At 40.9% G+C, this 125,314-nt stretch overlaps 4 protein-coding genes across 7 annotated transcripts; 3 read left to right on the top strand and 1 right to left on the bottom strand.

Annotated features, from left to right (window-relative positions):
• Positions 1–12,154: 12,154 nt before the first annotated feature.
• Positions 12,155–27,827, bottom strand: mrasa (muscle RAS oncogene homolog a). Its single transcript, XM_053877175.1, has 6 exons — positions 27,674–27,827; positions 18,039–18,293; positions 17,416–17,569; positions 16,794–16,893; positions 16,336–16,415; positions 12,155–14,665 (listed from the first exon to the last, which is right to left on the bottom strand). Exons 2-6 carry the CDS (start codon positions 18,229–18,231, stop codon positions 14,566–14,568), a joined length of 627 nt encoding a protein of 208 aa, XP_053733150.1. The 5' UTR covers positions 18,232–18,293; positions 27,674–27,827; the 3' UTR covers positions 12,155–14,565.
• A 6,047-nt stretch (positions 27,828–33,874) lies between these two features.
• tmem177 (transmembrane protein 177) lies at positions 33,875–36,925 on the top strand. Its single transcript, XM_053877464.1, has 3 exons — positions 33,875–33,962; positions 34,351–34,599; positions 34,967–36,925. The coding sequence occupies exons 2-3, from the start codon at positions 34,399–34,401 to the stop codon at positions 35,699–35,701; spliced, it is 936 nt and encodes a 311-aa protein (XP_053733439.1). The 5' UTR covers positions 33,875–33,962; positions 34,351–34,398; the 3' UTR covers positions 35,702–36,925.
• Positions 36,926–37,284: 359 nt separating this feature from the next.
• ptpn4a (protein tyrosine phosphatase non-receptor type 4a) lies at positions 37,285–88,561 on the top strand. The gene is made up of 27 exons (XM_053876636.1): positions 37,285–37,759; positions 57,610–57,764; positions 64,769–64,876; positions 65,210–65,252; positions 66,429–66,507; positions 67,188–67,232; positions 67,462–67,514; positions 70,117–70,237; positions 70,465–70,552; positions 71,186–71,274; positions 73,572–73,635; positions 74,941–75,113; positions 75,974–76,042; positions 76,120–76,254; positions 76,663–76,824; positions 78,795–78,954; positions 79,255–79,338; positions 79,468–79,524; positions 79,767–79,923; positions 81,365–81,531; positions 81,669–81,759; positions 81,925–81,986; positions 82,684–82,830; positions 82,992–83,120; positions 84,648–84,796; positions 84,881–85,016; positions 85,082–88,561. The coding sequence occupies exons 2-27, from the start codon at positions 57,627–57,629 to the stop codon at positions 85,457–85,459; spliced, it is 3,084 nt and encodes a 1,027-aa protein (XP_053732611.1). The 5' UTR covers positions 37,285–37,759; positions 57,610–57,626; the 3' UTR covers positions 85,460–88,561.
• Positions 88,562–89,844: 1,283 nt separating this feature from the next.
• On the top strand, positions 89,845–118,505 carry epb41l5 (erythrocyte membrane protein band 4.1 like 5). 4 transcript variants are annotated; one of them, XM_053877127.1, is made up of 26 exons: positions 89,845–90,039; positions 90,922–91,130; positions 97,082–97,186; positions 98,532–98,574; positions 99,340–99,418; positions 99,788–99,832; positions 100,171–100,223; positions 101,583–101,703; positions 102,092–102,179; positions 102,720–102,808; positions 102,893–102,962; positions 104,969–105,138; positions 105,997–106,103; positions 106,287–106,305; positions 106,983–107,028; positions 107,151–107,269; positions 111,592–111,731; positions 112,084–112,166; positions 112,299–112,433; positions 112,853–112,920; positions 113,606–113,680; positions 114,260–114,341; positions 114,425–114,508; positions 114,892–114,954; positions 115,025–115,149; positions 117,347–118,505. In XM_053877127.1, the coding sequence occupies exons 2-26, from the start codon at positions 90,951–90,953 to the stop codon at positions 117,414–117,416; spliced, it is 2,259 nt and encodes a 752-aa protein (XP_053733102.1). In that variant the 5' UTR covers positions 89,845–90,039; positions 90,922–90,950; the 3' UTR covers positions 117,417–118,505. The 4 variants fall into 4 exon arrangements, with proteins under 4 accessions (XP_053733102.1, XP_053733101.1, XP_053733099.1 ...); XM_053877126.1 differs by having other exon boundaries at positions 102,893–102,968; positions 112,087–112,166; XM_053877124.1 differs by having other exon boundaries at positions 102,893–102,968.
• The last annotated feature ends 6,809 nt before the right edge of the window (positions 118,506–125,314 follow it).

Here is a 125,314-nt window from a genome sequence, read left to right as displayed (position 1 = left end):
TCCATCACAACGTAGCAGTGACAAAACAAAACAGTCATTTCCCCCGGTAGAAAATGACGCTGCTTGTGATGCAGCAGAGATTGAAGTGCTCCCAACGGGCTGTTGTCGAAAACAGGAGCTTTCAGCAGCTAATAGCACCAGGACCCCTGACAGTCATTCCCTGGACATGTCGTCGATGAAGTCTGTCAAGTTAGACGGCAGCAATCCGGTATTTAACAAGTGAAGTTTACACAGCGGGTTTTATCTGTTCACCTTTCATTGAAAAGGGTATGAAACACTTTGCCTTTGGCAATGTTTATTTGTATTTTTTCAAATGTATTTTACAGTTGCAATGTTTTCTGTACAGTGTTGTTCTGTATTATTTACTAGAGTGATGTATGTATTTTTTTTAATGGTGACTTTTGTGTGTGATTCATTTGTGTGGAAAAAATCAGTAAAAACCGTTATCTGTTGGGAGAGAAAGAATCCACATCAGAGCACACCCATTGAGACGTGTTGCACTGAGGAGTCAACATGCTGGACCGTGGTGTAAGAGAGTTAAAAAGGCGCTTTCGTGTTTGTCTGCGTTAAGAAAAAAAACTACAGACGCAAACCAAACTATTCAACAACAGACAGGTGACAATTTAGAGAACACACATTCTTGCTGAGAATCAGTTTGGGTTTAGGCTAAACAGAGCAACAACAAAGATGTAGTGTCTGTGCAGAACTGGGGGAAACATTCTTTAAGTAGGAGACAGTTGCGTGTGAAAGTGGGTAATAGCGTTTCATTGTTTGTCGGACATTGCGCGCAGTGTCCTCTAGAGGTCAGTGTTGGATCTAACACAGACCTCTAGACTCCGTTCTGCCAGACATTATTATTAGTACACTGTATTAGATGTCATTTGTCGCCCAGTGGCCAAATTCAAAAATTACAAAAAGTCCTCACTATGGAAATGAATAAACTAAAGACATGGTTTCACGATGACAGGTTATTTTTAAATCAGGGGGGGCGAGTGGATCACATAGATGAAAGAGTTGTACTTGTTCCTTATTGCTTAATAATTAATTCCCTGTATGTTGCAAGCGTATTCAGAGAAAAACAGCAGTCGGATGCAGCAGCTGATTTCTTTCTTTAGGTGACTATTTTGCTCATGTAAACAGGATCATAGCAAACATTAAAGTAAAAGGTGTCAATATGGCACAAGCAACATCTGCCTGCGCTCAAAATATATATACCTCATAATATGCACCAAACGTAACATAACCATTTAGCATTATCGTCCGACTTAATCTTTGTTCTTGTCCTTCCCGGTGAAGGTGTTAAAATGTTTCTTTGTGTTGTCCTTCGGTAGATGGGACAGCACACTGAAGAAACGTCAGATTCATTTCTGCTGTTCAGACGTTGCAGTGTTAACGTCGAGCCAAGGTCAGTTCTGCATCAGGTTTGTTTACAAACCTGGTTTAGAATCTGTGTGTTGCTGCAACTTACAGGTCCGAGCGATGCACTTCAGTGGGCTGACAAGATAATGAATCGAAGCATTTAGTGCAGATGTCAATTACACGCAACTGCTTCAATCTGAGTCAGAAGCTCTTTCAGGTGTTCGATGGTCCACTTTGCAGCCATTTGTTCACTACTTGACAGAGCAGCTGAGGGCCAATGCTGGGGTTTCTTACATGAATGAAATGGGAAAAATCATGGCTGTGATTGAGTAGCTGATTTTGCTGCTGCTAGATTGTACACTACAGTTACTGGCAGTGGATGGAGTGAAGGGTCAGTGAAGGCACCACCAATGACCTGAAGTGGAGAAGCAGCTTCACCACATAGGCGGTGAAAAAAAGCAATTCACTCCTCCTCATGTCATTTTGAGATGGTGTTTCAGGCTGGGATAATATAGCTCAACTCAAGTTGGAGGGACTGGGAGACAGTTGGATGAGGAGGCAGGGGATTGGGAATGGAAATTAACGTAGAAAAATAACTTTTAGAAAACGTCTCGAATGGGGAGGTACCAACATTAGATACCCACCCTGTTAAAAAAAGATCTGCTTATTGTGTTTTCCCAACCCAAGATTGCTGAGTAATAAGCAATGTTATTGCTTGGACCAGGAAACACTGTTGCCTTTTGTCATAGTTTTCTGCCCCACTTAGTATAAAATGTTTATAAGGAATGTAAGCATTTCTTTGTTTACTTAAATGTGGGTGCTGATGTGCGCCATAGGGTCCCTCTGACCTCCATCACGATCAGTCATTCCCAATTACAGGAGGCAGAGGGAGAAGGTGTCTCAGGGACACCATCATAGCAACTGGGTGCATTGCCTATAGCTACTGCAGTACCCATTCAGAGCCAGTTACAGATATTTATTCTCAACAGATCAAGAGTAGACTCATTATGGAGACACATAACTGGCAGTTCTATAGTTGCAGGACTACTTCAACAATTAAAAAAACAAACATAGGAGAAGTCGAGTGTGACAAACCCTTTGCACAAAATGGTTCTGTGAGCATGTCAGTTTCGGCTTTGTTCAATGTTGCTAGCCAGTAACCCAATTTAAAATGAATCAATATAAGTAGTCTAGAATTTGAATCATAAACATTGAATCATCCTGCAGTGACATGATAACAACCTCCCTTCGCTGAAAAAGAAAAATAAATGAATGTCAAATTCCACACTTTGTATAGGGGGTCACACCGATAGCAATTGTCCTGCCCTGTCTTGTTCCAAGTTACATTTGTGAGTCAAATAGTCAGTGTGACTTGCTTTTCTTTGTTGTTGTACAGTCAATACCTTAATTATTCATATTCATATACGCCCATTTATATGGGTGGAGGGCCAGTAACAATCAGCTCTCAGGCACGCGTCTTGCTCTCAGGCAAGACAACAAATCACACATTCATAGAAATGGAGAAAATTCAATCAACATTCTCTTCATAGAATTGCTATTTCCGCCCCTCCATGAATCTGTTTCCTGCCTGAGTCACTGACGATGGTGCAGTCGTTAAGAGGGCAGGAATGTATCATCAACAAGCAAGCCATGTTTCCTTGCAGCACTTGAACATTTTCTGTGAGCACTGGATGGTTCTGGCCACAGATTACTCTCTAGAGGAGTTTTATCCTCTGTTGTTAAACTGAAACTGCTGCTCATTGAGCACATACTTAAAAGCTAAGAACAATTTTTAAATGCAGTGCACTCTACTGGATCCATTTTGTAATGCAGGGCGCCAAGAAAATTCCACTCCCTGACTGCATTTGAGTCGCTTTTCAGACAGAAAGACAGATGACGTCATGTTTACCATCCTATGGCACTATGGACGTGCTTCCATGAATCTGTCTATTAGGTAATGATTTGACGAAAATGTTTGAATAAAACATCAATCTTGAGTGTCAATGATTCCTGATATAATAATTAATATTTATTTTAAATTATATTATTTAAAAAAGTAACAGTAACAGCATAACATAATCACCATAGTCACTGCTTTGTTTGAATGCCTCTCGATCCATTTACATGATGCTTTTATCCAAAACAGCGCACGCTGCAGCAAGAACTTTGGCTCCACCAGAAGACCAGGGATTGCAGAACTACTTCAGATTTAAGCTTGGCAACCTGAGGTGAGTCAAGAAGATCAGAAATTCACAGGGAGAAGAAATGAGTGGACATCTAGTGGGACACCATTAAGTGTAGCAAAGTTGGCTCGGCTGGGTGCATTGCCTGGCGTGGTGGCCCATGAGATGATGGAGGGATGGATTTTCAATGCACAGAAGGACTTGTTCATGAGCTCCTTTTATGTTTTTGAGCTCCTTCTGTTCCAAAGGTTTAGTGGAGAAAGGAACAAAGAAAAATCGACTTAGGTTCTTCTGAATTTTCCAACAGCAGTTGTGATATTCGGGTGATGAAATGAAGACAACTGTTTGCGGGGTGATTCTTCTTTATTCGCTGAAAGACTAGGACAACTCACTCACCATGTTGGCCAACAAAAAACTTTTCCTAGTTATCCCAGTTATTATCCCAGTATCACCCACAGGGGCATCCACAATCTATAACAGCAGTCATCTCTCACAGCCCGTCATCCTCCGCTACAAAGCACTGCCATAGAGAGCAAATGTTGTGCGTACACGTGAGCTTTATTCATTTCATTTATTATGTCGTGATTCAAATTGTATGAACGTGCAGGAGCGCAGTGAATGTCAGTGAGGGTTCAAAGCAATTTTATAGGGTTAGCCCGGGAGCCAAACAAATGCTCATGAATGTAAATGAAGATTATGGAAATAGTTTTCTAGCATAAACACATGCATGCGTCTGCACTGCATATCCAATATATAGCGTTCTTTGCTGTCGACTGTGTTTGACATTTTCCACTTCCTCTATTTACATCATTTATTTGTAACCATACTCCCGATTGTTTGGTGACTGACAAGTGACCAGAGAGAATGGAATTTCATTCTGATCCTTGCTTCACCAAGTTTTATTTCTATTTGATCTTTGATAACACAAATGTTGGGAGATTTTGTGGCAATTATGAGTTTGACATGTTATGTGAAGAAATGGCTCGGGGTTCCACAGTGTCTAACCAACATCAGCCTTTATGGCAAAGGAGTTGTGGAACTGCCTGTCACAAGCCTTACAGAAGAATACAAGTGTGCCAAAGTGAGACTCCAGATGACCTTAAAGGACTCCAAAGATCCAGCTGTCAGCACTACTGCACCACTGTTGGCAACCGGAAGAAAATGGACAACAACCAATGCTCTGCAGAACGCTGTTTCAGCCTTGAGACACAATGACATCTTGGGCCATGTCCAGCCAATAAGAGGAGGGTTTGGTCTGGCAGAAAATAGTCCAACCTGGCACAAGGCTTCCATGGCAGAAAGGAGGAAAATGGTGGTCGAGGAAGTACGCCGTCAGGAGGAGGTTGCTAGAAGCGCAAAGGTTGTCTCTCTTGCAAAGCAGGGGCAATGGATGAACTGGGAAGGTATTGAGAGAAGAAAGCTCAGCTGGAAGGAGCTCTGGGAGATGGAGGGAAACAACTTGAGTTTCATCATTAGGGTTACCTATGATGTACTACCATCGCAAAAAAATCTCCGTCAGTGGTACGGTGAGGACCCACCCTGTGCCCTTAGCCCATCCCATGCGACTCTCAAACACATCCTGACTGGTTGCAAGACCAGAGGCACAATCAGGTCCTGAGGTGTCTGGCAGCAGTAATAGAGGACAAGAGAAATAAAGTCAACTCCTTGCCCCAGACAGCAACCAACCCTACCATGGCAGTTTCATTTGTCCGAGAGGGTCAGTTAAAGCCTAACCATCCTCCCGCCACACTCACATCTGGACGAGATTGGAAATTGTTAGTTGACATTGGGCAGCAACTAATATTATAATGCATACTAACTTCAACGTTCAAGGGGTTTTCAACCTGAGCAGGAGACACTCTGCTAGTGATTCTCCACTTGGCTTGAAGTGACTTCACTCAGTTCAACCCAGTGCTTCACCGTAGCTCTGTGCCACTACTGTCCACAATGTATGATCCAGGTGCAAAGTTTTCCTGTATCACAAGTGCTGGCGACCGTCTTGTACACAAACTTCATCTCCAGGGAACAACAGCAGCCTGTCATTTCTCCAGAAGCTTCTGCGCACCTCACAATGCTTGGAATGTCATGTCAACTGACTTGAGCTTTCAGTACTTCAATAAACGTGCAACTTTCTTGAGCCAGTCAACTTTGAAGAATAGTCCACAAGTACTGTATAATATTTCCCTTCATATTCAAACACATCTGACGCAACTTGTTCAAATGGGTTTGATGGGGTTTCTGTTGGTTTAAGAGGCAACCTTGGGAGCCTGTTTTGGAAGTGTGCATTTATTGCAGTTTCTAACCACCTCTTCTATTTCTGCACTCGTGCCTGGTCAGTAGAGCGCTTTGCATTGTTTGTGGCACTACAATGTACAGCGCTTTGTACACTACTCACTCACAAACTGTAAGGTGACTTCTTGAGTTCTAGTAAGGCTGAGGAGCAACGGCAACATCTCTGGTTGCATCTGGCCAACCTATTCTGATTGTGTTCTGGAGGGTGCTGAGCTTGTGAAAGTGTACCTGCTGGTCTTCTGTATTTGACAACTAAGTCATACCTCTGCAGCCGCAAACACATCCTCTGAATACGCATGGGATTTGTGACTAGTGTTTTCTTGAAAATGTCTTCAACAAGTTTGTGGTCATTGTAGACTATGACCTGCCTGCCAAAGACGTAATGATCAAACTTTGTGCATGCATGCACAATAGAAAGCATTTCCTTTGTGCATGCATGTTTCAGCATCTGTTAGTGACCTGGAGGAGGATGCAACTGGCTGGTCATTCTGCAGCAACACAGCTCCTAATCCACTGCTACGTGCATCACAAAATATTTCAACTGGTTCTGCTGGATCGTAGTACATGAGGACGGGTGGACGCACAGATCCTTCAGTTTGTCAAATGATTTTTGTTGTGCAGGCTACCATGAAAATTCCATGCTGCTTTTGAGAAGCTGCCATAGGGATGCATCTTCCTCACTGAGGATTGGAATGAACTTCTCGGGCGCATGTCACTACAGATGGCAGCCTGATTCATCTAGACCTTCCCACCTTCCCAGCGATGACTCTTCATCCAATTCAATCTGGAGATATCCAGATTTGGCATCCAGGACTGGAAAAAAAAACACTTGCCTTCGGCCTGGTTGGCACTATCTCATGGACTGTGTGCATCGGGTAGCACGAGTAACAGCAACCATGGAGCTTATCCATTCTATCGGTTGCTCAACTTTGGTGATGTAGCCATTCTTTTCCATCTCTTCATGTTTTTCTATTATCTTTTCTTTGAGTGCAGCAGGTTGCCTGTCTAGTCATATGGTTTTTGCAGTGAACTACTAAATCCACTGCAGCAATAGGTTCCACTTCATGGTTGGAATATATGTGCAGCCTTATTTTGGAGCATTATAGCTCTCCTTGGTTATAAAGTCACTAGCAACTGCTCAACTTCAGTGTGTTACACTTTGCGCCTGTGTCTATCCTCATTCTTTGGAAGCATATGAACACACACCGTCTTATCCTCAGCATTAACATTGTGAGCAGGTTGTAAGCCGTATAATTTTAGAATATTTTCCTCAGTGTTCTTTTTCAGTTGCTTTCACACTTGCTCGCGCTGTTGCACTTTGGGCTGTTCACTTGCAACACACTGCCATCCAGTGGTTTGGTGCATGTTGAGGCTTTTCCCTTTCCTCAATTTCCTTTGTTCCACTTAGTGGTTCCACAGTTTGTTTTCATGTTCTGATGTGCTGACTTTGGTCCAGTTGCATAATGAATCCTTTGATTTGGAATTAATCTTTTTTGTTTAGCAGACACTGTTGATACTTGAGATACTTGTGTTTCATTTTCTGTGACTATTGGCCTTTGTTTCTGTGACATTTCAAATTGTCGTGGAATTTCTAAAGCATTGGCTAATGTCAGCAGCTCTCCTTTGTCCAGCAGCCTCTGTTGTACACCTTTCTCATGACAATTATTGCATTAAGAATAGTTTCAGGGCTTTTACGAGGTGATCAAAACTCTCACTGGCGCCTTGTTTCCTCTGCTTGAAGCGATGATGAGCAGCCCTCTTGTTCTTATGTGGTTTGATACAGTTTCCAAAGGAATCTGACAGGATCTTCTTTCTCACCTTCAGCCCAGTTTAAGGTCTTGTACACTTCTCTGCCTTGTTCGCCAATCCACGTACCAAGCCAGCCTGCTTTCTGCGTGGCTCTGATAGCGCTCCATAAAATATTGTACAAAGGTGGAGTGACTTCAGAATCTGTGGAACTCTTTGAACAAATCCGCAGCATCCCACTCAGTCCTCAGGTGCTCAAGGTTAAGAGTTGCCATATCTCCAGTTCACTGTCTGTGCTCGACAGGATTCTGTCATCATGTAATGTTCAGTTCAATAAGAGAGTAGAACCATTAGATTTCTTTCTTTGCTTTCTTCCTCGCATGCACAATAATATGGCTCAGACAAAACACAAGCTGCTACATCAAGCTGGCACAGATTTATGAGAACATATATGACAGATCCGTTTGGAAGAAGTGGATCCCCATTACCTGAGGCTGGTTGTTGAGGTAGACTCCCGGATTCAGAAGCACTGTGTTGCAGACAGTCCCAGCAATATAAGGGGCACCTAATCTCTTCATGTTGCTCAGGTTCCCACTGAAATAATGCCAAGCCTCATCCTGAGAGAAGAGCAGCGTATTGTCCCCTCAAAGTCATGACAGCACTGGATCTCAGTTGTAGCTACAGCGATTCTTACTGTAGATGTATTACGTTATGCCAGTATTTGATCTTGGCATAGCATGACCAAGAAAGGAGCAGCTCACTTTCCTTGGCTCACCGTCACATACTTTTAATAATAAAATTCACCCATGCAGTGGAAGGTGGCGTTACATCAGATTCCAGATCATGGAATCACATGGTCCCTTGCAGCATTAAACACCTTCCAATTACTGCGTTTTCCACGACTTTGTGATGTGGCCTGATGCTTTTGATTCTTCAGCGGCCTTTCCGTCTTTGGAGACACATTTACGTTGGGTCACGCTCCACGTCTTAACACATCTTGCGCACGAAAGATGCCTGCCTAAAGGCTTTCAAATATCTGTGTGAAAATTGTGAGTAGCGCACGCAGCATCAAAAAGATACAAAAGACCCTCCAGGTGAGGCGCCGTGGGAAACTGTCTTCAACAGGCTAGTTATGGCTCTGTGAAAGGTCTGTACTATAGCCAATACAGAATTCCATTCCTCTTCTGACAATCTTTTGACCTCAGTATCTGTTTCGGTCTCAAATGTACGTTGACCTGCCGAACTGTGCACTGTTGTGATGAAAGCTTCTGAGAAGACTCTTCCCCATTTCATTGAGCAATTCCTGAAATGTCCGTCTCTGTACCTACTTAGTGTCAGTCGATTGCTATGTTCATTCTTATTTTCTAAAGAAAAACCCCTCAACCTTTCACCACAAAATCGTTTGCCTCTCCTTGTGTGTGTATGCGTATGATGGCAGTACTGTATCCTAGCAACTCACTAACATGGGCAGGTCTGATGCATCCATCAGGTGGCAGAACCACATGTGGACTGGTGAGTGTCGTCAAGATGTTTTTTTTGTGTTAGTTTGTTGGTTGTTTTTTTTGCCAGACAAAGCCAGCCTGGATTGTCCCAACTGGGTTGTCACTTATTGGTTGAAATATTGGATAATCTGTTCTTTTGTTTTGAGATGAATTGCTCACACAGTGCAATGGCCATCATAAAGTATTTCAAATCCACTTCATCAATCATATTATTGCCTTTTTCTTCTCGGCCCTCAAGCTCTCTTTATTTTTGGATTTGAACTCCTGGCATGGGCCTATTTCAAAGGCGTTTTTCAGAGCAGCTTGTATGAGTTTCTGAAGGAAGCGAACCCAAAGTCGCAGTGTGTTTCAGACTCTCATTTTAGATGAACCTTGCACCACGTTTGTATTTGTGTCAAAACGGCAGGGCGACAGTAGAGGGGGGAACCTTCCTGAGCTAAAGGGATGAGTTTGTTAGTCTTTTGATGTTACATTTCAGTCCAAATGATCATACAAGATCCCTCTCTGGACAGATGGAACTCTCTCCCTGCATGGCAGTAGACTGTTGTCGCTGTCCTGTCAGCTGAACATCCTGTTAATACAACTGCAAGAATAGCATTTTTCTTTCAGATGATGAGAGCAAATAGTTGATCAGAAATGTCATCATTCCACTACCACGCTCTCATCTGCCTTTTGTTTTCTCCACTGACATCAAACAGCACGAGTGAAGGGAAAGCTGTAGCTCCTCAGCATTGTTTATTTATCACCCGACTGTTGTCTAATGCGGACGGCTGATGGTGTGTTTTTGCCATCAGTGGAAAGAGTAGCAACTTGTATACATCAACATTGTGTAAAAATAAGAGCTTGAAACTTAAAAACATGAAATATTATTGCATATTCATTGGTACAACTGGTATTGTCCCAGTAATGTTAGACACTTTTAAAAGGCCAATTTTTATACTAAATTGCATCATACATTCGTTCTTTTTTTTTTTCAGTTTTAAAATTCATTCTTCCCACTTGTTTAAAGCCACTTTGTCTTTGTCATGTGTGATATCATTTCACTTTATCCACTTTATCAGATGATCAGATGTATGATCATAATCATTTCAAGCAGCACTGACCCAGTGAGCCAAAGTCCATCTGGTTCTGGGGAAACCTACAAAGATAGGTGGCTGAAATGTGAGGAGACACTTTCAGTTTTACACAGAACACACATTTCAAGTTAGCACATCAGTCACTTATCTAGCTCACGTCAACAGACAGCATTACAGTCAGGTATGAGGTGCTTAAAACATGAACGGTGTTACTGAATGCTAGTGGATAAAAACATTTTTTCATCTCAGTAGAGCTTTCAAGGCCTCACATTGTCGAATAGTAGATCTGGTTACTAAAAACTCTGCTGTGTTTGAACCATTTCAACAATTTGCTCAAGATATTAAACATTACCTAATACCGATCAACAGAAGCAGCCTCTTTTGATTCTGTTCACTGGCATTCAAATATCATGAGCTAATACAAGATGTGCTTCTATCAAAGCCCTATTCATAGTCCACATTTCAGATGATTTTAGTGTCGTTGGGATCTGAATTTGAACCCAGAAATCTCTCTTTGGTCGGAGCTGCTTCTCTGACTGAGCTGATTGCTAACAATGACATGCCAAATGCTTAGATAGGTATTGAATTATATCAATATAAATGTTGAACAATAGTGTTTGGTTCAAATTATTTTAATTTAAAGTCAGTTTATTAAAATATCAGTTATTAAAAATCAAATTGAAACTGCTACTGATAAAAGATAAGGTTAAAATGTTGATGGATTATTTTACGAAAATGTTATTAATGAGTAAATATCACCTCTCAGAAAAAGATTATCAAGCAACGTTATTAGGGCTGTTAGGGGTGCAAGGTTGCGCTTGTGGGCGTCAACGCGGTCAATGGGGGCCTCTAGTGGCCAAATTTGAGAGGTGCGTAGTTATGCATTCAAATGCTAAATTTAAATTACTCATGAAATTATAATCACGTTATAACAGGTTGATATTTAGTCCTGTGCAACGAGACACAGCTGCTTCTTTTGCAGGTTCATCAGATGAGAGCCACTTGACATTTATGAGATAACTGTTAAGAGAATGCAAATAACAAAAAATGTACAGAATTATTTCATTTCCACATCTTTTTATTTATTTGTCTAGAAGTGAGGTTAAATGTGGAGGCCCAGACTGGTGGCCAGAGAGACACTCTCGTTCACCCATCATCACAGAAGGGCATGGCCCCACTGTTATGATACTCAGATTCTAAAAATGTATCAGTGTGAATTCTTTCTCTGTGGACATCCGTGTTGCATCTGAGACCATGTTTGATGGAAGTTTGGTGTGTTCAGAAGCAAGTCTCAAATGTGAGGATTGTGAATCAATCTGAGGATTGGAACAACAGCGAGAAACTACAGTCTCACACACCTCTCTTGGAATCCTCAACTGAAGATGTGAGCACTGGTAACATACATGCAGCTGTAAATCAGGACCATCTTTTACAGTGACACCATGAAATGGCTTTAAGTGTAACAGTTTTAAGAGCAAAAATAAATTGTCCATTCATTAGACCAGTCATTCATAAAAGAATGACTGTTACACTGAATATTTTCCACGTCACATGCCGGGTGGAATTAATTGTTTTTTTTTTTCCTTTTTCAAAAAGTGTGTGTGTGTTATAAACATGAGCTGGCTCAGAACTTGTTTCTCATGGAGTTAACAACATTCGTCTTGAGGAACAAAGAAAGAATAAATCTCTGCCTCTGTTGTGCAGCAACAGTGTCACAGCTGACTGTAGTGATTTCATTACTGTCATGGATTTCACTCTCTTCACAGCCCCTGTTTGGAAACACATAGATTTCTCTGTTGGGGGGCTAAAGTGCGATGGCTCCTGCTTCCTCTTGTTGCAGGTAACAGAATCAATGAGTCAGAATCAAATCGACTCTTGCTGAGGGATGAAAAGATTGATCAGTAGATCCAACCATGCAAACTTATGAGTCGTGAAAGATGTCATCCTAACATGAGTGCAGAAAGACGCGACAGACACAATAATTTTGTTTCTTTATTGAAATAGAATCAACCCCTGAGGCTAGACAACAAGGCCACGTTTCTTGCCTTATCTAGCACCTCGGTCTGACAAAGCCAGAGAAAACACAATCCAAAAGACAAAATAACAACAGGGCTCACACTTTGTGTTTTCCCCACATAAAAAAAAAAACCCAAAAAAACAAAATCACCTTTCATTAAGTCTGCAATGCGTTAACATACAGTTTAAATAAATCAAAAGTGCTCAATTTGGCTCACATGTCATCCAGGGTTGTTTTTTTTTTTATTTCTTTAAATGATTGCGTCACCAGTACTTCGGTATTATATGATTTGTCTGCTTTAAGGTGAGAGGACATATAGGAGACCATGAATACAAAAACCATTCAACATAAATATGGATCTGTGGGTTCAGATTATTCTCTTAAACAATTCTGCTGGCGGGAATGAGATTGCTCTTTATGGAGAACAATTTTAGTTTGCTTCATGACTCGTGTGTCTCCATGGACGAGAGCCATACCACCTTCAGCCACACAACCCAAAAATAATTTTGATTCCAGTTGAAACTTGCACCTATGCATCACTTTTGATATTAATCTTTTATTTATTCATTTTAAAAATGTGGTTAACCATCAGTAAAGAATCTACAGGAACTAACAAATATGACTGTTCACTCCGAGGCAAAACAGAGTGGCTTTTAGTATTTTAACTTTTGGCGTCACGTATTTTATAAAGACAGCAAATGTCACAGCCCTACACTGTGATAACATTTAACAATAAAGTTTGGTAAAACAAAAGGTATTTTTCTCCTTCGTGCTTTGGTCCACTGTTCACGCCAGACTCAATGAGACAAAAAATAAGGAATAACACATCAGATAATAGGAAATAAGATATTGTCATCATTCATGTGACAGACAGTTATAAATTATTCGTTTAAAAAACACTTCAACAATCATATTGAATACAAAATGGTATCAAACATATGTACGATGCAAACGCATTAGTTTTGTTCAATAACAAGCACTTCAAAGTCGTCAGGAAAGTCCCTTTAACACTCGAACGATACTGATCCCATCTCATCTGACTTTGTCTCCTTCACGGAGGAGAATGTATGTTCCACAATAAATATGTTTTTTTCCATACACATTCAACTTGTAGATTATTATCGGGGCCTTGAAATGAATACATGGCAATACAATAATGGCATAGTATGAGACCGGACAGAGCACGTCACCTTTTTGCTTAACACAAGTCAACAATACGGCCGCGGGAAATCCACAACATGTATTAAAAGTGCAAAAAAATGTTTTCTTTCTGTTTTCATTCAGACAGTAATGTGTCCCCCCGGATTTTAGTGTGTTAACAGTACAAGCCATTTCAAAGGTTATTACGTTGTACATTCTGCTCCCACTCGGCTGCTGAGCCCACCAGGCTTTCATTCCTCTCACCCACTGATTCCCATTCTCTAGCCCTGATTCCATTCTCATCCTGAAATTAATGTGTTTGCAAAACAGCCTTCTACAAACATATACAGGGTGTTTGTCTCCCTCTTTAACACATTAATTACAAATGCAAATGAATAGCACAGCATCAGTGTCCCAAATGAATGTTTCCAAGAAATGCTGTACATTTTCCAAGCATTTTTTCCTTATCATTGCAGAGGTGGAATGTGATTAAAACCCGTCCAAGCATATCCCATCAACTGTCTTATATTAATGGTGAAGACACTGTATGGACCCCCTGTGTGTATTGTCATTTTCTCTCCTTAGCCCATATGAAATACGTAATAAGACACAAATGATATCATAGGATCCCATGACTTCTTCATCCAAAAGCTGGCTGGTTGAAATAATGTTCCTTCTGCAGTCCACTTTGCCACTTTCCATCAGGTTCAAGCCAGTTCACGATCCACTAAAGTGCATCCTCAACCACAACATTTACCACAACTTGCCAAACTATAAATCAACCTTCTGTCTGCCCTTGCAGAGACAACTTGAAGTACAGCCCTTTACGCCTTTGCTCCAATACCACAATTAATACTAGTGTACAAAGAGAGGAAAAACATCGATCGCACTGCAGTTGAGATTCTGTGACAGCGTCTCTATCCAACAGCCACTGCTTCCTTCTCTTTCATAAGACAGGAGTGACATTACCATGGCCATCAACTTTCCCCGAGTCTACCGTCTTGTGCCACATTTGATTCCATACAGTACTTTGACTGATGAGGGAGACATCCTTTGGTGGGGGGTTCTGGATTAGCGCTCAATAAAGGCATCACGATGGCTGGGAGGACATCTTCTTCGTCTCCAAGGTCTAAACCGCCTCCCTTTGTGCTCCAGTAGATACAGACTGCTGGGGAGTTCCCTGACATCCAATGTGTATGTACGTGTGTGCATGTGTGTCCATTGAAAATGAAGCCAGAACAATAGGGAGGTCACAATATGGCACAGTGGAACCTGTGAGAACCCGTGGACCGTTCTGCTCTCCACTTCATCTTCTTTTTCTTCTTCTGGTTCCGTTCTGGGACTTGTTGTCTGGAAGGAGATGAAAACATTTACTCCTCTTATCAGAAAACGTTCATCAACTTCCTAACTTCCTCATCTTCTGCGCTCCTTTCACCTACATGACCACAGAAGTCTGCTGCCATCAATGCTCTCTCCATATACTGGCAAAAACTATTTCCGCGAAGAGAATCCTGCAAGTCACGCTAAATTTGATAAAGACACGGCTCACTCACTGCATTGGCCCATGAATACATGAACATGACGAGACCGTGACGACGTGCCATGCTCTCCAGCTCCGACACAGATGCTTGTGGAGTTTCCAGTTGTGGAGAATGTGGTGGACTTTGGTTCACGATGGTAGTTTCAAACTTATTCTTAATACAGGTAACATTCAGCCTCATCTTCCGTGTACCCGATTTGGCTTCACTGATCGCTCACACACACTCTCACAGGCAGCGCTAATGCTACAACCTGGCATCAGTTAGGGACCATCAACAAATTCTGATTCAGTCAAAAGGTTAGTAAAATCTTCAATCATGCCAATGAAAGACAACCATTTTAGGACAGAGAATTGTGAAAAGGTTTTTCATCACACTAGGACTGACCGTTTGTATAATGATTTCGAGGATAGAATATGACACAATTATTCACATTATTTCTAATATTTCTTCAATAGCATCTAGGAAATGTGTCCACATTGGTCCATAGTGAAAGTCAACTGTGAAGAGACATGAGATACAGCAGACAGACGGCTCAATTTAACCCCTAAATAAAGCTGGCAGAGCAGTCAGGCACAAGCGGGTTCTACCAGAGACATGACACATTGAATTTCTCATCTATACACTTATGATACACTTATTATTAAAAATAAAGAAATGATGTTGTTAGAGACTAAGTCTGCTAATAATTCATCATAAAACAGTTTCAAGAGAGCATGTAGTGTGTACAACACATGGAATAGAATGAAAAGATGATTAAACTCACTGTCTGAGTACCTGAGGATTGCAGCGTGGTGAACTAGGGCAAACATGTTTTAGTTCAGCTCGTCGGTAGATCGACATCAAGCAGAATGCTACGATGGTACTGAATCCCTTTTTTTAATGCTTCGCTACTCACTGGATCGAATATTGGTTGTTTTGCCACTATGATATGAGCCAAACGGGTACATTTCAGAAGAAATGGCTTCACGTGGTTTGATATCTAGTGCCTTCAAATGTGTAGTTTCAACAGTACAGAGTCAGCATACGTCATAAATGTCATGACTGCCTATTCTACACATTTGTTTTCAATATACTTGGAACATGATGTTGCTGCACCATGATACAGAGATGTTTGCCCTGCCATTAATGAGTCACTGTTGTGCTGTTTATGAAATGCTCAACACACCACATTTGGGATTCATTCTGAGTGTATTACTTGCAATTAATCAAGATTTTAAGAGTTTAATTGTTAGCCAGCAGTACTTTAAATATGTTATAAAAAATTAATTGGTCTATATAGAAAGACATTTGCTGCCTTTCAAAATCTGTTCTACAACCTGGCCACAAGAGGACACTGCTTGTTCCTATAATCTCAAGATGTTGCGGTGCCACATCCAAATATCTCCAATAACTCCAGCAGGTTAGAACTAGCTAATAACTCCCAACGCAGATTCCTACCATGTCACATGAAATGGGACCCGTCCAGTTATTGGTACTTACCTAATAACTCGCACTAACTCATGAAAAGCTTTGTCCACATTCATTGGAGGATCCTTGGCACTGGTTTCGATATAAGTTATCTGAAATACAAGAGCAAGTAGGTCATGTTTATACCAAATGTCATTGTATTTCTATAGGTTATATGACAAATAGACAGTAAAATGTGAGTGCGTGTGTGGGCACGTTTTGCCATACTTGTGAATACCAAGTGTTGAAAAGCCACCTTCTTGTGAGGACATTTTGCTTTGTGAAGACATTTTTGGCCTGTCCTCTTAGAGGGTCAAGAAAAGTAGTTTATTATCATAAAGTTTAAGTTTGTTTCAGAGTCCTGGTTAAGGTTAGCCATTTGTTTTGGGTGTTAAGTAAAGGGCAAGAGGCTGGAGAAAGCACATTATGGCAATGAGAGGTTCTCACAAAAATATCAAAACAAATGTGTGTTTGTGTGGGGTCCTGCTCACGTTGTGTTTAGCAGCCATCTCTTGACCTTGATCAGTGGTGACTTTCCTTAAATGTACCAGGTCCACTTTGTTGGCCACCAGCACCATGGGGAAGGCTTCTCTGTGACACAACACATTTCAACATCAAACACGTTAAGTATTGCATTGTTCACTCACACACTGATCTTTGCGTAGTAGGTTGTTTTTGTCAGTGCTGCCTATAGTTTTGCCATTGTTAAGAACCTAAGTGCCCTGCCTAATTTTAAGGCCAACAATCAATGATATACTCTGTATTACAGTTCTAATTAAAAACTTTACAATGGATGAAATGAGAAAACACTTCTGAGTTGAGTGTGAACAGTTTCAATTTCAGCACCAAGTTTTGCCAAATATAACTACCTCACGAGAACCTCACGATTCTAAATCAACTCAGTTTCCATGTCACATTCCGTTTACATGACGACTTATCGGTCACAGGTCAGGCTCAAAATATTTCACTGTCTAACAGAAATTCTTTCAATTCATGAGGAAATGTTGTTTTCTTGGGTGGTGGACTTAATGTTGGTGAAGAGAAATAGGTAATCAAGTTGGAAAAATCCAACTGCCACATTCTGCTGAAGGAAGAGTGTTTGGTGCGAGGTACCTGTCTTTGACCCGCAGTATGAGTTGATGGAATCGGTCCACGTGTTCAAAGCTAGCCTTGTCTGTCACAGAGAAGACGATGAGGAAGCCGTCTCCTGTCCTCATGTACTGCTCCCTCATGGCACTAAATTCTTCCTGACCAGCAGTGTCCAACACTGGGGTCAGACAGGAAATCAGAAGTCATTGCAATTGCATTTCACTACAATTGCATTTCATATTTTGGCATTGTTTACCATCTATGTTGTGTTGTTGCTCTATATGAGACAGTAGGTCTGCCATGTTTCACATACAACATAAAAAGCAGCCAAATATTCCAAAGAAGCTGAGAAATGCATCTGATTGTGCTGTCAAGTTTATGCATATTTTTAACAATTAAACACAAAATTATTTAATTAATATAAAGCTGAAATAATACTGCTCAGAGGACACCAGTATTTTTGCAATTTTCAAAGTTGGCTTCATCAAAATGCTGCTGCCCATAAATTCTACACTTAAAAGGCTACGTTGTGTTCTTGTCATAATTCAAATATGCTTAAAATGATCAACTTCATTGCAGACATCATTTCAGAGGACTTCCCAGCTGTGGTCAGTGAGGAGAAGGTGCAGTATGCAGCTTCTGCTTACCATCAAGAATGGCCCACTGTCCATCAATCTCTGTGTGCTTCAGATAAGAGTCTTCTATCGTGGGATCGTAGTCTGGCACAAATATCTTCTGGAAAAACTGGATGGTGAGCGCGCTCTTCCCAACACCACCATCCCCCACCACCACCAGCTTGTATGTTGGCAGGTTGTCACTTGGCACAGCACTGGTTGCCATGGTGACAGCAGCAGCAGAGTTACAGGTGGAGAGTTGGCTAGTCGGTGTCAAACCAGGCACACCTGTCAGTGAAAGGATATGGGAGAGAAAAAAAGGAGACGATTAAGAGAGAAGAGCTTTTTTACATGTAGCAGCTGCTGTTTCATCACCATGTACACTGCAGCTTGTGGCTCAGAGCAGAAAGAGTAGGCATCGTATAAAAATACCAAAGTAGGTCACAAGATGGCGTTGATCCCAAACATGAGCTCAAATCTATGAACGATACAAATTCTCTTGTTATGTGAAACCATGATAAAAAAGATGAGATGCAAATTTGAGAAACAATTCTTTTCCAACCACATCAGCACCAAGAGGACTAGAAATGGTTCCTGCACAGAGACACCTGCAAACTGTTCACATAGCCTGAAGACTTTTGGCCAAGGTAAAGGAGTGTTTTACTCCAATATTATGGTCTCAGATTTGGCCCATGGTCACCAGTGCACCAAAACACACTTCCTAGAACTGCTTCTGACATATCAGCAGCAAGTAGAACTATGAAACTGAGTATATTATTTGTCTCATCACGGATGCACATCCAACGTTTTCTTCAGCACTGAACTCATTTGCAGGAATCAATCATGCAAAATGGCATTGCAATATCGGTAACAATTTCAGTAAAAAGTATACTAACATCAGGCATAAATCCTCTCAATGTACATAAAATCTGAACGTATTTGAATTGTTAAATGAACAAATTATCTAGAGTGTAAATGAAATTATGACTGACATATTTTTCTATATTGACAATGTTTTACACATAATTGTATGGCCTAGTTAGACATTACAATGTTTTAGCTAATACACAATGAGACTGTAACACAGGTGAAGGATTTCAAGTATGTTGGGGTCTTTTAATGACTGACAACTGAACAATAGATTGAGATTGAGGGACGGATCAATGCAGTGTCTTTGTTCATGAGAATGCTGCATCATTCTGTCCTACTGGAGGAGCTGAAGCGAATGCCAAAGCTTGCAATTTCCCAGTCCATGTACACACTCCTACTCTCAAGTGTGGGCCGTATTCTAGAGACCAAGACCAGAGCAACAGACAGTCAAGTTTTGTCTTCTCAGCAGGGTGGTAAACGGTCCCTCTAAAAATGGAAAATAAATTATTATTAATAATAATAATAACAAGAATGATAATAACAAGAAAAAGAAGAAGAAGACTGGACCATGTGGACAAAATTTCCTATCTCCACATCCTTTCCAGATATCCCAATATCGATAAGTAACACTGTTGGACTATGGGTTTAGTGAAAACCACATTGTTTTTTTATTTTGTCATCCACTGGCTGGCTTCAGCTGTCAAACTAAGGCAGGCAGGAAAAGACCTCTTAGTTGGTTGCTCTTAGCTGTGCATTGAAGTGTAAAGACAAAACTGACTGCCATAGCTTTAAATGCAGGATGAGAGGAGGAATTTCAGATTGTCTGAATCAACATTCAACATGTTCAATGTTCATATGTTGATAATGATACGATAACAATATACCTTTCAGCCCTAATCACTGTGATGTGAAATCAATAGGAGTACTATGAGATGGTTATTATAAGCCACGAGACTCAAGGGAGGTTAACAAATGTATTTGTATTACTTTTAAGAAAACAAAAATGTCAGAATATGTGACGTTTTATTGCACTGACAATTTGCATAATTCACATTGCGGAATGGAAAATGTGTGAAAATAAAATAAAAGCCTTTTAATTGTCTTGAACTGTATACATTTCTTAAATATATTTTTAACAGAATAATTAAATAGAAATACTTCTGAACATACTTGAATGTATAGAATCTTCACATACAAGTAAACTGACACAGTTCAAGTCACATTACACAGTTGGAGACAGTGAACATCAAAGAACTTTAAGAAAATTTTACAATATTGAGGCTAAAATGAGCAACAAATATGTTTCTTACACAGACTACAATGCTGATTCTGTCTCAATTTCTTCACTTGACCAGTGTGTAGTCACAAAAACTGGTCTCTCTTGTTTCACACTCTCCTGTGCATGCACACAGGGTGAGAGGCTGGGCAATTATGTCAATGAGTAGTCCTAACAAGGATAGACGAACAGGCATGCGTTCGTGAATATGAAAGTATGGTTATGAAAACTCCAGCTTTCAACGCATTTGATGCTATTATTTCCAAAATTCGATTCACGCAATCTTACGGAAACAAAAAGGGGTCACAAAAGTGAGATGTAGACAGTAATATTTAAATAACAATTACTGAGCTGGGATAGGCTTCCGCGAAATGTTAAAAATGTGTGTTCATTCATCTGCTTGCATCTCTATATTGAAATGATCTGTCTGTCAGTAGCTACAACAGAATGCACAACAACACGTCTTGTAACTGGACATTGAAGCCAACGTTAAAATTGCAGCTGCATGATAATGAAAATGTACAAATTCTGTAAAACAAGATATTGTGTTTGTGCTCATGAGTAAAGTCATACATATTAACAAGTATGCTGGCAACCAGGAAACAGCTGTCAGCTGGCTACGGTCCATCCTATCCTGCTCCACACAATAGAGGGAAAGAAGACGTTTCCTTCCTTTTCAGATCCAGTCAGTCAGAACTGGTCAGCACATGAAAACATATCTCATTATATTAGAGTTGGGCAGCATGGCAAAGTAGAGAAAAAAATTAGAAGTGAATACATGAAAAATGTGAGTTTGTCTCTAGTACATTGTAATAGGCCTTGTCTTGCAGTTTCAACACACTTTCCCCGATTTTCCCCTATCAGTGGTTGTGAGTCACTGTGTGTAAGCCTGTATCTTTGTCATTTATGTTGTGTGGTGTGTTACTGTCAGTCATTTGCATGTTACTGTCAGTTAGTTGTTTCTGATCTCAGTGGTCTCTTCTCCAAAGTAATCGAGCAGCTTCTGTGTGAGGCACATTTTCTTGAAAACCCTCATGAATGTTTCCATTGCCTTTGTCAGTGGGTTCCACATTTTCAATCCCACTACTGCAGTGTACATTTGTCTCATTGTGGTTCTAGCATACGTGTGGTTCTAGCATTCCTCCTCATCAGTCTTTGTAGATGTTCATTGTAGCACTCGATTTCTGGTTCTAAACATGACTAGCAGTATTTGTCTCTCAACCAGCTTAGATGCCATATTTTTCGGACTATAAGTCACAGTTCTTTTTGACAGTTTAGCAAGTCCTGCGACTTGCAGTATACTCAGGTGCAATTTATACTATGTTCAAATATACAGTATATTTGCTTCTGACAGTATATTCTTTAGTCTTATTTCTTCTCCTTTCTTGATGTCAAACTATCTATATATCTATAATATCTAGAATTCCCTTTGCAAATGCACCATCACGGTTAGGAAAGGATCACGGTCTGGATTCTCGGATTGAATCATTTTTACGATTACCAAGAAAAATGCAAGACAAATATAGCCCTGTCCAAAATCACTTTTGTCCAATACAGAAAGTCATTCAAATTACAGAAAAAAAACAACTTCCTAGGTAAGACAGATTCTTTTAACACGTTCATGACCTTTCACTCAACCTCTGCTTCTGTTGGTGCCGGTGAGATTTGTGCCTGTGTGACTCTCACAGAGGGGGCATACCCCTCAGCTTACACTCTGCTGAGATGAGATGTAGTGAGCTGTCACAGTTGCATAGTTTTCTGTTGCCTTGCAAGCTTGTAGTGAATGCTTCGGGAGATACCCGGCATAATGCATCCACAGATAGACTTGTGTCACTGAAACGGGCGAGCAACGGGACTTCATAATGTCCTTCAAGCACAGTATCAGCATAAATTCAAACCCCTAAAATGCTGAGACTCATGCCAACTGTATGAGAGTTGGCAGCCCTGCTCATCAACAACTTTAGCAATAGCTTCAGGCCGGGTGGATACTGCTGCAAAGGGCTGCTTAGATGCCGCAGTGAAGACGGTTGTAGAGTAGATGCTGTCATGGCTACTGTCACCACAGTGATGCTGCTGCAAATGGTTGGCATAGGTCAATGCATTTCCACAGTCCTACAGCCTTAACTAGTCCATGCATAACTTTTTTTTGTCCATCAGCAATCTACAACCATGCGCAGCTCGAACCACAGTGGGTGGTCCGTACAGAGCTAGAACTAGAGATCTGCTGCACTACTAAATTGTTCATTGTTTGACTGTGATCCTTCCACGTAAACAAATGCACATGTGGGCACACTACAGCAAGCACACACCATCAGCAACCACTACTTTCCAGGAGGAAGCCAACAGGAAGTGAATTATTCCAAATGACACATTAACCAGTGGATAAGATTCTCACACACACACACACACACACACACACACACACACACACACACACACACACACACACACACACACACACACACACACACACACACACACACACACACACACACACACACACACACACACACACACACACACACACACACACACACACACACACACACACACACACACACACACACACACACACACACACACACACACACACACACACACACACACACACACACACACACACACACACACACACACACACACACACACACACACACACACACACACACACACACACACACAAATATCAAAAGGAACACAGTGGCGCACACACCCCAACAGGTTCTGGCGAGCACAACCACTTGCACTGATCATTGACAGACATCAGATGCCAGGAAGCTTAATCTGACTCATGTTCTCAGAGACTACACTTGTAAGATGAAATAGCATTTATGTTTTATTGTCACCGGTACCAAACCTTCAATAATCTTAGGATACATTTCAATTTAGGGTAAATTTCTTCACCAGTATCTGAAAACACATCACAATATGTGTACATGCTCAACAAAACAAAAACCATTTAAACGTTGCCAGGAACAAAACCAGATCAACATATGTCAGCTGTGAAACAACAACAGCGATTTCTTTCAAGAAAGCCAACATTAAAACAATAATTGAGTTTGCAATTCTAATATTGTAACAACCCTAATTTATTTTCATCTTCAATAGTTCCGATTCATAATTTGAAAACAAATTGATTCATACAAGAATTATGTTTATATGTATTCTGTAGATGCATATACATTTGCATGACCTGAGCAGTTCCAGAGTTAGTAAGTTCCAGAACAATTGCTAGGGATGATGAACAGGCTTTTAGCTAGGATTTTGAAACAGTGCATCCATAGCCACGCCCACATGCCCCGCCCCCAACCCATAACTCCACCCCCAGCCCATTCCCTCCACGACACACCAGGACAAATGTTGGTCACTAACATAACTTGCTGTGTAAAAAAAAAAAAAAAAAAGATGCTGCAAACATATAGTTGTACAAAAGTAACTTAGAACTTTATAAAACCAAACATATTGCATCAAATATCATAAATGTTGCCACAATAACAAATTCATAATGCAGAAAATGCCTGGGGGTCTGGAGGTATATTTCTTGAACAGCGGCAAAGTCAAAATCAGCAAATCCACTTCTTCTTCTTCTTTCGTGGTGATGGAGCCTCTTCCTTGCTCTCATGATCTGATGAAGGGATGGGACTCTCTCCTTCAGATAACTGACACTGATTAATTAAAAATAATAATTATTTCCCATACTAGATGCTATCTCGACAAAAGTTTCGTTCTTCGTATAGTGATGCAAGACAAGCACAGAGTTGTATCTGCTGTGAATCTGTGTTGGTTTTCGGAACTCTCACACATTTAAACATTCAAACAAGAAAACAATTCTGACCTGTTTTACCTTCAGGAAGAAACGGAGTTGTCTGTCCTGTCTTTTCCATTTTTCACACAAATATTTGGTTTGGAAAATGTTTTATAGCCTTTACATGAAAAAAAGACAGCAATAACTGTAAATATTTTTCTATAAAAAACATTCAACTCCCCAGCGCAGTTCTCGCTATGTGAGAACTGCCCTCGCCATGTGGCTCGTCCGATTAAAATACTTTCAGTTCGTTTGGTGAACAATTGTTTAAAGTTTTGAACTTACCTGGCTTTTCCTCTTATAATCAGCGTCGAACAGCCGACTGATAGCGTCGCTCTTCCATGCCGCATCGACCAATGAAAATGCGAGTGTAGCAAATCGTGAGATGTGAATAACTGCGAAATTTGGCCCGTAAAGAAATACAGGGTCCGCGGTGGCCAAGGTTCCGGTGTCGGTCCAGGATTGCGACGCGGCAAATTTATCATATTCAGCGAAAATACTGCGCGGAAACTTCCTTTTCATGGAAATATGATGAAACTATGATTGGAGCATTACGCAGGCACTGATTAATAGGGCGTCAGTCTGAAAGAGAAATGGGCATCTAATTTTTCACATTTTGCAGTTCAGGGCATCCACGGGACGCCCAGACGCCCCTCTAGCTAAAAGCCTGATGATGAAATGTGGTGTTGACCACGTCTCTCACAAGCTCCGAGCAGGTCTGCAGAACAGAGGACTCAGCTGCAGGAGCTACTGGTAGAACATGAGCATGTTACACTTGTCCAAAGCAGATGGACCATAAACACTGCTAATGACACTTAGAGACAATTAAGTTTTTTTCACATTTATTATGTTTTAAACATTTATCGATGCTTAAAATGGGATTATTGCAACTGTTAAGAAGAAATCAATATCACACACTGCTTGTGTACTTAAATAAAAGTGCCTCTTTATAACGTCAGTTAAACATGCGGCCTTTTAAATTCAGAGGAAAGTGCCTATATAGGCAACTGTTCTTAGAGGTAAAGCTCTAGAACAGCTGGCTCAGGGCAAAACCTACAGGCTCCACTGTCTGTGAAGCACGGCGGCGGCGGGCGGCTGACAGTTCCGTGTCTGTGGTGCCTCCCAAGACGAGCCGTGGCACTTGCTGTGTTGCAGAGGTGCTTGATCTTAGTTTTGCAATGCTTGCACAATTTATGTGTCTTGTCCATCTTGGTGTTTCTGGGCACTTGGGAGCCCAAAATGACGCTAAAACGCTACACTTCAGCGAAGATGGAGCTGGTCAAGGTGGCTACTCAGCCATCTTTGTTGGATCTGTAAATCGATTTTTTGGCACACCCCGAGTCTGAAATAACAATAATACTAATAATACTACTAGTACTACTACTCAAAACACCACATCTACTCTTAGATATTTATCAGCATTAGAGCCTCTTGTGTCACATCAGACGTATTTTAGGTTCCAACAGACTCAGAATATCATCTTTCAGTAAGTATAGGTCAAAGGCAGGTTTTCAAGTATGAATAGGGAATTGCTTGATCACACAAATACATATGACAGAGACTCATATTGTGTACGCAAAAAAAGAAAATAACTGATTCTTTTTTGCATGCAAGCAATATCCTCGCAAAGCGCATTTCAGCTAGAGCTTGATTTAGAACCATCGACAGAATGCACAAATAATCAATGGCTGCTGCCAAAATCATTTCATCAGTAATTTAAAATGTATTGAATGGAATAGAAACAACAGAGTACGGAATCATGGTGACCTCATTATCAAGAGCTTCTTTCATATATTTCCCACATTTAATCAGTTTTAAACTGCCAATGTTGAGTGAATGGTGAGATGGATTTACAGCTCGGGCCATTTCACGGAAAGAAGCATTCAAAATTATGACCAGAGGCAACCACAACAACAACATGGATGCTTTCAAGAGCAACTAATGTCCAAATCCAGCTCATGCATATGTTTCAAATGTTTAAATCCTCCTATCTATGATGCAGTGAGTTCCTCATTATGATGATGCCTCATAGTGAAGTTATTGCTTAATGAAGTTCTCCCCTGTCTGACATATCAGCGCACAACAGGTTACGACAGTTAAGCTCAATGTGACACAATACTTCATGTTTCGCTTGACTCTGCCTCCAGCACAACGCTGAGCCCGCCCACCTCCTTATTGATCCGAGCCGTGGAGGAGACTGCCTGCTTCGCATCAGATTAGATTAGACTAGATTAGATTAATAAAATCAGAGATGTGATGTCAAATTCAAGTCAGTTAGTTCTGTGTTTCACATTGTTATGATCTTAGTTAACATGTGTCGTGTGTGCACACATGAACAAGAGACATTCCATAGAAGTAATCTCGGACACTCTGATGTGTCCATAATCACAGGCAGACGCTGAAGTGAGTGAGGGAGAGTGCGAGAGAGAACCGAGACAAGTTTCAGTCATTTAACCAGTACTAAACTGAAAAGAGGTCTTTGGTCTCTTTTTGGTCTGTCTTCAGGTCCATCATAGCACCATATCTCTAAATAACAGTACGGTGCACTCGTTTGGACTGATCAGGAGGTGAAGCTTTTAACTTTCTGTGGCGTTTGAGAGTGCTTCTGTTTGATGCAAGCTGTCAGCAGAGGTGGGCTGAAGGTTCGCTCCTGACCAATCCCAACAGAGAGCGTATGGCTGAGGAGAATGATATTCCAGCTCTCGGAAACAAAGTGTCTTTGATGATTTGTAATGTAAATATTTCAATTAATAGAGGGGTTTGTGCAGATAGAAACATACTGATGTGGTCCAATAGGGGTCCAATATCATTTTAAATGACACTCAAACCACGATCTTTAAAGTGATTGAAATGAATATCCTCCTCAAAATGAAGAAACGTGTGCACAAATGCTTTTTTGTTTACCCACGTCCAGATATGAGACTAATGGTGATCCACTGGTCACCCCCAAAAATGATTCACTAGTCACAGTCAATGTAATTTTATGGAACAACACGCCAAAGTCAACTCATTATTTCACAAATGAATTATTGTGCAACCTCACTGCTGCCATCGTTATGTGGACGGTTTGACAGTTTTGATGGAGGGATGTAAATGGCAGCTAAATTATCTACCCCCCTTTATCTCTGAGCGTGCGTGTGTGTGCGTGCGTGCGTGCGCGTACTGCTTCTGAATGATCTCATCCTATGATTTGATACATGAAGAATCTCTGTTCTCTCTGAAGCAGAAATGAAATGCGGATTCTGACAGCTGGATACACCGTAACATCTGTTACGCTGTAAATTGTCAGTTGTAAATAGAAATGCATATACAAATGCACTAAGGAACAGAATGTTTTAGCGGATGGGGACAGCGGGTAGGATGAGTATTCCGACCCCGAGTGAGTATTTTAGTCACTCACAGGCGAGGCCTGTCTTGTGCGTGTCTGTCTGAACGTGGAAATGAAAGCTGCCGCTCCTTTAAAACGGGATTCCGCTTGCTTCATCTTTTCTTGAAGTTCGCTGATAAATGGAATTTCCGCACGATTTAGTCCTCCATGATGCCATAACTACCTAGCTGACCAATGTCGACGGTGAATTACGCTGCTGTGACTAGCAACTATTAACCTGGGAGGTAATTAGCCGAGAACTACAAATGGCATTGACGTTAACGTTAGATGTAGCCGTGGTTGTCTGAGAGTACAAACGTCAGCATTCAGACAGAAGAAAAGCGACTCACCAAATTGAGGTCCTCTGTGGTGCAGACAAAGAAACCCCCTTACTCCGACACTTTCGTCTTCATTTGTATGTTTACGGACCGCAGACCGCCGCCCTCCTCATGCCTCGGTCGGGAGTGAGCTCCCACATCTGCGAGACAATACGCGGAGCTAATCTTTGTATTGCAACAGCTGATGCTAAAAATAGAACCGCCCTGCAGGGGGGGCGATTCGTTACAAGTGGGATTATAAAGGCCAAACAACAACGACCTCATTCATTTAATATGTAGGTTCAACCTTAATGCTTCTCGCTTCCGCTGTGTCTTTTAAGTGTGTAAATATCCACGAAGGACCCATGGATTTTGAAAGACTATAGTTGAGTATCCCCCTCTTTTCGACAATGGACTCTTCCCCCAGAGAGCAGCGCTGAACGCAGCTAGTTCTGTCATTTCGGTCTCAAATTATAGAGAAGTGGAACTGTGTATTTTACCCCAGTTTAGAAACTGCCAGTGTTGTGGAGAGAGTACTAGAGCAAGGCGGATTCTAAAATTACTTTCCTGGGAAAACAGAAACAAACAAATATTTCTGCAATTATTTAGATTTGTAAAGCAATGAACAGTCGTAGTTCACAATAATTCAAGAGATTCCCTGCTCGAACAGTATCCCTGCATTCCACAGCCTCGCAGTTATTCAAGAATTGAAATTCAACCCCTTATTAAGAGGTAACCCCAACCCAGAAAATGGCCATCATAGTTACAAAAAAAAACACCCTTTTCTAACTAACGTTGTATTTTCAGCCCTCTGACACCTTATTGTGTTAGATTAGATGCAATAACATAACCTCTACAACACTCCATGGGGTCTTATATCAACCACTTTTCAACCTGATTTGGTCATTCTTGCCATACGACGCAAACAAACCACAAAAAAATTCATTTCATTCAGAACCTTGCGAGTACATTTCAATCCAGAAACCTGTCACTATGATGGCACTGATGGTCTGATGCTGGACCGTTTCATTTAAACTAGTTGATCAGTCAGTGCTATGACCTCGTACCTAGTCCAATATAACGGTGTGAAAACATCTGCTACCAGACTTAATGGAGCTGTCTGCCTACTCCCTGCATGTAACCGTGGTCCCAGATCTTGGGGCACTAGAAAGGCAACATCCGGGTCCTGAAAAGCCAGGGGTCGGAGTGTAAACCACTGGGCCAACATGTGGTCCTTCCTCTAAAATAAAGTTATTCTTATTTTCAGTGATAAGTTGTGGATTCCGAAATCTTCCCCTCACAAAATAAGTGACTGTTAAAAAAATCCTCCTTAATAAAGCAACATAGCCAAACACAGTCATTTTAATCTCAACTCCTGTGATTGATAAATCCATGGACTCTGCCTCCTTTACCAGAGGCTGTGTCAGCAGGATTGAGGAAAAAAAAGTCATAGCCATCGTCCAACAATGATCAGACTTTTAAAAGGCATATACAATTAGAAACTGGTACAAAGTAAATATACCATCTGTGAAAGACTGAGTAAATATTGTACGAGAAATGTACATCATGGAAAGGATGGTCTATATACTCCGTCTGAAAGAAGAGGTGTTCTTAGACACATGGAGAAAATTGAGTCATTTTAGGCTTAAAGAGACGCAAGAGAAACTTGGTAGTATTTAAGACTGGAGGACATTAAACATCACCCTTTTGTCTTTTCTCTTTTTATTATTATTTTAGTGTTCTGTTTTTTTAATGCATGGAAGTATACAGTTCCTGTTTTGGAAAAAAATGCAGAGAGATAGCAAGGATTGTTAAGTTATACTTTGTACAATTAAAACATAATTTAAGTTTTAAAAACATATATACAATTACCTTAGTCCGCCAATAGGAGGCTATCAACTCTTTATGACTGAGCAACCAAGATTAGTATACAACCATATTCAGCATGCATGTAAGAGTTTGCACGACTAAAACTGGACCAGGTGATCTTTGCCTGCGTTTGTTTCTGAGGTGCCTCAGACGTGGCAACTCCTCAGGGTGAGCTGAACATGAATTCACATCCAACAGAAACCAGCTGCTGACAATAAACAGCCACTAAGTGGAAGAAAAAACAATGTGTTGCAGCCAGATATATATAATTTTGATGACAACAGCACTGAGCATTACTGATTTCCTGAGTTCCAGAGTGTACTGTAGGTGGATGGGCATTCTGCGTGAGAAACATCTCATTAGTGATCACAGGTAGGATTCCCGGAGTTCAAGCATGAGGTAAGCTTTTGAAAATATAGAATATATATATATTGTATCCAAAGAGAAATTTTAGTTTTGTTGCCACAAATATTAGAGCGTACTGTCAGCACTACGCAGAGCAGCAGACCAATGGCACCAGGAAACAAAATGAGGTCAAATGATGACAAACTGAAACAGAAGCAGACTAAGTCCAAGACGAAGATAAGTACGGTTAAAAGAGTGAGTGGGTGAAATCCACACAAAGACAACAATGCAATCCACAAACCAATAATCCAAAATCCAAGATGAAGCCAAAGGCATAGTCAAGAGAGGCAGCAGGAGAGAGAGGGAAAGGTTGCTAAGTCACAAGTCCACAGGGTCAAGGCAGATGGTTGTGGTCAGTATACTAAGGCAGGGGTCATCAGTTTTGTTTCTGGGAGAGTAAATTAGGGGTTTCAGCACACCTAGTTTCTAGCCTTTTGAGAGTCACATGAAAGATGAAACGTCACCTTAAAAAATGTAGTAATCTTATAGCCTTTATAGCCAAGTTGCACACCGCCTTGATTACGTCTCCTGAAGATCTGAACAGGTCAGCCAATCCAAGTACAATATTTGAGGCAAAATTTATTTTCTAATATGATTAAACCCAGGACTCGTGAAATGTATACCAAGCACTCCTAGTGGGATCTACCAGGGTTAGCATGTTATGCAGACTCTGACATAACTGATCATTATTGCTGGTCTGGGGTTGTAGACACTGGACTAGCACCATCAGTGTGATCGAGAGTTGTAGGGGGTGTTGAACTATGGTGAAATTACACCAACGGTGGTTATTTAATCCTGCTGCGATTTCTTCAGCAATCACTGCAACAATTTTGCCCCTAAATGTTTGCTGATATAAAGTGTTCATGCTCCTTGTTATAGCACAAAGGTCTGTGTACTTACAGAGTAAATCATGAAATGTATACACACAAATATTTAGAATATTAAACAAGTTGAGATATAAATGTCCGTGCATTACTTGAAACCAAGGCAAAAGGTTCAATTAATGATGATAATTTTGTCAAATGTGTTTCTGACTGTTTCTGACTTTTCCTGTACAAGGTTTAATACTTATTTAGTTTTACATGTTTTGATTAGATACAACCATGTTGTCCATGTAGTTCAAGTTTGGATCATTAAATTGTAGTACAATATTTCCGCAGACAATGCTAAGCCAAACTTTAAAACTGGACAAACTTAATACTTAAGGTTTAGGTTTAGTAACATTTAGTAAAAACAATTGCAATTTTTACTTTTAATTTCATTTTGACTTGCCTATAATATATACTCAGTTTTTCTTCTTTGTGTAATAAAAGTCATGTTAAAAACGAAAAACTGCATTGATTCCTCGGTGACCTGAAACCACAGTGAAGAACTAGCAGGTCAGCATGTGCACGGAGGATGTAGAGGTTGGCTTTGTTTGACATGATGATCTATTGATTTTGGCTTTGGACGGCTTGTGAGAAGCAATCAAGAGGTGGTGAATTGATTGAATGGGTGACTGATTTATTCTATCATGGAGAGGACACGCTACTGGACCGGACAGCTGCTTGATGTAATCTTAATTTGGGAATTGATTATTTTGTGTTAACCAACTTCATCACCACACGGTCGAGGGTTCCCTTGCTGTACAATCACAGGTCGGCCAGATTAATATACTTTAAATGCTGTTTTAAATGAACAGTTATCAATTTTTCATCGGTTGCCCTTTTAAAGACCCAGCAGTCTGGGGTGCCAATTCACCTGTAAAAATGTCAAACTGATACTCAGTCATGGATCAGTGAGCATCTGTGTCACATGAGCATGTCAATATTCACTGAGAGTGAACAGAATGCGCGCATGTAGGCACATGTTGAACACAGGGCACATCGACCAACAACAAATACTTGTGACCTCTAATCTATCGTACGCTGCCCTTTACAACTCAAGCATGAGTTAACACATTCACGTACGCAAGATTAAGAAACTTATTTCACTAGGAACAAGTTAGCAATTTGGTAATTCAAATATTACTTACGTTTGGAGGAATAAAATATAAAATGAAAACCCGCTTGCTTTAAACTAGCACATCATCAATGTGTTCCTTTCCATATAAATGAAAGTGGCCTTTTCACATGACGTGCAAACCCAAACCACATTCCTTCTACGGGCAAAATGAATTACATTAGCATAAATGTCTCCAAACTGCAGTTAACAAATCTACTTATATTCAGATCGATTTGACAATAGACTGCAGGTAAGACCGAGAACTATTATTCATGCACGTGCTGACGGGGATAATGACATCCAATACACATCTGAATGAATGTCCAGCTTATGTTGGTTTCCAATATAGATATGTTTTATCTTCTTCCTTCTTCCTTTGAAACTGCTTTTGTTTGTATGTTTGTAAAATCATTCAAATTTAATGTATTTTAGGTCCTCACTAAGCTGTTGTTTAATTTTGTTTAATGTTGAATTTAGTCACTCATTTTATGTGACATGCAAAAATGTAATTTGAAAGCTGAAAAAAAAAGGGTGTAGATTTGTTGAAGGATTTGAAAAATAAGCCTCCGTTTTAGCCTCTGAAGCAGCAGATTGTTTCTGCATTTGAAAAAAAATTTTTATTTCAATTTCTTTAGTCTTGTTGGTGTTTTTATGTTTGTTTTAATTTAACTGTGGTTTTGCTCAGCCAGGGCCGTGTAAAGCAGTAATGTTTTTTTGTTTGTCTAGAAACATTATGCAGTGTTGTTTGGGATGGAATGTAAAACAAAATAATACTGAGGATCTGTAGTTTTTACATTTGGATAAAAAAAGAAGAAGAAAAATGTTGCAGACTGTGAGTCAAAACAGGCTTGTGATACAGTTCAAGCTACTCAAATTGAAAGGCTTTGTGGTCTAACGCTGTTGTTGTTCTTATCCTTGTGGGAGTTAAAACCAGTGCGTATAACCAGGTCCAGGCATGACCTGTAGTGTATATTGGTTTCCTATTATGTTACAATGTACAATGATATAATAAATCACTGGTTTGGATAGTGGCTCCAGGAGTGCTGTATGTGCTAGTGTCAAAAAGAATGAAAATAAAGAAAGAAAGAAATGGGAGGAGTAGACCCTGCTTTCTTGATTTAAGGAAGACGATTTAACGGAAGACCACCTCTCTCTGACACTTCTGGGAAGAAGCAGGCCAGTCATTCTGAGGTCACCTCTGGGCTGAGGAGCTTTGGAGATAGGAGGTGGCAATTCAGACAAGGCCCAGTTCTTCAATCTAGGCAAGTGAATTGCTGTTCATTGCAGTTATGTTCCGAAGGATTTATTATTATTATTATTATTATTATTATTATTGTCTACAATATCTGTCTTTTGAATGGCAATTTCATTGGAAATTCCTCAGTCAGTGGCTATGCCTCAAAGATCCCGTGAAACGTGAGAGGACATGGTACCATAGTTGGTACCATACATGGTAGTTTCCTGTGTAGCTTAGCTTAGTCACAGGGACGAGGTGCTGAAAGTAATAATTCATTCAATAGAAATTAAAGATTGATAACCAGAAATATCCAAGTATTAAAAACTGACAATGCCGTGTTGTCCCACTAATGTGATGCTCCATCAGACTTCACCTGACCTGTATTAGTCGACTCAGGGGGATCTGTTTTATACAACTACTTCCAATTTCTACAATCAGCAGGGGTTAAATGAGAATTGTGGAATGAAAAAAACCTCATCATTGCTTGATTCCCTCTCAATAGCAAGGTTGTAATCTTCATCATTGTCAATGATGTCATCCTCTTCTCCCCCTGATAACAACAACAACAATCATCATCATCATCTGCAAAATAGCTATTTATAGCATATTTGCATTGCATATTTTCGGAAAGCAAGCATAAGGTCATTCAGAAAAGAAATGCAATACGTGGTAATTTGTCATTCAGCTGAACCAGAGCGCGAGACCTTACTGTCGTAACACTGTCGTTAAGCACGACTTGGCGGCAGTTTAATCGCTTTACGGCACAAACCCCAAGCCTACTGTCGCTGTCATGTAATAATTTTGTCCTTCATGTAATGCGGAGTATATGTGAGTATTAAGTCTGCGTGTTAAATCGCGTAGTCTTGTCCCATTAGCGTTCAAGTCATGGCGTGGGAAAATTGCAGTAACATTCGCCAACGGTTTAATGAGGTGTAATGCAATGTTGCTCGAGTGCAACGTTGAGCCTAAATTGTGAAGTGGAAGGCGTTAAGAATGTGGCCACATCGTACCTAACGTTTCAGTTGGTCGTCTACGATTGGCATGTGCTATTCGGTAGTTGGGGGTTATTTAAATCTGAATCATTCAAACAATTTAATCAATGTGGTAATATTTATACTGGCCACTCTTGTTATGATATTGACATGAAACAACTGTCGACTGTAACGCGTTATCATGTACATGAGTTGTGACTCCTCCTATCTAATTTTCTTTTCAGAGACTTTGCCTCCCGTATTCTGCATCCATCAGACCAGTCAAAGCCAAAATGGCATATCGGATCCTCAAGTACTCAGTGCTTCTTCAGAAGTACCGGACGCCAATTCTCATTGCAAGTTGTGGTGGGGTTTTTGCAGCCAAAATGTTCTACCATGTCTTCCCGGACTCATCATACCGTCAACTCTATCAGGCCTGGCACAAAGGAGAGCCTGTCACACTATCTGACAAGTTACAAGCTGTTTTCCAGCAGGTAAAGATTTCATTACATCAAACAATATTTCCCTTTGTGTTTATTCATTCTTTTCTTTGCTTCTATTTCTTTAAAACTTTCAGGCAATAGTTTATAGTTAATGAACTGGTGGATGGGCAACATTTTGCTTTACATATACGAATACAAATTAAAGGGAAGTTCAATTGTAAAAAGGAACATGCTACAGTGTGGAGAGTTTTACTTTGAGGTAGTTGCTTTGTGTCTGTAAATACATAGCTCAAGTTGTAGATGAAAAAAAGTGAGCCATGTAATCTCCTACTCTTCCAGTTTGTTGGGACAACTATTGAATGGTTGATAACATAGCTTTGTGGTGTAACTTTGTTTTTGTTTCTGTTATTATTTTTAGGTTCTGAAGGACTTTGGCACCAGCTCATCCGGTAACTTCTCAGCATTTGCCTCTTTTGGCTTCCACCCAGTTGGTGCTGGTGTCCCATGGCTCCCTGCAGGCGCCCAGATTGGCATACCAGCAAATTTTAACAGCACGGTCGATGACTCTAGTGGAATCACAAACCGCCACATATTCATAAATGGCAAGACAGTAGAGTGGGACAGTGATTTGGGCACTGCCCTAAAGGAATCTTTGATGTTCTCCTCCGAGGCTCAAAAGTTTGCTATTGCCAGGGAAGTTGCCCGCTTGCAGTCTGGAGGGCCAGTTCTAAATGCAGCAGTGGCGCCCGCTTGTCTAAGTGGCGTTTGGGTCTACAGTGTGGTGCTGAAGCATGTGTTTTCCCTCCACTCCGGTCCCCTTCTTTACCGAGGGGTCGTAAATGTTGTGGCATTGGGGCTTGGAGCCGTGTCCTACCTGCTTACGTCAGATGCGGTCAGTCAGTGGATTGATTCGGTCTCGGACAGAAGGGCAGCCAGCTTATCACGTGACTATGCTAAGGGTGGAGTGGAGTTTTATGATAAGATCCTGTCCAGAAATAGGACTCTGCGCTCACTAATGGGCCAAAAAGGAGAGACTATGTATGCGCCCAGTGGAAACCTGTTCCCGGCTCACCTGCTCCAAATGAAGCACACTCCGTACACATCCAGGAGAGATGGAATCATCAACATGCTGAATAAAGAGAAGGTCTCATAGGGTGTTTTGACAACTTGGTCAAATGTGTACTCTGGCACTCTGTTATTTAAATAAAGTTCAACCATCTATGTAAGATAATCAATTTCTCACCTCCCTCAAATAGTGGCAAGGTTCTTCCTTAGTGACGCATGCAAATGTTAGTCTTTTCATTCATTTCATTGTCATTTTACATGACATCAGATGAAACATTTCAGAGCAGTGCTTTCAATATCACACCGAATTGTACAAGGTGGTGTGTGTGTGTGTGTGTGTGAGGTGTCTGAGATGGACCAGACCAGGGTGCCTTTTTCCCCATGTTGCAATACAAATGTGTAAATGAATGAAGAACAAAAATTACATTTTGTTCTCAAAAGTGAATGAAATGACAAAATTGCAGTCAATGACTCAGCAACTCAAATTAATTGCCGTCTGCGCTGAAAGATTGTTTTGACTAATTCTTAAATTGCCAACAATGAGTGCTTGCTGTTGAGGCTGAATGTTATTTAACACTTTAATCTCTTAAGTAGAAAGCCATCAATGTTAAAAAAAAAAAAAGGAATGTGGGTATTTAACAACGTGCTAGTCATCCTCTGGCTGTATCCTGGAGTTTATTGAAGTTCATCAGCCACTCCGATGTATCCACCGCTTTCTTTGATACATTGGTCCTCTGTCCTGTTCTCACACTCCACTCCTTTGTTTTGTTTCCCCGAACCAACAACAATCGATTGTTTGTTTCATTTTGCTACTTACATGGACTTCCGCTAGAGGGCACTACAACCCACATTACAATGCCACCATTCGTCACGCTCTATTTTACGGTTTTCAGCCGAGCTCTGTCGTTTTAGCTTCATTTTATTACTGTAACGTATTATTTTCAATCAATGACTTTGCAGTAAGACGCAAATCATTCAACCACAACAGTCTGTGAGCAAAGGGTTACTTTAATTTATTTAATTCCGACTTCCTTGTAAATATTCGTATCGTGTGTTAGAATTCTTTATAATTTATTCCATTCTATATTTATGGATTAGTGAATCCTCTTTGAACTGCGTTATCACAGAAGTACTGTCCAAATCTATGCTTCCATGTAAAAATCTTTTTTCATCACCTAATTTTACTAAGTGTATGTGTCAAGAATTGAACATTTCCGGTGAACATTTCCTTGCATCAGGTCAGTTGTCCGGTATACCAAAATAATCCATCTAAATAGCCATTTGAGACTTGCGTTTGAAAACACAATATATTTGTATTCTTCCTGTAGTACATCCATTTCTGGTGAACATTCTAAATTCCTATAACGTGTCATGCAAAGCATTTCATTTGTAAGAGGAGAATAAACTAAACATTAATTCATTTTGGTGTTGAATGGGTGTGTATGAGGACAGCGCAATGATAACCATCGTATCACCTCATCGTGTTTAGGACAAACTGAAATGTGGAGGATTTTAAAAATGGATCAGTTCAAGTTATTTGACCAACCCTGAGTAAACACGACGGAGGCGCTCGAGAAACAAACCCCGCGCCTCTCTACTGTAGCCCCGCCCCTGTGCGCCCGGTTTGCGCCATTACGTCGCCGAGCTGTCCGCTGCTGTGTTGCAGCTGCAGTAAGAGCTGGGAGGGCTGACAACAACGAGCTGGCGCATGTTGGAAAAGTCGGACACGCAACATTTTCTCCTTTGATGTGTGAAATTGCCCATATATCACCATTTTATTGATGATGTTCTCTCCGTTCTGCGCGAGAGGTGGATTCTATGGCATTGTTCTCGTCTTGAAATGACTGAACGCCACCGTGTCTAGCCGATGGTGACTGCGGGGGCTCCTGTCTTGTGGATTATCCGTTGTCGTCGCCGAAGCAATCGCAGGGTCGTGCCCGGAGGAGGCCCCTCTTTGCTGGATGGATGTGTGTGAAGAAGCGGCGGATGAACAAACACAGTGGCCGTAATAACGATGAGGTTTCATCGGCTGCGGATGAACTGATCTCGGATGTTTGGGCTACATCGCCCCTACATATATCATTTCTTTCACGCTGCAGAAAAGAAATTCCTTAAAAACTGGACGCCCCTGGAACAGTTTATGACGGTAAGAAAAGCGCTCGTTCACAGGCCACCAGCTGACGTTAGCAAGCTAGCTGCTGCTGTCACTTCTACCCAAGTTGTTCCCGTGCAGCTAAAATGGCAACTGTAGCGAAAGAGCTTCACAAAACGCAGCGGTCACGGTTCTTATCTGTTATTACGCGGCCGTGTTGCTTCAAAGCAATTGTTGTACGTCACCTTTCATGTAGTGTTGGGTTCAATATGCTCGCGTTGCTGTTTGCTAAAGCTATGCCATTCAGAACCTGCCAGATTCCATTCTAAAACGGTAGTTAACCGTTATTCTAAATGTCTGCACGCGTTTTATTGCATTGGACTTGCCGTGCGATTGTTGTAAATAACATATATGGCTTATTTAAACAGGCCCTCCATAGCCCATTCATTGTGGTGTACAATAAGTCCTTTAATGACAGTCCAGTTGGCGTTAAATGGAAGCAGCACTATGGCTGCTACACGGAGCCGAACACGACGTGTCTCTGGAGAATAATAATCTATCAACATTGTTACTGTTTTGCTCTTGGTCCTGCTCTTTATGTGTATCAATATCATCTACTTTTCATTGACGCTAAATTCATCGAGTGATTGCGTTTATCGTTATCACGTACTTCATTCTGTAAATTTCATAATCGACTCCATAACAGCTGGGTTTTAATAAAAGCGTATGCGTCACAATAGGGAAAAGGACAGTGTTCGTCTGTTCTCCATGAAGGTGCTAACTGTGTCATGTTCAGCTTGACTGTGATGAAGCGTCCTCTTTTTTTCGATGACGTAATCCTTCTCCATCCGTGCCACATCTTTCGGGTCGCAGTTGGTTTCTGTGCTGCCTCTCGCTTGCCAGTCTGCTGTTGATGCTGATATCATATGCACCTTTCATCTCCACTTCTTCAGTCTGCAGCTTACCATAAAAACACTTGTGAACTGACTGTGGTCGAGCTCAAAAGTGTGAATGGGATGTTTACTGGTTGGCTGCGGATATATATATATATATATATATATATATATATATATATATATATATATATATATATATATATATATATAGTTTTCTTCAGGAAAGTGCAGTCAGTGTTCATTGCAGCCTTTCTCGAAAGGAGCCTCTTTTATAGAATCTCTCCAATAAAAGCCCCTGACCCAATGTTTTGTAATCTGTGAACATGCCTGAATCTCTTGGATGCTGAAGCTGAACTGCTTAACATGGGATTTAGGACTGCCATGATGCATATTTTATTTAGGGCATCCTTCTAGGTTAGTGATTGCCTGAGATTATTACCCGCTCGTCTGCAAAGCACTTGTAGTCATCAGGACAACTTCATCAAAAGATATGACCAGAGGCCCATATCTTTCAACACATTTCTGATGTGGAACTACAGTGCTCACGTCAGCTGCAAACATCCCTTTCCCACTGGTGAGGATACACTCAGCAGTTTGAAATATTTATTTATTCATCATCTGTCTCTTAATCCGTCTGAGCCATGATGCTGGTGTCCTAATACAAATTCCATCTTAGATTGGTCCGGGGGTGAGGGATATGTCACCTGTTCATAACAGAGATAACACTTCCACCCGTGGCCAACTTTTGTTGCTATAATGTATGTGTTGGACTGCAAATTCCAGAGTGCCCAAAGAAAAATCCAGATATACAGCATCTTATGTATTCATGCAACTGCTATGAGATATATGACGCGCAGCTAACATTGAGCACATTTTGTCTCTGTTCTACATGTAACTTAATGCAAGATTTCATTACCATAACAGTGAATAATACTTACAATATACTGCTTTTAGCACGTGTTTGAGCATTCAAAAAGTTACATTTAGAACAGGTACAGTTAAAGATAGCATAAACTCATCTTTATTGAGATTAGTTGATTTAAAAAAATAAAATCTTGACAGCCCTAACATTTATTCTACAAATCTATTAGACTCGTCGTTTGTTGGTGTTTTTGTTAACTTTCACAGCGGATAGCAGTATCTTTTTGTAGCATTAGCCACTATGCTATCTGGTTCCGACAGGACCTCGCGTCAGGTCCTGTGACTCTGTCTCAGTGAATGGAGATTGTTCTTACATCGTTATATTTACTTCCGATTATTTAGTTTGTGGGTAAAGCATGTATCACTATATTTTTTTCATTTGTTGAATGTGGATCATATGTTCTTATGTTCTTTTTTGTATTGTTTTACATTCCATAATGTATTGTTTCAATAATTTAAAAAAGTATGTTGCTTTGTTGTTTGTTTAATGTCAATCTTTTTTGATAATTGTAGTTTTTGTAGTTTTCATTTCCGCTTCAAAAACGAGCATTTTGAAAATCAAACTTAAAAATGTGAGCATGAAGGCCATCTAATCTAATAATGGAGATTGAAAGGGAAGTAAAAAAATAAGTCGTTTTACCCAGCCTTATTCAGGAATTAATAGCGCTTGAGCAATGCCAGTGAGTAGCACAGCTGCTAATGTATTGAGCGTGGCTGAACACAATGGCAATATTAAAATGACAAAATAGGGCTGTTTAATGTTAAATTGTCTGTAAAGGTGAAGGCACAAACTTATTGTTGTGATTTAGTTGTCTTTTTGAGTACACACCCATCTGTGTTTATCACGGACACCTGGGTGAGTGGCTCGGAAGTTAAACATTCCTCCTGGATCAAACATTTTTTGTTTACTGTAGTAATATTTGAGCAACGCACCTTTCACAGTCATAGATGACCTGCCAAATATTCTGTATATTTCATGAAGGCAAGATGGAACACATCCCATCTTATTTTTGTAAGCTGTATGATACAGGGTTTTTTTTTTTTTGAGAGGGAATGTCCTAGATTGAACCTCTCTGCCTTCCTCAGCGCACTGTCAAAAAAGTGGTTAACTTTATGACTGCGATGGACGCAGCTGGTGAAGAAGAAGTATCCCGCGGCAATAATCCTGCCTGTCAAGAAATGCCATACCTGAATTGTGCACAACACGTGTGAGAGTTGGAAATGAATAAAGGTCAAATAGCGGGGGATTGGATGGATTAGTGTTGGAAATGGCTATATAGGGCAACGTAAGAGGACACAGGTGTTGCAGGGAGTTTGGGGGGAGAGGCTATTTGCACCTGCTTTTACAAGACAGGGGTCTCTCATGAGGACAGACTCTCCAAAAGCTACTTGCTTAAATTTAGCTTGATGTCAGAGAAACCCCAATGCTTATGGATGGGTTTCCAGCCACCATGTACACAGGATGTTGAGTTTGTTTTCCACAATGTTGCATTGTTTCTTTCTGGCTGTATTTAAAATAACTTGAAATAGTTATGGACTGATTTAATTGAATTTTTCAGGGAATATGTGAAATGGGACAAGGAACCAATGATTCAATTTTGGTAGGGATCAGGATCATTATTTATGATATATACCTCCTGCTTGGTATACGGGTTAGCATCAGGTGCTCTCACCGCTGTGGTTTTATTCCCCGTCAGTGAATCAAGTTTCGTTCACTAATAGATTCTTGATTGTCAGAGAATTGCACTCTCTGAGTGCTTTTCTAGTTCTCCTTGTGCCAGTATCAATACATCTCTTCTCTAAATATGCTCAATTGGCTGACACACTAAACTCGGAGTGTGCACTCCCTGCATCATAAACAACCTCTCAAGTTGCATTGTAATTGCAGAGGTCAAGACAATCATTTAACAGGTGTGGTTGAGTTCAACCGCGGTCATGTGATATGCACCAAGATTCAACAGATGGTACAGCAACAGAGCGGACGGCCACTCCATTGAAAAGATGTTTACACTCTTCACGTTATAATTAGTCACATGGTTGTTTGGCTGGTGTAAGGAACCACCTGTTTCCTTCCCTTCTTTTTTTGGTTACAACTTTTTTTTTCACTTAGGCCTTCATTTGACGTGATGTTTCCTTGTTATATGCAATGTCATTATTGTGCTTCAGCTGTTGACCTCTATATATAGCTGTTTTCAGCATGCGCTGCAATACAAAAAGCTTTATGTGAAATAAATGAGGAAAGATTTACCTACTGGCATTTATTTGAAATTAAAATAGTGACGGGGCTGACAGTTGATGGTGTTTGATGATCATAATTCATGCAAGACTTTAAATGACTTAAAGTATTATTTTCAGACACTGCAGATGGTTTTTCATTTTCACTCTCTGTGTCTGAGTATAACTTAAAATATTGGATTAAAATTATGCATTTATATGTTTTAATGACTCTAAAGAAACTCAGTGCAATAAATAAATAAAAAAATCTGTATCACATTAATTATGTGATTTTTATTTCATAATGAAATAATGATATGAATTAAGGTGATACTAAGAATGATGCCCAGATATTGCGATATTTGTCCCACAATAACGATAATATCACGATATATGATATCTGAAATATCAATGGTATATCACGACACGTGATGAAACAAACAAAATACCAGTGAAAAGGAAAATGTTACATAATGACACATTTATCCGATGTACAATGTACCAAGAAAATTGAGCTCAAAGAAACATACATTTACATAGAGCCTCACCGCCTTTAGTCTTGTAAATAAGCAATGTACAGTTGTACAAGTTATAGTGCATGAACATTAATAGCATGACAAAAGTAAGTAGCAATGGTTGAGTGATAATACCGCTATCAGCTCTGGTGCGTCACACAATTCAAAGAACGTATATATAACAACTACGATAGCCATCACGTTTTCAGAAGCCAAGATGCCATCTGCGTTATTTTACTCACATAGCAATAGGGCTTGAAACAGTGACGTCACAGTGAAAAAAAACGGATTGCACTGTAGGCCAAATGGAAAGGGTGTTTACAGTAGTCTTTTTCAACCTTTTTAAAGCCACGGCACACTTGGTTCGTTCCAGTGCCACACTTCCAATGGTACCTCGGCCAAAGCGCAATTGTGCTTAGTCGAAAGTCCTGTAGAAAGTCCCTTTTAATTTGTGAAATATTGTATCTACTGACACTTGGCGATTTGGTCGTGTTATTTGAATAAATTGCAGAATATGTTTCAAATGTTTAAAAACGTTTTTAACGGTTTCAATTTTATCACAGTGCATGATTCTATTGATGTATGAGGAATTTCCAGGTTTTTCGCTGTCTTTTTTGCTGTTATGTGAGTGGGAAGAAAAGCACCACTCTGTGCGCTGCAAGTGATGGATGAGTAGCGTCAGCATACATCTAAAGTATATAGAAAGAATGTGACCGAATCCATGTAATCTCCTTCCGTTGGTAGATCGTCAACAGGTTCTACTTGTTCATTATTTAATGTCATCATTTCGCCAACCTCTATCTCCGGACAAATGAGGTGAAACTGGATCATTTCTCACAGCACACCTGACAGTCTCTCATGGCACACCAGTTTAAAAAAACCCCCGCTGGTTTACAACTGTGTCGTCAGCCCTCTGAGCTGTTCGTTTGTTGAGGTCTGTCTGTTAAACTTTGACCATGATGGAACTGTGACACTCATTTGCTTTGGAAAAACAATAGTTAGCGATTGTTCCCGTTTCATTAATGGAGAAAGAGCCAAGGACTCCAGTCCTGGAAGTAACAGTGATGCGAGGTATAGCATAGAATCACCATCACTCGATTGTGTTTTTGCGGCGGTTTTGACTGGACAGTTTGAATAAACAAGCTTTGAAACAAAGCACAAAGCTCAAACTTGGTGCAACGGTAGCCATTTGCAGAAAACGCAGAAAGCGCATATCCATCACAGGGCAATGTATTTCAAGATGGAGTATGACTATGAGGTTTAGTCTAACATGCATGCAAACACAAGATTTTCGAGTGAACAAGCAATGTAGGATACGTTTGTGAGCTGCAAATACAGGTTTTAAATGTAATCCACAATATGTGTCGTAATAAATTTTTTGCCATCAGTGTATTGATTATTTATTGCGACATTGAGCACCACAATGTATAGCAATATCAATTCCGCCCGCACCCTTCATGGTAACTGTATGTATGTAATCTGTTATCATATAATGTCATGACAATGTCACAACATTTCCCAATCTTAAATAAACCAGCTCTTGGAGACAGCTGTGCTCTACTTAAGTAAAACCTTCAGATACACATTTGAAAGCAAGTTTCTATTTTTGCCTAAAAGAACAGTGTATTTGCTTGTATTTTATGAATTATTAATAATTTCCAGACAACTGTCCTCATCCTCATACAGTTGTTGTCATGCAATGCTGTCTCCGTATCAAGCGTTGACAACGCAAATATGAGGTAAAACTTAAAAATACGACAAAGAACAAGACAATATATAAAGAACTGGTCACTTTCTGTCTTTAACAGCGGTGCCCAGCGACAGGCACCATGACAGTCTCTCTCTCTCTCTCGCTCCGAACCCTATTCGGGGACGCAGCAGAGGATGACACTGCCAATACCGGAGCTGATGTCAGTCGAATATCCAACTAATTTAACCACTGTCTTTTGCTGAAGTGGCAGTGCTGCAGGACACCCTGCATGTGTTGATCCAAGTTCGACAACTGCATCAGAAAATGTATTTACTGCACGAGCTATGAAAACCAACACTGATCCAGAGACTCAGTATCTACTATTGTCATCATTGAACTTTTAAAACTATGATTGTGAACCACAGTCCTCCAGATGATCCACGCCTGTCACACGCCGGTGTTGGCTGTTAAACACTGCAGAGCTGGAGGGCATGCCTCACAGTCATCGTCTCATCATATTCGTTTCTGCTTAGTCCAATGCTAAAAGTGCGACAAATGCTTCCATTAATCGTGAAATGTAAAATTCTCATTGTGCGGATTGTTTTCAGTGTCATCCTATGCATTTCTTATCCTGCCTGATGACTAATATTAGCCAGGAGAGACGACGCATGACAGGGTGAGAACACAGTGGTGTGTCCAGGATTCATGCCAAATATGGAACAAGTCAAGTTCAGTAAGTGTTTGATTAGGGGCACTTCATTTACATTTCAGGTCCTGGAGACATCCATATTTTAAGGGACTAGATGCCATAGTTAGATAACTGCAAACTGTCATCATCCTTTGATATGCAAGCAGTCTCTGCAGCACTGCATGTTTCGTTTCTAAGCAGCGGGTTGACTGGCGTTGCAGCAGTGCTGCACATGGGCCACTAAATGTTAATGATCATTGATATCTGAATAAACAGACATGTTGCATATTTTTTGCTTGTCATTCTCTGGATATGTCACTCGAGATACATTTCGTTCCAGTTGCCTCTATGAGTCATAATGGTGAACTGACATTCTTGAAGTCATTTTTAGTATCTGTCTCTTTGCCAAATATATCATTTAATCAGGCTTTTCCAATTATATAAGCACATTCCCTTTGTTTTCCCACATGCCGTGTGATAAATATAGCCGGATTACAGCTCTTTCTCAGTGATCCGTCTTAACACAGCGCTGAACATGCACAGTAATTTAGTGATTGAAAAAAATTAAAGGGACTTTAGAGGGGTGAAGGTTATCACTGTGTCCCACTACCTCTTCACTCAATGGAGTCATAAGAATTCTTCTTTTGGGAATTCTCTAGCAAACAATGTTAAAGCTCATTGATATTGGTGTTTTGCTTTCAAATTTTGTAAAGGTTAGCTCCTTCTATTCTATCCTAAACCTACTGTTTCTGATCCTTCAATTGTTAACTAAGTACGAAGACTTGTACACATGGATGAAGTGCATGTGGGCTTAATGCGACTTGAATTATAGCAGTGAAGCCAAGGATTTAATGTTGTACATGATTATGGTATTGACTACTGGGTTTTAGTTTTCTGTTTAGGATTGAATTGAAGGACTTCCTCAGAGAACTCTGAGAACTTGATGTAAAATATATTTGTTATGTTCTGTAATTGTAGTTCATAAACAAGCCTCATATACACCTGAACCTTCACTCTGCCGCGCCAGCTATTCATTAGTTTTTTTCCGCAATTCCACAACTTCTTTATATCTAGCTGGTGTGAAATGCCAGCAGGTTCATGTTCTAAAACTGCTCGAATTGCAAAAGTCATTTTGGCCTTGACCTATTGAAACTGTGCTTTTGGTGATTTGTCCTCTTTGCTTGTAAGGGCATGAGAAGGATGACTAAATAAACTTTGTATAACCTTGTCATTGGGGAATAAGCTGTTTTTGCTAAAAGGAATGTTCTTTTTTCTTGCAGTTTTGCTGTTGACACTACTGATCATAAAGTAAGAGTTCATGAAGTTCTGATAATTTTACACAGTTTTCCTTTTGGGAGTTGCTGCAGAACTCTTTTTCTGACTTTTACTCTGAAATAGGTCTCATCCTATATGACTGAGGCAGTCTCCCTAAATGTGGCCAATAGATTAACATTTGATTGTGCTCAAAGGATTGAATGGTGTATTGTGACCACTGGTGATAATTATTTGTATTTGACACTGTTATCTTTTTTCTACATACTAAATTTATATACATGAGTGTCTTTCTGTAAGAAATGTTATCATCCTTCCTTTCCTATGCAGCCAAGTCATGCAGCAACATGAAGAAACAAACGTTAGTGCTTTACTTTTTCAGATAGTTTTATTTTGCAGGACTAGAAATTGTTAATTCAGTCCAAGTGATTGATTTAAAAGTGGGCACATGACTGAATAATCATATTGAGAATGGTATTTTTGTGCTCAGCTTTTGCTCAGGGCCACATGGTGGTCTTGAATGGGAAAACGTCAGGGTTTCCGCCACATGTGAATGAGCATTGCGCATCGCCACGGCTTAAATGAGAACCGTTCCGCTTTAAGAAAAATGGTCTCTTTTTAAAGATGAAATCTCAAGGCATCATTAGGTGGACTTGAACATTATGGTTTTTGGTGTGTTTTTCACTGAAAAAATCCTGCAAGAAACCTCATAATGACTGAAGTCTGTTGCTCATGGAACGCAAGTCGAGCACCCGGCTGGACGTATGAAGTGATGGACCGCATGAGGACAGCTGCTGACTGGAGAGAAGTCTACTTCTCTTGATTAAAGTAGAAAATAGTGTTTTAATTGTCACCAACTCAGTAAATAACTTTCCCCTCTGTTTCTCTATAACTTCTTGTTTGGCTACGTTCTGTTCCTTGTGAAACCCCAAATATTATGGGATGATTTGCTGAAAAGTAAGCGTTGACAATAATTACTTAAGATTACAAAGTGTTAATGTCATATGTGACATATTTGGAAACATTGAGCTGACATGTGCTCTGTATGAATGTTGCATTGTTCTGCATTGTGCAGTTTACACACAAGATGTTCTTGCACCTTGTACTGCACTTCATTGTGTTTCTATTTAGGGTGAATTATACTACTTACTAAATGCGCAACTCCCACAGTCACCATCTTGACCCTAATGTGCATTGTTCTTTGTTTTGTTTTTTTGTTACTGTCATGTGTATATTGCTTTCCAGAAGTGTATGATCCACCAAATCACACCAGTTGAATTGAATATGACAAAGCACATCGTCCCAACCCTAATACTTCCACTCCCTGCATTTGTACCACACATTTTGATTTAGGCCTTCATTCACTGCAGTCACACACCCAAATTATTACTAAAAAAATGTGGGCCCAAAAATCTTTCTCCCCACCACCACTGACACCTTTATTAATGTCCAAAAGACATTTTGTTTTTTAATATGGATACTCTAGTGTAGTTTCTTGTCTTGAGGACTGACTTTTCTCATTTGTCATCAAACACAGAAAGTGAGCCCAGCCCCTCATTTACACTCCTCAGGTATGCTAGTGGCTCTTGAGTTATGCCTCACTGCGAGTTTTGGCACGTTCTCTCTCTCAATATACCTCCTCAAAGATGCACGCTTGTACTCAAATACACCTCACACACCCGTCGCTAAAGGTGTATTGCTGGGTTCTAATTCTGACTTTGCAATATGAGCTCTAAGGGTGTGAATGTGAGTCAACCTCAGATTTGTATGTCTTCTTTAGAAAACAGCTGTTAAATGAATTCCAAAGGTCAGTGGACAGAGTTACTTAAGAGCTGTGGGTGTTCGGCAGCAGGGGTTTGCCCTGTGTTACATCTCCTCATGCAAGTGTGGTACAGGTACGTTCCGGTCTCTGCTAAAGCCACAATGGTTTGCTGAACAATGTGTACTTGTGTACAGTAATTCCGTCCGAAGTTCAACAAAAATAAAGTGGCTTTTAGAAGTCTAAATCAATTGACCTTTTTTTTTTTTTTTTTTTAACCACAAAGAATGTTTACACTTTAGCCCACTAGAATGAAAAGCACATGCACACACCCCTGGAGCCATTGAATAATGTGTTGTACGAATAAGTGCAAAAATGGATCTGTAAAACATCTGTGAAACCATTTTAAATCCATTGCTTATTTGTAATTTGGAGGCAATACCTTTTTGTCCTATTGTACTCACAGGCCATCAATTACAATGGTAAAGTGACCTGAATAGGCTCCTGAAAGTTTGAGTTTTTCTTTCTTTAAAAAGTTGCAGTTAAACCTGACACGTTACAGATAAAGCATAATTTATGGCCATTTAAGTATCAATTCTAAGAGCATTTCTTCACCCCTTTAAAGAGGACACATTAGCGTTCTCTAGCTAGCTAGCTAACTGTCTTGGAATCTGTCATGTAGAAAGAGATGAAAACACAGAGATGATGCCTGAATGGGAATATGTTAGAAACCTGCTTGATCGGATTCAATAAACAGATATTGTAGTTTGTCTTGTTCTTTGTCGTATTTTTATCTGCATTTACTGTTGAAGGAAGCGAACACTCATGTCGTCAGTGATGCTCTCGAAAGGTCTGTATTTATTGAAACTCATTAGTTGTGTAGGTTTTTCATTTCCTTTGTCAGTGAGTATCACATTTTCACTCTCACTATTGCAGTGTACATTTGTCTCACTATGTTTCCAGCATGTAGTTGATAGAAGTTCCCTTATCTTGAGGGGCAGAGTCATGTCGAACTATGGCCGCTTCATCTGACAAATATTGCGGATTCCACGGACAAGAATGTTACATGTTTTGAATGTCTGACAGACCATCTGCATACATTTTTTTCTTGTTTCATCTCTTTTAGCTATTATAAAGCTATAGGTTAGTTTTGCAAACGATGGTTTAAAGCGTGGAACTTACCTGGATTCCACCTGTCATCTGACCTTTCTACAGTGTAGACTGCACCTGCGGATTATAAACTGATGAACATTGGATGTTGTGATTGGTGTTTTGTATGATAGATAGATAGATAGAACAGGACCGTCTATTGCATCTGGTCTTCTTTCTGCCACATCACTGATATGTTTTCACAAGAGAGCCAATGGTCTTGTGCATACTGCTATTGCAGCTGTACTGTAGAATGTGGTCAAATGTAGCCTGCAGTTATGTGTGCCCACAAAGACAGAAAGTAAAGTCGTCAGCCAGATCCTGACAGAACCTGTGTGTGAATCTGCGTGCGTGTGCACGTGAGTTTGTGTGTGTGAGAGAGAGAGAGAGAGAGAGCGAGAGAGAGAGAGAGAGAGAGAGAGAGAGAGAGCGAGCGAGAGAGAGACTGCTGTTTTCTGAGACAAGCAGTGAGGCTGCAGCAGTTGCTGGGATAATAACAGAAGCTGTTACATTCTTTTGGTTTCTCTGATTTCAGCATGAGGCAGGGGGCCGGGCTGGCTGACTCACTGCCTTTCTGACTTCTCTTGGTCCCTGGGCCTACATAAGTTGCTAGCTAGAGCAAGGTACATGACAACAGTTGAGACACTTTCGATAAGGAGGCTGTTGCATTCCAGGAATCTCCATGTTTCAGAATTGCTTGCTTAGGCGTTAGCAGACCAACCCAGCCGAGCAAACTGGTTAATAAAATCAACTTTTTTTTTTTTCCTCAGGTTGCTTGAATTTGGAAACTATTATCAAGTTATTTTGCGACACATCAAGTATTATTTTTAAGCATTATATTTTATTATATTATAGATGTAGATGGAATGTTTTGCTGATGCACTTTGTGCAAAAGTTTCTGCCTAAAGTGTAGAACTTTCATTCTACATGATGTGTTAGTGTCACATTGTTAGTCACACAATTTTCTATCCTTTTGCAAAATAAGGCACAAGACACAAATATTTACTTGAAAATTGAAGCTACTAGCAATACAATAGTGCCAAACTCAAGTTCAGAAAGAATGCAACCTTCTGCACTTCTGAATTACAGCACCTGCCACTATCCAGTTTGTACAGTACACTTCCCTTATTTTCCCCATCAGCATTGGGACTGTGTTGAGGCCAAGAAGGACCAAAGATTGTACACTACATGGAAAATTGATTTGACTTCCTAGCTGGAACTTCTTGTGTTTCGTATCGTATCGTGGCAATAGTATTGCCAAACATCACAACAGAGATAACGTCATGTATCGAACTCTTATGATTTGGAGACACAGTAACAGAAAAGTTGAATTTGAATCCATACCAGAAAAATATGTCATTAACTCCTCATGACCAAGAGAAGTAGCTACTGTATTAGCAGTTATACTACTCTTTAATACTTGTGCTTTTTAAGGTGCTTGTTACTGGCAATATAAATCAAACATTGCTTTATATATTATGTCTAACATCTTTGGACCGTGGGAGGAAACTGAAGCACCCAGAGAAAACCCACATGCACACGGGGAGAACATGTAAACTCCATGCAGGAAGGACACCAGTTTGACTCGGGAATTGAACCCCCAACCTTCTTGCTACAAGGCGAACGTGCAACAATGTATTGCTATATATATTATTTATGTACATATTTATTATATATATAGTGCAATATATATCTTTTTTTGCCCACCCCTAGTTTTGATGTTTCCAGTTTGTTTTATTCTTATTTTGATTGTAGATTTAGTAAATCTAAGCCATTGTATTTCGTTCTTCCACCAAAATGTTCCCCTTCAAGTCAAGTTGGCCGCCAAGACGTTGCATCAGATCAATGCCAGCTCACCAGTTAAGTCATCAGGCTCTTTATTTCCATCAGTGTACCATAAAAAATGCTCTTGTACTGACAGTTGCTGTTTGTACTGAGTCAAACCTCAATGTGTAATCTTTATGCCTTAAAATTTGTATCAGCCCAATTCTTTAAATGACTTAAAATGAAGCAATCTGGGGTTTAGATTGACATTCTGTCTCGGCTTTTAAGGACATGAGAGCTAATGAAAATAGCTTTCTTGGTATTCTTCAGAACTGTCTTCTCTGCTGTGCATCACATAGGCTGCAAGGTGATTATCAGGTGGGCCCACGCTTTCCTGTTTCAGTCCTGTTTACCAACCACAATGTGTTCCACCCACATCCATCTATTCATCTTCACCTCTTTATACAACCAGCGGTTCATAGCTGTCCCATAACACGGCTCCCACACGCCTGCTTTGTGTTATATCAGCCCTCTAATGCGCTCGAACAAGTGGTTTGATCGTTTCTTGATGCTGTCTCTTTTTTTCCGTTGAGTAGACGTGTCCATTTACATCTCCAGTTGCTGTGCTTCTTTAAATGTAGATACTTGATGAGCGCTACTTAAACGGATAATTATCTCAAAAATAGCATGGGTTCATGCAGGGATTCAGGTAGCCGAAATAATGCACGACTGTTTGGGGTTAAAATGCATTTCACTTACTTTTGAAATCATGTTTTTCCCCCTTTTGTCTTCATCTGGTTTTGGTCTGGTTTAGCTTTCATTTCATTTCAATCCTGAGATGCACAATAGTCTCAGCATTAGTGATTTTAGGACATGATTGAAAAAGGTCTGATAGAAGAACATGATGATTTCTGTCCATTTTTCAAAAAAAAAAGTTTTATAATAATATTTTTCAGTTTTCAAAAACATCATCCATTCAAACATTTGCAAATTATATTGCAAAAGACTGTCCAAAAGTCTCAAGAAGCATCATTGTGCCATAATATACATAACTACTGGCTTCCAAATCCAGTTAAACTTGTCCATTCTACTTGTTCAAGCATTGCAGATATTTTCCATGTAAACAGTGTTTGAACGTTACATTAGCTATATATCAGAGGAACGTGGCACTTCTTTGTTCCGTTATGTAGAATCGTCATTTTTTTCCCAAGAACCATGCCATATGAGATTGCCATTCTTAAATAATTGTTTAAGTCTTGTTGTGAGCAACCTAAAATGGCTGTTGTATGATTTGGTAGTGGTAGAGTTTTACCTAAAACTTTATTTTTTATTTTTATCTTTTTTAATGCTCTTAGCCCTTATTTCAGGACCAAATACTGCTTTTATTGTAATATAAACACACACACACACATCACATATTCATTATATATATTTAATAGATATATATATATATATATAGATAGATAGATATATTGAGGCATGATTGTGTTTTTTTTCTGAATACTGAATCATTAACATCAGCCTATTACATCACCATTTGAAACACTTTCAAAAGTAATTTATTTAAGCTGTCTGCATACTTTTTGTGAGCTCAGTTGAGATGTTGGTTAATTTTATTTGATATGTACTGACTGCATCAGTGTGATCTGACTACTGAACCAAAAAAAAAAAAACACACTAAAATCCACTTTTAATCGCCTTCATCTCCTTCTGTGCAAAAAGCAATGATCGTTGTTGCAATTTTATTTTATTTTGGGGGACAAATGAGGGTTGACATTGATGGAGGATGATAAGATGAGCTCTGATTGATTTGGAGTCTAATGGTTATAACAGCAATGAATTCCTAGAATGGGATTACAGGGTCATCCTCAGGCGAGCGTGGATTTGAGTCACTCTGGCGGTCATCGTGATTGTCTTGCGTGTGGTGACTGTCGGACAAAAAGCACATCTGCGATCTAGCAGTAGGTAGGAAAGATGGAAAAATGTAGGGGGGTTGAGTGGTGCAGAACACCTGGTCTTAATGCTGTTGGGACATATTATGCTGGGTGAGGTGGATCTGGTGTAAAATGTGCTATGTGCGCCGAACATGACCCCCAGTAACATTTTAAGGTGCCGGCGTCAGCATGAAAACATTCAGTGGAATGTGCTGCTTTCATCAAACCTGCATCTTCATGTTTTCTGTGCGCACACTACAGTTTATATTTCTACTGTAAAGACGTGTGATCATTGGCAGCTCCAAAGCCAATAAGTCCTTCTCCTTAAATAAATGTCCCAAACTTGCGTGTTTCTAGCTGAGCTCCTTTTAAATGTTTTCAGAGTTGGACTTCAGGTGGTGGATGATGAAATCACTTGGTGTGCACAACTCAAGACAGACTTCTGATCCACTTTCTTTTCATTGTGACTGGAAAAAAATGGTAGTTTCTAATAATTCTTGCTACTTTTCAATTCAATTCAACATTTGAATAGTACTGCTGCCTGCAATTCATCGAGTTAAGGCCGTGATGGTCAATCACAATAATTACTTTGCCACACCCAAAGAAAGTGGCCGGGCTAGAAGGCAAGCTCTCCAGTGTCTGATCAAGGTAATTTGGGAGAGGAGTATGAAGTTCTAATACATAACATGTGTTATGATTTTTAAAGCAAAAAACAAGTGGAATTGGAGGTCTTAATGTTAAAATAAATAAATTAATTTAAAAACAATTGAAATACTGGTAGAGAAAAATGGTTTATTCTGTATGCCGTGGACTTGTCAGTGGGGGAAATTTTGAATCACATAGTTGTCAAAGATGACATGCTTATAAATGTTTTCCATAGCAGGGCTTGGAATAAGCGTTGCATGTGCTGTCTTGTGCGCATCATTTTTTGGTGGGCATGCAATTTTGCAGAGGTGATTCAAACTTGTATTTTGCAACTTGTTAAAATTGATGTGAAAAACGCTGATTGCAGTTTTAATTTGCTTTATTAGTAAGCTACTGTAACTGAACAACTCTCACTCACTCACTCACTCACTCACTCACTCACACACACACACACACACACACACACACACACACACACACACACACACACACACACACACACACACACACACACACACACACACACACACACACACACACACAAACATAAAGCTCTGCTCATCTACCTTTATGAGCTGCTCTGTGTCAACGTAGTGAGCCGTGACCCTGGAAACGAGTCACAGACCATCACAATATAAATGTGTTGTTTATTCCTTATTTATTTTTCAGTTCTTGCTGGTTTTATCTATGTTTTATCATATGCCTGTTTTGTTAATGAGTGGAATCGATCTCCCTCATATTGTGTGTTTCTATGATTATTGACTATTTAGTCATTGATATCTACCCCTTCAAGTTTCACAGTTCACCTGACATGCAGGCTTGTACCAAAATCAAGATCGGCGGATTGGCCTTTGTCTTGTTGTTAGCAAGAGCCATGTTGTCATTGTCACTCTATGAAGGAAACGAGGGAGTGGCGGAGATACCTATGAAAAGTCTTGAATGCAAACGTTGAAAAAAATTGATTAAAAGAAAAAAACAATTAAATTGTCCACCACAAACTCAAATTAATCGAGAAAATCGATTTATGGCCTCGGCCTACTACCTGGTGTGTATACATAAATGTTGTAAACCTTGATGTTGGCAAGTAGCAGATTATACTGTACATTCATTACAATTCATTGGCCTTGTGGAGGTATCCTACCAAACAGACTGAGCTAAAAGCCAAAACATTATTGTGGTGTGGTACTTCCACATTACGTCAAGTACAGAAGTTGAGTAGGAAAAGTTCATGTTCATGGCCACATCATCTGCATTTCACATGTCAGTCTTGTATAATTAAACTGGTCTGGTCTGGTGTTGAAGCGTTTTTCCAATTTGGCATTGAAACATGGTTGACCACCTGTGTGTCTTTGACCTAGATAACTTCCTTGACCAACTGAGCCTTGCTGACGTTTTTTTTTACAGTACCGTTTTTGAACAAAATCAGGGTATAAGACTGAAAGGTTATGGGCAAGTGGATTTTTTGACCTGTATCCGATTCCATAGGACAAGAGTTTCTTTTCCTTCTTAGTCTGGAGATTAATCTTTAGATGCAACATTTATCTGCATTTGAATTGGACGTGTATGTTTGCACTTTCATGTGCAAGGCAGTGGATGAATGGTCTTTATGTGAGCTGCGCATGTTTTTGTATAAAACCGGGTGAAACAGGAACCGGCAGACTTTACGGTCTAGACACACATACACACATGCACAATTCCTGCTGGTTTGTAAGCGCTGCTGACTACAGGAAGCAATAATGGTAGCATGCTTCCGGTGGCTTCTCTCAGGGGACTTAGGCTGTCGTGTTCATTGCAAAAAAGAAAAAAAAAAGCTGTGCGGCACACTAAATTCTCAGAACTATGCATGGCATAGTTCAATCACAGATGGTCTTGTTAATGCTATACCAAAATTGTACTGCATTGAGAAGGCAGAAATGAAAAAATATTATACAAGGAATATACTATAAGACAAAAATAATTTGTAATAAATATGTATCTGTGACATTGTTGCAAAAATTGCATTTTAGAAGGCCAACAATTTTAGAGACTGTACCTCCACACATTTTATTTTAAAAACCTGAAAAAACTTGAGAGCAACACTGTCACTATTGACTTAATTGAAGAGCATTATTAATGTTCTGTACACCATTATGTTATAATACAAGTCCTGCCCTGTTAACTTTTTTAACTGCATTCATGTGCATTGGTGCAAAGACTTTATCACACCATCTTTTTGGGGTCACCTCATTGCTATCATGCTTTCCCCAGCCTCTCGCCCTAAACCAAAACAATTGGCTAACCCTAACCAAACTTACACCCAATTAAGTTGGGTGTAAGGTTTGTGAGGACCTTTCATTGATATAACCCTTTCCCCAGCCTCTCACCCTTAAACTTAACCATCCAAAACAAATGGCTAACCTTAACCAGGACTCTGAACCAAACTTAAACTTAATTATAATGACCCAGTTATTTTGAAGTCTTCATCCTCAAATTGAGGGACCAGCAAAAGGTCCCCACGCAGACATATGGTCCCCATGAGGATAGTGTTTTGTCAGGAATTGGTCCCCACAAGGCAGTCTAAACAAGACCACAGACACACACACCAATTTCAGGTGTGCCACATTATACAGTGATAACCCAAACATCCATGATGAAAGAGATTGAAATAGAGTGCGCTAATGGATGGAAAATTTTAATTTAAGAAAGTATACAACCACCAAAAAAATTGGGGTTTGGGCCACATCAGTTTTGTGTAGGTTGGAGATTGACTGTAACTTTGTCCAAATGTGTCCAGAAATGTGAAAAGTGACGGTTGGTACACCCCTAGTCACTACAAACATTCAACACTGGCTGTGGCCGACCAAAGTTCAAATTGTGTAGATATTTAACCTCCATCTTTTTCATTGTGAATGGAAGTTCAGCAACCTGCTCTTTGGTCATCGAAATGGCCGTTGGGAGGGTTAGACTTGAGGGCCTCCATTTGGGAAGGGTCAGTCTGTCAAACCTCATTACTCATGTGTCTTTTAAATCATCCTGGTTCTAAGCCACTAAAAATGTGTAGTCTACCCCCTCGCTGAACTCTCTTGCTCTCACTGGCCTATGCACACTGCTTTCCAGAATGAAAGTGCTGGGCATGGCATCATCACACCTTATTGGTTGGTTTGGGAGGAACCTTATTGTCAGGAGACAATGTCACAGAAGGAAGATTAGCCTACCTGCTACTATTTTTTTAAATTTTTTTTAAGATTCATTTCCGTTTTTCAGTTCAGCTCATTCATTATGTATTTAGATGTTTTCTTGTCCGTTTGCTTTCAATGTAAAATTGAACCTCAAATCTCATTCATCCATAATGTTAATGCAATTCTCAATTGCTAAAAAATAAAATATGGCGTCGTGAGTGATTGTGTTTATTTGAGCGACATCCCTGAATGTCATAAACTGCAGACATTTAAACATTCTTTTTACTTCATATAGCGAGGTGTTTTTGATATAATAGCACAAGTATATGAACATAATAATTGCCACTCTCAGCACCTTTTTGTAAGTGGGAGTTCTTTTTTGAAGTGTGATAAGTGCTTTATTTTCTACCATTTAGCATGACTCCACCAAGCAGAGAAACCTACCCTGACTCCCCCTCTAGTTTAAACCAACAGGAATTCCAGCCAGCGACGCACACTTTTTCCCTCTAAAACAACAGGACTGGGCTTGATGCTATGCGTGTTGTCTGGAGTCAATGTGTGAGCATAGTGTGTACAATGTGTGCGTTCTATCTGGGGCTTTTTGCTGATGTCTCGTGACAACTCAGACACGCAGACAGAACCTTTCGTACTTCTGAGATGAACACGCTTACACACATGCATCGGGACATTGACACAGATACGGGTGCTCTGCATGACGAGGCCATGACTCTTGTTGGAGCATTATGTTTAATGTCAACATGAATTATGTAACAAAAAGACAAATGCAAAGCTCACAGGATTAGTTCAGTGCTGCTGTAACACTGGTTGCTATAAACCCTCCTTTTTAATTAAATCAATGACTTTATTGTGGCTGTAAGCTGCTGTCATAAAACATTTTCAATCATCTTACAACTTCAAGAGTGTGACTCAACATTATATTCTATTTTCTATTGTTTGTTTGATTTTTTTTTTACATCTGAACTTCTGCTGAAGTGATCTTGTTTTGGCTGTGTACTTTCCCCGTCCCCTGCGAGGGAATCTGCTTGCCTACTCATTGACATTCTTCTCTCATGAAGCACTTTTTGCTGCTGGTTTTTGCTTGTGTCGACTTGTCTCACTTGTATTAGTAGAGGAAAGATTGCTGTATTCTGTTGTAATTTATTTACACCATCCCTGATGCATATTTTATGTTTGGTATTTATCATCACATCCTGCGCTTATTCAAGAATAATTTGTGCTGATTAAGTCAGATCTTCTTCCTCCACATTCCCTTTCTGATGGTTATTCCCTTTTTTGCAGACCCTGGTAGGAGCGTGATGAGCGCGCGCTTCCGCTTGCCTCCAGGCAGATCCTACAATGTCCGGGCAACGGAGCTGGAGCGAGACAGGCAGCACACACAGGTTGTGTGCAATGTACTGTTGCTGGACAACACAGTCCAAGCTTTCAAAGTCAGCGTAAGTACTTGACTCTTTTGAGGTGCTAAAGGTCTGCAAACAGAGCCTTTATGATCAGGCGATTTTCATGGTAATAATAATAAATAGAAGAGAGGACCTTATTGCAAGTGATGCATTGTCGCTTTTCAATATGCATAGCTATTGTTTTTATGTTACATTTTCCGTCACAATACGGAAGTGTCAGTGGTTGCTACTTATTGCTTAATACAGTTTTCATTGTCATTGTGTGCATTTGCCTTCTGACTTTTGTACTTCTTATATTTAGCTTTTTGGGACTCAGTAGAGGTTAGTGAGACCGTGCATTGTACAACTAATTTCACAGTGGTTCTATGGAGCCAGGATCATCGCTTGACCCTGGGCTGCATTGGTCATATTAATCCAGTCTATGCATTCTCAGAGCCCCGCAGTTTTGAACAGTAGAAACAGAATAGAAGTATAGAAGGCAGAGTTCTTTTTTTTCCCCCATTGTAGGGGGTGTCTCTGATCAGGGTGTGGGACCAGCGATCTGTCAGATTTTGTGACAGGGAAACATGACTGCAGAATGCATTGTACATCCTTCATGGTCCTCCTTAAGGTCTGGGTTTTCCCTAGTGTTGGGGTCAAAATCGTAGTGTGGCTGAAGCGCTGGGGAGAACCCTCGAAGATAACAAGGATTGTGTGCCCTCCGGTTATTCATACATTTCATTGCTATGGTTGATCATGAACAGCAGAGCTTTATCTTCTTTTTCATGCTTGGTGTCACACCTACATGTGTGAGGCAGATAGAGAAGTGTTGCAAATAAAAGCTCAAGTTCCCAGCTGAGCAAATCGTAATGTTAGTATGCCGTATGTGCATGAGAATAAATGGGAATGAGAAAATTATTTTTATAAAAAACAAAACCTGTACAAGAACTGCTTTTCTACCTTAGAGCTTCTTTTTTGTTACATCTTATCAGGCCTGCACAATGTGGAGGAAAATATGAATCATGTTTTTTTTCCCCCATGAAATATGAAGTTTGCACACATAAACCATGACAAAACAAAGTTGCGGCACCAAACAGATTTTTTTTGGCAAAATGGCCTGTGACAAAGCCTACAATGAAAAAAAGAAAAAAAAACATTCAATTGGTCATAAAATGGTAAAATAATTATGCAGAAATAAAACACTTCTCCCAATCTACTAAGGAGTCAGTGATAAAGAAAAATAACCCTGACTATGGCATTCAAAGATTCCTGACAAGAAAAACAACTCTGTCTCCATACACTGGCTGTAGTTGTGCACAGTAGTATCCATAAATTGAAAAGAAAAATGGCCAGAACATTTTTTTTGCCCTCTAAATCTAAATAAAATGAAAATAGAGAACAAACACTCAACTCACCATTCAATCAGGCTCTAAAATTATAACAAATAAGCATTATCAAAATATAAAGCGGCCTACCTACTAAGTGACAAACCAAAATGAATATTCATTTGTCCATTACAAAAGAGTAAATTAAATGGTATTCTAACTGTGGCTTTCCTCTCCTCACTTACTTCATCTTGGATTGAGGGTTGTGTCAAGTAAATCCTGAGTTTCAGGATCACTGTACTTCTCCTGCAGATATGTTAGGATGATTGGCTTGACTGATTTTGTGAGGTCTGTGTCATCTTCTTGCACAGCCAAAGCAGAAGATTTGAAAAGGTGGACATATAGTTCACCAGAGAGGGTATCGGTGAATTCAGCCAGAGGATTTAGGGTGTTGCTCAACACCTCAAGGACTTCTATGTCTTGCAATGTGGGCAATAGCTGTCTAACCTTCTGATCATTAAATACCTGTGAAATGGCTGGAAGCTGTTCCAGGATCCTCTGAATCATGTTTTGCCTTGACCCCCATCTTGTAGGGCACTCTGTTGATGCTCAGGGAATTTGGGTTCTTTTTGGACCAAGGCAAGGTGTCTCCTCTGTAGCCAACTGTGATTAAAAGTGCTCACAATCATTTCTACACAGGCCTGTGACACGGTCAATTCATGGGTCTTTCATGGCATTTCCTTGATATTAATAGTTTGTACACTGCAGTAGTGCAGTATCATGGATAACTACTCACCAATTACCAGATGCAGCCTATGGCCAAAACATTGGAGCCGGGTCCAGTTGTTGATGGAGATTGCCTTCACTATGTTTGAGCCATTGTCTGTTATTATACATGCCATTTTCTCCTCCTGCAAGCCCCAAAATGCAAGGGCATCCTCAGTCCCTGCACCAAGATCGCCCTTTTACGATTATCAGGGAAATAATTGAAAATTAAATTAGACACAAGGGTGAATCAAATCACATTTTTTGAAGAGATTTGTCCTGCAGGCCTACAGTACATCTTATGGATCATAGGTTTTTGTCCACAAAGTAAAACTGGGTGAAAAAACGATTTTTTTTTTTATCGACAAATCTTTTTGGATGGCTGGTATCGATTAGTTGCACTTTACTTTTCTCCCTCTATGTAATTTTGCTTTATTTATTTATTTTTAGTGTACAAGTTGCCAAGTTTAGAGCCTCACATTTCTCAATGTAGAGCTCATCAGCTTCCTGCTTCCACTGTGTCCTTTCCTCCGGCTCCCTGCTGAATGAATGTGTCGGTCTCTGTCATTGATCAGAGCAGTGCAGCAGCGGTCACTTCCTGACAAGAGGCAACCATCCTTGGAACAACAATGCTTCTATTGATTCAACTCAACTGCCCTCCACTATACATGCGCTGGTTCATCGTCATGGGAACCACAGCACCAATGCTGAGACAAGAACTTGTTCTGATGATCTGACAGATGTTTTCTTGAAACTAAACCCATGGGATTTGTTGCAACATGAATTTAAGAAATGACAGGAACTTCAAGACCTTCGCTAGTCTGTGGACTCCACCTTTTCTTTTTTTAACCTTGCCAGAAGTCTATAAATTGTTGCTGAGACCTTTATGCAATAAAAATGATGTATTTTTTTTACAATATTTATGGATTACTACACAAATATGTATGCATGCATTTGCTGCACAGCAGAAGAAGCTATTGGCGCATGCATTCTTTATGTTGTAATTATTTACACTTCAGTACTTCTTAATGGCGCAATGTAAATTGCTCCTTGTGGTCCAGAGCATGTAATCTATGATATGTTTTAAATGATCAGCTATAAGTCTTAACTCAGAATGTTTAACTAGCAGCTAACTCCTGTTATGTTGTAAATATGAAATAGAAAAATACAGGGTTCATGCTCCAGACTTTCTAAACACAGATACAGTTGTTTTGTAAGGTGGAACAACTCTTAACAGTTTGGCATATCCCTCAAAAGATTCTTGGATCCAGATGTTAATCTGCAACTCCACCAAAATGTAAACATCTGTACCTTGTCCATATATCAGTATTTATTGGACGTAAGTTGAAATCTCAACTTTTTCAGAGCTAGACAAACAAACCAACCTCCTTGTTGGAGGTAATAAAGCCCAAGCACAGAGATTATATCATCATGTTGGGCCTAATCTGTTTTAATGTTATGAACAATAAAAACACATTTTTTTGTTGTTGTTGCTAAACCTAACAAAGAAGCATGTATATGCAACAAATTCCAGGTAAAACTGAGTTGCTAGTATATGCAACCACAATAGAGTTCTGTCAATAGTGCTTTCTAATTAACTGTAAATAATTACACGTACAAAAGTCAAAATTTTCAATCTTCAAATTTTCAACTCAATTGGTAGTCTTATTGGGTTGAGAATTTCAGTATCAAATCAATATCAAGCTTGTCAGACCAAGACAGATACATAAACCTTATATTGCCTATACATGCAACTTAAATTGAATTTATAAGCGTGATTTTTTTTATTCAATAAGGAGTTGGTTGAGACTGTTGCATGACAGTGTCTCTGATAGGCGAGGTGTGGCTGTGATCCGATCTGACGCTTGTGCACAATACTTACATGCCGTCATTGATTGTGTAGTGTTCTCCATACTCTAGTTTGATGTAGTGAGTGGGTAATATTGCATGGTCAGTGCTTGTTGTTGGTCATGCTTTGGCAGGTGGGATTCGTGTATAGATTCATTTTTTTCACCACCATGTGTTAATGTTGTGTGTGGGGGGAGCTCCACCTCCGTGCTCTCTCGCTGCCCCAACACGCTCCCTCGTGTATCCCAAAACTTCCTTCATTCTTAACACAAGCATGCGCACATACCACATTCAGCTGTGCCCCATGACACAAATCTGACACTGATACTGTCACATTTTGTATCATTTTTTTCTCTTGTATACCATGAGTTTCAGCCCTGTGCTTCTTTTTCGGTAGGGCATGTGTCTATTTTTAGCTGCTTCTTATGTTTTAATTACCTTTGTCACCATGTCTTCTTCTTCGCTCATTGCGCTCGCGCACACAGACACTATTTGTGTCAGAGATGCTTGTGGACCGATGGGGATGGACACAAAGAGCTCTTGTCTGGTCCAGCCACATCGTTAATCAACCCGCTTTTCTTCTCAGTTTGCTGCTTTTCCCACTCTGGGATTATCTATGACTCTTTGTCTCTGTACTCAGTTGCTCAGTCTATTTGTTTCTCTCTGTGATTATTATTATTTTTTCTCTTTAAATGGACACCTTTAGAAATGAAAGGCATTGCTGCATGCAGCGCGAAAACTAGAAGAAATGTTGACTGAATTGTTAGTAATGTAACAATATTGGAGCCATGCTATAAAATAGTACAAATGTCATACATAATCCATTTGTGTAACGTGTTAGAGGAAGTTTAAATAAATGTATTCATAGACATTCATTCATTCACATACATAACATCAGAGGAAACTCGAGAGGAAACTGAAAAATGAGCAGTGGATGTACAATGGCCAGTATGTGTGCTTGTGTCAGAAATGACTCACTCTCTACATAAGTTTGACAGTAGCATGCACACACGTTATTCATAGACAGCTGATGATCCAACTGTTTCTCCTTGTCATTATTCATTATTGGCGATTGTTCATTTGGCCGAATGAACAATAGCCAGGGTGTATTGGGAGAGAGGGTGTTGAGAGAGTGTTGTATGTCTGTATACTCTAATACTCAACTGCATTATTATTATGACGTGTTTTTTTCTTCTTCTTTTTTTGCAATTTACAGTGAAAAACATCTGTCTTAACACATTGTCGATATGTGAAGGTACTTGCATGCTCTGTGTAACCTTCTGAATTCTACAGTTTTGTGTGCGCCCATAGAATTACTGTGTATTCAAACAAGCACATAATGACACATAGATGTATCGGCACATGCGCTATTCTTTTTATGCTTAATTGCTGAACAATGCTGTTTATAAACTGAATAAATAAAAATATGAACCATTTAGACCATGTAAACTGGTGATAATATACAAAATATGATGATGGACAAAAGCAAATCATTATTAATTTGTCGAAGTTGGTCTCTGTTGTGACAGCCATTTTCCAGTTAGAAGTTTTTTCTCGTAGCCACTTGCATATTCATGCATATCTTATCCTGCGCTTTTATTTTGGGCTTACAAAATTAAATGTTTTTACTTATAAAAACTGAAGTGTGGACAAAACGCGCAATCCTCTAACTAAAAACTAATGAAACAGTCACAAACAACAAAAGGTTTGAACAAAAAATGAACTGTAATATATACTTCTGAACATAAATTGCAGCTTGATTATATGGTTGAGAGAACACTGTCCCAGACTAATAGAAGGGAAGGAAGGTGTCAGAGCATGTTGGGGGCTCATATCTATTTGGGTGTGTTTCTGTCTGCGGGGAGGGCTATATTTCACTGCCTTGAGAATGAAGAATTTTATTTTTTTGCTCATCTTTCACAAGGAGGTAGTACAAGCAATCCTGGCTAAAATGAATGGGGTCCCCATTATGTGTCTTGACCTTCTCTGGGCCATACCGTATCTGCATAGAAACTTTATTGGCCGGCCCACGTGACCTTGCGTGGTTTTTACTAGCCTGGCCTTTTTGAGCTGAAATTGTAGCTATGTAGAATGTTTATAAAATTAAATGCTTGCCCGAATACGGAATATCAAATGTAACGGTTACTTTTTCACAATTTCTTAATATTGCACAAGTAGTCCACAATAAGTTTTAGACATGTTTCAAAGAAAAATCTTTAATGATTATTCTGACATTTTTATAACTATCCCAGGGACCCTAGCTTTTCAAAATAACACAAGGTTCACTAAAAGCAGGCAATAAATCCTTCTATATAGGGATGTCCTGAGTTCACTTTTTTAGCTAACCGAGTACATGTACTGACATTTTAGTATTTGCCAATACTGAGTACCAATAGGAGTAGTGCGATAATAATACCTAATGTGGCTTTTTATGCAATATTCGGCCAAATACATTCTGTTACCAAATATTTGGTGCATCCTTATGATATATATTTTCACTTTCTCTGATCTGAACGTCATCAACCTCTTGACATGCCTACTTTAACTTCTGCTTCTGTATAACTAAGTCACTTTCATCCTTGAGCATCTTGTTGGAAGCCCCTGCTCTATTGCCTTTGCCACAAATGGAGTCAGAATAAAGTTGGCTTGTAGCACTCGGATTGTAGCAGTGTGTGAGCTTAACAGAAAACGTAACTGTTATATGATCCGTATAAATACTCCCCATTGCAACTACAAACTGTAGAACTACAAATCCACACCATTTATTTGTATTAACAGTATATGTTTGCTTTACATTACAACTTTTACAAGATTATATGCATGTCTTTATGCGAATGGGTCCCAATCAGTAATGGCTGAGAATTAATGAAAGCCTTCATACTTGCTGAAATATGTTGCAGCATAATCGTTTCAATAATTTACTCGCATGGAGCAGAAGTGGTTTCTCAGTGATCTCTGCTTCTCAAGGACATAGAGGACACAGATTATACACATTAATTGCTTTCTACCCTCAGGGTTCCTCCTCTTGGTTCAGATGCAATAAAACCACAGCATCAAGCTTGATGTGTCGGTGCATCTTACCTTTGAACTGTATGTGACTGTTATTTTTCCTGTGTCCTGCAGAAGTCTGATCATGGCCAGGTTTTGCACGATGCTGTGTTTAAGCACCTGGAGCTGACAGAACGTGACTATTTTGGCCTACACTTGGCGGATGATTCCTCAGACGCACCGGTCAGTGGAATGTTTGTAAATCCTCTGGAGTCTGTGATTGTTTGACCCCGTGAATAATTGACTGTTTGACATTGCATGACTTAAAGGTTCTATGTGTGTGTCTGTGCGTGCGTGCGTGCGTGTGTGTGCATGTTAGGATGTTTGCTTCTAACGAGATTCATGAAATCGTCTCAGCATTCTGGTGCAATGTGTGGGTGCGCACTAGTGTGCGTGCTGTTGAATGTTTCGGCTGAATGTCTGTGTGTGTGGTCGCTGTTGAATATTTTACATGGTGTAGTCAAGCTTTGGAAGTGTTCTGGTGTCTCTAAGTGTCTCTTCATCAATATTTTACAGCGCTGGCTGGATCCCAACAAGCCCATCAGGAAACAGTTAAAAAGTAGGTGAAATCTACAACATACACACAGTAACTTAACCACCTCATGGTTTCACAGCCAGTTCACTTCAGTGCCAGTGCTGGAATGAAAACGTTTACCAAGCTGAGTCCATCCACAGCAGTCAATGGAGATCCTGGTTTTACCCTTCGATGAGTGACCTTCAGTTTTCACAAGCTGACCTTATCTGTGTTTTCCTTTTTTGCTCACCTGGTACTTGAAACGTGTAATGTATTGCAAAGAGGGATTTCTTTGGTCATATTGTGAGGAGCTGCATGAGGAAAAATATATTATGTACAACTTGTCATGAAGTGTTTTGTTTTTAGAGCAAGATATGCCGGGTTTCAGAGTATATTATGGTGCTTCATGACGTGTTTTCGATGATCAACGACCATATTCTGTTGACAAACAAAACAAAGGGTGTCTACATGTAATGCATCTTTTACGTACCTGTGCTATTTATATTGCAATATGAAAGAGGAGATATAGTCAGTTAATGCCAAGTATTCATAATGTTTTGCTATTATTAGTCATCCAAGTATTTCCCATACAAATGCCAATAGATTCCAGACCATATTAAATAGTTGCTGGTCAACTATACATCCTCATCAGTAAGCAGTCTTAAATGTGCTCTATAATGTTTTGATTAATCGGTGCTTTAAAGATATTACTAGGATTTGAAAAACCACAAAACAGATTGCTACATCATAAAGAAAATGAGAGTTAAAAATGGTGCCTGTAACACAGTGAAGGATTGAAGCAGTCTATCCCAGGATTACATAGATAAAAATTATTTTAATATTGCCTTTCAAGAGGAAGTTTAAATATTTATTGTACCCTCGAGAGAAGGCTTGTCAAACAGTAATAGGACTGCGCACCGCCTTTTCCATGAGCTCAGTGGCTGTTCTAAGTAATAATTAAGCCTTTTTTTAACCCAAGCATTTGCAGCTGGTTAGGCCACTAGAAGACATCTTAGAAATCTTTATTAACTTAACATCCTCTTGCATGAAATGTAGTCATGCTATGTTGTTTCATTTTCAGGGTTTTCATTTGAATCCCATTTTCCTAAAGCCTGACGTTTTTCACAAGGCATACAATAAGATACTCTCGAACAGGTCTTTCCAAGTAACCCATGAAGCATGTTTTCTGGAATATGAATATAAATTGTGTGTGTCTTTCAGGAGGATCACCACACAACTTGAGCTTCAGAGTCAAATTTTTCGTGACAGATCCCAGCAAACTTCAGGAAGAATACACACGGTATGCGTTTAAACAAACCTTTCACTGTATAGTCCTACTTAAAATAATTCAGCATTAATGTTTGGCGCATGAATGCAGGCGTATTTACAAGACTTTAAGAGTTGAAGTGGGTTCATCGTGAAAACTGATTTCTTTTCAGAGCTGGAACTGAAAGGCATAATGCCCAACAGCATAAAGGTTGGGTTTGCAGCTAGCATTTGTGGGTTCATTCTAAATCTTGTCCTTTTAATTATATACAGTCAATAAACAGTCAATGTGTGTTCTATCAGGTAACATCAGTTGAACATGAATCGACAGATAACTGTTAACTTTTCAATAAAAATGTCTATGAATGATTGTGGAAGGATGATCTGCTGTGACCGTGGCTCTGCGTCAACCTCTTTGACTCCTTCGCACGTGGAGTTCCCTCAGAGCCGATTGAATCTAGTTGTTTGACCACATTTATTTAACTTTAGGCGAACGTCTCCAGATGGTAAACAATTTTGTGTATGGTTGTTTGTTAAATAAATATAGCGACGCTGCAAAAAGATTGTCTCATCTCTGTCTCAGAGAACATTGGATTTTCAAGCGTCAACTGTAACAACTGATAATATAAATTACTGACAACAATATTTTAAAGTCACCTTTTGGGCCATTCTGATTTTTAATAGCACAATCATTCTTCTCCTTTGCTCCTGTAGGTATCAGTATTTCCTCCAGATTAAGCAGGATATACTGACTGGAAGGTGAGTGCGTTGTCTTCTCATACCATCAATCGGCTGAGTCCCTTTAGGATTCTTGTCTCCACAATCAATTGACCTCTGTGGTGCTGAAAGAAAGTGGGTTTTAATTACTTACATTAACAAGTTATTAGGTTACATGGGTTAATTTTTCTAAATGTGTGAGGAAAGATTTCCAATGGAGGTGGTATTGATGACATGCAAGTTTAATATGCTTGTGTTTTTGTGGTCATAGATTGCCCTGTCCTCACAACACAGCCGCTCTGCTGGCTTCCTACGCCGTTCAATGTAAGTATTGCTCCCAGGACACACACCTAAATGCATGCACACGGCTGAGCACTTGAGAAGAATTTCATTAGTGCTCCCTTTAGTTACTCCACCATCAAATGTAATGGCTCTTATTATGCTTCACGGTTGTTACAAGTCGTATGCCGTCTTCTTGGCATTTTTGTGTTGTTCAAATATAACAACAACTTTAAAAGGTCAATTAATGCCAATATTTGTGGTTGAAGATGATCTACTGTGTTCTATTTCCTCTTCACAAGTTTCATGAATGAATTTAGTATTTCAAAATGAGGTCGATTTGTATGTCGAGGAGTGTTTTTTTTTTTTTTTTCAAATCCTTCCTGTTAGCAGTTATTAATGTGCAGGGCTTAAATCTGTCATTTGTGTCAACTTGTCTTGATACAAAAGATTTTTCAGTGGAATTAAAATTGAAATGGCAATGGCTTTAAACCGCATCACGTACTGTGGTTCCTTAGAATTTATTACCTGAAGCATGGTACCCCCGAGACAAACGTTAACAGATGAGGCATATGGCACGGCATATTGGTGCAGTCGCCATGGTTGTAGCCAGCTAGCATCAGTATCCCGTGATATGCTGCACTGTTAGCAAGTACTCCCTTTATTAATGGACAACACTGTAGCCTGACTGACATCACAGCAATTTCTGTACAATTGCAGGGAATTCCTGCTGCTGGGCATGACAGATAAAATGTAGTGGAGTAGTTGAGGTGTCAGTTTTGTTCTTCTTTCTTTCTGGTCATGTTTCGCTTGGATAAGTGAATGATACAATCAATCAATATCTGTAAATATTCTCCTCAATATATTTTTAAAGTGCCAAATCAGGAGTTGTAGGTGTTTTAACTAAACTCAGACTCAGTTTCAATGCAGTTTGCTATCTAAGGTACAATCCAATGACAGCAGTTGAAATGTCATTGCTTATTTAGAAAGTCACGAAAGAAACTCAGATATGTGTACAGTCGTTCAGACAAGTAAGGTCCGCTGAAGTTGAAGCTGTGACATTGCAATACACTTCTTGTTATCATATATTTGATGTTTTCCAAATGCAGCAACATGCTGTATTTAGATTGTCCTCAACAAAACCTCTTAAAATTGTATTCAGAATTGTCATTGAAGCTGTCATGTTTGACCCAGTTCTGAGGTGTGATGATTCCACCCCCCTCAGCATCAGCATATATCCAAACCGCTGTTTGTAATGCATTTATTTATTTTTGCATTTTCTTCGCAGTCCTCTGAATCTGTGGTGTACAAATCTTGATAGCCAACACTATGTAGGTCAGAGGGGAGATTTGGCCACACAGAATCACACACTGCGGTAAAGTGGTCGCTTAGTTCCCTGCGAGCTCAGATTTTGCAGATAAGTCATTTCTATGGGAGCAAAACGGCTTGAAGCATCTGCTTTACTGCAGAATCAGTTAACTTGACCCCAGCATTGGTCCTGATCACTTGTAAATCCTCCGGTCAAAGCTTTGTTCTCCAAAACACACTAAAGTGTCATTTCACCACTGTGTACTCTTGTGTCAGTATCAAGCACAGCCCAAAATCCGGAACGCTGGCTAACTGTGGAGAAGAAATGTAGCTCCCTCTATCCTGACAAACAGTTGCATCATTGAGCTGTTACGTTTGATAATTTATTCATATTGACAATGGTGGATGGTGGGTGAGCAAACATCCTGTCTTCCTTTCAGACATTAATTGTTAGAGGAGATGCCTGCACAGACTCACACACAAGCATTCAATTACCGCCACAGTTTATAAATCCATCATGCAACGTAGAGAAGTGAGTGGCTTGTTTTTGCTTTGATGGCCATTGTTAAAAGCCAGAGCGGAAGCGTGTCTCCGCTGCTTTGAGCTTATCAGCCTTCAAGTATGGATTTTATGATCGACTTGGCGGTCAAATAAGAAATTATGTGTTCCGCTGTGAGCACTGAGGAGCTAAACCTTGTAGTGTGTTAAAGTAATGAGTGCTGTATGGTGTAAATCCAACATTATCCAGCCGATTTGAGACATAAGCTGTTGACCTTACTTGTATTGCTCCCCTGAGGTCATGTGCACATCAATACACAGGCTGGCTGAAATTGATCTGTGGTTCAATATGCTTAGGAAGGCAGCAAGCAGGTCTGTCCAGGGACTACTTGAGCCTATTGATGGTTTGAGCTTCAAATGCAAAATGTCTTCTTATGAGCGCAATCTGGAACCCACTGAAGGATAGGAAAGAATTTCACTCCCACGTTTCCGCCTGATCTCCTTGATTCAGATTAAAATGGTGCCTTTATCTTATTAAATTATTTTCATTATATCAAATGCTAATTTGCAGAAACATTCATAGAGTGATAACCTCCGTTGCACACCTCTTTTTTTTGCCTACATTCATACTTTTTTAAGCACTGGAAGCATTGTCACTGAAAGCATTTAGCTCACACAGACAGACATGTATGTGGTAACAAGCACATGGACGTTTTAACAGTGGTAATAATGTCTCAAGAATCATATTTCATGTTTGTTGTCATGCATCGTGGCGACGTTGAAGTGGAAACAAATTTGTATTATTAAACTTTCTCACCCTTCCCTCCCCCTCGATTGGCAGCTGAGTTGGGTGACTACAATGAGGTAGAGCATCCCCCTGGCTATTTAGCAGAATTCTCCTTCATCCCAAACCCACCACAAGACTTCCACAAAGAAGTTGCCAAACACCACCAGCAGCACAGGTGAGCTCTGCGGGACTGTCACATGTGCACGTTGCTCACTTGACGGTTAAAATAAACCACTCTGCGTCATCATGTGGTACGTTAAAGTAATCCTTTGCATTTGCACTGCTTGCTCTCCCAATTTCCATCTCTCCATGGCTCTTTCACATGCGTGCACTTCCGTTTACACCCACCTACCCACACACACACAGCTATCTGTTTTACTGATGTTTGTGTCTCTCTCTCAGTGGCCTATCTCCTGCCCAGTCAGAGTTTAATTATCTGAACACAGCACGCACGCTAGAGCTCTATGGGGTGGAGCTGCACTATGCAAGAGTAAGTAACATTGGATTCTGCCTCAGCCATGTTTGTTTCTTTTGGTTTTCTCACAGCCGCCACTGCATCCTGTGCACATGACATTGAAAATGATTTTTAGATTATACGCCAAACCAAGAATGTGATTAGAAAGAAACTCCATCTAATAATCAACTGCAAAACAACTCAAACTTCCTCAAGATTCCTCAAGTTTTGTTGAGTTCACTTTTCTACAATGAATGAGATGGTTTGAAGTGTTCAATGTTATTTTTTTTAATTTTTTTTTAACTTATTTAGAACACTAAACGTAGAATTCTAAATGAATGTGCAATTAGATTATTGTGAATATAAGTAACATTGACTGGTATTTAGTATGCTTGCATCACTACTGAAAGGGTTTAAATGTGATGTCAAAAATGGTACTGCAACATTTCAGGCTTGCCAACATGTGGACATCAACTTGTTTCATTTGCATCAGTGAAGATTGAGGCCTGGTGGAGATATGCACCTACTATGCATTTCCTAAAGCGGTTATAGAGTTATGCCTTTGAAATCAGCCTTGGAATTGTGTTTTGTTTTCTTCCTTTCTCTCCACTCTTGCTGTTTTATATCCCCTGTGCAACTGCTTTCAGCAAAATTCCATGTCTCTTTCAGGACCAGAGCAACACAGAGATTCTCATTGGGGTGATGTCTGCAGGGATTGTGGTTTACAAGAACAGGGTACGGATCAACTATTTTCCATGGTGAGTAACACATGCAAACAAGATGAAATAATATGATATTCTGATGGGTTCAGTTCTAAGTAAGTAGGCAGGGCCATGCATCATCTAATATTTCCTTATCACGGACGTCTTACTATAATGTACCTTACCACAGTTATTTTTCATTTTCTATTGTTATTTCTCAATTTTGGCAACTGTTGTTGGAGTCTTCAATCTGTATTGCCATGTAAAACATTTCTAAACATTTAAAAGCCCCATTGACCCTCCCATTTGTGTTTTTGTGCTTGGGACTGAAACAGCTGAATCTCAAGATTTCACTTCCTGTAAGCTTTCACCCACAAACATTGTCATTATATTGTTGTCAACGTGGCGGAAAGTAATTACATACTTTCACTGAGATTCATTCATTCATTGTTAGATTTTGTGGAACAGGGTTAATGAAATACTGTCTTTCTCATCCATTTGTTGATTCATCTTCTCCCATTAACTAAATTTAGCCAACGACTTTGATTGATGCCACATAAATTCTTGAGGCATCTTTTTGGCACCACTTTGGTCTTGCCGTCTGTTTTTCCATATCAGCACTATTTTAATGAATCAAACAGTGAATTGTCTCTATTCTTGCCACCAGATCGTAGCCAGCACTTAACTGGTTCCAGCAATCGACTCATGTTGCGTGTTGCAATCAAATTGCATGTAATCTGCACTTGTATATTGTGATGGCAACTTGTTGGTGCTTTAAATAAATTGGATAGTTTTAGATGCAGGTGTTGTCATTTTCTTAGGACATAGTTTAAAAAAATAGTATTTTTTTTTTTGTGTGTGCGGGCTTGTTTATACTGCCTCATGGGGAACAATTCCTGACAACGCACTATCCTCATAGGGACCTTATGTCTTTTTGGGGACCTTTTGCCGGTTCCCACGTGTCCAAACGTCCATTTGAGGATGAAGACTTCAAAATAACTGGGCCATTATCATTAGGATTAAGTTTGATTCACAGTCGTGGTTAAGGTTAGCCATTTGTTTTGGATGGATAGGTTTAGGGTAAGAGGCTGGGGAAAGCATTATGCCAATGAGAAACCTCCCAAAGTCCTCAGAGGGATGGCAATACAAGCGTGTGTCTGTGTGCGTGCGCGTGTGTGTACGCATGTAAAATATATTTAGCAGCGAGTGATGAGTCACAGCAGCAATGGGGTTCATGGAAGAGATTAAGTTACTGTGCTTCACATCAGCCCAGCTATTACCAGCGCTGCATGTCTTCATGTGATTTCAGCATTTATTTTACACCACACTGACCTCTGGAGACTTGTGGCATTTTACGAGTCGTGTTAAGAAAAGAATGAATGCTTCAACTTAGGGCACAGTGAACTCAACTGGCTACTACTAATCAATTTGAATACATTGTGCGTCTGAATTGGCACTGATACAGTGGTAGACGTTATTCACTGCTATGGGTTGTAATACTGTCAAGCTTTTTACAGTCCTATATGATCCAGTTGTATTTGCTTGAAAGCATGGAATACTCACTCCCAAGAAGAAACGAAGTGTTTTTCTGAAGTGACGCCTGTGTCTTTGCGTACGTGATAATCTGCCACGTCAATCAAATTCAAAAGGCAGTTCACTGTCAGATCAATTATTTATTTTGTCACCTTGAGTCATGAGTCCTAATGTATGAGTGGAAGAAGAAATAGCAGACACCTTGCTTACTAATGTGGTGAGCCATCTGTTATGTACAGTAGCTTTTGCTTTCGTGTATCATTTTTGTTTCTATAATGAGACCGCATGGCTGAATAGGCTTCAGATAGTGTGATTTAAGTATACTGTATCAGTCATCTCCATACAAGGCTAAGAACAAGTTTGCTTCTTTTAATTTGTATTTTTTTTAGGTTAAATAGGCAGTGCTCGTATAGTCGGTACATACTGGCATGTACAATATTATCAACAGATTGTATTTACTGAATGAAGAGCACAAAAACCAATACATATGTTGAAGATGTCTGTATTTTTTAACTTTTTTTTACATTCATTGTTTTTATGATCGTTTCTTTTTTTTTTTATCACATATTTTTAACTTAACTTAACTTAAAATGTGTCCTTTATGTTTGCATTTTCCACTGCAAATGACTTTTCTAAATGTTATTTCACTCATTATATGCTCTTTCCACTCTGTCTGACTCATAAAGAAATATTGAATGGTGCTATGTATTATATTATATACAGGTATGCATTTGTTAAATACAAATTGTGACAACAAAAAAGTGACATATACTTTAATGAAACAGGTTTGTCTAAATTGGTGAATGTCTGTTTTTTTCCAGGTTGAAAATTGTGAAAATCTCTTTCAAATGTAAGCAGTTCTTCATCCAGCTCAGAAGAGAGCCGGTGAGTTAGTCTGCACTCTCTCCCAAACCTAGTTTTATACTAATATAATGGACAGATTTTCTGTGTTTCTGTAGCTTGTATGTTTCAACTGAAAAGGAAAAAGAACCACTCACATGTACACATAAAGGCGGCAAAGCAGCTTTACATCCTCTACTGACTGTCTCTTTGTGTGAGCATGGTTGTGCTGCGGTTTTCATGTGGACTGAATCATTGTCTATGTTCAGTGTCGGAATACGTATCTCTCATCAGGGTGGGATTAGCCCCCCTGCCGTCTGTGTCCTCGTTGTTTCTCTTTTAATCCGTCTCTATGTTCAGCATCAACTGCTGGGCAAGTGGGTCTTCTCTTTCTAACACAACACAACAACCATAGAGATGAAGGATCAACCCAAACTTAATGTTCACCGCAAATATAAATGTAAGCAGGGTGATCATTTCAGAATCGTTGACTATCTTTGCTACTTAAAATGGTAAGTGGGGTGACTGTGGCTCAGGAAGCGGGTCATATCCACAACCTTACCAACCTTGTCTCGAGTGAAGTATTGAATGGATACATTGGCAGCCATACTTCAGTCAATCATCTCTTGTTCTTGTTCAGTTATTCAGAAGAGTTATTCAGAGGAGAATTTGGGGCTCAGCAGAAGACTGAGGCAATTTCAATGTATTTCCTTAGTATGTGCACATTCTGTCTTCCGTTACATAAAAGTGCCTGCTTGTGCCATTATTTAAATGTGTTTCTAACAAATGAGGCTGCTAACAATATGAACAATCATTAGTCATAATAAACATTTCTCCTTAAGAAATATAATCACATTTTTGTGTTGAGGGAAACTAGTTCAGGAATCGCTGTTGAATTTATGCCCTGTGCGGGGATTCATTCGTTTTGTTCTTGTTTTGTCTTGGTGCTTAGGGTGTAATCAAAACTGTCAATGTGACATTTTTTTTTATGATTTATTTATTTATTTATTTATCTATTTATGTATTTATTTTTGCTGGATACATATTGAGAGTAGCTCTCAGCGGATGTAGCCTCTACATTTTTCGTAAGACAAAACATTAGGCTAGCAAACCATCCAAGCATTAAATAAATACAATATTAATTTACATTTAATGTGTATGACAACAAGTTAAGGCACTAAGTAGTGTGTTCTGAGTTCTGAGTCATTGTGGAGAAAACAACACTGTCTCTGGAATGTCACTCCGTCTTTTCACCGAAATCGGATTGAGCACGAACTGTGTCCAAAACACTGTTAAAGACTTGACTGGAAAATAACTTGAACACAGTTCTCCCTTATTGTCTTTGCGCAGACTGAAACCCGGGAGACACTGTTGGGTTTCAATATGGTGAACTACAGAGCCTGTAAAAACCTGTGGAAGTCCTGTGTGGAACACCACACGTTCTTCAGACTAGAACGACCGATCCCACCGCAGAAGAACTTCTTCTCCCACTACTTCACCCTGGGATCAAAGTTCAGATACTGGTGAGCACTCGCAGACACAGTCGCAGTCCCTGTATACAATGATCAAAAACCTTCTTTCAAGATTCTCATATGCCTTTTTATTGCATTCTATATGTAATTAAGAGGCTGTTTGACTGTTATGTATGTAAAACAAGAGAGTGAGAAATTCATAGTTTGGCGAGAGAAAATATTTTCTTTTGCACCTGAATGTGATACTTCAGTTGCTGCATCGTGTTTTTTCTGTTTAAACCCTGTTGCTCCATCCAAGATTACACAACACACACTCCACTGGTGTGTTTCTTTTATTGATCACTGATTGCCGTAAAGTAATGAGTTAACAGGCAACAGTCAATCAAGAGATGGGTTGTTTTGGTTATGAAAACAACATTAAGTAAAAATCTGTTCTCTCACTTGGAAAGCAAAACACAATATAAGATGAGAGTGAAGGGTCATCTAAAAGAAATGACTGATACTGGGGAACATCCGCTGCACCATATGACACCTCAGTGCCCTTGTGTTACTGCATTTACAATTCTGTTTACTGTGTGGGGTCTGTGTGGAATTATTCAGCACCCTGACTGAACTTCAGTGTGATGTCGTGCATGTTGTTTATTTATCAAGAGCCTTGAGCTTTGACATTAACGGTCATATTTTCTATAATTAGCCAATTTGTCTCCCAAAAATGCAACTCTCTCAACGTCTTCCTTTCTGTATTCTGTCACTCATTTGACGCAAATGTTATTATTTAGATGTTCAACTCATCAAACATGATCGTATATTGAGATATTTTCTAATGAGCTCTGGCCTGTGTTCTTATCCTTCGACGTACGGCTGACAGATTACAGCTGTCTGTTGACATGTTTGCTTTGTGGTATGTTTAGTGGGAGGACAGAGGTGCAGTCTGTACAGTACGGGAAGGAAAAAGGCATCAAAGACAGAGTGTTTGCCAGGTAAACCACCATCATTAAAAAGGACAATACTGGAACAGATGCCTGTGACAATGGAGTCTTCTTGTGTCTGTCAACAGATCACCCAGCAAACCGCTGGCCAGGAAGTTGATGGGAGGGACTGACTGGGAGGCAGTGAGCAGGAACAGCCTATCAGACGAGAGACTGGAGACCCAGAGTCTGCCCACTCGCTCCCCACCTGGCACGCCAAATCAGTGAGTTTAAACACCACAGGTCATCCCAGACCATGACATGCCTCAAACACATTCTCGGGCATTCATGGGTAAAGCATGGAAGACTTTTCAATTGATGTGCTTTTATTTTCCTTTTGTTTTTGCATTTATTATTGAGTATAAGATTTTCTTCAACTAGAGACTATGAGCTCATTGTTTTCCTCTCCAGCGTTTTGTTAAATACGCTGCTTTAAGCTAATTACTTCCTGTAGTGCTGCTGTGAGTAAATGTGGCTTTGTTATTTGGAAATACAAACTTTTACTAAACCAACTGAGGATGATTGAGACAACCACACATTTTCCACCAGTCACTACTTCTGTGTTAATTTGAAAATCGTGATTTCTTCATCGTTCAAACTCCGTGACAATCTGCATTTCTGTCCCATTGCAGAAACTCACTTTTCATCCAAGAAGGCACTCGGCTGCGTCCCTCGTCAGTCGGACACCTGGTCGATCATGTGATCCACACTTCCCCCAGCCTTCCTGTCTTTTCTTCCAATCATAAATCAGCCTCATCCACACAGGCCAACAGCATCAGTTTGGACTCGACCCCGTAAGTGTTTTTCGTTTCACGACTGTCATTACTTTGACTGCAAAAACACCCAGATAATGAAATTTGGCAGTGTAATTTTGAGTTTCAATTGAAGTCACGAATAGTGCCACACTGTCTGACCATACTGCTGTGTGGATGTTTTTTTTTAAATGTCTGACTGTGTCTGTGGCTTCTCTCAAGAGTTCACACCCTCTCCCAGTGTCACTTAGCTGGCCCCTTTGGAAAGACAAGCCCTTTAAAAAGCATCCCGTAAAATGTGTTTATAGCTGACTGAACGGCAGAGAAGGAGCTTGGAATTAGTGTATGGATGTGCATGTTATTTTGTGTGCTTCTATAAAGCATTAAGTATTTAATAAAATTCCTGGTGAAGTGTTTGACATAAATCACTGATCTTAACACTCTTGTTCTTTGAGTTTTGTGTGCCTGTGAATTTATTTTGTGGCAGAACTGAAAAAGCTTTGTATTATGTGCCTGTTCTCTAATTAAAATAACCTGGGTGAAGTTAAACAGAAGTCAGTCATTTAACCACCACTTAGTCCTGTTTAGGGTTGCAGGGAGTGCTGCTGCCTATCCCAGCAGTCATTGGGCGAGAGGCAAGAATACACCCTGGACAGGAAGTCAGTCTATCACAGGGCACACACCATCCACACACACTTGAAAGTTCTGATTCCAATTAATTGAATTTGACTTTTTTTCTTTTTTTACTTTTTCAACTTCTTTGGGAAAGGGAGTTAGCTAAACATGCTTAAAGACAACAACCCTAAATCTAATGCAGTCATTTACAACTACAGGACATGAAATGACAATTCTATTGAATTGCCTCAGAAACCTTACACTTTATTCTTTATTCTTGATTACTTGTCAGACTGACTGGCTTCCTTCTCTCTCTTTTAAGTGCAGTGTTACTGATGTATGTCTTTATATTTGTGTTGGAGGCGTGGACACTACACGGGACTGAAGAACCATTTCAATTCATTTCAGGGATGTGAACCTGGATGATTTGTCTGATTAAATGTGAAGCATCTTTAAATAGTTCAAAGCATTTAAATCAACAGCATCAAAGACATCAACAAAGCAAGATGCTTTTGGGATGTTGTGATAAACATTTTCAGCAGACAGCCAATGTGATTTATAATTTATTCGCGGAATTATTTCAGCATTACAAAAAAAGGATGTGAACACATTATATTTGCAGTGCTACATGATCATACCAAAACGAAAAGAACTGCACAGTACGATATACACAGCAATAACGCGAGTATAATTGATGATTCAAAATGACAACAATGCTCCATTTTTCTATCCACCAATATACCTTATTTACTGCGTATTACATTCATCAGATGATGCTTCAGTATGATTCTGTGCTGCTGAGTGAAATAACAGGCTGATTCCATTCATTTATGGTTCCACACTACCTTCTGTTCATCCTCAGATTGTTTTTAGCGCTGTGTGATGAGTTGTTGTTCAGAACATTCTCTCAATCAAAAGTGAATTATCCATGCTCTTCCAGCTGCGTAGTTCAAGAGGTTATGAATGACCTTGAGTCAACATGCAACACGAGGCTGGCACAAAGACATTCATGATGAAACATATCAAAGAAAACAGAAAAAAGTGGCAGCAACCAAAACAAAAGAAACATCTCTGACTGTTGAGAAACCCCTGTGCCTGTGTGATAAAGACACTCATTGGCAACAGCCAATGACTTGACTGTCTGGTCTGACTTTACCTGAGGTAAAACCCTTAGTTCACTAAGTCGTGGCAGGTACTCCTCTGTCTGTCTCTCCATCTGTTAGTCTTGTATTTCGTCACCGGAATAGTTTGATTGCATGATTTCAAAGTTGCAATGCCAATCCTGGATAAAAGTTTTAAAGGACTTGGTTACTAATTTAAACACAAGTTGGTGTTTATTTTCATTGAAGTATCTGGACTGCTGCTAAAGACTCACCCCCTTTCTCCTCCATTTGCAGGTCTCCTGAAGGTGTGGATGGTCAGCCTCCAGCTCTGCCCCCTAAGCAGCTGAGCAGAAAGACCCTGAGTCAGATCATCCAGGCCCATTCTCAACAGAGTCTCCTGGACAACCACCTGAATGAGATGTACGATGTTCCTGTCAACAATGACAAGACCACGGTCAGTGCTGCAGCATGTTCGCTCACCACACTGAATGGGACTCAGAAACAAGTGTTTCATGAATCCAGAAAAAAATGTTTGATCTTGCTGTGTCACTGGAATTAGTTTTGAACTTGAATGTTATCCACAAAAGCACCTTGTCTTCCGTGTGATGTTTTATATTCATAAAATGTCACACTTATTGAAATATTGTTTAGTTGTTATTTAAACCGTCTTCTGTGTCCTCAGTGAGGATTATGATATAAAAGGATGTGAAGCCTGATTTGGATTTGATGTGTTTCCTGAACTCTGCTCTTCCAGCTTAATGGAGTGGTCCCACATGATAATCTGGTTTTGATCAAGATGAGGCCGGATGAACACGGACGATTTGGCTTCAACGTTAAGGTGAAGAAGAGAGTGTAGATTATGTATTCGCTGTTTGTGGTACTATCCAGAAAAATGACAATTTATTAGTGATGAAGTGAACCTAATTCATGTATCTGATACTCATGTGTGTTGTCTGTGTGGTTGCAGGGCGGAGCTGACCAGAAAATGCCCATTATTGTGTCGAGAGTGGCACCTGGAACATCGGTAAGTGTGCAAAGTTGCCAAATCATTGGTTGTACAGTTCTCGCTAACAATATGTAAATACATTCACTGTATTTAGATTTACATTTTTTAAGCAGTCAATGAAGGCTAAGAAAGGTGTTTGCACTGGAATGTAAAGCAAGATATGTTCTTGTTCAACAACCGACATGTGGAGCTCATGTTTTCACCCAGGTTTTCTTTAATAAAAAAAAAGGAAGATCATTATTGTGTTTCTCCTTCCTCAGGCTGACCTATGTGTGCCGCGCTTGAACGAGGGTGACCAAGTTGTCCTCATAAATGGACGGGACATCTCTGACCACACCCACGACCAAGTGGTCATGTTCATTAAGGCGAGCTGTGAGAGCCACTCAGGAGAACTTATCCTACTGGTCCGACCAAATGGTTAGTTGCATCATGAAGATGGTTGATTTTTGGTGTGTGCGATTTCTAAATAATCTATACATTTTGTGCTACTTTTAAGCGTGGGTCCGAGGAAGCAATTGTATCTACATGGAAGGCCACCTGCTTTCAAAAGCAATGGTTGCCTTTCGCTAATTCTAATTTTTCAGTGGGAATGAGATACACGCACTGGTTTCTTTGAGAATCTCTGCTGCCCGCCTTAATCTGCTGTTCATGCCACCATTCCACCGTCTCTGAAGACATGCTCTGAAAGCAATTTGTTCTTCAAAATATAGTGTGTGCGGAATATCATCATATGCTGTGGGATCTGAGTGCTAATGGAACCCAACTAATCTCTCTGGGGTAACTAGCTGCAGATAAAATGTTGTGCTGACTGTTGCCATCAGGCAGGACATTTAGGACAGGCTGTGGAGGTCATTGAAACTAATTCTAGATATTTAAAATAACAAAGTGTTTCAATGAGTTAACATGACCATACTACCAGCAGAATTAGTAAGATGTGCTGATGCATTTTTGCAAGGATGTGTTTTAAGCACCATGTGTCCTCTTGATGACATTTGGTTGTATGTTTCTAAACATGATATAGGCGGGTAAGAATCATTTTGGCTTTTATAAACATTGACTCAAACATTTCTTTCTTGTGTGTTGTCATGTTTTTGACGAACAGGTTTGTAAGAAAGACATGTGCTACAGATTTGCCTACTAGGTAGGCAGTAAAAGCCAAAGGTTAAAAAAGTCAAATCCAACAAAGGCAATAGAGAATGATGCATCCAAGGCATTTGGTCATAGATGACATTTAACAACGGTGTTGGTGAACATAGACCAATGTAGGGCACCTGCTTATATGACCATTTGGATTTCAGTAAGAAAAGTCACAATGTAAAGGAGAATATTCAATGATGGTGGAGTGCAGTGATGATCAATGAAGTTTGGATTACTTCTGCTCTTACAGCATAAGTCAAGAGGATCGCAAATGAGTGGATCACTCATCACTTTGTGCCACATGCGGTCATCAATGTCCCACACTCGCATCAAGAAGTGGGTCATGAATGCCGGTCAGTCAGCTGGAACTTAGCGGCCGGTTCACATTGTTTTGCCACGTAATGCTTTCTGTGTGACGGCGCTAGCTGACTTCTGATTTGGACTACATTGTGCTCTTCAACATTGTGTTAGGGCATACAAGTTTAAACTGCATTATGCTTTTAGAAAAAGATTGGAATATGTCCTTTATTTAACATGATTGGACATGGAAATGCTTGGTGTTTTTACTGGGTCAAAGACCCTGCTATGGAACTATGCATTCCATCCCCCTTTACCTCTCAGCATACACCTGACTCCGTCTCTGCATGGAGTATGTCAAGTCGGCTTCAGTCCATCTCTTGCACACATTAACTGTGACTCGTTGTGATTCTGTCCCATCCAGCCATCTATGACGTCGTGGAGGAGAAGGTGGATTCTGAGCCCGACTTTCAGTACATCCCAGAGAAGTCCCCCCAAGACCCCACCCAGATTGACCAGCATGCTCTGAGGGACTCGATGGCCACACTTAGAGAAGGCTTGAGCAGTGGAGCCATACTGGCACAGTTTGATGTACGTTATGAACACTAACAGAATCACTTCCTGTTCTGTAGTGCGTGCTAAATTCAAACATCCCATTAGGTTTGTGTTGATGAAGCACACTATCGTGATGTGAATGTCTCTATTGTGGTGGTTTTTTTTTTTTACAGCAACTGTACAGGAAGAGGCCGGGGATGACCATGCTGTGTGCCAAGTTACCTCAGAACGTTTCTAAAAACCGCTACAGAGACATCTCCCCTTGTGAGTTACGTTGGAACACCCAAGCAATACTTTCTATTTGGAGTTTGAGTTCCAGTACATTTGCTTCCACCAGCCTTTCTTCTTGCTTACATTTCTGTAGTTTGGTCTTGATTGTTTCTCAAAGCCATGCCTCGCACCTAATGCACTTTCTATTTCTATGTGCAGACGATGCAACCCGGGTCATCCTCAAAAGCACAGATGACTACATCAATGCGAATTACATCAATGTGAGTGCTCCTTCTTGTGTGATGTGTTATGTATGACTGCACACAGTGCATGTAGGTGGCCTCCTCTGGTATCAACTAAATGCAGGTTGTAACCACGACGTTGGCAATGTTTTTGTGCCCAGTGCAAGTAGTATATATCTAAAAGTCTTGCAGGGATGCAGTCATACAAATCTGCTGTGTTCGTGCGTCATTACCTTTAATATATGTATTATAATTGAAACAATATCTTGGTGAACAACGTTGCATTACCTGCATAATTGGAAAGTGTTGCATGCAGGGAAAATGCAATTGTATGTTAAATTCAAACACACTTCAACTTTTTTCTTGTTACCCTGCTTTTAGATTATGTGAGTGACCTATTTAATTGAAAAATATATCATGTATGTATGTCTTGTCTTGTCTTGTCATTATTACTCTACCCAAGTTCAACGCATTTTTTGAGTAGTTTTTTTGAGCGCTTAGATAATGTACCGGCTACATATAATGGTTATTGGTTTTATTTTTATTTTTTTAATTCTGTGACTTTTCTCCATAGCAGTCTATTATTAAACACGCAGATTTTTTCATTTATTTTAATCAAATTCCCTGTTTCCTGAGCATGTCTTCACAAAATGACCTGCATCTGACTGGATTGAAAATGTGACCGATAATCCCATGAGCCTCAACTTCACTCCCCTCTCAACCTGTGTTTGTGTAGATGGAGATTCCCGCCTCCAGTCTGATCAACCGTTACATAGCATGCCAGGGTCCTCTGCCCAACACCTGCCCCGACTTCTGGCAAATGACCTGGGAGCAAGGCTCGTCCATGGTGGTCATGCTGACGACGCAGGTGGAGCGAGGACGGGTTCGTAAAAAAGATTTGTTTACATGTGGAAATTCCAGTTCATATTCAAGTTAATTTGTCATAAATCAATAAACCAGAAGACTGTAGACAAAGTTGCATTGAGACATTCATCTGAGCTGGTTCGACTTGTTTAATGAGCGATATGTCTGTGTGGTTCTCAGGTCAAGTGCCACCAGTACTGGCCCAACCCTGACAGCAGTGCCACCTATGGAGACTTTACTGTTACGTGCCACAACGAGGAGGGCAACTCTGCCTTCTTGGTCCGGGAGATGACTCTCACTCACTCACAGGTGATTAAACTGTTCTGAAAAACATTTAGAAAGCAGAACAGAGGACAATTTGGATGATAAACTGAGTAAATTTGGAGGGTTGATTCTGTCAATCTATCGTCTAAACTGAGGTTGGGGGATTTAAGTCTTGGAGAGCCACTGAGTATTCTGAGGAGGAATGTTGCCATAGAAACCAGTGTGGGTTGTTCTTTTTCTGGCTGGCATTGGGTTGCTATGAAAACCAAACACCCCAGTCGGTCACATGGCCTTAAAAAAGGTCGGCCTGCGCAACTTGAATTAAAACAACACATTTGTGTGTTTGCTGGATATTTGAGTTTGCTCATGCACACTGTGTTGTTGGCATGTGTGTGATTTATTGTCGGTAGCTACGCTTTGGAAAATATATATGTTTATTACCTCCCTAGTGTTTCGTGGGAGGATTATTGCCCAACATGTTGCTCCTGCACCATGACCTTTGACATACTGTAGTAGAGGGCACTGTGCATTCCCCTCTGCCTGTCACTGTTGCTATAGAGATTAATGGGCGTGCGTGGTGATGCATGGAGGCAGTTTAGAGGAGGAACAGTGCATTCTTGGTGTTAAGTTATGGATTCAACACTTGTCAGAGGTTGCAGACTTCTAAAACTCTGCTATAGTTGGTGTGAAAGCAATGAAAGACAAGCAGAAAGTATCAGCAATGTGACCACACTGAGCCACATCTGGATGTTGTGTGGTTGTGTGACTTCATTGTCCAAGTTTATTTAAATCCACAATGAAGTCAGTGTGTACAGTTGAGGAACCCTCATCATAACTTCTACACAATATGGCCTCTGAGCTGAATGCTCAATGGATCTGAACTCAACTACAATGCCTGAGACAGAATTGTTCATGCCGAGCCAATGAGCTGCATGACCCACATTCACTCAGACCAAACTGCTGCGTGTGGAGCGAACTTGATGGAACTTGACCAATTCTTGACATTAAGCTCAAAGACGCTCTACCATCCTTCAACTGATAATTGATTTTTTTATGTTAAGCATGACTGTGATGGCAAATGTGTTGAGGACTAAATCACTAAGCTGTCTGGCAAGTGGCATGCTAGAATTGTTCATATCAGAACTGTGGTTGGAAATTGTTTATATATTTAAAATACATGTTAGTAGCTGTTTCTTCATATTATAATCATCTATGTAAAATAAAAAAATTAGGTACCTTATTAAAGTTCCCTTTACGTCGACATTTTTACAAGGTGTGGCTGTTTTGGTTTGTATGGCTGGAAATGAAGACGGTATTGCGGCACCAGATGCAACATTTAATTTAAAAACTTCACTTACGGACTGAAACAGTGAAGCCATTCTTTGTTGTCTTTAAAAATAATACTGAACTGTGACACCAATGTATTAACTATGGGTTTTGTGTCATCGTTGCCCCCCAAATGTTTGTGTTTATTTAAATGTCCCGTCCAACAACTGTCACCTCATGAATACTCACATCTTGATGCAGCATTTCGGTGAAGCTCAAGTGACGGATTTCTCTGTCTGCCTCCAGAGCGAACAGCAGAGGGACCTCACTCAGATCCAGTACCTGGCTTGGCCCGATCACGGCGTTCCTGATGACTCAACTGATTTCTTGGACTTTGTGACTCTGGTTCGGAGCAAGAGGGCTGGGCAGGACCAGCCAATGGTGGTTCACTGCAGGTACTCTTCATTGTTCCTACTCATACTGTCATTATGGAGTAATGACAGTAGAATTCATATATCTTATTCCATCTCCCTTTTCAGTGCTGGAATTGGTCGGACCGGGGTTCTGATCACCATGGAGACGGCGCTGTGTCTGATGGAGTGCAGTCAGCCGGTGTATCCTCTTGATATTGTCAAAACCATGAGAGACCAGAGGGCCATGATGATACAGACTCCTGTAAGTACGACCTGATTCCCCCTGTTCTTCCACCGTCACCACTCATCCGCTTTTGTTTCTTACAGAGTCAGTACCGGTTTGTTTGTGAGGCCATCCTCAAGGTCTACGACGAGGGTCTGGTCAGACCGCTGAAGACTGCCATCCCCCTGCTTAGAGACAAGCCAGAGGAGGACAAGAAAGTGTCAGGTGATAATGAGGTGCTGTCAGCAGAGGATGAAGATTCTGCCGTTGTGGAGTTATTGGAAGAAGGTCTGGACGAAGAGGATGACGACGACGATGATGAGGTGGAAGTGCTAGATGTAGGAGAAGTGACTGAGGAGCTGGAAGAGGAGGAAGATGAGGTGGAGGACCCCAGCGTGGCGAGTGTTACCAGCATGACCAGCGAGACCAGCATGAACCCTGAGCCGGACCCCGAGCCTGATTCAGAACTTGTTCAACCATGATATTAGAGGGCCGGGGTCATGTCTGGGCGGACGAGCCCCGGAGGGTGCAGGAGAGAACAAAAAGCACTGTTGCACTTTACAATGACAAAAATGGAGAAAAAAGAGAAACACAAAGAGGAGCAAACCTGAAACTCAAGGACAAGGTAGAATTGAAAAAATTGTTGACTAGGTACCTTATGAGGATCACGTGTGCTTGGGGTGCAGAAAAAAATAATACAGAAGTACGTCTGATTCATTGTGGATGTGGAAATGCTGTTGTGCCATAAGTACGAAGGGGAAGGGCTTCCCACGTGGACCGAACTGCTCCCTTTTTTAATGTCCCATCGGGTCGCCCTTGCCCCTTCTGAGCGAGTCTGCCAGACGGACCTGCCTTTTTTAGAGCCCTTTTAGCTGATAAAGAGATCAACTTTATCTTTTGTTGATGGGAAAGCGTATTTATTGTGTTTGTTAGTCCACTGAACAAAGTGAGAGTGTATGAATCTTGAGCTTCATGCATCAATTTTAGCTAGTCCAGTAGTGCGATTCCTCTTCCTCCTACTTATTTTATTTCAGTTTATTTCTAAGGCTAAAAGGTAATTTATTGATTTTGATTTATTTTATTATTCTGTCTTGATTTCGAACAGTACAGACTGATTGACACTGAAAAAGCACTTTGTGTTTGGTCTTGTTTCAATGTGGCAATCCGGTTCTCATTTTTCTTTACTGCTGGAGTGGACACACACACTCTTAGTGATCGCTGTGGTCCATGTATTTAGTGGTTGACAATAGTCCCGACTTCACCGGGCGCCTCTGCAACTCTAAAATCCCCCATGATGATTGAAAGTGTCGTTATTTTTGATAAATCCACACAACTGCCATCGTCTCTTGTGGACGTGAAGACTCCCTATTCCCTAGCTGTTACTCCAGACTGAGGTCACTTCCTGCTCTCCTTTTTAGTCTTTAATTTAGTCCCTGAAGTGTCCTTGAGCCAGACACGGACGGCAACACGGACACGTTAAATTGTTGAGCAGGAAATGGCTGTCGTTTCTGAACATTTCAGTCTGTAAAAATACAAAACACTTTCTAGATAATAAATGGTGAAAATAGTTTTGTCATTCTTAATTTATTTTTTATTTTACATTTCAAACCACACCGAATAACTGCTGTTATGCATTGCCCCTCTGAACAATTCTATTAAAAAATAATAATAACAAGATAGCCCTTTGTGATGATGGAAGAGAGAAAAAATATTAAACTGTTGGACTTCATTTCGTGACCTCGGACAGCAGCATGACGCTTGAGTTTGTAGCTCACAGATTTTTTTTATCATTTTTTTTTCCCCCGAGCGAAAAGCCATCAGTTAATATCATATTTTAGCTGTGATGTGTTTTGGTTGTTCAGGACTAATTCCGGTTTCAGTCGAGAAGCTTATTAGATGTTACTTTTTTAGACCTGGAAACACTTTTTGTTTAGTTGAACTGGATTCTGCTGGATAGAACTACTGCTGTGTGTGCGTGTGTGTAGTCATTTATCACCCTCCATACATCTTGTGTCTTGCTGTCTGGTTTATGCCTGCTTGTCTTTTAACTGTAACAAAAGTTTGTGCCATAACGCCACAAACCTCAAATTAAAGTTTTTATTTCTATTTTTTTTTTCTCAAGAAATGTATATTTTTTATGGTGACGACGATGAAGATATTCATACATCTTGATCTCTGCATGTCTTTATCTGCAAACTGTTTTGAGAGTTCTGCTATTTACATCATCTAACTGACAGGAAGGAAACTGCTTTGTAAGGTGATCAGAGGACTACAGGAAAATATTCCAGTGCAAATATTGACCTCACCATTCTGGGAATTAATGCTTCCATTATTTAATATCTCTTTTTAATGTAGCTTCAACATGGGAGCCTAGAAGCATAATTTGCTGTATTGGAGGAGAAAGAAACACAATTTGATTTATAATAATTTACTTTGAGTGTACCTTGAAAAAAACTGTGGCTATGTACCCAGTTAATTTAATGGATGTATGAGCAGCTTGCTTAAAAATTCTGCAGAAGTCGTAGCGTTTTGGCTTAATTTGGACTGAATAAACGTTCGTTGAAGTGAACTTCCCTATGGTCACAGGCAGTTCTCGATGGTCTTGTAATTCCATCTCAAAGCTTTCATGTGAAAATGACCATCATTTTCATCCCCAACATGAGTAACGGGAACCCAAAGTCAACCTTGTTTGCAAAACCCTGGAGATAGAGAACAGCTTTCTGGAATCTCTGTCTCAGCTTCTCCTCTGTTCTCACTATGGTCTTGCAGGTTCAGAAGGTCTGCCATTACATATTGAATATAAAGGTGAAACGTCTTAAACGATTCCAGTTGAGACTTGTAAGCACTCAAAGCATTAGTCATCTTGTATCATTTCATCTCATGATTTGCATTTTTGTAACGCAACATTTCTTCTATCTAAGCCCTCTCCAGATCCAGTCAGCTCCTCTCCTTATCTTACACCTCCTTTGTATGGTTTTTAATGGATCCCACTCACTGCACAACCTTCAGGCACAATGACACATCGGAGCGGATTGGCGTCTGAGGGCAGGATCAACCCAGTTTCTTTACGTGGAGAACAACTGTCGTCAGTGAATGTACTTGCAGAACATTTGGGTTAAACATTCATCTGATCAGACTCATCAGCTTCTAACTCAAAACAGAAAACGGTGTGGCCAATCCTAACAAATCCGTGTTCAAAATGATGGTGTTTCAAAGATGTAAAGCTTAAGTCAGTGATGGATCACTTCCACCAAATCTCCAGCAATGTCCCAGTGTGACTAAAGGAGTGCGTATCAGTCTGGTCCTGGAGAGCAGAGACGGGTCCATGTAGTTGTGTCTCTGACTGGTGATGGAAGGAGAGCACTTTTGATACTGACCGAGTGGCAGGTAGTGCTACTGAGAAACAAACATTTTTGGTTTCAATGTTTTTCTTTTCTTTTTCTTTTTAAGATATGACACCTGTAGGGGAAACAAACTACACAGTGCCACTTGTCGATTTTGTGTAAATAAAACTCAACCCTGTACATACAATGTTGTATATGAAAAAAAAAAATCTTTAAAATAAAAGGGAAAATCATTTGTGAGCAGAAATGTTTTATTTCCCCATGGACTGAATTGTGTTGTGTTTTTTTTTATGATTTGAACTGAGTAGTTGTGTAAATATGGCCCCACAAAATGATTTCTCCTATATTCTCTTGGTTACCTGTGTCATATAAAAGATCAATTTTGTCTTTGGTTTCCTGTTTCTCTTTGGTATTATGGTTTTATGGTGCTTTGGACATGTCTATAAGCTTGATTGTGAACAATTAAAGCTTGTCTGTCAAAGCATGCAAATGTGGCTTTGCATCAACTTGCTGCACCCTGCAAGTCAACAATATCTGGACCATTAAATTGAGAAATGTATTTCTATATTCAATCTGATGGCTATATATTACCTTGATATTTAGTTTTGGCATATTAACGGTTCATTTCTCAACAATGAAAAAAATGCTTTAACAGCTGTAGTCGAATGCCAAAAGTGCATATTTTGTGGGAGCTCTTCAGAAGGGATCCGAGGCACGCAGCACGGTCCTGTGCAGCCCCTCCCGCTCCGCTTTTCCTCAGCTCAACGGGCCCATATTGGGCATGTGATCATCAGAACCGGACCGTCACCTCACGATGAGCACACGGATTGCTTCCAAATCTCAAGTGCAGGACCGCGGTGTTGCTTCAATGAAATCTGATTCACAGCGATAACCTCGCCGTTTTAATGTGTCGTCTCAGCTCAGACTATCGTCGGTCTTGTTCACATTTTTTAAACAGGATAATAGGAAATCTAAACAATTCCGAGGTAATACAAGAATGTTTCACCACCAGCAAAGCTAAGAATGAGAGACAAACGACTTAAATATTCAAAATAATGAAACTAAACAAGAACTTTGAAGTTACGACCATCGTAAAATAACGTTTACCATATGCCAATTATCACTATGTCACATTGAATAGCAGTTGAATGAGGTCCTTTCCGATCCGTTATTTCTTCACTGCAAACGTCGCGTCCATTTGATCGTGTACTACAGTTGTCCAGAAGGGGGTGCTTTAGTTAAAAGAAAATAACTGCGTTTGCGTTTTCTTTTTATTTATTTTCTTGACACAAAATCGGACAGCTTGTGTGATTTATGTTCTTGAAGTGAACGAAGGATTAAAACAAATTGCAAGATTTTGTTCACTCCTGAGGTAGGTGTTATTTTTTTGAGGGAAAACGATGCATCACAAACAAAGCACTGACTTTATATTTTATCCTAATAAACTAAAAATCTTGATCAAAACAATGGCAATAAAACCTTGTGTCGCTTTAAAAATGCTAAACGACTTCTTTTTGTCAGGGATTTAGAATGACGTCATCTCCGGAGGAAAGCCTCGCCTCCTACTTTTTGTTGGGACCAGGGAGCATAATTACCCACAGGGGTGCGAAGTTAAGGAACGACCAACCATGGAAATGTACCGGCCTGCTGTTTAGTCGTTAGCGATGCAAGCGGACGTGCTTTCTTGGTGAATTCCTCGGGGGAGGTTTTTTTTTCTCGTGAGTATCCCGTTTACCAGAGCTCGCTGCCACAAGTGGCTGTTGTCGCCGAGCAAGTGTTTGTCAGGTCCCTGGTTGAGGGCTTGTGGTGGTGCTTGTTTTGTCTCACCGGTGAAACCTGGACGGCCGGAGACTGGTACTTAGCATTGGGACTCTGGACGAACTAGCTAGCAGTTGAAAATCAAGCGCACACCTGTTGGCTGTGCCTCCGCCTGGTACCTCCGGGCCCATATGAGTCCCATTGAAGCTAATGGTTACGGTACTCGTCTGTATGTGCGTCGAGACTTGAAAGTTACATGTTAAACCATTTGTTTTTTTTCCGTCTAAGTGACCAGAACGCATCGGTCGCTTGGAGGGCTTTCTTGTAAAACGACCGCACCGTTGAACATCCCAGGCGAGGTGGATGTTCCTCACCCCTTGTTTTATTTTTTACCGATTGGTTTTTATTGACAAAGTAAGGTTTTTTTGGTTCGTAAGACTGTCAACAAATGAAGATAAAACGAATCAGTAACCACAATTGATCTATGTACATTCAACGAATAAGCAGGATTATTATTTAACTTAATAATAACTACAATGCTTATTTAGACGTAGGTGTATTTGTATATTTTTAAGACATTTGGAAACGCATTCAAATTTTATTCAATGATTGACCACTGCTTCACATTATGCCTTACTCTATGAAAGTCAGTACCACCGTATTTATCTCTTATTTTCCCTCAAATGACACTTCTAAGTGATTTTGTCTAGGGCCGGGATGATTTGCATTTGTCCCTTTACAACATTTTACCAATACTTGGGTGCTGATTCAATGTATTATATTAATATGATATAATATTATATTATTATTATATATTTATTTTTATGTCTGTTCTTGTCCAGGTGTGCTGTCCCCTCTCCCCCTCTCCACCATGCTGAGTTTCCTGCGAAGGACGCTGGGCCGGCGCTCCATCCGGAAACATGCGGAGAAAGCCCGGTTGAGAGAAGCCCAGCGTGCTGTGACACACATCCCCGCTGCTGGTGATGCTAAGTCCATCATTACATGCAGAGTGTCCTTGCTGGATGGGACAGACGTCAGTGTGGACTTGCCGGTAGGAATGCAAGTTGTGTTGTCACGTTTATCATCACAGATTTCAATATACAGAATCGTCCCTCTCAACAAGAGTGGAAATGGTTGTGGCATTATGAACGTTCACTGCAGTGGTGAACTGATGTGCTGATGGTATGTGATATGACACATCTATCCTCGGAATCATTTTTGAAGTGTGTATTTAAAAAAATATGCTGAGAAACAATGCTCGCTTATAAATGGATTCAAACTTTATTGTTCAATCTTTGAGAATTTATTTGTCATCATCATAGTATAGAATAATACATATAATATGTGGCCTCTGTGTTGGAATAGTCATCCTGGAAGCTGGGTGCAACTCTGAGAATCTCAGCTGCCTCAGTCACTCTTGTTTTGTTGTCTTAGGGAGGGGCGGCTGCAGAAGTCCTGGGACCTGTAATGACAGTAATACAAGCACCTAAATACCCTGTGACAACCTTCTAATGGTACTTTAAGTTTTAACAAGGCGATGCATTACATTGAACGCACATGCCCCATCCTGGCAACCGCAACAGGATACTAGTGAAAGGCTTGTTAAACTTGAGTATGCCATCAATGAAAGCGATGAAGACTTCCTGTATTAAATGCGGCATGGTTGTTCGGTAGTCAAAAAACTGAATGCAGTCGGCCTGTAACCTGATCTAAACGGTCCTGCACATCACTACTGTAATGCGCACGATGATATCAAAGATGTATCAAGTTTAATTGTAAATATGGTGCATGGCGATTTTGGTCTTTATGGAAGGTCTCTGTAGGTTGCTTTTTCCTTGCTCTGTTCTTGTGATGAGCTCATACCAAATACTCTTCTCTGTTTTTCTGCATTTCCCATCCGGGGCTGTAGCAGCAAGTCACTTTCCTCCACCTTAACCTTGATCATCCTCCCCAGTCTTGATCTCTTATCTGTACGTTTTCTGTTGAGTGAGGTTAAAAAGGTGTCTGTAGTGAAACTTGAAAGCAACTGTGTCCGTGTCATGACGTGGTTAAAGGTGTTTTATAGGGCATTATATAAATGTTGCCTTGTCTCTGTCATTCAGAGACATTCCTCAGTTGGGGGGGGGTGGAAGGAATCTTTAACAAATATAAATAATAAAAAATCATGGCTAGTGCGTAATGAATATTTCTCCACCACTGCTTTGTACAATTATCATTTATCTTATACATGGTTATTGGCTCTGCGCTTCTGTTAGCCATCACATTTCACCATCTGATGTTTGTGTCTGGCTTGCCTGATTAGACTATCTTGCCAACTAAAGGACTGCTGAGCTGGCTCCATGGTGAAATGCTATTTTACCCCTCCTCTGCAGACACAGGCATATTCTCAATTGAAGCAGCTGCTTTAGTGATGTTCTGTTTCTGTACTGTGACCACCATGTGTTGTACTTCCCAAGTGATAGACAAACAGCCTGACAGACACATTTTCCATGAGCAATGATGTTGAGTTTGCTTCCTCCTTTTCTGCTAGAACAGGGGAAATAGGTGACTTGGATAATTGTCATCTGAGTACTGAGTTGCACTACTAACTACTGCCACTAATGTCATTGATACATTGTTGTGAGCTCCTAATCCATCAGTTGAACGTGTCAAAAGACACATCGTTTTGACATTACTTTATTGCCGATCTCCTTTAACCGCATTCCGTCGTCTCTTGCCAGAAGACAGCGCAGTTGCTTCATTGCATCATTTGTTGCTTGTGTTTTTGTCCGTACTTTAGACGGCCTCCGCGTCGAAGGCGTCATTGACTGGTATGACTGTATTCCTGTGTGCTTAAAGATGCCGTGCTAGAGCGGCTGGCTAGTGTGTGTCAGTGTCTGTATTGCGCTGCTGTTAAGCTAAGTGTGCGTTCCATGGTTGCTGATCACCTGTAATTCCATGATCCTCTCTGGAGAACTCGCCTAATCACATGACAGCATCACATGACTCAGAGGGCTCATCAAGTGCCCTGAGCAGCAAAACTTTTGGCGTCACGGTGTATGAGGGTGCATTTTCAGAATGACATACTGTACATTTCTTCGTGCTTGTCTGATTCCACGTCATACCTGGAACATTCCATCATAGCTACTAAGAAGCGAGAAAGTTCTGGGAGTTATTTTCTGTGCTTCTTCATTTTAATGTCATGGTTTTAAAATAAATGTGCTGTGAGTGTAACACTTCATTTTATATTCCATTCGTATCATGGTTTGAGGTTGACGATACAATTCAGTGACCTGAAATCGATTCTAATCTTATATTCCAACCTGTAAAATGGTGATCTGGACACTAGACTAGTGCAGCATTCCCGTTCTTTGATGCAAGGGAAGTATGAATGAATTATACCTCCAAGCAAGTCAACAATTTATGGCAAATGCATTCACAATTCATTTGAAAAAAAAAAAAAAACCAACACCTGAGGACAGCAAGTCAGCTATACTACAGTACTTATATTGTAGTATAACTACTGTAAAATAAAATATAAAGTGCAACCAGGTTCAATTCAACTTGAAGAAATGCTGCTTCCACATTTCATTTTTAGTCATAATGTGATATTTTACTTTGAAAGACAAAAACTGAACTACTTCAGTTATTGTTTTAAAAGTAAACATACAATTATAGTATCAAAATAAAGTGCAATCTTTCATCTGGTTAAATGAACAGCGATCTAGATTTGGCATGTTAACGTTCTATTTACTTCACCTTTCATGAATCCTAAACACTGTGACCCATTTAAAACTTCTCCATTCTTGCAAAAGTCAAATTGTTTCCCTACACTGCGCTCCATCGCTTCAATGCTGCTGCAGTGTTTACTGCTGAAGTGCAGCGATGATATGACATCACAGACAGACCAAATCAATGGTGTGGCACTTAATGTTTTCAGCAATATACAGGTGTAGTTCACTCTGTGGTGTTCAGAAGGCCAGTCTGCTGAGCTCAGATGGATGTAGTTGGATCATAGGGATATTTACATGAGTTAATCTACTAGATGAAACCTTGGCATTGTCACAGTTGTACTTCGTTGCCAAGGAAACCTGCTGTTGAACTCCTATTCCTGGTCAAGAGCTTGTAGAGTGTGGGAACGAGAATGTTCCAAACGTGCCTTTTCCGCTGACAGTGCAACATTTAGGAACGACTAATATTTTACTGTTTTGTCATGTGTCAAAGTCGTGACCAATCAACAGATATCAGCATGAACTGCTCAATCATCAAAATTTTAAAAATCTTAAATCTTTACTTTTATCTTAATTATAATTCCTTTTTTTAAATTTACCTAGTGTTTTTACACAGCCTTGTATGTTGTTGCTGGTATCTTTTAGAACAGGCTGTTTTAAATGGAATACTCATCCAATGAAACCTTTCCACCGTGGTGGACAATAAAGAATTATTTTCTATGTTTCACTGTTTGTTGTTCGAGTTTAGTTCTGTTTTAGTTTAATGTAATGCACTTTGTTGGAAAAGTTTGTAGGGGAAAAAGTGGACATATAATTAAATTATCAAATTATTTTCCATATATTAGATTTGTTAACATCCTGCAGAATGTATGTAGTTGTTTTTGAAACTTAATGTTAATAAAGCATCCTCTTCCTCTCTCTGTACAGTGTATGTACTCTGCTATATTGTATGATTGTTATTGTGTATTTTCACTGATACTGTATAGAGACTTAAACACACATCGTGATTCATAATTTCCTCATAGTTTCAGCCTTTCACTCTACCTCAGTAGTTTACCTTGTGGTCCCAAAATATGTCAGGTATGTAGCTGCGACTCAAGAATGTGAGTGCTCTATCAGAGTGTGCTCCTGTCACTCCATTTCTTTCTCGTGGGTTTTATTGTAAGCCCGTCCTGCCCGTTGCCTGGATGCAGGTTACTTCTACAAACCTGCCCATCTTATCATCCAGTTATCTGAAAGTAATGAGATGATGAGATACCGATGTGCTTGGTGTCCACTGCACTACAGTGAACTGCGTTGAATATCTCACTTGGAGAGTATAAATGGAATTGTTAATGAAGTTCCTGCCATGTCAGCCTTTGGTACTTGCTGACACAGTGTCTATGGAATATTGTTTTGGCAAGAACCAGGACAAAATGTTTTTGTGCACTCTTTAGATTCTTTGGTCTCTTACATTGTGAAACATTAGCAATGTTTGGAATGATGAAAATGAAGTAGGTCAAAGGTTTGGCCTTCTCACCTGTTGGTGGTTTGGAAAGAGACGTGTATAAATCATACCACGCTGAAAAGCTTCAGAGGTGAGGCAGTTGGAAGAAGGCACTTTTACTGCACTCAAATGGACCAATGGGCATTATGGGTGTAAGAAAATAACAAGATGCTCAAATATCGCAAAATAGTACTTGATTGTGTGACATTGTCTTGACCTTTTAAGTTGTCTGTGTCTATTTAATTCATAGATACATGGACATGCTGCCGCATTTGATTTGTTTAATACCAATGTTTTCTTTTTGCACAGTGGAGTTATTTTGTTGATTGAAGGACCGATTCATTCCTCTGTTGGACTGTGAAATTTGACTGAGAGTCATCACAATCAACTTGTTTTCATGCAGATGATATTGTACTGCATTATCTGATTTTCCCCTTAAAGTGATGCCTCTTACAATATATTGCTGAACTTATAGTATTGCAATATAACATGTATGTAACACAGACACAATTTCAGTCCATTTTGCATTGTGTGTATTTTAACACAGCATATTCACAAGTTAATCTTGGTATTTTACATTTGCAGTTAATTTTCATCACAGTATTATTATTATTATTATTATTATTATTATTATTATTAATAATGTTTTTTATAACCTTTAACAGATACAGAAACCCAAGACATACTGTGTGTGTGCTGTTTGCAACGCTTCCTGCAAGCTCTTTAACAAGGCCCTTACACACACACACACACACACACACACACACACATTAACAATGAGGCCTTTGTGCTGTCTCATCCAGGGTACTGTATGGGTGCGGTATGCCTTGTCATCCATGGCAGGCTGGCATGAGGCCAGCCCCCCTTCAACTTCTCAGGAGTCTCTCTGGGTGTTTGTGCTTGAAGATGGAATAGGTTCGCTCTGCTTTGTTTGTGTTTATAGTTTGTGAAGCTATGCATCTCCTTTCAATGTGGTTCACAATAACGTATGACCTCTCTGGTGAAGGGGAAGTTATCGGGCTTCATTTCCCAAGTTGCTTTTTTTTATCTAACTTACAGTATATTGTGTTGACATAAACACATCTCATCAAGTTCATTCTATTTGTTGTTTGACAACAATGACAGTTTAATTTGAAGTGCTTTGCAATGACAAGTAATGCAGTACACATGGCTACCGTGAGAGTACATTTTGAGGTGGTGAGAAAAATGGTTTGATTCACATAGTTCTCTCATGGTGTATTACAATGACTCCTGGTGGATGACTGCTCCTCCCTATAAGGGGAAGTGCCTGTCAGGTGATCACAAATCCACCATTGCCGTGGCAACACTGTCACTGAGCCTCAAGTTGGGAAAGATGAATGTGTATGCATGCGAATTTGTAAGTATGTGCACATGTGTGAGTGAGCTCTCCCAGTCCCAGGCACGAGCTGGTTCCCCTCGTCAGGAGGGGAAACACCTCTTCAAAAAATGTTCAATTTAAGAATGACCCTTAAAGTAGAATGATTTTTGCTCTTCAACACAAAGGGTTTGAACAAAGAGCGTTAAATCAATGGATTAAACCAGCCATTGCTTTGAGTTCCATGGTGTTCCAAGTGACGAGGCGCTTCTATGTTCCATCAAGCAATGTTGTTTTCTCAAATCCATCCAAAAAAAAAAAAAAATCGAATGGAACAAATGGTGTGGGTGCGTGCGTTCTTGTCGTTCCTCCGTGCTTAATTATAATATATTTCGGGGTTGATGTTGTGAAAGAAAGATGCGTAATAGTTTGATCTCCACTTATTCTTGTTAATTTTGCCTCTCATTCAGAAAAAAGCCAAAGGTGAGGAGCTGTTTGACCAGATCATGTACCATCTGGACATTGTAGAGAAAGACTACTTTGGACTACGCTTCATGGACTCTGCCCAAGTCCCGGTAAGTGTGTCCTTCATGTGTTTAATGCCCCCAGATACACATCCTAACACACCCTAGGTCCTGGTAATAACCTCAGTCAGTACAAGGGCTTTCCCTTAGCTGTTTGTCTTTCTCCAGATTCAGGCCTTGACACTATTGGACCTGAAATCAGACAGTTGCTCTTATTATCACTTGGAGGGCTTTAGAGGAAACTAGGCCTGAATGATTTTTTTTTCATCCCCATTCCAAACAACATTGAGATGTAGTAAAATGTGCTTTGAAAAACTCATTCTGTTGCATCACAAACAGAAGTCCACTATGCAGCTAAAGTGAGCTCCTCGAGACCGCAGTACAACGGCTGGCAACCCACTGCACAAGAAACCTGGCAACCTTCCCCACAAGTCATAGAGGCGCAGCGACAGCATCATTCGACAACAGCCAAAGATTATCTAGACCAGGGGTCATCAAACTCTTCCAGAAAGGGCCGCAGTGGGTGCGGATTTTCGTTCCAGCCGATCACACACAGTTTAACCAATCAGGTGTCAGATGAAACAGCAGCTGACTGACAGTCACTGATAACAAATTACCTGTTTGGTGAAGCTGTGTGTGCTTGATTGGTTAGAACAAAAACCCGCACCCACTGCTGCCTTTTCTGGGGCCCCTATCTGGACTGTCAGAGCCATGTCTCGCATGTTTGCTCTGTATTTGATCACTTTCCTTGTTGTCAGAGGGGTCGAGTTTCAAGCACGACTGAGTTCGTTGTCATGGGGACGCGTTTGCATTAGGTGTGATTCACAGTCTGCATACAGTGTTGAACACCAGAAATTCACCGACTCCGCTTTGCTTTCCATCAACTGACTCCAAGCCGGAGGGATCCATTACACTCTTTAGTAACTGAATCGCAGTCACCATATTGTCAAAATGAATTCCAATTCTTTTTTTTTTTTCATCAATTCTTCTGCCCTAGATCAGGAACTCTGGATGGAATGATGTTTTACTACTCAGGAGAGAGTCATGGGAGTGGGAGGAGTGTTTTAATGGGTGGGAGAAGTAACCAAGCATTGAGAGATGAGGAATGTGGGGGAGAGGAGACCAAAGTGCTATCTCTGAATTCGGAGGAGCACCCGCAGACGCACAAAAGCTTTGGCCATACTCTGTATCTCCACAACTAAGGTGTTCGTTTGAAATGCAAACCTATTTTCTAGGAAAACATTTAATCAAAGTACCCGTATGGTTAATCTAGGTTGCTCATTCATGGTTGGTGTAAGGCATGATCATGCTAGGATGTCCGTACATCTCACCAACATCATAGACGATTGAAATGCGTTTTGTATCATTTCATTTATTTTGTTTTTTTCCCTTTCAGCACTGGCTTGATGTAACGAAAAGTATCAAAAAACAAGTAAAAAGTAAGTACAATATATGCCTCTTTCGTTCCAGAAGCTGGATGGAACACAAATGTGTGGATGGCAGGACTGAAGCAGGAATGCTCTTTTGGGCCTTAATAAAAAGCTTGTAATGGGGACATCAGGGCAAAAATGTCTTTGTTTAGTTTATGTAATCAGAAAACCTCTCCACAGCGGAAGCAATTCGGTGGCTTTTATTCATTGACATTCATCAGCTGTGTGTAACCCTTTGTTGTCCATCTGCTGATCAAGAAGTTGCCACTGGACCCTGAATTAAAATGACAGGAAAGTCCAGTTATTGAAAAAAAATGAGAATTTATTGGATCTTCATGATGATGATGATGAATGAATTGCTTGTATTCAGGATCAAATGTGACATTTTCCATTCTACTGGTGAGAAGCGTGTGCGAGCGCATCTGGTCTGTTTGGGCAGAGGCAGTGTGGTAGACTGGGATCCTACATTTTTTGATATCATGAACATTCCAAAGAATCCAATTATTTGAGTGCACCTGTCACATTGTGATGTTGGTAGCGGGATCATGTCTGTCTCGTGCACTGAATTCCTTTTGAAAGAAGAAGTTCCTCTTGAGTCATATTGAGCTATGTGCGTTTTTTTTAGAGCTGAAGTTTCTGTAAATGTTTCAGCTGTCACCCCAAAATACCAGTCTGCTACATGGATATATTGTAACTGACTAACTTATTCATTGTTTGTTGTAAGGTACAATATTCACTGTTTGATTCTGGCTTTTGTTTTTTAATGCAATCTAGTTGGCCCACCATACTGCCTTCACATGAGAGTCAAGTTCTACTCTTCTGAACCCAACAACCTGCATGAGGAGCTCACCAGGTGAGTCACACAGCAAACATGAGAGGTTCTAACTGACAGATTATCAACTGACTTCCGTCATTATATAATCAAGCGCAAAAGCACAACAGCCACCTCATGAAAATACAACTTGACTCAAATAGTATATTGCTTTATTTTGTGAAATCAAGGTTGGAATATTAGGTCCTTGTTTAGTAGACAGTTAAGTTCTGTCATGTTGTCTTCAAAAGCTTATTGAAGAAGAATCATGCCTGGTACTGAACAGTGAATGATAACTGATCCAATTTATTGTGCCGTTCTCCAACTAGTTTATTGCAGTTTATGGGTGTTGGTGAATTTTCGTCATTCATTCAATTGTTGTACATTTTTGAAAATGCTCTCTTCTTACAGGTACCTGTTTGTATTGCAGCTGAAGCAAGACATTCTCAGTGGAAAGTGAGTATAGCGTCTTCATATTGTACTTTCTCCTGTTTGATGAACAAACTAAATTGCAGATTATACATTGGAAATACTTTTTCTGTTTGAATTCAACCTTAGATTTAAATGCTTTTTTTTCTGCATTAACTACCATTCTGGCATGAATATTAAAATTCAAATCAGTGTTATCATTTGGAGACCCAAAACATCCATAAAAAATTGCAGTTGCAAGTTAATAGTTGAGGATCTTTTGCTCTTGGAGGATAACGGTGAAACAGAGAATTCATTGTGAGAAGAAAATATATCGCTGTTCTTTATATTAGCGAAATGTCTTTTTCCTTACTTTGTCATTTCAGGCTTGAATGCCCTTTTGAAACGGCAGTGGAGTTGGCAGCCTTCTCTTTACAGTGTAAGTGACCTCAGTCTGTGCAGTCATCCTTTTCTATAGTCCAGTAATTTTAAGATGTTCATTAATGTTTTCACATTTCTCTGAAGTGGACTAGATGCTGTGTTCAGAGATGTGGGATAGACGACACCACATCAACAATGTTCATGTATTTGTAACGTAAACTCAATCGTGTTTTCATTGGTCAAACGTAGGTCTGCACCATGCTTGAGGCACAATCTTTTTTTATTTTTCTGTCTCTCACTCTCTGTTTCAAAAAGTGAATGTAAACTTACTTTGACTGAAAACACATCTGAAATGACACATGTCTCTGTTTATACATATACACACACACTCACTTTGCAAAAATCCTCACTCTGTTCATTAAAACCTCACACGGGTTCTCACAAAGATAAAAGTACAAGAACACGCACTCACCCTCACACACACATTGAAAACTTGACTTTTAACTGCTTTACACTCATTGATTCTCACAAAGACGGTCATTCCAGCACACAGTGACTGTGGGGTAAATGCCAGCTTGTTAGTCCTGCCTCCTGTTCAGAGGCCCCCTAATCCAGCACCCTCTCTGTCTTCCCCCAGCTGAGCTTTCTCCCTTTATCTTCCTCAAAGGGATGTTATGGTGGCAGGTTCACAGGGAGCTAGGGAAGGAAATGGTTCTTAAACTCGGGTGTCTGTTCGCAGCTGGACTTGATGGCTCCCATCTAGCCATGTTTTTGTTCCAAACACCCAAACAAATCACCCACTTTTAGTTCCAGAATTTAATATTTTCCCTCTGCTACTTGTCAAATACTACTACATCTTTTTTTTTTTTTTTACAAGATAAGTTCTCTTAACCTTGACACAAATCACATGAAATAGTGTTCATATTGGCCTGTTTAACAGCCTCTTGTAGTTTTTCTTGTTCTTGTTGAAACTTCGTTAAACTCTTTGATTGAATTGGAATTGCACATATGTATGGCATGTTTTTATTTGCTTACCGGTACTTTTGTTGTCTAGAAGATTTCCCTAAATGGTTACATTTGATGCAGAGGCACTCTTTTGCAATTACTAAGTAACATTGAATTAAAATTATATTAATATTTCTTTCTCTAAACACAAGGCGTCATTAGCTTGAAATGGACGAAGTATGTGACCTTTAAGATCAAGCATTTTTACTAGTGCTAAAGTGGACTAGGAGGAAAATGTCAATGGGGATAACTACTAACAAAAAAATCAAAAGGTTTGGTGATTCCTCCGAGTTACAGAAGACTTTAACCTCTTTTGTATGTGCTGTTCATGTGTTTCATGTCCATGTCCAGATAGTCTTTCCAACAGGTATGCAAATGGTTGTGTGTAATTGGTGTTTCTTCATTTTTTTAGCTGAGCTTGGGGATTGTGACCCACTAGAACATAACCTGGACCTGGTGTCAGAATTTCGTTTCATCCCTGAACAAACGGAAGGTGTCGAATTGGCCATTTACAACGCCTGGAAGGAGTGCAGGTAATAGCAAGTCTGAAAATACACGTCTTCTATTTATGATTCATCCATGAAGGAACAATTTCCACTGTCACACGTAGGAACCTGAGCATCACTGACTCTCAGTATACAGTGTAATCCTTTTTTTCTTCCATTTACTCTGCCATATACAGTTTGGTTAAGCTTTGTAAAGCCTGTAAAAGGTCAATGACAGCAGCAGAACTCTACCAACAAAACGTTACTTACATAACTTCCATAAGTATGACTTAAACATTCGAGTGTCTTGTGAGGGAAAACAGTCATGTCATTGTTAGTGTCAAGTCTGCTGATTGCTGCCAGTGGAAACATTGTGAAAAGCAAATGCCTTCTTACTTTGACTCATAGTGGAAATGTCTGCTCTTCCTACCTGCAGAGGTCAGACACCTGCACAGGCTGAGATCAATTACTTGAACAAAGCCAAGTGGCTGGAAATGTATGGGGTAGACATGCACATGGTGAAGGTAAGTGGCTAACAGGAACTATACCCAAAAACAAGACTTGTATCATATATATATATATATATATATATATATATATATATATATATATATATATATATATATATATATATATATATATATATATATATATATATATATATATATATATATATATATATATATATATATATATATATATATATATATATATATATATATATATATATATATATATATATATGTGTGTGTGTGTGTGTAATAATAAAGTAAATAATTCTATTATTATTCATACAGTGGTGGAAACATATTCAGACACCCCATACATTCTTCTGTGTGCTAATGGCTCGACTACTGAATATTAGATTAATGATGCGATTGTTTGTTTTATGTTCGGTTTGCACTGTTATTTGTTGACTTTGATGCTGACAGTGTTGAGAAATGACAAATTGTAACTGAAACGCTGAAAGTTTTAAGGGTGTCTGAAAACTTTTCTGCCACTATGCAGTATTAAGAAACACAACAAAGAAGGTTGCAATTTGATCTGTCCCTCTTATGGTGCAGGCACGTGACGGTAATGAGTACAGTCTGGGTTTAACTCCCACCGGAGTCCTGGTGTTTGAAGGTCAAACAAAAATTGGCCTCTTTTTCTGGTATGTCATCCTGTTTACGTCTGTCATTAACACCATCAGTTGCTGTGTTTGCTTCTGTTGAATTCTAATCTTGACTTCTCACAGGCCCAAAATTACACGTCTGGATTTCAAGAAAAGCAAACTGACTCTTGTGGTGGTGGAGGATGATGAGCAGGTGAATGTGAGCATCTGACCATGCACTCACATGTGGATGTTTGGGTTTGAACGTTTAATAAAGTAGTAGTCTCTTGTGACTTTGCTATATCCATGAAATATTTACATACTGCACAGATAACAGAGCTAATGGCAAACGTGACTTCAAAACAAAAAAGTTTTGTTTATTTAAAGCTTGGAAAAACTAAATGTACATGCAAATAAATACTCTCCAAAATGTGAAGAGAAAAAAAATTGTTATGAAGCAAGCGGAGGCAAAGAATGTTTAAGATAGGTCTGGGAATTCTCCATTGTAGAATAAAATTATGCAAAAGACATTGTGATAAAATCCAAAGTTATTTAAAATAAGTAATTAAATCATGATGCATATTTTGCCATATTGCACATGCCAGCATTTTCTGCAATTTGTTCCTGCAAATAACATGCACAAATTGCTGGCTGTCTGTAGATACAATTTTTCACATATTAAAAGAGTTTTTATGCAGAACTTTCAACTAATCACAATAGCGCTTTGGCCGAGGTACTGTGGTGGTGTGCCTCTGGATTTTTTCAGATTGAAGATTGGAAAACATTGGCATACATTAACACTTCTGATGTCACCCTGGAAGGCTGGTGGAAGTCTCTCGAAGTGGTCCTGTACCGTAAATACTCTCACTCCTAACCCTTCAGGACAAATTAAAATTACAGTTGCAATAACTTGAAAATGGAGCAGCATATGTGGCACTTGAAGATGATGTAGAACAGGAGTTCAGCATTCTAAACCTACACATCAGGAACATTGTCACATGGATCATGTGATCAACTGCTGCAGTGGGGCATTGGTGGGAAACAGCAAGCTTTCTGGTATGGCACATGTTTGAAACACACATCAAATAGTTGAATTTTCTTCCCTCCCCAAGGGTCTCTTTTCTCTAAAATATATGTGCAGAGCACAAAGACTTTGGTCTCAATTACAAATGATAAAGCTCGAAATATTAGCACCTTTGTTCTTGTGTTGACCATGCCTGAGGACTGTGTGTGAAGTTAATAAAGGAGCCTTCCCTCTGGTATTTCTGGTATGCATGGCTCTTCCACGCACATGCACACACGCACACACACACACACGCACACACACACACAGGCGATGGCTTTGCATTAGTCACCTCTTAACTCAGTCCTCTACATCCCCCTAGTCATGGCAGGAATTGACCGTAAATTACCGAACTGTACAACAAGCTGATTTATATATTTATATATAATGATCCCTTGTTAATGACTGTTAAATCTTGAAAAACAGTTGAGTTTTGTGTTATGTATTGAGATACAGATATCATTACATAAAGCTGTGCATATGATTTTGTGCATGTTAAAATATTTTTCATTGATTGTCAAATGCAAGTTGAACAACTGACTCAGTAGCAGAAAGTTATTAAACAGGATGCTTAACTTGGTTTCTCTTTCTGTATGTCTGTGGGGCATTAATAAAAGAGGTCTTTAGAGAAGACCCCCTGAACAGGAGCGCCTTGACCTCGGTTTTACTTTTTCTCTGTGGTGGTCAGTAGCTCCTTAGAAGTTTCAAGAGTTTAAAATATATGTTGAGTAGAAATGGACCTTTGTTTCCTCATGTTTCTCATTTCAAAATGAATGATGGTGGGGAATAGCTTCATGAAAATGGAAGATCTGTTGTTTGATTTAACTGGGTGAAGGTTTCAACTGCCTTTTAAGTTTGCTTTCGTGGACTTTTATTTAACGATGGAATGGAAAATGGTCTATTGTGTACAAGGTGCCGAACGAGGGGGTTATGATTAAAAACAGTTTCATAACCATTTATAACAATTTATATGATTCATTCAAATTTACGGATGCATACTTTTGAGGAGTCAGGTCTATATTCATTTATTTTGTAAACAAAAGTTGCATTTGATAGAGTCTTGTTGTAGAAATGCATTTAAATATGGATGACCTGTATCTGATGTCAACATTTAAACACGTTACATGATTCAGTCTGCTTCCATGAATGCTCCTCAGGGAAAAGAGCAGGAGCACACGTTCGTCTTCAGAATGGATCATCCCAAAGCCTGCAAGCACCTGTGGAAGTGTGCGGTGGAACATCACGCTTTCTTCCGACTGAGAGGACCAGTTCAGAAGAACTCGGCACGCTCTGGATTCATTCGCATGGGTTCACGCTTCAGATACAGGTGATATAAAAAAGCTTTATTGCCAGTGTCGGTGAGGATCCCACCAACTAGATCTAAAGTGAAGAATCTTCACAAACACTGTCGCACTCTTCTCTTGGGATTTCCTCTCCTCTCCATGACATTGACTTGCAGGTTGCTCTTCAATCCACTCCACCTTGACCTATCTTTATCTTCCTTGCTCACCCCCCTGATCTGCATGGACCTCAATGGTTGTCTCCCGCTTTTCCTTCTAACTGGTGCCTTTATCTGTTGCCCATCTGAGTCTTTCGTCCTTAACTTTGTCTCTGACCTTCACCACATGAGCTGTCCTTCTGATACACTTGTTACTAATATTTTCTGTGCTCCTCAATGATAGTTGTAGTTACATTTACTGTCAATTTCAGGGTATTCAGGTATAATTACTCGTCACATCAGACCAATGAAATCACCTGTTTTATTTACGTTTAAGTGCTCAATGCACTGTAGTCACTGCTGTGGTGGAGCTCTGCCCCCTCGACTGGTCTTAGCTGCCACGCAGCGCTCTGAGAACAATGATAATACACAGCACATTGAGCGCATTATAATGTCAGTAACGTCGTTGGTCTGGTGTGACGCTGCTCAATATCTTGGTGGAATGAAGATTGTAAAAATACAGTTTAAAATGCAGAGTTCAGTACAGAAACGGATGCCAATACGATAGAGAGGTGATGTTTTGCTGCAGCTATTTAAGCAGTAGCAGTTTTTGCCTTTATTCAAGATTGATGTAGTCTGCAAATTATTATCACAGTCCAGAGTTCACAGAAGGCAATCCTAGAAGTTTGATCCCTGGAAATGTATAATAAAAAGTCTGTGAATATTCTGTTTCATGCTTGTTTTTAGTGGCAACACAGAGTACCAGACAACCAAGTCCAGCAAGGCGAGGAGGTCAGCTTCATTTGAAAGGAGACCCAGTCGACGTTACTCCAGAAGAACGTTGCAGAATCGAGGTGATCACAGCGTTCACGAACGACGACTCTTCATTATGACTTGCTTGCTACTCTGTGTTGACATCAGCGTTCAGAAATGCTACTTTTGGTGACAAATTCGTTGCTGCAAGTGTAATATCATCCTGGTGTTGGATAACTTATCTGGACTCAGCACTCAATTGTTGTGCTTTTGTTCTCTTACAGGTCCATACAATCCTCAAGAGTAAGTAAACCACACTGATCTGATCCAAAGTCTAGATCTGGGTGAAACACTTGGAGACTAAGTGTAAATACTCTAATCTCCTCAGTGATGGGATGTGACTGAATATATCCATCAGAAATGCAAGTTATGTGGCCAGCAGTTAAGGAAATTTTAGGGATTAGTTTTAATCTGGTAACAGGGTAAAGCATTTTGTTGGGATTTGTCTTTTTTGCTAGTGGGATCAGTTGGGTACTTTGACAGCAGCATCAGCAGATTCTGGGACTTTTGCAATGTTCTTGATGTGGTAGTTAAACTTAAATAAAAGAACATTCATTTTCTCCCTAAGAAAGCTGGAAGAGTGAGGTCGTGATGAAGCTTGTCCTGTATTCACCTGTGATGAATTACTTTATTACGCTAACTGATTGAACACTATTATGCTTTGTTCTACTATTTGACGCAGTCTAATACAAGATGCATTTGATTTTGCCAAGATAGCAAAACCTGCCCATGTCACCAACAAATCGTCTGTCTTGGTTTGCTATTTCTTTTCTCGTGTCTGTAAGAGCACATGCAGTTGGCAAGTTCATGCGGTCGGGATATTTGAACTATTCTTGGATTCAGATTTACAATAATGTGGATTTCTTTCCAAGATGTTCCAGGTGTTCAGAAGTTACTGATTTCTCTCTCTCGCTGTGCAGGGTTCTGACCTCGGGCAATGGAGTCAGCTCAATGAAAGAAAATAAGGTGAGACACCAACCTGCCACTCTGAAAGTAGGACTTTGTTGGAAGTGACTCAGTACAACAACTTTGTGGCAAGAACTTTAATAATCTTACGTCATGTTCCGTCCCGGTGTTTACAATTCCAGGTCCCTGCCATTCGAGGTGCATGGTCCAGTGTGCCGGTCGTCAGTCCTGTCGCTGCCTCTCCCTCTGTTCCGATGGAAATTGAAGCTCTACCCAGAAGTCCCGGTGGTGAAAAAAGAAGGTGGGTAACTGAAGTAAATCCGTTTTTGTCACAATGGGACAATTGTAATGTGACCACAGTTAAAAGTTTCACTAAGTTCTTTGTTCTTTAAAGACGCCAGTTTTTCCTCATCTTTTTCCATCCATGGACAATTTCCACCTCACTTTGGGACCGAAACACATGATCTGCTGTAGGTTAGATGATGGCCACAGGACTGCAATGCTGTATTTGTTGCTTTCCATGTTTGTTTTAATATTGCATAGAGCTTTTATCACTTACATCACAGTGACAGTGAGAAGAAGCATTCCTATTGGGCGTATTACTCCACTCCATTACGCCACTCCAGCGTTTTACACCGAGATCCACCCTAGGAGTTCACTTGCAATGCCTGATGGTCCATGTGTGTGAGTCACAGTGCCAGCAGTTATTAAAAACAAACTTAAATTTATGATGGGAAGTCAGAATGGACCTATTGTTTCAAGTGCCTGTTTCCATCAGGAATTGCGCTCCTGACACTGTGTCCTTTGATTGGCTGTGTTGTAATAGTTAAGTTCCAAACATCTTGAAAGGTTATCTTGTGCAAACCGTGACCAACACCATCATGCAAAAATTTAAGGTGGAAAAAAGAAAATGAAGTGTGATTGACAATGTCAGTGTTTGCAGCAATTTGGCAGAAAAGATAAGGTAGGAAAAAATACCTCAGATATGGAAAAGTCCAGCAAGCAAATTGGGAGCAGGCCCATGGAATTGTTCCATATGAATCGTATAAAGGAGGTGTCTGTTATGAGGTATACGTTACGAGAACTGCTTTGTATTTGTGTGGTGTCCTGAATTCAGCATGGTGCTGTTGGCTCTGTTAGCTGTTAGGTCGAAAACAGAACCAGAGACAGAGGAAGGTGAGGTCTGCTACTGCAAAACCTGCCTCTCCACCCTCTCAACCACTACCTGGTTGTGAACCTGCAATGTTCCCCTTTGTGTTCCAGCAATAACATAAGATGAAGAATTGTCTTCGGTCAGACCAGGTATGTTCGTCAACGTACTAAGCTTTTGCTGGTGTGTTAACCAATCAGTCGCTGTGCAATGGCAACCATTTCCTTCTGCTTTGGGATGAGGGCTTTCTTCAGGTGGAGTTGTCTCGTCTCTCGGCTGCCTTCTTGTTGATCAGCATGAAGTGCGAACCTAATCGATGTAGTCGGAACTCTTGTTTGGCATTATTAATCAATGGTTTGATTTGAGCTGCTGTTTGTGATTCTTTTGCAGCCTGGCGTCTGGTTTTCTTGATTTCATGTTTCTGTTCTGCATCCCATTGACATCTTGCTTACTCGGGTGTTTTGTGATCTTTATAAGGATTTCTACAGGACATGTGGACCTCCATGCTTTTTCGGTCATCTCACGGTAGCGGTTTGTAGTCAGGCGTGTAGCTGTGTGGCATCAAGCAAGGCATTGCTAGATTGTCCCACTGATCTGCAGTGACTTTCTTCTACTCCTCTAAAGTAACATGTTATAAAGAGGCATATGTGCTGCAGAATGTCACTCATTGGTTCATTCTCAAATGGCTGTTGGCTTTCTGTACCTGATTTTTGCGTGCTCAGTGCTTGGACATCCTGACACAAAACATTCTTGCAGCCAAGTCTTCCAGTATTCTCGCTGAATTTGCCTGGAGTAGGTCTGATTGGCGAACCATGCATCATTCCCCATCCTATAGTGTTGACATGTTCCCTGCAGAAGCGCAAAATTATCCCATCTTAATTGTGCAGAAAACAAACGTTTTAGTGTTGTCCGTAGTGCATGAGCCATGGGACAGAACGTACCATGTGAAGATATAGCTGAACTTCCTATGACCTGGTTTGGCTGCCAGGGATCATGAGGTCAGTGATTGCCGTGCAGCTACGCAGGAAGATGCTTATTTGCTTCCGGGCTCCTGGGAGAGATAAGAGCTACAATAGTATAAAGTATAAAGATTGATTTGACTTGAATCATCAGACCTCTTAGCCTCTTAGAGGTGCAAATCCAGGTTCGTGACACTCCAGAGACATCCGGTCCACTTCACTTCCCTTTGACTGCTCGCATGACCGCATGCATAGATGAACACCAGTTAGATGAGCTTTCGTGGTGGGACATGGCATACCCATTAGCCACATATGCACGTCGGCTTATGTCAACATGAATCTCAACCCTTGGTTTCAACCGTTGTAGAGCAGATCTTCCTTGACTTTTGCTTCTTGTTTTGCTCAAATCTACTTCTTTTATAATTGATTGTTGTGTCATTTGACACTTTCACCTCCTCTTCTTCCCCCTCCTACTGCTCCAACTATCTAACTCCACCCATCACTCTGCTTCAGTGTTTTCCCATTTGTTCTTGTCTCCCTTTTCCACGTCATCCACCACAGGTCTCCTCACCCCTCCATCCTTCTGCCTGCCACGTCAGAGCTCCCGAAACGGAGTTGGATAAGTCCATCACAAGTGTGTCACCTCCTGTGTTGGTAGGAACTGGACTTTGAAATGGACCTGTAGCCTCAGTAACCACACTGTAACTACCCACATTCCTTAAGACGGATTCAAAAGCTACACAAGTCCTCAAACTTTTGCTGCTGCCTTCCTGATATTGTCATCCGATTGAGCCTTTTCCTGTTTCAGTGGTGGATTGTACTTTCAGCCAACACTTTCTGTTCTCCTCATTGATGCTGAAATAGACAGCTGAGTGTCTCAGTGAGGCCTGGGCAGCAGCGACACGATAGGTCAAGAAAGTCTTAATCAACTCTCATCTCCCTGTTATTATTTCCTTGAAGTCTTTTTTTGCTATTCAATTGATAAGATGTTCCCCACATTTCATTTGAACTGCTGCACTGGTTTCCTCTCCAAGTCTCTGCACATTTAACTGTGCTCTGATTACTTAAAAGTCAATGGTATAAACACCTTGGTCAGCCCGTCTTTTGGAGTCTGTTGATACTTCTGGTGCCATTCTGCAGCATCTACCGCAAGTATTACAAGGTCCTACCCCCTCTCCAAAACACTGTATCCACGTGTAGAAGCCACTGGAATGTCTGATCAACAGCCCATCTGTTTATGTTGGCAGTACTGAGCTTTAAATTCAACATTTTGCAACTTAGATTAAAAACTTGAGGAGTCTTTTGGGTCCTTTTTCTTAGAGGTCAAAAGTGTCACTTCACTTTTCTTGAAAGCAAACCCAAACCTTAATAGTATATTTGCGTTATGGAATTGTATCAACATGTTTAGATATGCATATTTGACTAAGCTTGTCCAAAAACATCCTACTGCATAGTTAGAAGTATTGCCGATCAGTGATTACTGCTTACTACTGGAATTAAGTGCCTTTGATTTGGATAGCCAACTACCTTTTAATACGCCTGCATCATGACTTCTACTTGAGCAGCATTGCAGTCAAACACCTGCTCTTCTCTGGTCACTGGCTGTATCTGCTTAAGTTCAGAAAAATGAACCTTTGAGATTACAATGTTTGTATTTTCTGTTTTTTAAATGGCCAGTGTGCCAAGTTCCTTCCTTCAAATCTACTATATTGTATTCATGCACTAAAATGAAGATGATTCTATGATTTATTAGAAAATGTATGTTGAATGGTCACCAAATGAAGCTTTGTTTATCTTGAACACTTTCCTAAGAACATGTGCACAATAATACTTTTTTTAAATCACTGAAATGTTTTGTTATTCATGTTTCAATTTTTGTTGCTGTAAATGATAAAAACAATGATTTTGCTTAAACATTGTTTTTGTTTCACTTCACCGATTTGCTGCTTGGTTGTTGAGTTGTGTGGAAGTCAACCTCAGCCAAATGAAATGCCTTCAGTGTGCTTAACATCTGGTCACGGAAATGGATTCAGTCCTCTCCTCCGTTTAAATGGATCGGTAGTGTGTCGTTTTTTACACACATTTACATATTTTACCTTTGGATAATAGTTTTTTGCTGTATTCACTATTTATATCTCAAATATTTCTTCCACTCATGGTTCTGTATGTGTGAGCACTTGCGAGCTGCATTTCAAAATCTCATCTTTTCAGCCGAGTCCTGAGGGAATACAGATATTGAAGTGAATACCAGGTTGATGAAAAGGCTTTAGTCAAATCTGTGTATCAAGTATCACAGGCCACATTCTTCCCAATTCTGAGAACATTGCTCCTCATGGTTCTTTTTTGACTTTAAAGATCATGTGGGTTATGCGTTTCAGCATGGCAAGCCTTTTTCATTTTGCAGGCTGTATTATTATTATTAAGAAAAGTCCAGGTAAGTGGTGCAGTTGTGTATTTGTGGTAAAATCACACCAAGTTAATCTCTCTCTGTGTTCCGTCTTTCTCTGCCTCCAGTCTGTCGATGGCTGCTGACCTGATAGAAACATGCATCGATGACGTCCTCAGGCCTCCTGCTCTTGCCGCTGAGTCCACTGCAGAGGAAGCCAGCAGTAACACCTATCCTGCGCCGATGGACGACCCACTCAGCCACTCTGGTCAGTTGATACACACATTGGTGACAAAAGGATGCATGAAGTGCTTCACTGTCTTCACACTCTGTATGTGTTCTTAAGAAAAAAAAAACAAAGCTTGTGCTCGGTGACTGCAAAGGCTTCGGTAGGTGACTGATGGGAAACACCAAATATAGAATTTATCAAGTATTGAGATAGTGTTGATATTTTCATGCTCCCTTACTGACTCAAGAGGGAGGAAGCCTACTAATAATAGACTCGCTACTTGCAGACCATTTATTGATGATTGCTCTTTGTGTACATCTAAACTAAGTGAAAATATGATGGTACTTAAAACTGCTTTGGGGGTTCTTTGTTTCTCCATTGGTCCTAACAGCAGCTCGACTGAAACAGCTGGAGTTGGAAAGCAGCCCACGTCCTACAAAGAATGTCAATGTCAACATGGTGATGAACAACCAGGTCAGTTCACTGGACTGAATGTGAAATATTCACTACTACCACATATATAAGTGCCACTTATTGTCACATTGCTATAGAAAAAAAGCATATATATCTATTTCATTTTCTCTTTCTGTGTCGTGTGGAAAACAGGAGGACATTGTGAAGATTGCAGACAAATGTGTTCTCAGCAGCACAGGAAGCAGTCCAGAGTTTCCTCTTCTCCGAACCCCCGACAATATGAAGAGTAACATCCTGAAAGCACAGGTGGAGGCCGCGGCGCTGAAGGTGGGAACTGAAAAGGAGTTCAGCCTAAACAAGACGTGAACATTTGAGAAGCACTTTAAATCAAATTATCAGTCAAGATATGTTCGGTTTGCTTCGGGACACGAACTCCCCGGTGCTGTTTCTGCTGTCTGACCCACCTCATAACCAGTGTGCACATGGATAAAATCAGCTGAACACATACAGATGCTCATTTTCTTCTGAGAACAACATAACCCTCTCCTCCTCCATCATGTCCTCTTTATTTGCTGCCTCAGGCCACATGAACATCTGCGTTTCAGCAGTGGTCAGAGACACACATGATGCTGTCCCTACTATGTATTCTGACCATGATTAGTCAACATGTCCTACTTATAAAACAGTCAAGTGATTAACAGTTAAAGTGAGCACAGGCTGACATCGAGTGTACTCTGTCTCCGCAGGGATGTTTGGAAGAACACATTGTGGCGTCCGGAGACAAAAACTGTAATTTACCAGAGAGCTGTGTGAGGTATGTATGGAGATACTTCACTGTTGAGGAGGCTGGCTGGTCTCCCACTTCTTTCCATCCCATGTAGAGGAGTTCTGTCCTTGCGCACACTTGCGTACCACAGCATTATTAGTTCTCCTACTCACGAACTATGTGGTGCTACTGTTGTTTCTCAGCACTCACAGAGCCAGGCCATGTTTGTTTTTGGCAGTTATTTACTCTGACCAGGGTTTCGCTCTTCTCTGCTTTGGCCTCCATTGCCTCCAGCTGTCTGCTTGGTCCCTCTCACCTTCCCGCTTCTCCCCTTTCTCTTACCTAGTTCTGCATGTATGTGTTTCTGGTCCTGGTGGATCAGGTACATTGCAAACAAAGTCTCTTATTGTTACTTGGAATTCCATTTCCATCTGATTGCCCCTCTCTCTCTCTCTGGCAGCCCTGTGGAGCAGGCCTCCCCTCCTCCAAATGTTTCAAATTTACACAGTTGAGGATTCTATTTTTGGCTGTGTTTGAATGGCACAGTTTTGTTTATGCAGATACAGAGACATTACTGAAGTTCCCAGTGTCCGGTCATCCATCTACCTTTCTAAGGACCAGGCTGTGATATGATTTAACCTGAAGTTGTACTGTGATCTGTCATGAACCAAAAAAAGAATCAATTACAGTGGTGTGCCATAATGAAGACGTAACCCCTCTCTCTGTCTGTTAGTGAGCGACCTGATGGCTCAGATATGACTCGGGATCTCACCAACCCAGCCAGCCTCCTCTCATCAGTCGCAGCTGGGTGAGTGTGTACTCCTTTGTGTACAGTCTTTAGTGAACCATTCTTAGCGGTACAATTGATGTTCACCTTTGATGTCCATCCATTGATTCACTAGTGTTTAGCAGTGAATTCTCAATAAAAAAACGATTGATAAAATGGGTTTTTGTTGTAACATGGTTTAAAATGATTGGTCTGCAGGCTTTTGTGGCCTCTGGTGGCCCGTTGAAGCACTGCACATATGTTTGGTCCACGGCATCCAGTCACATGACCTGAGTTCTGCCTGGATACTGGCGGCATCCGTGCTCGCTCAGTAAGACTTGAGTTGGATGACACAAAAACAGGCACAGTGACGCTTGACCAAGCATTTCACGAGGTCTGCTGAGGCACTGATGCAGAAAACGCTTCGACAATCTAGACTGCTTTTCCTCATGTCGTCTGGGGCCTGGAGCCCTTGTTGTTCTCAGAGGATCAACACTGACTTTGGGAAGAATAGATCACTTTTCGCCGTGTGAGGGCTTCACTTGAATTCAAAACACGTGGAACAAGTGACATTTCTCAGCGTTAATCATGACTGCTGTTTCTGTGATCACTCCTCCACAGCGCAGAGAGGTTATCTGAGGACTCCAACCCAATTCTTCCCAAGATTCCATCTGAGCCTGCCATTGAGAGCTTGGCTGCGAAGGTGAACCCAATTTGCTCGCAGCTTTGAAGTGGAACAGATGGGAAGTGATGTGCTTGATGATGCTGATTTGTGTTTGCTTCCAGGTCAAAGCAGAAGAAGTCGACATGCCCAGCATGGCAGCACCCTTGACTGACAATCTCATTGACTTCACAGATCCAATACCAGTGGTACGTCGGCTTCAAACCTGGCTTTTTGCTCCCATGTGTTACTCAGAATTAGAACAAGGATGTATATTTGATGAAACCTTGGTCTCGCATCATTCGTTCAGTTTGAGCTGCTCTATGTAGAGTTTCACCGTTTTATGAAAGCGACGGCTGGTTAGCTTGATGGGCTGTAGAGTAGGTATTTGAATCCTATTAAGGTGACCAGTGAGAGCCCCTGGAAACTGTAAGTGGCTTCAGATCAACACGTTTGCCAAAAGATTTGTAGTGTAACTTCCACTCCTCACATCAAGAACCTTCATCTTTGTGTGTCGTTCATTGTCATTTAGGTAGGTTAGAGACCCTCTCACTAATACCTGCACATGTTTGCTGTTGTTGCTGTGCTGTAGATCCCAGCCGTGCAGCTGCCCAAACCTCTGATCACACCGCGCTGGATCATTCCCGCTACCCCTGTGAGTCAACAACCACACTTGACTTTGATTTCTAGACTCAGCTGTAACTCACATTCTTCCATCACTGCAGCCTCTCGGTGCATTTACCAACGGTCTACTGGACATGGACCCCTCTGCAAAGTTCTCCCCTGCGGATCGAGGAGCAGCCATCACCCCCGTCCTCCCTGCTAATGCATGTAGCATCATCTCCACGAGGTAACGACCCTGTGTTCAGATGGTGGCCCTGAAGGGCAAATGATGAATCACAAATGCAAAACTACAATTACAAAACCTGAGACACATTCACAAAAATGGAATTTCATTGATTCAATTTCAGAATCAAAGTATAACAACAGTAACGCAGGTCGAAAGAGTGGTACGCTCCTACTTAAAAAAAAGCTCATTTCATTGCATGTTGATCTCATAACATGAGGAAATACAACATTTCTGATGTCCCTTTACCGCTGCAAAAGTTAGGACGCAAATGTTTAACATTGTTTTTCTACAATGATGCAGACAGTACATTTTGACCATATGACGGCATGTAACGTGCACAGTACACAGCTTCCATATGTATGAAGGATTTACGTGCAATCTGTCCAGTCAGTAACAGACTGTCTGACCGCAGGTTCTCACCCCTTTTCGGGAATAGTAGCCTAATCGTCAGCCATGTGAGGAGAAATATTCTACATTGGGAATATTGAACAATGCATTTGGGCAACTGTTGTTAGCTGCCTTGGACATTTGTCTTTTTGACAGTCAGCAAGTCATAGCTGAATGGAACTTGTTTGCAAGCTTGTGCTACAAGTTCTTGTTATTCTGATAAAGGTTGGAGGGCATGACCAGTTTTTGGTTTATGTTCTGTTTGTGGAAAAAAGAGAAATTCGGGCTGCACCTTAATCGCTTAAATCACTGTCATCGTGATGTACGCATGTGCAAAAGTGACTTTGCTGGGCTGTGTGATATCTTCCATCTTTTTTTCTGAGTTTTCAACTTTTATTTTGCTTCATTTAAGTATCACTGAGGAATCTCTTTCCTCAGTGGAGGTTTGTCATTGTGAGCCTTCAGCTCACAGGCAGCCCCTTTTCCTCTCTGTTCATGCTGCAGCCGGTGAGGGAAGAGCGGGAGTATGACTCTCCGAGGGATGAGTTAGAAGTCCCCAGAAAATCCACGTCAGAAATATGGAACTATTTTGCATCACCCATTCTTATAGGTCATCCAGACTGTGCCGCCTGTGCCTCGCTGTATTTGCCACAACCCAGAATAAATGTGACTAATGTTTTCGGTCACACGAGTCACCGTCACAGAGCACGATGTGATGACGCAATGACCCATGACAATGTCTGCCAGCACTCTCCCTGCTAACTGAATTACACAGTTTTTTTTTCTGTACTTGCCATTTTTTTGCCTTATTCCATTTCTCACTGCTCAAGTTATGTGGTGGGAATTCTGCTGGTGTTAATATCACAATATAAGTTGCAAGGAAAAATGAATTGCAGTGTCATTTTCCTTTTCAATGTCGTGCTGTCTAACGGAGCTGTAGCCACTCTGAATGGTCTTTGTGGCGGGGACTACTGTAGTGACAGTCATGTGACTGCAAGTCCCCTGTTCTCTTCTGTCAGCTGCTGCGTCATGTTCTGGCTTTGTAGAATTTTACTCATTTAAAATGTGCGCCATGTCCAATTTGATTTGACCGGGGCCACAAATAGGCCAAGGCTGTATGCTAGCTGGGCCTAAGAGGTTGAATATCTTAACTTTCTTTGTAGAGACTCTAGATTTTGCAAAAACAAATGCTATGTTGTAAGTTGCCTTATTAGTTAACGTTGGCATGAAGAATGGCATGCTGTTGGCATACATGCAGTCCTTGAGTTCTGTCTTCCATGTTGCTCGTGTGCTGAGGTGTTCTCCTCCCCTCCCACAGGAGCCTGGTCTGAGAGTTGCATTTTTCTCCGTCCTCCTCCCTCTTGTTCTCTCTTCTCATCTACCTCTGTCCTCCCTGTTATGTATATCCACCGGACAGGAGTGTAGTTTCGTCCTTACTACTTCTGGTACATTGATAATAAAGCCCATGTAATTTGATTTTATTCATTCATACATTTTCGATTGGTGACAGCTGTGGAGCTCTTCCTGACAATAACATTGTTTTCCCTGAAACTGATGTTACTTAATTACTTTGCTGAAACATAAACTCGAAGTATTTGTAGTGTGTGGTGCTAACATCTGTTAGCTGTAGCTTTGTTTCCTGAATTAACAGCTGTACATGCGGCGCATGTCCAAACCGACGTTTACTGCCCCCTTTTGGCTGCCTTGTGCACTACACCAATTTGTATTGAGCCAGCATAATTCAAGCTTGTTGATTATACAAAAAATTTGTCATTTAATCTGATATATTTGGCGTGTGTGTTTCCTACAGCTGTGCGGATCAGCAGCCTTCCTCAGAAGATGGGCCCAAACCCAGAGGACTCCTGACCACAGAGCTCTGATGACAAACCCTGAAGCAGCTATCGCACCGTTTAGTGACGTCTCTCATGCACACACACACACACACACACACACACACACACACACACACACGCCTGGACCACTGATCCTCTAGTATGAAAGTTCAGATAAGGGAGCAAAGCCGCAACAACACTCGTAAACACACAGAAAACCTGCTAATGCTAGTTCTGCTTTGAAATGTAGTGTAGTTTTCTTACATTTGTCCCCAAACACTGGATGCCACCTCAGTCTGTCTGTGATTTCATGTGGTCAACGTAAAACGCAATGACTTCGTCTCAGACGCCAAGACTGGAAGACCTTCAATGCTGTATCTGTAGCCATTACAAACTCTGAGTCACTCTGGATCAAGGGCTGAGACCACTGGACAAAAATACTCGAGGATTTTTAAAAAATACTGAATCAATTTTTGTGAAGGAGGCGTGGCTGAACTGATTCCCCATGAAAATATGCCATTCACCTTCTTTGAAAATAAATGTTTTATTGTTTTTAATTTGGCCGATTAAGACTACTCTACGACAAATATCAGCTGCAGCTTTTTTGACATTTTTAAAGACAAATTTTAATGTTGGGCTGTCGGTGACCTTTTTATGGCTCGACAGGCATGTAAATCTGTGGTTTGAATCAGTACTGTTTGTCGTCACCCCCAAACGCCTCATAGATTAGCTGAATAGTTTTGGTTGTCTTGAAGTTCAAATAGAACTTTAGAGGTGACGTGGAACTTGTCTGTGAAACTGTGATCTGATTCTATATTTCTGAGTATATTAACGATCTGTATCTCATTGACTCGTACAAATAGAATGTAGCTTCTGCCCAAGTATTGTGATCTCGATTGGAAAATGATGTCCTTTCGTTCTGACATGTCTTTGAAATGATTCCTGTAGATATGAAGTAGAGTTCTATATATTTTTATAATAAGTCAAACTCCATTCCACTCAGCATTTGGCCATATCTAATTTAGGAGTATTTTACTGATCAACTGGAATACTGTGGGCACTGTAACCTCCTCGCTGTCATTTTTACAAAGCCTGTTTTTGTCCTGGGGAACCTGATCATGTCTCTCAGTAAAGATTTGCTAGCAAACTCTGTCTCCGTCTGTTTGATGCAACACACATGGCTCATCAGAGACTGGTTTATTGGCAGCGTCTTGTGTCAGCAGAGTTCCTCAAGGCTCTGGAGCAGTGCAGCAGCTGAGCTGTCCTGGGTGACTTACTCGTGGGGTGGTGCCTCTTGACTGGCCAGGTGAGGGTGCCGGACCCTAATCAGCTCTGGAGACAATTCTGTCACACAACAAAATAACCCATGTTCAGTACCCCTCATTGAAGGAGCTCCTCCCGTGAGGTGCCCGAGCGCAGTCAAATACCTTCTACTGAACATGTAGTGATTGAAACTGGCACCTTTCTGAGGATTCTGTCATGGGGTCAAGAGTTGGGCCACAATGCTGCCACCACCAGGACGGAAACATCCCTGCTCAGCATGGACCTCAGGAGGACCTCCCTGGTGAGGGAGGCCTGTCCCACTGGGAGGAAGACGAGAGCCAGTCCCAGGTCAGTCTCTTGGGTTTGCGTCTCTGAATTCAACCAGGTCAGGTGGAGCTCTGGACCTCTTTTCTCCAGCAGTTGCCCCTGTGCCAGGACCTTGAATAACAAGTGGACGGTGGAGGAAACTATATTGTTGTGTCTTCCTTGTTAGGGGTCACTTGCCTCTGACCTGCTGCGTCAGTAGATGAGGGCCGGTATCCGGCGGTGCCATGGTCAGTGACGCGTATAAGCCTCAGTACGATGAAGGCAATTCATCATTCTGGGAATCTAACGGAACTGTTGAAGGCCATAATGGGTATTAAACTCGTGTCTCTAGTAAACTCACTGTCGAGTACAACTGTGAAGAAGTGTAAGGCATCAAATGTAATGATGTAGATTAGCCACAAGATGGCAGCATCACGACACTCGTGAGCTGTGTCAGTTGCCATGCGGGGCTTCAGTTGTCCTTACGTACCGTACACACCCCTTGCCCTCCGGGTCAAAATGGCCCTGGTGGTCTTCGTTAAACACCCCCAATATAAGCAGCTTCAATAAATTAAAAACACTCTTTAATATTTGCTTTGGTTTTCCCTCTGCACTTGTATCTCTATAGCTTAGAATATTCTTTTTGGAGCAGCATGAGAAGCTGGAAGATACATTTCCATATTTTCGGCCGCATTCAAGTCTCATTTCTGCACACTAATATACGCCGATCAGTAGATGGCGCTCTCTGTTTAACAAACGTTATTCAAGTATCGACCCGACGCGGCCTCTGAAATGAAGACACATATTAATAAAACAGGGGTAACAATCTCGTTATTAGAGTCATTTTGGATTATCAATTCATAATTCGGACTTTTCCTTCAGAGCGCCACGAGAAAGGAGCGCTTTGTTTTCAATGGTGGGGCCGTCTTGTGGGTGTGGGTCTTAAACAAGATTGGGCCGTATATTTCCCCGGCGGTTCTGCTTAAGCTTGTCAGTCTGGTATCTGCAGGTTCAAGATTAGCGTCTCATTTGTTTCAGAAAGTCTGCAAATCAGATGGGTTGTGAGTCACGCCAGCGAGTGGATTAGGAAGTGATGAGATTGTTTGTGGAGCCGCGTAGTGTGAATATTCCGTTGAAGAAATGAGCAGTGGGATGTGTCATCGAGAGGAAGGTGTCGTGGCCCTGCACACTGGGCCCGGCCTGTGGATGACGGAAGCCACGAGAGAGGCAGGAGCTGCTGAGAGTTGACTGAAGAATGCGCTGCTCGGATTGGTATTTTGGGACAGCAAAGCCAGGACAGCCCCCTGCAGCAGATGGGCCCACGTGCGGCCGGCGTCCAACTGAATCATTGGTGATCAAATGGACCTGATAAACGGTCATGACTGCTTCAGCTTCTGCTGACGGGAGACTGAAGCATTGTATCCATCCCCTGCCATGACCACCAAGCTGTGAGGAACACTACAAACATCAAATCTTCTCAAACAAGCAGTTCCAGCGTGCAGCGCTGTCACTCCAAGTTTAGTCTAAGGGGCAACTTGCAAGGCCCCATCTGAGAGTCCTGGCTGGCTGGGGGCCGCTCAGCATTTCAACCATCAACTTGGCTGCCAGTCCAAAACAGGCTTTTAAAACTCTGATTTACTGCATGACGCTTCAATTTTCCGTGTGACTAACATATTCAGAAGATTTTGGGATTCCTAATGATGAAATATCAACAATATAAATTGACCCCCAGATTTCTTGATGATGCCAGTGAAGAGAGTTATGTCATTGAACAAAGAAGCCATTCTTGGGCTGCATGGCATCAATCAGAGGCAAATGTTTCAAACGTGATGAATCATCATCTTGCTTCTCCACTGCTGATCTACAGTCACCTGCATCACCACCTGGTTCCTCAGAGCGAGACAGGGACTCACTGACGTGGTCACCTGCCCCGCCTTCCCCTCAGCCCATGATCAGAACAATGACTGAGTGCATGGTTGGTGAGTTGAACAGCTCCCCTCAGACCAGTGACTCAGATTTACACACTGACTCCACATGCCACAGCAAAATACCAAACCACACACTAGAAAATACATGCAGGAAAAGCATCAAGCTGGAACAACAAACACGAATTGAGCTCAAAATACTACTACTACTACTACTACTAATAATAAAACTCACTGAAATCTCATTGATGTAAAAACAAAGACTATCTCGATGATATTCAGTTACTGAACCTGTCCACACTTCATGGGTTCCACTGGTCAGTCACTGTCAAGGCTTTGGCGAAGGTGAGCAAGCTGCAGCAGCTGATGTCCTTCTCTGACTGCCTTTTCAAACGAAGCTCAAGCATCTTTTCTATCAGAGCACATTCAGATACTACGTGTGTGTGGTCAGTATTCATAACCCAAGCTTTGTGTCGATGAAGACGTGAGTGAGCGGTAATTGATCCCTGAAGGGCTCCTTTGTCACTGTGAGAGTGTGTGTTTGCCAGTGTGTGTGGTGTGTTTGTGCCAGGTAAGATGGTGATGTGCCAGATTCAGTCAAAAGCCTCATTATTCATAGGAGAGCTGACACACGCACACACAAACGCGCAAAAGTTAATTGGTCATTTCACGTCAGCATTGTGTCCGTCTTAGGAAAAGCTCATTGTTTGGCTGTCATTTATTCAGCGGTGGGATTGTTCTGTGTATGGAAGCTCCCGTTGGTTAAGTCGCAGGTGCAAGCTGTTCTCTAAATTTCTATAAAGTAAAAAACAAACAAAGAAAACAAATCTTTGCAAGAACTTTTTTGTCCTCACTTTCATTGCCTGGGACTCTGGTTTTCTTGTGTACGTGCTCATTTTTTAGGAATCCATCCATCCATCCATCCAAGAGCGTGCATGAGAGTGTGTGGGCTAAGAAGTAAGCAACAGGAAATCCATCTGTTCTTGCGGTGGTGCCGGTGAAAAAGTCACCAGCAAACACATTGGGATTCAGTGTGTGTAACGAAGTGGTTTAAGCTGTAACTAGCATCATTTCCTTAAAAGTTGAGAAACATCTTACAGAAATGTCAGCATCAGCTCGACCATTACAGTCACTGTTAGTATGTGGTAGAAGTGTATTCTCAGTCGACACTGCAACGTGTTTTTGGACAGCTTGTGTGAGGGACTGGCGCAGCCGGGGCCCCGGCTGGGCTGAGCCTGAATGAACGACATGGGCCGTCCCTCCTGCGGACCCACCACCCACAGAGGGAGTCATAGGGTGCAAAGAGAACTAGGTGGCGGGCTGGCGTAGGCTTGCTCATAGCCTCGCAGCTCTGCAGCTTCGTTTTGGGGTTTACCCCGGTGAACGAGAGGGTCGCGTCCCTACGCCTACGGGTTGGGGACAGGTGTCTCACGGCGGTCGCGGCTTACGGGCCGAACAGCAGTGCAGACTACCCGGCTTTCTTGGAGTCACCGGGAGGGGTACTTGACAGTGCCCCAACCGGGGACTCCATTGTTTTACTGGGAGACTTCAACGCCCACGTCGGCAATGACAGCAAGACTTGGAGGGGCGTGATTGGGAAGAACGGCCTACCCGATCTGAACCTGAACAGTGTTCTACTACTGGATTTCTGTGCCACCCACAGTTTGTCCATAACGAACACCATGTTTGAGCACAAGGGTGTCCATAAGTGCTCATGGCACCAGGACACCCTTGGCCGGAGGTCTATGATAGACTTTGTGATCGTGTCATCTGACCTTCGGCCACGTGTCTCGGACACTCGGGTGAAAAGAGGGGCAGAGCTGTCAACCGATCCGCTGGCAGGGGAGGAAGCCGGTCAGACCGGGCTGGCCCAAACGTATTGTGAGGGTCTGCTGGGAACGCCTGGCGGAACCCACTGTCAGCGGCGTCTTTACCTCCCACCTCCGTGAGAGTTTCTCCCAGATCCCGAGGGAGGTAGGCGACATGGAGTCTGAGTGGGCCATGTTCTTCTCCGGTGCCTGTCGTGGCGGCAATCCCCAACCCGGTGGTGGACACCGAAAGTAAGGGATGCCGTCAGGCTGAAGAAGGAGTCCTATCGGGTCCTGATGGCCTGTGGGACTCCTGAGGCAGCAGACGTGTACCGGCAGGCCAAGCGTGCCGCTTCCCGTGCAGTCTTGAAGGCAAAAACTCGGGTCTGGGAGGAGTTCGGAGAGGCCATGGAGGAGGACTACTGGTCAGCCTTGAAGAAATTCTGGCAAACCATCCGTCGCCACAGAAGGGGGAAGCAGTGCCTCACCGGTGCTGTTTACAGTGCGGGGGGGAAACTGCTGACCTCGACTGGTGATGTTGTCGGGCGGTGGAAAGAATACTTCGAGGGTCTCCTCAATCCCGCCGTCACGTCTTTCATTCAGGAAGCGGGGACTGAGGACTCAGACGACTCTCTCATCACCCGGGCCGAAGTCACCGAGGTTGTTTGTAAGCTCCTCGGTGGCAGGGCCCCAGGGGTGGACGAGATCCGTCCTGAGTATCTGAAATCCCTGGATGTTGTCGGGCTGTCGTGGCTGACACGTCTTTGCAACATTGCGTGGCAGTCGAGGACAGTGCCTCTGGATTGGCAGACCGGGGTGGTGGTCCTCCTGTTTAAGAAGGGGGACCGGAGGGTGTGTTCCAACTACAGGGGGATCACACTCCTCAGCCTCCCTGGAAAGGTCTATTCCAGGGTACTAGAGAGGAGACTTCGGCCAATAGTCGAACCTCAGATCCAGGAGGAACAGTGTGGTTTTCGGCCCGGTCGTGGAACACTGGACCAGCTCTATACCCTCCATCGGGTGCTCGAGAGTTCATGGGAGTTCGCCCAACCAGTCCACATGTGCTTTGTAGATTTGGAGAAGGCGTTCGACCGTGTCCCTCGCGATGTCCTGTGGGGGGTGCTCCGGGAATATGGGGTACGGGGCCCTCTGCGGGGGGCTGTCCGGTCCCTGTATGACCGGAGCAGGAGCATGGTTCGCATTGCCGGCAGTAAATCAGACCTGTTCCCGGTGCATGTTGGCCTCCCCCAGGGCTGCCCTTTGTCACCGGTTCGGTTCATCACTTTTATGGACAGAATTTCTAGGCGTAGCCAGGGGTCGGAGGGCATCCAGTTCGGGAACCACAGAATTTCATCTCTGCTGTTTGCAGACGATGTTGTTCTGCTGGCCTCATCGGACCGGGACCTTCAGCATGCGCTGGGGCGGTTCGCAGCCGAGTGTGAAGCGGCCGGGATGAGGATCAGCACCTCCAAGTCTGAGGCCATGGTTCTCGACTGGAATAAGGTGGTTTGCTCTCTCCAGGTCGGTGGAGAGTTCTTGCCCCAAGTGGTGGAGTTTAAGTATCTCGGGGTCTTGTTCTCAAGTGAGGGAAAAGGGGAGCGTGAGATTGATAGACGGGTTGGTGCAGCGGCAGCAGTGATGCAGTCGCTGTATCGGACCGTCGTGGTGAAGAGGGAGCTGAGTCACAAGACGAAGCTCTGGATTTACCGATCGATCTACGTTCCCACCCTCACCTATGGTCACGAGCTTTGGGTCATGACCGAAAGGATGAGATCGCGGATACAAGCGGCTGAGGTGAGTTTCCTCCGCAGGGTGGCTGGGCGCACCCTTAGAGATTGGGTGAGGAGTTCGAGTCATCCGGGAGGAGCTCGGGGTGGAGCCGCTGCACCTCCACATCGAGAGGAACCAGCTGAGGTGCTCGGGCATCTGATCCGGATGCCCCCTGGACGCCTCCCTGGGGAGGTGTTCCGGGCATGTCCTACCGGGAGTAGACCCCGGGGAAGACCCAGGACTCGCTGGAGAGATTATGTCTCCGGTCTGGCCTGGGAACGCCTCGGGATCCCCCGGGAGGAGCCATGAGTTTGGGCTTCCCTGCTCCGAATGCTGCCTCCGCGACCCGACCCCGGATAAGCGGTAGAAGAAGAAAGGAAAGGAAGGAAGGAAGGACCTTCTTCGACTTTAGAAAACACAACACACAATCTAATCCCTGAAATCAACTTTCACGCATCGTCCACATCTGCCCAGTCTCACTTTAAGACACAAGTTATAGATATATCACTGCTAGCATACAGAATAACACCTTAATTTCCCGACTATTGAGCACACCTGAATGCATGCCACACCCCCTAGATTTATGGGGAAAAACGATTTGTGCATACTGTTTATTGGCCCCACTGGTCTATAAGCTGCAGGTGCAGCGGTGGAGTCTACACATAGAATGGTCCGTCAATTATGTGTACTGTCTTAAAAATATATGAGGACACATGACATCACTGAATGCGCTTTGAAAATGGGGTCGAGCATCGAGACTGTTGGTCAAAGCAAGAATGGCATGTTCGAATTGCACATCGCATCAGACCAAAGTGAAGTTAGAGGCGTTTTATTCACATTAATGCACCGTTTCAGCTTGTGACCAATCCTGGCA

The sequence above is a fragment of the Synchiropus splendidus genome, chromosome 10 (assembly GCF_027744825.2).
Source record: "Synchiropus splendidus isolate RoL2022-P1 chromosome 10, RoL_Sspl_1.0, whole genome shotgun sequence".
Lineage (NCBI taxonomy): Eukaryota > Metazoa > Chordata > Actinopteri > Syngnathiformes > Callionymidae > Synchiropus > Synchiropus splendidus.
The sequence above is the reverse complement of the archived record's forward strand: the minus strand, read 5'-3'. Positions and strand labels throughout refer to the sequence as shown.

What these genes read in the sequence shown, in the direction of transcription:
- tmem177 (XM_053877464.1), top strand. Translation starts at nt 34,399, where the DNA reads ATGGCATATCGGATCCTCAAGTACTCAGTGCTTCTTCAGAAGTACCGG. An exon ending in TACAAGCTGTTTTCCAGCAG is followed by an intron (nt 34,600 to 34,966) that starts GTAAAGATTTCA and finishes TATTATTTTTAG; the next exon opens with GTTCTGAAGGACTTTGGCAC.
- mrasa (XM_053877175.1), bottom strand. Translation starts at nt 18,231, where the DNA reads ATGGCAACCAGTGCTGTGCCAAGTGACAACCTGCCAACATACAAGCTG. An exon ending in ACAGTGGGCCATTCTTGATG is followed by an intron (nt 17,570 to 18,038) that starts GTAAGCAGAAGC and finishes GTCTGACCCCAG; the next exon opens with TGTTGGACACTGCTGGTCAG. An exon ending in AGATGGCTGCTAAACACAAC is followed by an intron (nt 16,416 to 16,793) that starts GTGAGCAGGACC and finishes CTTGTATTTCAG; the next exon opens with ATAACTTATATCGAAACCAG.
- epb41l5 (XM_053877124.1), top strand. Translation starts at nt 90,951, where the DNA reads ATGCTGAGTTTCCTGCGAAGGACGCTGGGCCGGCGCTCCATCCGGAAA. An exon ending in CGACCCACTCAGCCACTCTG is followed by an intron (nt 111,732 to 112,083) that starts GTCAGTTGATAC and finishes TGGTCCTAACAG; the next exon opens with CAGCTCGACTGAAACAGCTG. An exon ending in ACATGGTGATGAACAACCAG is followed by an intron (nt 112,167 to 112,298) that starts GTCAGTTCACTG and finishes TGTGGAAAACAG; the next exon opens with GAGGACATTGTGAAGATTGC.
- ptpn4a (XM_053876636.1), top strand. Translation starts at nt 57,627, where the DNA reads ATGAGCGCGCGCTTCCGCTTGCCTCCAGGCAGATCCTACAATGTCCGG. An exon ending in GATTTGGCTTCAACGTTAAG is followed by an intron (nt 79,339 to 79,467) that starts GTGAAGAAGAGA and finishes GTGTGGTTGCAG; the next exon opens with GGCGGAGCTGACCAGAAAAT. An exon ending in CCATACTGGCACAGTTTGAT is followed by an intron (nt 81,532 to 81,668) that starts GTACGTTATGAA and finishes TTTTTTTTACAG; the next exon opens with CAACTGTACAGGAAGAGGCC.